Genomic DNA, 144,179 nt, shown 5'->3' with positions numbered 1-144,179 from the left:
ATCAAGAGTTTTGCCCAGCGAACGCTCGCCCCAACAACTCCAAACAGTTAACATTGACCCTTGTCACCCTGAACATATCAAAAACTGATTTGGATCTCAATGACCCATTTACAAATGATAATTTCCCAGTTACAACATATAGTGGTGATGGTCACAATGGGATTGAATAGAATCACCAGTGTAGCAATATCGTTGTTGCACTGACCTTTCCTGATACTGTGTGGTTGTAGAAGGAGATGGTGAACAGATGAATTCAACTGTCCTCAATGTGATGATAATCCTGGAAACACACCTTCATTTCTACTGAAAACAGATAATAAATCATCATTTAAAAAAAAAGTATATATATATAAAGAGATTTTTCGCCTGATCATGTGTGTGTTATATAATTTTTTTATTATTTTTAAAATACTGGATAAGCTGAACACTTCTTTGTTTTAACAAAATGTCAAATTTTTATGTTTTTGTATTCTAAAAATAATACAACTTTCAAAATTGGCATAAAATTATTGTTTAGTTTTTTAAAATCAATTTTGAAGTTCTTTGAGCTTTTTTAATACTAAATTCTCTATCTCTCTTACCACACCCTCCCACAAACAAGCTTTCTCTCTCTCTCTCTCCCCCTCTCTCTCTAACTCACACATACACACACACAAACTTTTTCTCTTTCTCACACACACACACACATTCACACAGAGTCAGAAACACACCAAGACATCATTGAGACTTAATGAAGACTTCAGCCTCACTGTAAGGTGCTGCCGCCAAGTGGATAAAGCAAGCACTACATTGTAAAATGCAGCAATGGGAAGAGCATCCCCAAGCAGTAAAGTATCATATCTTGAAATAGAAAATATGAAACAAACCAAAGGAAAATGAAGAAATTGATTTCTATAATTCATTGAAATAAATTGTTCACACAATAGCACAGGATTCAAACGACTGCGCATGTCCGAAAAGTGCACTGTTTGAAATAAACAAGTTGGTGTAATTGACAAAGCCTGCCTGTGTTTAGCCACTGGTTGATTTGATTTAATTTGCCCTCTGGTGTTGTTTTGAAAATTTATATTATAAACATTCTATTGATTTTATGTTTTAAAAAGTAAATAAATTGGATTTTCCTGAGAATAACAGGGATCTTTATACCTGGGTCAAAATCTGGTAGGGCCATTTTGGCCCACTTGGTGAAAAAGAATTGGGCCATTTTTAAAAAATGTGTAACACAGTGATCAAAATATATTATTATATTATAATAAACACATACAGTGACAATAAAGAGATAGACAGTGATCAGAATACATACAGACACATTCAATATATCAATATATCATTGTAGAAGGAGATGGTGAACAGATGAATTCAACTGTCCTCAGTGTGATGATAATCCTGGAAACACGCCTTCATTTCTACCGAAAACAGATAATAAATCATCATTTAAAAAAAAGTATATATATATATATATATATATATATATATAGATATACTATTATATATTTAGATATATACGGTAGTTACAACACAGACATAACACAGTGATCAAAATATATTATTATATTATAATAAACACATACAGCAACAACAAAGACAAAGACAGTGATCAGAATACATACAGACATATTCAATATATCAACAGACAATGCAAAGTCATCAAGATGTATACATGAAATTTTGTTTATATCAAGAGTTTTGCCCAGCGAACCCTCATCCCCCAATTCCAAACAGCTAACATTAACCCTTGTCACCCTGAACATATCAAAAACTGATTTAGATCTCAATGACCCATTTACAAATGATAATTTCCCAGTTACAACATGTAGTGGCGATGGTCACAATGGGATTGAATAGAATCACCAGTGTAGCAATATCGTTGTTGCACTGACCTTTCCTGATACTGTGTGGTTGTAGAAGGAGATGGTGAACAGATGAATTCAACTGTCCTCAATGTGATGATAATCCTGGAAACACACCTTCATTTCTACTGAAAACAGATAATAAATCATCATTTAAAAAAAAGTATATATATATATATATATATATATATATATATATATATATATATATATATATATATATATATATATATATGGTAGTTACAACACAGAAATAACACAGTGATCAAAATATATTATTATATTATAATAAACACATACAGGAACAATAAAGACATAGACAGTGATCAGAATACAAGCAGACACATTCAATGTCACAACAGACAATGAACAAGCATCAGTTATACATGAAATTTTGTCTATATAAAGATTTTTGCTTAGTGAACTCCCCCCCCCACCCCCCCAACAGTTTACATTAACCCTTGTCACCTTGAATATATATAAAACTGAGTGGGATCTAATTCACCTTTTTCCAAAATGATAATTTTGCAGGTAAAACATATAGCGGCAATGTTCAAAATGGGATTGAAGAGAATCACCAGTGTACCAATATCGTTGTTGCACTGACCTGTGCTGATGATGTGAGGTTGAGTTGAGTTCAGATGATCAGAATACATACAGACTAATTCAATGTCACAACAGACAATACACAGGCATCAGAATGTATCTATAAAATTTTGTCTATATCAAGATTTTTGCTAAGCGCACAACTCATTCCCACCCCCACCCAAATCTCAACAGTTCACATTTACCCTTTATTGTCACCTTGAGCATATCTAAAACTGAGTATGCATGATATATAGCACAATATTACACATATAAAGAGATTTTTCGCCTGATCATGTGTGTGTTATATAATTTTTTTATTATTTTTAAAATACTGGATAAGCTGAACACTTCTTTGTTTTAACAAAATGTCAAATTTTTCTGTTTTTGTATTCTAAAAATAATACAACTTTCAAAATTGGCATAAAATTGTTTAGTTTTTTAAAATCACTTTTGAAGTTCTTTGATCTTTTTTAATACTAAATTCTCTATCTCTCTTACCACACCCTCCCACAAACAAGCTTTCTGTCTCTCTCTCTCCCCCTCTCTCTATAACTCACAAACACACACACACACACACAAACTTTTTCTCTCTTTCACACACACACACACACACATTCACACAGAGTCAGAAACACACCATTGAGACTTAATGAAGACTTCAGCCTCACTGTAAGGTGCTGCCGCCAAGTGGATAAAGCAAGCACTACATTGTAAAATGCAGCAATGGGAAGAGCATCCCCAAGCAGTAAAGTATCATATCTTGAAATAGAAAATATGAAACAAACCAAAGGAAAATGAAGAAATTGATTTCTATAATTCATTGAAATAAATTGTTCACACAATAGCACAGGATTCAAACGACTGCGCATGTCCGAAAAGTGCACTGTTTGAAATAAACAAGTTGGTGTAATTGACAAAGCCTGCCTGTGTTTAGCCACTGGTTGATTTGATTTAATTTGCCCTCTGGTGTTGTTTTGAAAATTTATATTAGAAACATTCTATTGATTTTATGTTTTAAAAAGTAAATAAATTGGATTTTCCTGAGAATAACAGGGATCTTTATACCTGGGTCAAAATCTGGTAGGGCCATTTTGGCCCACTTGGTGAAAAAGAATTGGGCCATTTTTTAAAAATGTGTAACACAGTGATCAAAATATATTATTATATTATAATAAACACATACAGTGACAATAAAGAGATAGACAGTGATCAGAATACATACAGACACATTCAATATATCAACAGACAATGCAAAGTCATCAAGATGTATACATGAAATTTTGTTTATATCAAGAGTTTTGCCCAGCGAACGCTCGCCCCCCCAACTCCAAACAGTTAACATTGACCCTTGTCACCCTGAACATATCAAAAACTGATTTGGATCTCAATGACCCATTTACATAATTTCCCAGTTACAACATATAGTGGTGATGGTCACAATGGGATTGAATAGAATCACCAGTGTAGCAATATCGTTGTTGCACTGACCTTTCCTGATACTGTGTGGTTGTAGAAGGAGATGGTGAACAGATGAATTCAACTGTCCTCAATGTGATGATAATCCTGGAAACACGCCTTCATTTCTATTAAAAACAGATAATAAATCATCAATGAAAGAAAAAAAAAAATTATATATATATATATATATATATATATATATATATATATATATATATATATATATATATATATATATGGTAGTTACAACACAGACATAACACAGTGATCAAAATATTTTATTATATTATAATAAACACATACAGGAACAATAAAGACATAGACAGTGATCAGAATACATGCAGACACATTCAATGTCACAACAGACAATGAACAAGCATCAGTTATACATGAAATTTTGTCTATATAAAGATTTTTGCTTAGTGAACTCCCCCCCCCCCCCCAACAGTTTACATTAACCCTTGTCACCTTGAATATATATAAAACTGAGTGGGATCTAATTCACCTTTTTCCAAAATGATAATTTTGCAGGTAAAACATATAGCGGCAATGTTCAAAATGGGATTGAAGAGAATCACCAGTGTACCAATATCGTTGTTGCACTGACCTGTGCTGATGATGTGAGGTTGAGTTGAGTTCAGATGATCAGAATACATACAGACTAATTCAATGTCACAACAGACAATACACAGGCATCAGAATGTATCTATAAAATTTTGTCTATATCAAGATTTTTGCTAAGCGCACAACTCATTCCCACCCCCACCCAAATCTCAACAGTTCACATTTACCCTTTATTGTCACCTTGAGCATATCTAAAACTGAGTATGCATGATATATAGCACAATATTACACATATAAAGAGATTTTTCGCCTGATCATGTGTGTGTTATATAATTTTTTTTATTATTTTTAAAATACTGGATAAGCTGAACACTTCTTTGTTTTAACAAAATGTCAAATTTTTCTGTTTTTGTATTCTAAAAATAATACAACTTTCAAAATTGGCATAAAATTGTTTAGTTTTTTAAAATCAATTTTGAAGTTCTTTGAGCTTTTTTAATACTAAATTCTCTATCTCTCTTACCACACCCTCCCACAAACAAGCTTTCTGTCTCTCTCTCTCCCCCTCTCTCTATAACTCACAAACACACACACACACACAAACTTTTTCTCTCTTTCTCACACACACACACACAGACACACACACACACATTCACACAGAGTCAGAAACACACCAAGACATCATTGAGACTTAATGAAGACTTCAGCCTCACTGTAAGGTGCTGCCGCCAAGTGGATAAAGCAAGCACTACATTGTAAAATGCAGCAATGGGAAGAGCATCCCCAAGCAGTAAAGTATCATATCTTGAAATAGAAAATATGAAACAAACCAAAGGAAAATGAAGAAATTGATTTCTATAATTCATTGAAATAAATTGTACACACAATAGCACAGGATTCAAACGACTGCGCATGTCCGAAAAGTGCACTGTTTGAAATAAACAAGTTGGTGAAATTGACAAAGCCTGCCTGTGTTTAGCCACTGGTTGATTTGATTTAATTTGCCCTCTGGTGTTGTTTTGAAAATTTATATTAGAAACATTCTATTGATTTTATGTTTTAAAAAGTAAAAAAATTGGATTTTCCTGAGAATAACAGGGATCTTTATACCTGGGTCAAAATCTGGTAGGGCCATTTGGGCCCACTTGGTGAAAAAGAATTGGGCCATTTTTAAAAAATGTGTAACACAGTGATCAAAATATATTATTATATTATAATAAACACATACAGTGACAATAAAGAGATAGACAGTGATCAGAATACATACAGACACATTCAATATATCAACAGACAATGCAGAGTCATCAAGATGTATACATGAAATTTTGTTTATATCAAGAGTTTTGCCCAGCGAACGCTTGCCCCCCCCAACTCCAAACAGTTAACATTGACCCTTGTCACCCTGAACATATCAAAAACTGATTTGGATCACAAATGATAATTTCCCAGTTACAACATATAGTGGTGATGGTCACAATGGGATTGAATAGAATCACCAGTGTAGCAATATCGTTGTTGCACTGACCTTTCCTGATACTGTGTGGTTGTAGAAGGAGATGGTGAACAGATGAATTCAACTGTCCTCAGTGTGATGATAATCCTGGAAACACACCTTCATTTCTACTGAAAACAGATAATAAATCATCATTTAAAAAAAAGTATATATATATATATATATATATATAGAGAGAGAGAGAGAGAGAGAGAGAGAGAGGGAGAGAGAGAGAGATATGGTAGTTACAACACAGACATAACACAGTGATCAAAATATATTATTATATTATAATAAACACATACAGCAACAATAAAGAGATAGACAGTGATCAGAATACATGCAGACACATTCAATGTCTCAACAGACAATGCAAAGTCATCAAGATGTATACATGAAATTTTGTTTATATCAAGAGTTTTGCCCAACGAATGCTCGCCCCCCAACTCCAAACAGTTAACATTAACCCTTGTCACCCTGAACATATCAAAAACTGATTTGGATCTCAATGATCCATTTACGAATGATGATTACCCAGTTACAACATATAGTGGCGATGGTCACAATGGGATTGAATAGAATCACCAGTGTAGCAATATCTTTGTTGCACTGACCTTTGCTGATACTGTGTGGTTGTAGAACGAGACGGTGAACAGATGAATTCAACTGTCCTCAGTGTGATGATAATCCAGGCAACACACCTTCATTTCTATTAAAAACAGATAATAAATCATCAATGAAAAAAAAAAATTTATATATATATATATATATGGTAGTTACAACACAGACATAACACAGTGATCAAGATATATTATTATATTATAATAAACACATACAGGAACAATAAAGACATAGACAGTGATCAGAATACATGCAGACACATTCAATGTCACAACAGACAATGAACAAGCATCAGTTATACATGAAATTTTGTCTATATAAAGATTTTTGCTTAGTGAACTCCCGTCCCCCCCCCCCCCCCCCCCCCCAACAGTTTACATTAACCCTTGTCACCTTGAATATATATAAAACTGAGTGGGATCTAATTCACCTTTTTCCAAAATGATAATTTTGCAGGTAAAACATATAGAAGCAATGTACAAAATGGGATTGAAGAGAATCACCAGTGTACCAATATCGTTGTTGCACTGACCTGTGCTGATGATGTGAGGTTGAGTTGAGTTCAGATGATCAGAATACATACAGACTAATTCAATGTCACAACAGACAATACACAGGCATCAGAATGTATCTATAAAATTTTGTCTATATCAAGATTTTTGCTAAGTGCACAACTCCCTCCCACCCCCACCCAAATCTCAACAGTTCACATTTACCCTTTATTGTCACCTTGAGTATATCTAAAACTGAGTATGCATGATATAATGGCACAATATTACAGATATAAAGAGATTTTTCGCCTGATCATGTGTGTGTTATATAATTTTTTATTATTTTTAAAATACTGGATAAGCTGAACACTTCTTTGTTTTAACAAAATGTCAAATTTTTCTGTTTTTGTATTCTAAAAATAATACAACTTTCAAAATTGGCATAAAATTATTGTTTAGTTTTTTAACCCCATAGAGCCCGTCACCGCATATGTGCGGTTCAATTATCGCTTACCCCAAACGCCCAGAACCGCATATGTGCGTATCTTGGAAAGATCGTCTTCTGTACTCTTTTGTATCGTGAGTCATAAAATGATATATAGTTTAACATCCGGGTATGTTTCTTGTCTCTCATTGCCACCATTTTTAAAGGCGATAGAAATATATATGAGCGAGAAAACGGCGATTTTCAAGACTTAGGTGGAGAAAGTAAAATCAAGATGGCGGCTCCTCGCTACGGTAGGGACCTGCGAAGGGATACTGTTATTGAAATGATTGAAAAACCGGACTTTGATGAGAAGTTTTCGTGTGACAGTGACATAGACAGTGTCGATGATATTCATTTATTTATGATGTAAAGGACGATAGAAATATATATGAGCGAGAAATCGGCTATTTCCTAGACTTAGCTGAAGAAAGTAAAATCAAAATGGCGACTTCTCACTACGGAAGAGGCCTGCGAATGGATACTGTTATTGAAATGATTGAAAACTACGACACTGATCAGGTGTTTTCGAGTGACAATGATATAGACAGAGAGGAAGATATTCCTTTATTCATGATAAAAGTTTTAAAGATGTTTTTGCCATAGATGGTGTTAAAAATTGACTTCTATTCAGCTCTGGCCACGATGTTCAGGTGAGCTGAAAAGCTGGCTCAAGTAGGTATACCTGGTAGCAAAACGAGCATAACTTGGAAATTAATGGAGATAACTTGCTGAAATTTCCTGGATTGAAAGCTACTATAATTGACATCATCTCTGTGAATTTTCAGGCAAATTTATGGAGAAATAAAAATTTGATGTGCATAAGATAAATCAACTTTGTTTTATTTCACCCATTATCAGATGAAAATGTAGTTTTTAACCGGCCATAATTCTTTGTACAGCGCGTTGAATTTAAATGTAATTCTATTTTTATTTAGCTTGAAATGTTGGCTTTTTAAAAATGTGTACTTTGTATGGGTAATAAAGGCAAACAAATAAATTATGGCCAATTTACTGAAGTGACCCGGCTTTTCAAGGCTAGCTCACAGAATTAATTGGGCACAGCAGAACTTTATGGGTCAGCATTAACTGGGTCCTATGGGGTTAAAATCAATTTTGAAGTTCTTTGAGCTTTTTTAATACTAAATTCTCTATCTCTCTTACCACACCCTCCCACAAACAAGCTTTCTCTCTCTCTCTCTCCTCCTCTCTCTCTAACTCACACATACACACACACAAACTTTTTCTCTTTCTCACACACACACACAGACACACACACACACATTCACACAGAGTCAGAAACACACCAAGACATCATTGAGACTTAATGAAGACTTCAGCCTCACTGTAAGGTGCTGCCGCCAAGTGGATAAAGCAAGCACTACATTGTAAAATGCAGCAATGGGAAGAGCATCCCCAAGCAGTAAAGTATCATATCTTGAAATAGAAAATATGAAACAAACCAAAGGAAAATGAAGAAATTGATTTCTATAATTCATTGAAATAAATTGTTCACACAATAGCACAGGATTCAAACGACTGCGCATGTCCGAAAAGTGCACTGTTTGAAATAAACAAGTTGGTGTAATTGACAAAGCCTGCCTGTGTTTAGCCACTGGTTGATTTGATTTAATTTGCCCTCTGGTGTTGTTTTGAAAATTTATATTAGAAACATTCTATGATTTTATGTTTTAAAAAGTAAATAAATTGGATTTTCCTGAGAATAACAGGGATCTTTATACCTGGGTCAAAATCTGGTAGGGCCATTTTGGCCCACTTGGTGAAAAAGAATTGGGCCATTTTTAAAAAATGTGTAACACAGTGATCAAAATATATTATTATATTATAATAAACACATACAGTGACAATAAAGAGATAGACAGTGATCAGAATACATACAGACACATTCAATATATCAACAGACAATGCAAAGTCATCAAGATGTATACATGAAATTTTGTTTATATCAAGAGTTTTGCCCAGCGAACGCTCGCCCCAACAACTCCAAACAGTTAACATTGACCCTTGTCACCCTGAACATATCAAAAACTGATTTGAATCTCAATGACCCATTTACAAATGATAATTTCCCAGTTACAACATATAGTGGTGATGGTCACAATGGGATTGAATAGAATCACCAGTGTAGCAATATCGTTGTTGCACTGACCTTTGCTGATACTGTGTGGTTGTAGAAGGAGATGGTGAACAGATGAATTCAACTGTCCTCAGTGTGATGATAATCCTGGAAACACGCCTTCATTTCTACTGAAAACAGATAATAAATCATTATTTTTAAAAAAAGTATATATATATATATGTAGATATATACGGTAGTTACAACACAGACATAACACAGTGATCAAAATATATTATTATATTATAATAAACACATACATGCAGCAACAACAAAGACAAAGACAGTGATTAGAATACATACAGACACATTCAATATATCAACAGACAATGCAAAGTCATCAAGATGTATACATGAAATTTTGTTTATATCAAGAGTTTTGCCCAGCGAATGCTCGCCCCCCATCTCCAAACAGTTAACATTAACCCTTGTAACCCTGAACATATCAAAAACTGATTTGGATCTAAATGATCCATTTACCAATGATGATTTCCCAGTTACAACATATAGTGGCGATGGTCACAATGGGATTGAATAGAATCACCAGTGTAGCAATATCTTTGTTGCACTGACCTTTGCTGATACTGTGTGGTTGTAGAAGGAGATGGTGAACAGATGAATTCAACTGTCCTCAGTGTGATGATAATCCTGGAAACACGCCTTCATTTCTACTGAAAACAGATAATAAATCATCATTTAAAAAAAAAGTATATATATATATATATGGTAGCTACAACACAGAAATAACACTGATGAAGATATATTATTATATTATAATAAACACATACAGGAACAATAAAGACATAGACAGTGATCAGAATACAAGCAGACACATTCAATGTCACAACAGACAATGAACAAGCATCAGTTATACATGAAATTTTGTCTATATAAAGATTTTTGCTTAGTGAACTCCCCCCCCCCCCCAACAGTTTACATTAACCCTTGTCACCTTGAATATATATAAAACTGAGTGGGATCTAATTCACCTTTTTCCAAAATGATAATTTTGCAGGTAAAACATATAGCGGCAATGTTCAAAATGGGATTGAAGAGAATCACCAGTGTACCAATATCGTTGTTGCACTGACCTGTGCTGATGATGTGAGGTTGAGTTGAGTTCAGATGATCAGAATACATACAGACTAATTCAATGTCACAACAGACAATACACAGGCATCAGAATGTATCTATAAAATTTTGTCTATATCAAGATTTTTGCTAAGCGTACAACTCCCTCCCACCCCCAACCAAATCTCAACAGTTCACATTTACCCTTTATTGTCACCTTGAGTATATCTAAAACTGAGTATGCATGATATAATGGCACAATATTACAGATATAAAGAGATTTTTCGCCTGATCATGTGTGTGTTATATAATTTTTTATTATTTTTAAAATACTGGATAAGCTGAACACTTCTTTGTTTTAACAAAATGTCAAATTTTTCTGTTTTTGTATTCTAAAAATAATACAACTTTCAAAATTGGCATAAAATTATTGTTTAGTTTTTTAAAATCAATTTTGAAGTTCTTTGAGCTTTTTTAATACTAAATTCTCTATCTCTCTTACCACACCCTCCCACAAACAAGCTTTCTCTCTCTCTCTCTCCCCCTCTCTCTCTAACTCACACATACACACACACAAACTTTTTCTCTTTCTCACACACACACACAGACACACACACACACATTCACACAGAGTCAGAAACACACCAAGACATCATTGAGACTTAATGAAGACTTCAGCCTCACTGTAAGGTGCTGCCGCCAAGTGGATAAAGCAAGCACTACATTGTAAAATGCAGCAATGGGAAGAGCATCCCCAAGCAGTAAAGTATCATATCTTGAAATAGAAAATATGAAACAAACCAAAGGAAAATGAAGAAATTGATTTCTATAATTCATTGAAATAAATTGTTCACACAATAGCACAGGATTCAAACGACTGCGCATGTCCGAAAAGTGCACTGTTTGAAATAAACAAGTTGGTGTAATTGACAAAGCCTGCCTGTGTTTAGCCACTGGTTGATTTGATTTAATTTGCCCTCTGGTGTTGTTTTGAAAATTTATATTAGAAACATTCTATGATTTTATGTTTTAAAAAGTAAATAAATTGGATTTTCCTGAGAATAACAGGGATCTTTATACCTGGGTCAAAATCTGGTAGGGCCATTTTGGCCCACTTGGTGAAAAAGAATTGGGCCATTTTTAAAAAATGTGTAACACAGTGATCAAAATATATTATTATATTATAATAAACACATACAGTGACAATAAAGAGATAGACAGTGATCAGAATACATACAGACACATTCAATATATCAACAGACAATGCAAAGTCATCAAGATGTATACATGAAATTTTGTTTATATCAAGAGTTTTGCCCAGCGAACGCTCGCCCCAACAACTCCAAACAGTTAACATTGACCCTTGTCACCCTGAACATATCAAAAACTGATTTGGATCTCAATGACCCATTTACAAATGATAATTTCCCAGTTACAACATATAGTGGTGATGGTCACAATGGGATTGAATAGAATCACCAGTGTAGCAATATCGTTGTTGCACTGACCTTTGCTGATACTGTGTGGTTGTAGAAGGAGATGGTGAACAGATGAATTCAACTGTCCTCAGTGTGATGATAATCCTGGAAACACGCCTTCATTTCTATTAAAAACAGATAATAAATCATCAATGAAAAAAAAAAAAAAAAAAATATATATATATATATATATATATATATATATATATATATATATATATATATATATATATATGGTAGTTACAACACAGACATAACACAGTGATCAAAATATATTATTATATTATAATAAACACATACAGGAACAATAAAGACATAGACAGTGATCAGAATACAAGCAGACACATTCAATGTCACAACAGACAATGAACAAGCATCAGTTATACATGAAATTTTGTCTATATAAAGATTTTTGCTTAGTGAACTCCCCCCCCCCCCCCCCCCCCAACAGTTTACATTAACCCTTGTCACCTTGAATATATATAAAACTGAGTGGGATCTAATTCACCTTTTTCCAAAATGATAATTTTGCAGGTAAAACATATAGCGGCAATGTTCAAAATGGGATTGAACAGAATCACTAGTGTACCAATATCGTTGTTGCACTGACCTGTGCTGATGATGTGAGGTTGAGTTGAGTTCAGATGATCAGAATACATACAGACTAATTCAATGTCACAACAGACAATACACAGGCATCAGAATGTATCTATAAAATTTTGTCTATATCAAGATTTTTGCTAAGCGCACAACTCATTCCCACCCCCACCCAAATCTCAACAGTTCACATTTACCCTTTATTGTCACCTTGAGCATATCTAAAACTGAGTATGCATGATATATAGCACAATATTACACATATAAAGAGATTTTTCGCCTGATCATGTGTGTGTTATATAATTTTTTATTATTTTTAAAATACTGGATAAGCTGAACACTTCTTTGTTTTAACAAAATGTCAAATTTTTCTGTTTTTGTATTCTAAAAATAATACAACTTTCAAAATTGGCATAAAATTATTGTTTAGTTTTTTAAAATCAATTTTGAAGTTCTTTGAGCTTTTTTAATACTAAATTCTCTATCTCTCTTACCACACCCTCCCACAAACAAGCTTTCTCTCTCTCTCTCCTCCTCCTCTCTCTCTAACTCACACATACACACACACAAACTTTTTCTCTTTCTCACACACACACAGACACACACACACACATTCACACAGAGTCAGAAACACACCAAGACATCATTGAGACTTAATGAAGACTTCAGCCTCACTGTAAGGTGCTGCCGCCAAGTGGATAAAGCAAGCACTACATTGTAAAATGCAGCAATGGGAAGAGCATCCCCAAGCAGTAAAGTATCATATCTTGAAATAGAAAATATGAAACAAACCAAAGGAAAATGAAGAAATTGATTTCTATAATTCATTGAAATAAATTGTTCACACAATAGCACAGGATTCAAACGACTGCGCATGTCCGAAAAGTGCACTGTTTGAAATAAACAAGTTGGTGTAATTGACAAAGCCTGCCTGTGTTTAGCCACTGGTTGATTTGATTTAATTTGCCCTCTGGTGTTGTTTTGAAAATTTATATTAGAAACATTCTATTGATTTTATGTTTTAAAAAGTAAATAAATTGGATTTTCCTGAGAATAACAGGGATCTTTATACCTGGGTCAAAATCTGGTAGGGCCATTTTGGCCCACTTGGTGAAAAAGAATTGGGCCATTTTTAAAAAATGTGTAACACAGTGATCAAAATATATTATTATATTATAATAAACACATACAGTGACAATAAAGAGATAGACAGTGATCAGAATACATACAGACACATTCAATATATCAATATATCATTGTAGAAGGAGATGGTGAACAGATGAATTCAACTGTCCTCAGTGTGATGATAATCCTGGAAACACGCCTTCATTTCTACCGAAAACAGATAATAAATCATCATTTAAAAAAAAGTATATATATATATATATATATATATATAGATATACTATTATATATTTAGATATATACGGTAGTTACAACACAGACATAACACAGTGATCAAAATATATTATTATATTATAATAAACACATACAGCAACAACAAAGACAAAGACAGTGATCAGAATACATACAGACACATTCAATATATCAACAGACAATGCAAAGTCATCAAGATGTATACATGAAATTTTGTTTATATCAAGAGTTTTGCCCAGCGAACCCTCATCCCCCAATTCCAAACAGCTAACATTAACCCTTGTCACCCTGAACATATCAAAAACTGATTTAGATCTCAATGACCCATTTACAAATGATAATTTCCCAGTTACAACATGTAGTGGCGATGGTCACAATGGGATTGAATAGAATCACCAGTGTAGCAATATCGTTGTTGCACTGACCTTTCCTGATACTGTGTGGTTGTAGAAGGAGATGGTGAACAGATGAATTCAACTGTCCTCAATGTGATGATAATCCTGGAAACACACCTTCATTTCTACTGAAAACAGATAATAAATCATCATTTAAAAAAAAGTATATATATATATATATATATATATATATATATATATATATATATATATATATATATATATGGTAGTTACAACACAGACATAACACAGTGATCAAAATATATTATTATATTATAATAAACACATACAGTGACAATAAAGAGATAGACAGTGATCAGAATACATACAGACACATTCAATATATCAACAGACAATGCAGAGTCATCAAGATGTATACATGAAATTTTGTTTATATCAAGAGTTTTGCCCAGCGAACGCTTGCCCCCCCCAACTCCAAACAGTTAACATTGACCCTTGTCACCCTGAACATATCAAAAACTGATTTGGATCACAAATGATAATTTCCCAGTTACAACATATAGTGGTGATGGTCACAATGGGATTGAATAGAATCACCAGTGTAGCAATATCGTTGTTGCACTGACCTTTCCTGATACTGTGTGGTTGTAGAAGGAGATGGTGAACAGATGAATTCAACTGTCCTCAGTGTGATGATAATCCTGGAAACACACCTTCATTTCTACTGAAAACAGATAATAAATCATCATTTAAAAAAAAGTATATATATATATATATATATATAGAGAGAGAGAGAGAGAGAGAGAGGGAGAGAGAGAGAGATATGGTAGTTACAACACAGACATAACACAGTGATCAAAATATATTATTATATTATAATAAACACATACAGCAACAATAAAGAGATAGACAGTGATCAGAATACATGCAGACACATTCAATGTCTCAACAGACAATGCAAAGTCATCAAGATGTATACATGAAATTTTGTTTATATCAAGAGTTTTGCCCAACGAATGCTCGCCCCCCAACTCCAAACAGTTAACATTAACCCTTGTCACCCTGAACATATCAAAAACTGATTTGGATCTCAATGATCCATTTACGAATGATGATTACCCAGTTACAACATATAGTGGCGATGGTCACAATGGGATTGAATAGAATCACCAGTGTAGCAATATCTTTGTTGCACTGACCTTTGCTGATACTGTGTGGTTGTAGAACGAGACGGTGAACAGATGAATTCAACTGTCCTCAGTGTGATGATAATCCAGGCAACACACCTTCATTTCTATTAAAAACAGATAATAAATCATCAATGAAAAAAAAAAATTTATATATATATATATATATGGTAGTTACAACACAGACATAACACAGTGATCAAGATATATTATTATATTATAATAAACACATACAGGAACAATAAAGACATAGACAGTGATCAGAATACATGCAGACACATTCAATGTCACAACAGACAATGAACAAGCATCAGTTATACATGAAATTTTGTCTATATAAAGATTTTTGCTTAGTGAACTCCCGTCCCCCCCCCCCCCCCCCCAACAGTTTACATTAACCCTTGTCACCTTGAATATATATAAAACTGAGTGGGATCTAATTCACCTTTTTCCAAAATGATAATTTTGCAGGTAAAACATATAGAAGCAATGTACAAAATGGGATTGAAGAGAATCACCAGTGTACCAATATCGTTGTTGCACTGACCTGTGCTGATGATGTGAGGTTGAGTTGAGTTCAGATGATCAGAATACATACAGACTAATTCAATGTCACAACAGACAATACACAGGCATCAGAATGTATCTATAAAATTTTGTCTATATCAAGATTTTTGCTAAGTGCACAACTCCCTCCCACCCCCACCCAAATCTCAACAGTTCACATTTACCCTTTATTGTCACCTTGAGTATATCTAAAACTGAGTATGCATGATATAATGGCACAATATTACAGATATAAAGAGATTTTTCGCCTGATCATGTGTATGTTATATAATTTTTTATTATTTTTAAAATACTGGATAAGCTGAACACTTCTTTGTTTTAACAAAATGTCAAATTTTTCTGTTTTTGTATTCTAAAAATAATACAACTTTCAAAATTGGCATAAAATTATTGTTTAGTTTTTTAAAATCAATTTTGAAGTTCTTTGAGCTTTTTTAATACTAAATTCTCTATCTCTCTTACCACACCCTCCCACAAACAAGCTTTCTCTCTCTCTCTCTCCTCCTCTCTCTCTAACTCACACATACACACACACAAACTTTTTCTCTTTCTCACACACACACACAGACACACACACACACATTCACACAGAGTCAGAAACACACCAAGACATCATTGAGACTTAATGAAGACTTCAGCCTCACTGTAAGGTGCTGCCGCCAAGTGGATAAAGCAAGCACTACATTGTAAAATGCAGCAATGGGAAGAGCATCCCCAAGCAGTAAAGTATCATATCTTGAAATAGAAAATATGAAACAAACCAAAGGAAAATGAAGAAATTGATTTCTATAATTCATTGAAATAAATTGTTCACACAATAGCACAGGATTCAAACGACTGCGCATGTCCGAAAAGTGCACTGTTTGAAATAAACAAGTTGGTGTAATTGACAAAGCCTGCCTGTGTTTAGCCACTGGTTGATTTGATTTAATTTGCCCTCTGGTGTTGTTTTGAAAATTTATATTAGAAACATTCTATGATTTTATGTTTTAAAAAGTAAATAAATTGGATTTTCCTGAGAATAACAGGGATCTTTATACCTGGGTCAAAATCTGGTAGGGCCATTTTGGCCCACTTGGTGAAAAAGAATTGGGCCATTTTTAAAAAATGTGTAACACAGTGATCAAAATATATTATTATATTATAATAAACACATACAGTGACAATAAAGAGATAGACAGTGATCAGAATACATACAGACACATTCAATATATCAACAGACAATGCAAAGTCATCAAGATGTATACATGAAATTTTGTTTATATCAAGAGTTTTGCCCAGCGAACGCTCGCCCCAACAACTCCAAACAGTTAACATTGACCCTTGTCACCCTGAACATATCAAAAACTGATTTGAATCTCAATGACCCATTTACAAATGATAATTTCCCAGTTACAACATATAGTGGTGATGGTCACAATGGGATTGAATAGAATCACCAGTGTAGCAATATCGTTGTTGCACTGACCTTTGCTGATACTGTGTGGTTGTAGAAGGAGATGGTGAACAGATGAATTCAACTGTCCTCAGTGTGATGATAATCCTGGAAACACGCCTTCATTTCTACTGAAAACAGATAATAAATCATTATTTTTAAAAAAAGTATATATATATATATGTAGATATATACGGTAGTTACAACACAGACATAACACAGTGATCAAAATATATTATTATATTATAATAAACACATACATGCAGCAACAACAAAGACAAAGACAGTGATTAGAATACATACAGACACATTCAATATATCAACAGACAATGCAAAGTCATCAAGATGTATACATGAAATTTTGTTTATATCAAGAGTTTTGCCCAGCGAATGCTCGCCCCCCATCTCCAAACAGTTAACATTAACCCTTGTAACCCTGAACATATCAAAAACTGATTTGGATCTAAATGATCCATTTACCAATGATGATTTCCCAGTTACAACATATAGTGGCGATGGTCACAATGGGATTGAATAGAATCACCAGTGTAGCAATATCTTTGTTGCACTGACCTTTGCTGATACTGTGTGGTTGTAGAAGGAGATGGTGAACAGATGAATTCAACTGTCCTCAGTGTGATGATAATCCTGGAAACACGCCTTCATTTCTACTGAAAACAGATAATAAATCATCATTTAAAAAAAAAGTATATATATATATATATGGTAGCTACAACACAGAAATAACACTGATGAAGATATATTATTATATTATAATAAACACATACAGGAACAATAAAGACATAGACAGTGATCAGAATACAAGCAGACACATTCAATGTCACAACAGACAATGAACAAGCATCAGTTATACATGAAATTTTGTCTATATAAAGATTTTTGCTTAGTGAACTCCCCCCCCCCCAACAGTTTACATTAACCCTTGTCACCTTGAATATATATAAAACTGAGTGGGATCTAATTCACCTTTTTCCAAAATGATAATTTTGCAGGTAAAACATATAGCGGCAATGTTCAAAATGGGATTGAAGAGAATCACCAGTGTACCAATATCGTTGTTGCACTGACCTGTGCTGATGATGTGAGGTTGAGTTGAGTTCAGATGATCAGAATACATACAGACTAATTCAATGTCACAACAGACAATACACAGGCATCAGAATGTATCTATAAAATTTTGTCTATATCAAGATTTTTGCTAAGCGTACAACTCCCTCCCACCCCCAACCAAATCTCAACAGTTCACATTTACCCTTTATTGTCACCTTGAGTATATCTAAAACTGAGTATGCATGATATAATGGCACAATATTACAGATATAAAGAGATTTTTCGCCTGATCATGTGTGTGTTATATAATTTTTTATTATTTTTAAAATACTGGATAAGCTGAACACTTCTTTGTTTTAACAAAATGTCAAATTTTTCTGTTTTTGTATTCTAAAAATAATACAACTTTCAAAATTGGCATAAAATTATTGTTTAGTTTTTTAAAATCAATTTTGAAGTTCTTTGAGCTTTTTTAATACTAAATTCTCTATCTCTCTTACCACACCCTCCCACAAACAAGCTTTCTCTCTCTCTCTCTCCCCCTCTCTCTATAACTCACACATACACACACACAAACTTTTTCTCTTTCTCACACACACACACAGACACACACACACACATTCACACAGAGTCAGAAACACACCAAGACATCATTGAGACTTAATGAAGACTTCAGCCTCACTGTAAGGTGCTGCCGCCAAGTGGATAAAGCAAGCACTACATTGTAAAATGCAGCAATGGGAAGAGCATCCCCAAGCAGTAAAGTATCATATCTTGAAATAGAAAATATGAAACAAACCAAAGGAAAATGAAGAAATTGATTTCTATAATTCATTGAAATAAATTGTTCACACAATAGCACAGGATTCAAACGACTGCGCATGTCCGAAAAGTGCACTGTTTGAAATAAACAAGTTGGTGTAATTGACAAAGCCTGCCTGTGTTTAGCCACTGGTTGATTTGATTTAATTTGCCCTCTGGTGTTGTTTTGAAAATTTATATTAGAAACATTCTATGATTTTATGTTTTAAAAAGTAAATAAATTGGATTTTCCTGAGAATAACAGGGATCTTTATACCTGGGTCAAAATCTGGTAGGGCCATTTTGGCCCACTTGGTGAAAAAGAATTGGGCCATTTTTAAAAAATGTGTAACACAGTGATCAAAATATATTATTATATTATAATAAACACATACAGTGACAATAAAGAGATAGACAGTGATCAGAATACATACAGACACATTCAATATATCAACAGACAATGCAAAGTCATCAAGATGTATACATGAAATTTTGTTTATATCAAGAGTTTTGCCCAGCGAACGCTCGCCCCAACAACTCCAAACAGTTAACATTGACCCTTGTCACCCTGAACATATCAAAAACTGATTTGGATCTCAATGACCCATTTACAAATGATAATTTCCCAGTTACAACATATAGTGGTGATGGTCACAATGGGATTGAATAGAATCACCAGTGTAGCAATATCGTTGTTGCACTGACCTTTGCTGATACTGTGTGGTTGTAGAAGGAGATGGTGAACAGATGAATTCAACTGTCCTCAGTGTGATGATAATCCTGGAAACACGCCTTCATTTCTATTAAAAACAGATAATAAATCATCAATGAAAAAAAAAAAAAAAAAAAATATATATATATATATATATATATATATATATATATATATATATATATATATATATATATATATATATATATGGTAGTTACAACACAGACATAACACAGTGATCAAAATATATTATTATATTATAATAAACACATACAGGAACAATAAAGACATAGACAGTGATCAGAATACAAGCAGACACATTCAATGTCACAACAGACAATGAACAAGCATCAGTTATACATGAAATTTTGTCTATATAAAGATTTTTGCTTAGTGAACTCCCCCCCCCCCCCCCAACAGTTTACATTAACCCTTGTCACCTTGAATATATATAAAACTGAGTGGGATCTAATTCACCTTTTTCCAAAATGATAATTTTGCAGGTAAAACATATAGCGGCAATGTTCAAAATGGGATTGAAGAGAATCACCAGTGTACCAATATCGTTGTTGCACTGACCTGTGCTGATGATGTGAGGTTGAGTTGAGTTCAGATGATCAGAATACATACAGACTAATTCAATGTCACAACAGACAATACACAGGCATCAGAATGTATCTATAAAATTTTGTCTATATCAAGATTTTTGCTAAGCGCACAACTCATTCCCACCCCCACCCAAATCTCAACAGTTCACATTTACCCTTTATTGTCACCTTGAGCATATCTAAAACTGAGTATGCATGATATATAGCACAATATTACACATATAAAGAGATTTTTCGCCTGATCATGTGTGTGTTATATAATTTTTTATTATTTTTAAAATACTGGATAAGCTGAACACTTCTTTGTTTTAACAAAATGTCAAATTTTTCTGTTTTTGTATTCTAAAAATAATACAACTTTCAAAATTGGCATAAAATTATTGTTTAGTTTTTTAAAATCAATTTTGAAGTTCTTTGAGCTTTTTTAATACTAAATTCTCTATCTCTCTTACCACACCCTCCCACAAACAAGCTTTCTCTCTCTCTCTCTCCTCCTCTCTCTCTAACTCACACATACACACACACAAACTTTTTCTCTTTCTCACACACACACAGACACACACACACACATTCACACAGAGTCAGAAACACACCAAGACATCATTGAGACTTAATGAAGACTTCAGCCTCACTGTAAGGTGCTGCCGCCAAGTGGATAAAGCAAGCACTACATTGTAAAATGCAGCAATGGGAAGAGCATCCCCAAGCAGTAAAGTATCATATCTTGAAATAGAAAATATGAAACAAACCAAAGGAAAATGAAGAAATTGATTTCTATAATTCATTGAAATAAATTGTTCACACAATAGCACAGGATTCAAACGACTGCGCATGTCCGAAAAGTGCACTGTTTGAAATAAACAAGTTGGTGTAATTGACAAAGCCTGCCTGTGTTTAGCCACTGGTTGATTTGATTTAATTTGCCCTCTGGTGTTGTTTTGAAAATTTATATTAGAAACATTCTATTGATTTTATGTTTTAAAAAGTAAATAAATTGGATTTTCCTGAGAATAACAGGGATCTTTATACCTGGGTCAAAATCTGGTAGGGCCATTTTGGCCCACTTGGTGAAAAAGAATTGGGCCATTTTTAAAAAATGTGTAACACAGTGATCAAAATATATTATTATATTATAATAAACACATACAGTGACAATAAAGAGATAGACAGTGATCAGAATACATACAGACACATTCAATATATCAATATATCATTGTAGAAGGAGATGGTGAACAGATGAATTCAACTGTCCTCAGTGTGATGATAATCCTGGAAACACGCCTTCATTTCTACCGAAAACAGATAATAAATCATCATTTAAAAAAAAGTATATATATATATATATATATATACTATTATATATTTAGATATATACGGTAGTTACAACACAGACATAACACAGTGATCAAAATATATTATTATATTATAATAAACACATACAGCAACAACAAAGACAAAGACAGTGATCAGAATACATACAGACACATTCAATATATCAACAGACAATGCAAAGTCATCAAGATGTATACATGAAATTTTGTTTATATCAAGAGTTTTGCCCAGCGAACCCTCATCCCCCAATTCCAAACAGCTAACATTAACCCTTGTCACCCTGAACATATCAAAAACTGATTTAGATCTCAATGACCCATTTACAAATGATAATTTCCCAGTTACAACATGTAGTGGCGATGGTCACAATGGGATTGAATAGAATCACCAGTGTAGCAATATCGTTGTTGCACTGACCTTTCCTGATACTGTGTGGTTGTAGAAGGAGATGGTGAACAGATGAATTCAACTGTCCTCAGTGTGATGATAATCCTGGAAACACACCTTCATTTCTACTGAAAACAGATAATAAATCATCATTTAAAAAAAAGTATAACACAGTGATCAAAATATATTATTATATTATAATAAACACATACAGGAACAATAAAGACATAGACAGTGATCAGAATACAAGCAGACACATTCAATGTCACAACAGACAATGAACAAGCATCAGTTATACATGAAATTTTGTCTATATAAAGATTTTTGCTTAGTGAACTCCCCCCCCCCCCCCCCCAACAGTTTACATTAACCCTTGTCACCTTGAATATATATAAAACTGAGTGGGATCTAATTCACCTTTTTCCAAAATGATAATTTTGCAGGTAAAACATATAGCGGCAATGTTCAAAATGGGATTGAAGAGAATCACCAGTGTACCAATATCGTTGTTGCACTGACCTGTGCTGATGATGTGAGGTTGAGTTGAGTTCAGATGATCAGAATACATACAGACTAATTCAATGTCACAACAGACAATACACAGGCATCAGAATGTATCTATAAAATTTTGTCTATATCAAGATTTTTGCTAAGCGCACAACTCATTCCCACCCCCACCCAAATCTCAACAGTTCACATTTACCCTTTATTGTCACCTTGAGCATATCTAAAACTGAGTATGCATGATATATAGCACAATATTACACATATAAAGAGATTTTTCGCCTGATCATGTGTGTGTTATATAATTTTTTATTATTTTTAAAATACTGGATAAGCTGAACACTTCTTTGTTTTAACAAAATGTCAAATTTTTCTGTTTTTGTATTCTAAAAATAATACAACTTTCAAAATTGGCATAAAATTATTGTTTAGTTTTTTAAAATCAATTTTGAAGTTCTTTGAGCTTTTTTAATACTAAATTCTCTATCTCTCTTACCACACCCTCCCACAAACAAGCTTTCTCTCTCTCTCTCTCCTCCTCTCTCTCTAACTCACACATACACACACACAAACTTTTTCTCTTTCTCACACACACACAGACACACACACACACATTCACACAGAGTCAGAAACACACCAAGACATCATTGAGACTTAATGAAGACTTCAGCCTCACTGTAAGGTGCTGCCGCCAAGTGGATAAAGCAAGCACTACATTGTAAAATGCAGCAATGGGAAGAGCATCCCCAAGCAGTAAAGTATCATATCTTGAAATAGAAAATATGAAACAAACCAAAGGAAAATGAAGAAATTGATTTCTATAATTCATTGAAATAAATTGTTCACACAATAGCACAGGATTCAAACGACTGCGCATGTCCGAAAAGTGCACTGTTTGAAATAAACAAGTTGGTGTAATTGACAAAGCCTGCCTGTGTTTAGCCACTGGTTGATTTGATTTAATTTGCCCTCTGGTGTTGTTTTGAAAATTTATATTAGAAACATTCTATTGATTTTATGTTTTAAAAAGTAAATAAATTGGATTTTCCTGAGAATAACAGGGATCTTTATACCTGGGTCAAAATCTGGTAGGGCCATTTTGGCCCACTTGGTGAAAAAGAATTGGGCCATTTTTAAAAAATGTGTAACACAGTGATCAAAATATATTATTATATTATAATAAACACATACAGTGACAATAAAGAGATAGACAGTGATCAGAATACATACAGACACATTCAATATATCAATATATCATTGTAGAAGGAGATGGTGAACAGATGAATTCAACTGTCCTCAGTGTGATGATAATCCTGGAAACACGCCTTCATTTCTACCGAAAACAGATAATAAATCATCATTTAAAAAAAAGTATATATATATATATATATATATATATACTATTATATATTTAGATATATACGGTAGTTACAACACAGACATAACACAGTGATCAAAATATATTATTATATTATAATAAACACATACAGCAACAACAAAGACAAAGACAGTGATCAGAATACATACAGACACATTCAATATATCAACAGACAATGCAAAGTCATCAAGATGTATACATGAAATTTTGTTTATATCAAGAGTTTTGCCCAGCGAACCCTCATCCCCCAATTCCAAACAGCTAACATTAACCCTTGTCACCCTGAACATATCAAAAACTGATTTAGATCTCAATGACCCATTTACAAATGATAATTTCCCAGTTACAACATGTAGTGGCGATGGTCACAATGGGATTGAATAGAATCACCAGTGTAGCAATATCGTTGTTGCACTGACCTTTCCTGATACTGTGTGGTTGTAGAAGGAGATGGTGAACAGATGAATTCAACTGTCCTCAATGTGATGATAATCCTGGAAACACACCTTCATTTCTACTGAAAACAGATAATAAATCATCATTTAAAAAAAAGTATATATATATATATATATATACTATTATATATTTAGATATATACGGTAGTTACAACACAGACATAACACAGTGATCAAAATATATTATTATATTATAATAAACACATACAGGAACAATAAAGACAAAGACAGTGATCAGAATACAAGCAGACACATTCAATGTCACAACAGACAATGAACAAGCATCAGTTATACATGAAATTTTGTCTATATAAAGATTTTTGCTTAGTGAACTCCCCCCCCCCCCCCCCAACAGTTTACATTAACCCTTGTCACCTTGAATATATATAAAACTGAGTGGGATCTAATTCACCTTTTTCCAAAATGATAATTTTGCAGGTAAAACATATAGCGGCAATGTTCAAAATGGGATTGAAGAGAATCACCAGTGTACCAATATCGTTGTTGCACTGACCTGTGCTGATGATGTGAGGTTGAGTTGAGTTCAGATGATCAGAATACATACAGACTAATTCAATGTCACAACAGACAATACACAGGCATCAGAATGTATCTATAAAATTTTGTCTATATCAAGATTTTTGCTAAGCGCACAACTCATTCCCACCCCCACCCAAATCTCAACAGTTCACATTTACCCTTTATTGTCACCTTGAGCATATCTAAAACTGAGTATGCATGATATATAGCACAATATTACACATATAAAGAGATTTTTCGCCTGATCATGTGTGTGTTATATAATTTTTTTATTTTTTTTTAAATACTGGATAAGCTGAACACTTCTTTGTTTTAACAAAATGTCAAATTTTTCTGTTTTTGTATTCTAAAAATAATACAACTTTCAAAATTGGCATAAAATTGTTTAGTTTTTTAAAATCACTTTTGAAGTTCTTTGATCTTTTTTAATACTAAATTCTCTATCTCTCTTACCACACCCTCCCACAAACAAGCTTTCTGTCTCTCTCTCTCCCCCTCTCTCTATAACTCACAAACACACACACACACACACAAACTTTTTCTCTCTTTCTCACACACACACACACACATTCACACAGAGTCAGAAACACACCATTGAGACTTAATGAAGACTTCAGCCTCACTGTAAGGTGCTGCCGCCAAGTGGATAAAGCAAGCACTACATTGTAAAATGCAGCAATGGGAAGAGCATCCCCAAGCAGTAAAGTATCATATCTTGAAATAGAAAATATGAAACAAACCAAAGGAAAATGAAGAAATTGATTTCTATAATTCATTGAAATAAATTGTTCACACAATAGCACAGGATTCAAACGACTGCGCATGTCCGAAAAGTGCACTGTTTGAAATAAACAAGTTGGTGTAATTGACAAAGCCTGCCTGTGTTTAGCCACTGGTTGATTTGATTTAATTTGCCCTCTGGTGTTGTTTTGAAAATTTATATTAGAAACATTCTATTGATTTTATGTTTTAAAAAGTAAATAAATTGGATTTTCCTGAGAATAACAGGGATCTTTATACCTGGGTCAAAATCTGGTAGGGCCATTTTGGCCCACTTGGTGAAAAAGAATTGGGCCATTTTTAAAAAATGTGTAACACAGTGATCAAAATATATTATTATATTATAATAAACACATACAGTGACAATAAAGAGATAGACAGTGATCAGAATACATACAGACACATTCAATATATCAACAGACAATGCAAAGTCATCAAGATGTATACATGAAATTTTGTTCATATCAAGAGTTTTGCCCAATGAATGCTCGCCCCCCAACTCCAAACAGTTAACATTAACCCTTGTCACCCTGAACATATCAAAAACTGATTTGGATCTCAATGATCCATTTACGAATGATGATTACCCAGTTACAACATATAGTGGCGATGGTCACAATGGGATTGAATAGAATCACCAGTGTAGCAATATCTTTGTTGCACTGACCTTTGCTGATACTGTGTGGTTGTAGAACGAGACGGTGAACAGATGAATTCAACTGTCCTCAGTGTGATGATAATCCAGGCAACACACCTTCATTTCTATTAAAAACAGATAATAAATCATCAATGAAAAAAAAAAATTATATATATATATATACAGACTTGACATTTAATATGGAATATTTTTTTCCAAATCATTTTTCATCAGTTTTTTCCTATTTTGCTGACTGATAAATGAAAATAAGGCTTAAAATTGGGTTTTAATAACTTTTAATTATCCTTTTGATGTCATTGTGTCTTCAGTTAATTAATGGAATTCGCCAGAGAAGCAAACAAAAACACATTGCCTATTCTATGTCATACGACAACAATTAAAAGAGATATTTTGGATCTCCATATTTTCCAAATTATTTTCTGTAAAAGAGTTACACGCCTCACAAAGAACCCCCATGTCAGTGTCTAGTCACAGTAACGGTCACTGTTACGCTTGACCTCTTCTGTCTGCTACCAGCGCTCTCAAGGGGCAAGGCATTCCTTGGGTTAGGTTTTTAGAGTTAAATCTGGAATAACATTCCAGGCATCGGTCAAAATCTGTCCAATTTGGTCCAGTTTTGTTGTAGGACATGTAGGCCATTGATTCGGCGAGTAATGGCCTACCCACATATTGTCTAATTGGTTCAAAGGTTCGATTTTGATTACCAAGGTAGCTGCTCATTCCCTTGGTTCTGTAAGTAATCTGCTTTTAAAAGTGCTCTGTGTGTTCCGGCAATTTCACCGTGCAACCTAAAATTGTTCCTAAGGTGCCCCCTGTCAAATGATTGTCAAGTGCTTCCCAGATTATTCCTTTATTTGATCTGGTTCAGGTTTTCGTGGATGACCATCATTGGTGTTTTGGCACCAATGTGGTATCCGCTCCAATTACCGACGCTGTTAATGAACTTAGTCACTTTAAACGCGGCACACGCTTAGTTGTTGGCCTCTTCTGGATGTCTATAAATTCTGTTTTGACAAGTTGAGCGGTATAGGTGAAAACTGACCTCAATAAAGAAGGCCACGAGTTTTCAGTGTTCAACTCAGAAACAGTCAAGGTCCCCAATTCATTAGAGAAACATACAGCGATGTTTTGCTGTTTACAGTGGGTTCCCCCGAGGTCGTCTGGTATTCTAACCAGCTAAAACCAGTTTGGTGTTCGCTAAGGGCCTTGAAAAATGCGTTTTGGTGGCAATTTACCCCTCATTCTGAACGGACTGGGTGGTTTTTGTTTAGTTGCAACAACATATCCCGACAGACAGTACGTCCTGTACCCTGGTGGTAAGATTTCAATACATTGGGTGTGGTCTCTGTGTAGGTGCATCAGTCTGGACATTACTCTATAAAACTGTGCGGACCGTTTCGTTTGGCGCAATTATCTGTCTGGCAATGCCTGGCTTTTTCGAGCCATTCTGCCACAGATTAACAAATTTGCGGAGCAGTGCATAGTTCATTTTACACCTTGCAAAACTGACCACTTGCATGCCAAATTTCAAATTTTTCTATGCAGTAGTTACCGACATATGGATACTTTTTTGGAAGAACCATGCTTTGCCAAAGCCAAGCTTTGACCTGCCCAAAGGAGCACTACCCAATTAAATCACTGCATATTACATAATGCAGCAGCGCAACAAACCTGGAATTCAGTGAATTGGAAGCGACACACCTGACTACACACTTCTCCATTCACATATCTTATATGAGATCTGAGTTTTTTGAAAAAAGGATGCATTTTTACCTAGGCATACCTTCGAAACTGAAATATTCCATATTAAATGTCAAGTCTGTATATGGTAGTTACAACACAGACATAACACAGTGATCAAGATATATTATTATATTATAATAAACACATACAGGAACAATAAAGACATAGACAGTGATCAGAATACATGCAGACACATTCAATGTCACAACAGACAATGAACAAGCATCAGTTATACATGAAATTTTGTCTATATAAAGATTTTTGCTTAGTGAACTCCCGTCCCCCCCCCCCCCCCAACAGTTTACATTAACCCTTGTCACCTTGAATATATATAAAACTGAGTGGGATCTAATTCACCTTTTTCCAAAATGATAATTTTGCAGGTAAAACATATAGAAGCAATGTACAAAATGGGATTGAAGATAATCACCAGTGTACCAATATCGTTGTTGCACTGACCTGTGCTGATGATGTGAGGTTGAGTTGAGTTCAGATGATCAGAATACATACAGACTAATTCAATGTCACAACAGACAATACACAGGCATCAGAATGTATCTATAAAATTTTGTCTATATCAAGATTTTTGCTAAGTGCACAACTCCCTCCCACCCCCACCCAAATCTCAACAGTTCACATTTACCCTTTATTGTCACCTTGAGTATATCTAAAACTGAGTATGCATGATATAATGGCACAATATTACAGATATAAAGAGATTTTTCGCCTGATCATGTGTGTGTTATATAATTTTTTATTATTTTTAAAATACTGGATAAGCTGAACACTTCTTTGTTTTAACAAAATGTCAAATTTTTCTGTTTTTGTATTCTAAAAATAATACAACTTTCAAAATTGGCATAAAATTATTGTTTAGTTTTTTAAAATCAATTTTGAAGTTCTTTGAGCTTTTTTAAAGGGTTTGCTTCATGCCGTCAGAATGGCCTGAACGGAACATATTCTTCAGAAAACATGCCCAACTAACGATATCTTTATCCAAATACACAAATTAAAAGCTCATTTTGTAAATTTTTGGCTTTAAAAAACGTCCTATTTGCTCGGCCTGGGAGTTAATGAGCTACGTGGTCACGTGGTCCAATGACGACAATCGAGCCACTGGAGAACAGAGCGTGCTTAGCTGTCAAACTGAGCTGCATTGTCTACCTGTAAGATGACTTCTCTGGCTTCTGATAAAAGTTTATACTCATTCAAATCTCTTACCCGAGGGGTCTAAATCCTCGTGAAGCTGTGTAAAACCATTTCCCGTCTAGTCATTTCTTTAACAAACATTTCATTATGGTTATCCCAAGTTGTATAAAACACTGCATTTGAATGAGTTAAGGGAAATGTTGATTATTGCATATGAGGTCCATGTTATTTGTGAAATTCAATTTATTTTATTAAACCGCTGACATTCCGTCTTGCATACTTTTATTAAACTGAGGTAAACAATGCCCGTTACCTTTACAAGTCCTATCTTAATCATCCATCTACCTGGAACTTCCTTTACCTCTTAATTAGAGGGTTAAATGGCATTCAATTTGTCTTGCTTGTATCGAACGCACTCTCTATCTAAGCTTTACTCCAGTTATCTCAGGTAAAAATCTACCTGTGCGTTAGTTACAAAGCGCAGCTCCCGTAGACCTGGGGGTACTAGATAAAATCTGAACACCAGGTTTATCGAGGAGCTAGAGAAAGAAAGGAAGAATTTTTCCTGCACAACTTCATAGGAATTTTAACACGGACTTGATCCAGCTTGGACCTCCAAACTAACAGGGTGACATGGGCAATTTTCACAAACAAATCATAAAACTATATTTCAGTTAACCGCCTTTAAAATAGTTATTAAATCGCAAGAATATTTTTGACTTAAATGATGATTTTATTATTTATGGAAATTAAGCTACTATATGAGGTACATTTGCTGTGATTACGCTGTCCTTCATGTTTTGCGTAAGTCTACATTTTGCTGTATGTGCTTGTAATCTTTTTAAATATGTGCGTACAATTTTTGCAGGTCTGGTTACCCCCCTGTTATGTGATGAGAGTATTAATTTGGCAGTTAGTTCCTTAGCTTATTTGAATAGAATTGCAGTGTAAAATTTTCAACAAGATGTTGGCGAAATAGCCCATTACTCTTTGTAGGTATTTCCCCCGTCAAAGTTTGTATAAAATTATCTTTAAATCTTTACTCTTTCAAAGACAGTATAAAGTTACCTGACATATTTTCGTGTAAACTTAATGACAAGCCAAGTGTCTCCAGTTCATTCCGTACTCAATTTTACCCAAGCAAATTTTTTTCTTGAGTAGATCTTTATAGCACGGTGTTATATAGCACGGTGTTATATATTTGCAAAAAAAATTGCGTACTGACGCAGAATTTGCGTTTCAAGTTATAAAATAATCAATCTTTTAAATTATTTAATATTTCAGATGAAATAATCTTCAGAATCAAATCCTCAAAGCATAAACGAATTAGGATAACGAACCATTTTATTATAGCAGTTCCCATTTTTTCTTTAATATAACGCTCTTTTTCCTGTTTTTCCTCAACACGTTTTCTTCCACGGAAGCTTCAAGATACCCTGACAGCAATTTCTTTTATTAATGTTCGCGACCGTGTTTGAACTTAATTGTTTAAGTATTGATATTTAACGTCATTTACAAATACCAATAAAATAACCCCATGAAATAAATGAGATATATTGAAAAATATGAAAACCCACCAAGACGATTTTCATACCTGTTATCACCTGGCTTGGGAATTGCAGCGGTGCATAATTAACAGGTTTGTTGTAAACGAGCTTTTGGTCAACTACAATGCATTTAAAATGCATCAGCAATCAGTAAGTTTGCCAACTGATGACAGTTAATCTGAAAGACTACCAGCTCTTGATATGATCTAAACCACCTGAGGTGACCATGATCTAGAGCATCGCAACTATTGTCACCGAAGTTAGTAAGTAAGTCACGGAAGACCGTCACAGACAAAGAAAGATTGGCAACGAGAGCTGCAATTTTGGTGAATCCCACGGCAACACACCGAGGCATAACGAAAATTCCTCAACTCCGTTCAACACAACTTTCCTTAACTTCTCCGTCTGTATGCAGCTCAGTTGAGTCTCATAGACCTTTATCGTGATTGTCGTCACAGTACCACGTGACCCAGATCTGTTGCTTCATTTTTGCATATTGAGGTGAGGTTTACTAAAACGCTTTTTTTTCTACTAATAGATTGTTTTTATAATTTTTAAATGGCGGGGATCGATTAAAACATACCTCAAGTGTATAGATTGAGTGCTGTATCTTCAAAATTCGAGAAATGGATTTTTACATGAACATTGTCCTTTAATACTAAATTCTCTATCTCTCTTACCACACCCTCCCACAAACAAGCTTTCTCTCTCTCTCTCTCCTCCTCTCTCTCTAACTCACACATACACACACACAAACTTTTTCTCTTTCTCACACACACACACAGACACACACACACACATTCACACAGAGTCAGAAACACACCAAGACATCATTGAGACTTAATGAAGACTTCAGCCTCACTGTAAGGTGCTGCCGCCAAGTGGATAAAGCAAGCACTACATTGTAAAATGCAGCAATGGGAAGAGCATCCCCAAGCAGTAAAGTATCATATCTTGAAATAGAAAATATGAAACAAACCAAAGGAAAATGAAGAAATTGATTTCTATAATTCATTGAAATAAATTGTTCACACAATAGCACAGGATTCAAACGACTGCGCATGTCCGAAAAGTGCACTGTTTGAAATAAACAAGTTGGTGTAATTGACAAAGCCTGCCTGTGTTTAGCCACTGGTTGATTTGATTTAATTTGCCCTCTGGTGTTGTTTTGAAAATTTATATTAGAAACATTCTATGATTTTATGTTTTAAAAAGTAAATAAATTGGATTTTCCTGAGAATAACAGGGATCTTTATACCTGGGTCAAAATCTGGTAGGGCCATTTTGGCCCACTTGGTGAAAAAGAATTGGGCCATTTTTAAAAAATGTGTAACACAGTGATCAAAATATATTATTATATTATAATAAACACATACAGTGACAATAAAGAGATAGACAGTGATCAGAATACATACAGACACATTCAATATATCAACAGACAATGCAAAGTCATCAAGATGTATACATGAAATTTTGTTTATATCAAGAGTTTTGCCCAGCGAACTCTCGCCCCCCCAACTCCAAACAGTTAACATTGACCCTTGTCACCCTCAACATATCAAAAACTGATTTGGATCTCAATGACCCATTTACAAATGATAATTTCCCAGTTACAACATATAGTGGTGATGGTCACAATGGGATTGAATAGAATCACCAGTGTAGCAATATCGTTGTTGCACTGACCTTTGCTGATACTGTGTGGTTGTAGAAGGAGATGGTGAACAGATGAATTCAACTGTCCTCAGTGTGATGATAATCCTGGAAACACGCCTTCATTTCTACTGAAAACAGATAATAAATCATTATTTTTAAAAAAAGTATATATATATATGTAGATATATACGGTAGTTACAACACAGACATAACACAGTGATCAAAATATATTATTATATTATAATAAACACATACATGCAGCAACAACAAAGACAAAGACAGTGATTAGAATACATACAGACACATTCAATATATCAACAGACAATGCAAAGTCATCAAGATGTATACATGAAATTTTGTTTATATCAAGAGTTTTGCCCAGCGAATGCTCGCCCCCCATCTCCAAACAGTTAACATTAACCCTTGTAACCCTGAACATATCAAAAACTGATTTGGATCTAAATGATCCATTTACCAATGATGATTTCCCAGTTACAACATATAGTGGCGATGGTCACAATGGGATTGAATAGAATCACCAGTGTAGCAATATCTTTGTTGCACTGACCTTTGCTGATACTGTGTGGTTGTAGAAGGAGATGGTGAACAGATGAATTCAACTGTCCTCAGTGTGATGATAATCCTGGAAACACGCCTTCATTTCTACTGAAAACAGATAATAAATCATCATTTAAAAAAAAAGTATATATATATATATATATATGGTAGCTACAACACAGAAATAACACTGATGAAGATATATTATTATATTATAATAAACACATACAGGAACAATAAAGACATAGACAGTGATCAGAATACAAGCAGACACATTCAATGTCACAACAGACAATGAACAAGCATCAGTTATACATGAAATTTTGTCTATATAAAGATTTTTGCTTAGTGAACTCCCCCCCCCCCAACAGTTTACATTAACCCTTGTCACCTTGAATATATATAAAACTGAGTGGGATCTAATTCACCTTTTTCCAAAATGATAATTTTGCAGGTAAAACATATAGCGGCAATGTTCAAAATGGGATTGAAGAGAATCACCAGTGTACCAATATCGTTGTTGCACTGACCTGTGCTGATGATGTGAGGTTGAGTTGAGTTCAGATGATCAGAATACATACAGACTAATTCAATGTCACAACAGACAATACACAGGCATCAGAATGTATCTATAAAATTTTGTCTATATCAAGATTTTTGCTAAGCGTACAACTCCCTCCCACCCCCAACCAAATCTCAACAGTTCACATTTACCCTTTATTGTCACCTTGAGTATATCTAAAACTGAGTATGCATGATATAATGGCACAATATTACAGATATAAAGAGATTTTTCGCCTGATCATGTGTGTGTTATATAATTTTTTATTATTTTTAAAATACTGGATAAGCTGAACACTTCTTTGTTTTAACAAAATGTCAAATTTTTCTGTTTTTGTATTCTAAAAATAATACAACTTTCAAAATTGGCATAAAATTATTGTTTAGTTTTTTAAAATCAATTTTGAAGTTCTTTGAGCTTTTTTAATACTAAATTCTCTATCTCTCTTACCACACCCTCCCACAAACAAGCTTTCTCTCTCTCTCTCTCCCCCTCTCTCTCTAACTCACACATACACACACACAAACTTTTTCTCTTTCTCACACACACACACAGACACACACACACACATTCACACAGAGTCAGAAACACACCAAGACATCATTGAGACTTAATGAAGACTTCAGCCTCACTGTAAGGTGCTGCCGCCAAGTGGATAAAGCAAGCACTACATTGTAAAATGCAGCAATGGGAAGAGCATCCCCAAGCAGTAAAGTATCATATCTTGAAATAGAAAATATGAAACAAACCAAAGGAAAATGAAGAAATTGATTTCTATAATTCATTGAAATAAATTGTTCACACAATAGCACAGGATTCAAACGACTGCGCATGTCCGAAAAGTGCACTGTTTGAAATAAACAAGTTGGTGTAATTGACAAAGCCTGCCTGTGTTTAGCCACTGGTTGATTTGATTTAATTTGCCCTCTGGTGTTGTTTTGAAAATTTATATTAGAAACATTCTATTGATTTTATGTTTTAAAAAGTAAATAAATTGGATTTTCCTGAGAATAACAGGGATCTTTATACCTGGGTCAAAATCTGGTAGGGCCATTTTGGCCCACTTGGTGAAAAAGAATTGGGCCATTTTTAAAAAATGTGTAACACAGTGATCAAAATATATTATTATATTATAATAAACACATACAGTGACAATAAAGAGATAGACAGTGATCAGAATACATACAGACACATTCAATATATCAACAGACAATGCAAAGTCATCAAGATGTATACATGAAATTTTGTTTATATCAAGAGTTTTGCCCAGCGAACGCTCGCCCCCCCAACTCCAAACAGTTAACATTGACCCTTGTCACCCTGAACATATCAAAAACTGATTTGGATCTCAATAACCCATTTACAAATGATAATTTCCCAGTTACAACATATAGTGGTGATGGTCACAATGGGATTGAATAGAATCACCAGTGTAGCAATATCGTTGTTGCACTGACCTTTGCTGATACTGTGTGGTTGTAGAAGGAGATGGTGAACAGATGAATTCAACTGTCCTCAGTGTGATGATAATCCTGGAAACACGCCTTCATTTCTATTAAAAACAGATAATAAATCATCAATGAAAAAAAAAAAAATTATATATATATATATATATATATATATATATATATATATATATATATATATATGGTAGTTACAACACAGACATAACACAGTGATCAAAATATATTATTATATTATAATAAACACATACAGGAACAATAAAGACATAGACAGTGATCAGAATACAAGCAGACACATTCAATGTCACAACAGACAATGAACAAGCATCAGTTATACATGAAATTTTGTCTATATAAAGATTTTTGCTTAGTGAACTCCCCCCCCCCCCAACAGTTTACATTAACCCTTGTCACCTTGAATATATATAAAACTGAGTGGGATCTAATTCACCTTTTTCCAAAATGATAATTTTGCAGGTAAAACATATAGCGGCAATGTTCAAAATGGGATTGAAGAGAATCACCAGTGTACCAATATCGTTGTTGCACTGACCTGTGCTGATGATGTGAGGTTGAGTTGAGTTCAGATGATCAGAATACATACAGACTAATTCAATGTCACAACAGACAATACACAGGCATCAGAATGTATCTATAAAATTTTGTCTATATCAAGATTTTTGCTAAGCGCACAACTCATTCCCACCCCCACCCAAATCTCAACAGTTCACATTTACCCTTTATTGTCACCTTGAGCATATCTAAAACTGAGTATGCATGATATATAGCACAATATTACACATATAAAGAGATTTTTCGCCTGATCATGTGTGTGTTATATAATTTTTTATTATTTTTAAAATACTGGATAAGCTGAACACTTCTTTGTTTTAACAAAATGTCAAATTTTTCTGTTTTTGTATTCTAAAAATAATACAACTTTCAAAATTGGCATAAAATTATTGTTTAGTTTTTTAAAATCAATTTTGAAGTTCTTTGAGCTTTTTTAATACTAAATTCTCTATCTCTCTTACCACACCCTCCCACAAACAAGCTTTCTCTCTCTCTCTCTCCTCCTCTCTCTCTAACTCACACATACACACACACAAACTTTTTCTCTTTCTCACACACACACAGACACACACACACACATTCACACAGAGTCAGAAACACACCAAGACATCATTGAGACTTAATGAAGACTTCAGCCTCACTGTAAGGTGCTGCCGCCAAGTGGATAAAGCAAGCACTACATTGTAAAATGCAGCAATGGGAAGAGCATCCCCAAGCAGTAAAGTATCATATCTTGAAATAGAAAATATGAAACAAACCAAAGGAAAATGAAGAAATTGATTTCTATAATTCATTGAAATAAATTGTTCACACAATAGCACAGGATTCAAACGACTGCGCATGTCCGAAAAGTGCACTGTTTGAAATAAACAAGTTGGTGTAATTGACAAAGCCTGCCTGTGTTTAGCCACTGGTTGATTTGATTTAATTTGCCCTCTGGTGTTGTTTTGAAAATTTATATTAGAAACATTCTATTGATTTTATGTTTTAAAAAGTAAATAAATTGGATTTTCCTGAGAATAACAGGGATCTTTATACCTGGGTCAAAATCTGGTAGGGCCATTTTGGCCCACTTGGTGAAAAAGAATTGGGCCATTTTTAAAAAATGTGTAACACAGTGATCAAAATATATTATTATATTATAATAAACACATACAGTGACAATAAAGAGATAGACAGTGATCAGAATACATACAGACACATTCAATATATCAATATATCATTGTAGAAGGAGATGGTGAACAGATGAATTCAACTGTCCTCAGTGTGATGATAATCCTGGAAACACGCCTTCATTTCTACCGAAAACAGATAATAAATCATCATTTAAAAAAAAGTATATATATATATATATATATATATATATATACTATTATATATTTAGATATATACGGTAGTTACAACACAGGCATAACACAGTGATCAAAATATATTATTATATTATAATAAACACATACAGCAACAACAAAGACAAAGACAGTGATCAGAATACATACAGACACATTCAATATATCAACAGACAATGCAAAGTCATCAAGATGTATACATGAAATTTTGTTTATATCAAGAGTTTTGCCCAGCGAACCCTCATCCCCCAATTCCAAACAGCTAACATTAACCCTTGTCACCCTGAACATATCAAAAACTGATTTAGATCTCAATGACCCATTTACAAATGATAATTTCCCAGTTACAACATGTAGTGGCGATGGTCACAATGGGATTGAATAGAATCACCAGTGTAGCAATATCGTTGTTGCACTGACCTTTCCTGATACTGTGTGGTTGTAGAAGGAGATGGTGAACAGATGAATTCAACTGTCCTCAATGTGATGATAATCCTGGAAACACACCTTCATTTCTACTGAAAACAGATAAATCATCATTTAAAAAAAAGTATATATATATATATATATATACTATTATATATTTAGATATATACGGTAGTTACAACACAGACATAACACAGTGATCAAAATATATTATTATATTATAATAAACACATACAGGAACAATAAAGACAAAGACAGTGATCAGAATACAAGCAGACACATTCAATGTCACAACAGACAATGAACAAGCATCAGTTATACATGAAATTTTGTCTATATAAAGATTTTTGCTTAGTGAACTCCCGCCCCCCCCCCCCCCCCCCCCCCCCCCCCCCCAACAGTTTACATTAACCCTTGTCACCTTGAATATATATAAAACTGAGTGGGATCTAATTCACCTTTTTCCAAAATGATAATTTTGCAGGTAAAACATATAGCGGCAATGTTCAAAATGGGATTGAAGAGAATCACCAGTGTACCAATATCGTTGTTGCACTGACCTGTGCTGATGATGTGAGGTTGAGTTGAGTTCAGATGATCAGAATACATACAGACTAATTCAATGTCACAACAGACAATACACAGGCATCAGAATGTATCTATAAAATTTTGTCTATATCAAGATTTTTGCTAAGCGCACAACTCATTCCCACCCCCACCCAAATCTCAACAGTTCACATTTACCCTTTATTGTCACCTTGAGCATATCTAAAACTGAGTATGCATGATATATAGCACAATATTACACATATAAAGAGATTTTTCGCCTGATCATGTGTGTGTTATATAATTTTTTTATTATTTTTAAAATACTGGATAAGCTGAACACTTCTTTGTTTTAACAAAATGTCAAATTTTTTTGTTTTTGTATTCTAAAAATAATACAACTTTCAAAATTGGCATAAAATTGTTTAGTTTTTTAAAATCACTTTTGAAGTTCTTTGATCTTTTTTAATACTAAATTCTCTATCTCTCTTACCACACCCTCCCACAAACAAGCTTTCTGTCTCTCTCTCTCCCCCTCTCTCTATAACTCACAAACACACACACACACACACAAACTTTTTCTCTCTTTCTCACACACACACACACACATTCACACAGAGTCAGAAACACACCATTGAGACTTAATGAAGACTTCAGCCTCACTGTAAGGTGCTGCCGCCAAGTGGATAAAGCAAGCACTACATTGTAAAATGCAGCAATGGGAAGAGCATCCCCAAGCAGTAAAGTATCATATCTTGAAATAGAAAATATGAAACAAACCAAAGGAAAATGAAGAAATTGATTTCTATAATTCATTGAAATAAATTGTTCACACAATAGCACAGGATTCAAACGACTGCGCATGTCCGAAAAGTGCACTGTTTGAAATAAACAAGTTGGTGTAATTGACAAAGCCTGCCTGTGTTTAGCCACTGGTTGATTTGATTTAATTTGCCCTCTGGTGTTGTTTTGAAAATTTATATTAGAAACATTCTATTGATTTTATGTTTTAAAAAGTAAATAAATTGGATTTTCCTGAGAATAACAGGGATCTTTATACCTGGGTCAAAATCTGGTAGGGCCATTTTGGCCCACTTGGTGAAAAAGAATTGGGCCATTTTTAAAAAATGTGTAACACAGTGATCAAAATATATTATTATATTATAATAAACACATACAGTGACAATAAAGAGATAGACAGTGATCAGAATACATACAGACACATTCAATATATCAACAGACAATGCAAAGTCATCAAGATGTATACATGAAATTTTGTTTATATCAAGAGTTTTGCCCAGCGAACGCTCGCCCCCCCAACTCCAAACAGTTAACATTGACCCTTGTCACCCTGAACATATCAAAAACTGATTTGGATCTCAATGACCCATTTACAAATGATAATTTCCCAGTTACAACATATAGTGGTGATGGTCACAATGGGATTGAATAGAATCACCAGTGTAGCAATATCGTTGTTGCACTGACCTTTCCTGATACTGTGTGGTTGTAGAAGGAGATGGTGAACAGATGAATTCAACTGTCCTCAATGTGATGATAATCCTGGAAACACGCCTTCATTTCTATTAAAAACAGATAATAAATCATCAATGAAAGAAAAAAAAAATTATATATATATATATATATATATATATATATATATATATATATATATATATATATATATATATATATATATATATATGGTAGTTACAACACAGACATAACACAGTGATCAAAATATATTATTATATTATAATAAACACATACAGGAACAATAAAGACATAGACAGTGATCAGAATACAAGCAGACACATTCAATGTCACAACAGACAATGAACAAGCATCAGTTATACATGAAATTTTGTCTATATAAAGATTTTTGCTTAGTGAACTCCCCCCCCCCCCCCCCCCCCAACAGTTTACATTAACCCTTGTCACCTTGAATATATATATAAAACTGAGTGGGATCTAATTCACCTTTTTCAAAAATGATAATTTTGCAGGTAAAACATATAGCGGCAATGTTCAAAATGGGATTGAAGAGAATCACCAGTGTACCAATATCGTTGTTGCACTGACCTGTGCTGATGATGTGAGGTTGAGTTGAGTTCAGATGATCAGAATACATACAGACTAATTCAATGTCACAACAGACAATACACAGGCATCAGAATGTATCTATAAAATTTTGTCTATATCAAGATTTTTGCTAAGCGCACAACTCATTCCCACCCCCACCCAAATCTCAACAGTTCACATTTACCCTTTATTGTCACCTTGAGCATATCTAAAACTGAGTATGCATGATATATAGCACAATATTACACATATAAAGAGATTTTTCGCCTGATCATGTGTGTGTTATATAATTTTTTATTATTTTTAAAATACTGGATAAGCTGAACACTTCTTTGTTTTAACAAAATGTCAAATTTTTCTGTTTTTGTATTCTAAAAATAATACAACTTTCAAAATTGGCATAAAATTATTGTTTAGTTTTTTAAAATCAATTTTGAAGTTCTTTGAGCTTTTTTAATACTAAATTCTCTATCTCTCTTACCACACCCTCCCACAAACAAGCTTTCTCTCTCTCTCTCTCCTCCTCTCTCTCTAACTCACACATACACACACACAAACTTTTTCTCTTTCTCACACACACACAGACACACACACACACATTCACACAGAGTCAGAAACACACCAAGACATCATTGAGACTTAATGAAGACTTCAGCCTCACTGTAAGGTGCTGCCGCCAAGTGGATAAAGCAAGCACTACATTGTAAAATGCAGCAATGGGAAGAGCATCCCCAAGCAGTAAAGTATCATATCTTGAAATAGAAAATATGAAACAAACCAAAGGAAAATGAAGAAATTGATTTCTATAATTCATTGAAATAAATTGTTCACACAATAGCACAGGATTCAAACGACTGCGCATGTCCGAAAAGTGCACTGTTTGAAATAAACAAGTTGGTGTAATTGACAAAGCCTGCCTGTGTTTAGCCACTGGTTGATTTGATTTAATTTGCCCTCTGGTGTTGTTTTGAAAATTTATATTAGAAACATTCTATTGATTTTATGTTTTAAAAAGTAAATAAATTGGATTTTCCTGAGAATAACAGGGATCTTTATACCTGGGTCAAAATCTGGTAGGGCCATTTTGGCCCACTTGGTGAAAAAGAATTGGGCCATTTTTAAAAAATGTGTAACACAGTGATCAAAATATATTATTATATTATAATAAACACATACAGTGACAATAAAGAGATAGACAGTGATCAGAATACATACAGACACATTCAATATATCAACAGACAATGCAAAGTCATCAAGATGTATACATGAAATTTTGTTTATATCAAGAGTTTTGCCCAGCGAACGCTCGCCCCCCCAACTCCAAACAGTTAACATTGACCCTTGTCACCCTGAACATATCAAAAACTGATTTGGATCTCAATGACCCATTTACATAATTTCCCAGTTACAACATATAGTGGTGATGGTCACAATGGGATTGAATAGAATCACCAGTGTAGCAATATCGTTGTTGCACTGACCTTTCCTGATACTGTGTGGTTGTAGAAGGAGATGGTGAACAGATGAATTCAACTGTCCTCAATGTGATGATAATCCTGGAAACATGCCTTCATTTCTATTAAAAACAGATAATAAATCATCAATGAAAGAAAAAAAAAATTATATATATATATATATATATATATATATATATATATATATATATATATATATATATATATATATATATATGGTAGTTACAACACAGACATAACACAGTGATCAAAATATATTATTATATTATAATAAACACATACAGGAACAATAAAGACATAGACAGTGATCAGAATACATGCAGACACATTCAATGTCACAACAGACAATGAACAAGCATCAGTTATACATGAAATTTTGTCTATATAAAGATTTTTGCTTAGTGAACTCCCCCCCCCCCCCCCCCCCCCAACAGTTTACATTAACCCTTGTCACCTTGAATATATATAAAACTGAGTGGGATCTAATTCACCTTTTTCCAAAATGATAATTTTGCAGGTAAAACATATAGCGGCAATGTTCAAAATGGGATTGAAGAGAATCACCAGTGTACCAATATCGTTGTTGCACTGACCTGTGCTGATGATGTGAGGTTGAGTTGAGTTCAGATGATCAGAATACATACAGACTAATTCAATGTCACAACAGACAATACACAGGCATCAGAATGTATCTATAAAATTTTGTCTATATCAAGATTTTTGCTAAGCGCACAACTCATTCCCACCCCCACCCAAATCTCAACAGTTCACATTTACCCTTTATTGTCACCTTGAGCATATCTAAAACTGAGTATGCATGATATATAGCACAATATTACACATATAAAGAGATTTTTCGCCTGATCATGTGTGTGTTATATAATTTTTTTATTATTTTAAAAATACTGGATAAGCTGAACACTTCTTTGTTTTAACAAAATGTCAAATTTTTCTGTTTTTGTATTCTAAAAATAATACAACTTTCAAAATTGGCATAAAATTGTTTAGTTTTTTAAAATCAATTTTGAAGTTCTTTGAGCTTTTTTAATACTAAATTCTCTATCTCTCTTACCACACCCTCCCACAAACAAGCTTTCTGTCTCTCTCTCTCCCCCTCTCTCTATAACTCACAAACACACACACAAACTTTTTCTCTCTTTCTCACACACACACACACAGACACACACACACACATTCACACAGAGTCAGAAACACACCAAGACATCATTGAGACTTAATGAAGACTTCAGCCTCACTGTAAGGTGCTGCCGCCAAGTGGATAAAGCAAGCACTACATTGTAAAATGCAGCAATGGGAAGAGCATCCCCAAGCAGTAAAGTATCATATCTTGAAATAGAAAATATGAAACAAACCAAAGGAAAATGAAGAAATTGATTTCTATAATTCATTGAAATAAATTGTACACACAATAGCACAGGATTCAAACGACTGCGCATGTCCGAAAAGTGCACTGTTTGAAATAAACAAGTTGGTGAAATTGACAAAGCCTGCCTGTGTTTAGCCACTGGTTGATTTGATTTAATTTGCCCTCTGGTGTTGTTTTGAAAATTTATATTAGAAACATTCTATTGATTTTATGTTTTAAAAAGTAAAAAAATTGGATTTTCCTGAGAATAACAGGGATCTTTATACCTGGGTCAAAATCTGGTAGGGCCATTTTGGCCCACTTGGTGAAAAAGAATTGGGCCATTTTTAAAAAATGTGTAACACAGTGATCAAAATATATTATTATATTATAATAAACACATACAGTGACAATAAAGAGATAGACAGTGATCAGAATACATACAGACACATTCAATATATCAACAGACAATGCAGAGTCATCAAGATGTATACATGAAATTTTGTTTATATCAAGAGTTTTGCCCAGCGAACGCTTGCCCCCCCCCAACTCCAAACAGTTAACATTGACCCTTGTCACCCTGAACATATCAAAAACTGATTTGGATCACAAATGATAATTTCCCAGTTACAACATATAGTGGTGATGGTCACAATGGGATTGAATAGAATCACCAGTGTAGCAATATCGTTGTTGCACTGACCTTTCCTGATACTGTGTGGTTGTAGAAGGAGATGGTGAACAGATGAATTCAACTGTCCTCAGTGTGATGATAATCCTGGAAACACACCTTCATTTCTACTGAAAACAGATAATAAATCATCTATTAAAAAAAAGTATATATATATATATATAGAGAGAGAGAGAGAGAGAGAGAGAGAGAGAGAGAGGGAGAGAGAGAGAGATATGGTAGTTACAACACAGACATAACACAGTGATCAAAATATATTATTATATTATAATAAACACATACAGCTACAATAAAGAGATAGACAGTGATCAGAATACATGCAGACACATTCAATGTCTCAACAGACAATGCAAAGTCATCAAGATGTATACATGAAATTTTGTTTATATCAAGAGTTTTGCCCAACGAATGCTCGCCCCCCAACTCCAAACAGTTAACATTAACCCTTGTCACCCTGAACATATCAAAAACTGATTTGGATCTCAATGATCCATTTACGAATGATGATTACCCAGTTACAACATATAGTGGCGATGGTCACAATGGGATTGAATAGAATCACCAGTGTAGCAATATCTTTGTTGCACTGACCTTTGCTGATACTGTGTGGTTGTAGAACGAGACGGTGAACAGATGAATTCAACTGTCCTCAGTGTGATGATAATCCAGGCAACACACCTTCATTTCTATTAAAAACAGATAATAAATCATCAATGAAAAAAAAAAATTTATATATATATATATATATGGTAGTTACAACACAGACATAACACAGTGATCAAGATATATTATTATATTATAATAAACACATACAGGAACAATAAAGACATAGACAGTGATCAGAATACATGCAGACACATTCAATGTCACAACAGACAATGAACAAGCATCAGTTATACATGAAATTTTGTCTATATAAAGATTTTTGCTTAGTGAACTCCCGTCCCCCCCCCCCCCCAACAGTTTACATTAACCCTTGTCACCTTGAATATATATAAAACTGAGTGGTATCTAATTCACCTTTTTCCAAAATGATAATTTTGCAGGTAAAACATATAGAAGCAATGTACAAAATGGGATTGAAGAGAATCACCAGTGTACCAATATCGTTGTTGCACTGACCTGTGCTGATGATGTGAGGTTGAGTTGAGTTCAGATGATCAGAATACATACAGACTAATTCAATGTCACAACAGACAATACACAGGCATCAGAATGTATCTATAAAATTTTGTCTATATCAAGATTTTTGCTAAGCGCACAACTCCCTCCCACCCCCACCCAAATCTCAACAGTTCACATTTACCCTTTATTGTCACCTTGAGTATATCTAAAACTGAGTATGCATGATATAATGGCACAATATTACAGATATAAAGAGATTTTTCGCCTGATCATGTGTGTGTTATATAATTTTTTATTATTTTTAAAATACTGGATAAGCTGAACACTTCTTTGTTTTAACAAAATGTCAAATTTTTCTGTTTTTGTATTCTAAAAATAATACAACTTTCAAAATTGGCATAAAATTATTGTTTAGTTTTTTAAAATCAATTTTGAAGTTCTTTGAGCTTTTTTAATACTAAATTCTCTATCTCTCTTACCACACCCTCCCACAAACAAGCTTTCTCTCTCTCTCTCTCCTCCTCTCTCTCTAACTCACACATACACACACACAAACTTTTTCTCTTTCTCACACACACACACAGACACACACACACACATTCACACAGAGTCAGAAACACACCAAGACATCATTGAGACTTAATGAAGACTTCAGCCTCACTGTAAGGTGCTGCCGCCAAGTGGATAAAGCAAGCACTACATTGTAAAATGCAGCAATGGGAAGAGCATCCCCAAGCAGTAAAGTATCATATCTTGAAATAGAAAATATGAAACAAACCAAAGGAAAATGAAGAAATTGATTTCTATAATTCATTGAAATAAATTGTTCACACAATAGCACAGGATTCAAACGACTGCGCATGTCCGAAAAGTGCACTGTTTGAAATAAACAAGTTGGTGTAATTGACAAAGCCTGCCTGTGTTTAGCCACTGGTTGATTTGATTTAATTTGCCCTCTGGTGTTGTTTTGAAAATTTATATTAGAAACATTCTATGATTTTATGTTTTAAAAAGTAAATAAATTGGATTTTCCTGAGAATAACAGGGATCTTTATACCTGGGTCAAAATCTGGTAGGGCCATTTTGGCCCACTTGGTGAAAAAGAATTGGGCCATTTTTAAAAAATGTGTAACACAGTGATCAAAATATATTATTATATTATAATAAACACATACAGTGACAATAAAGAGATAGACAGTGATCAGAATACATACAGACACATTCAATATATCAACAGACAATGCAAAGTCATCAAGATGTATACATGAAATTTTGTTTATATCAAGAGTTTTGCCCAGCGAACTCTCGCCCCCCCAACTCCAAACAGTTAACATTGACCCTTGTCACCCTCAACATATCAAAAACTGATTTGGATCTCAATGACCCATTTACAAATGATAATTTCCCAGTTACAACATATAGTGGTGATGGTCACAATGGGATTGAATAGAATCACCAGTGTAGCAATATCGTTGTTGCACTGACCTTTGCTGATACTGTGTGGTTGTAGAAGGAGATGGTGAACAGATGAATTCAACTGTCCTCAGTGTGATGATAATCCTGGAAACACGCCTTCATTTCTACTGAAAACAGATAATAAATCATTATTTTTAAAAAAAGTATATATATATATGTAGATATATACGGTAGTTACAACACAGACATAACACAGTGGTCAAAATATATTATAATATTATAATCTACACATACAGCAACAATAAAGACATAGACAGTGATCAGAATACATATAAACACATTCAATGTCAAACAGACAATGAACAGGCATCATTTTATATATATAAATATTTTTGCTAAGTGCACCCCCCCCAACCCCGAACAGTTTACATTAACCCTTGTCACCTTGAATATATATGTAAAACTGAGTGGGATCTACACACACTGGACAAAAGAAGTGTCACCCCTACTGAGCCAATACTATGGGGGAGATAAATGACTGTGGAATGATATGCTCCTGGTATCATTTTATTAACATCAAAATTCACAATAAATCACAAAATGAGAACAAAATATACATTCTACCAAAATATGCAGTTTCAAGTCCAAAATTAGAACTTAGTGGCATAGCCACGTGACCTAATAATAGGTGCCAGTCTACGAAGCAAGGTTTCATATAATTGTCTGATCCGTTCAGGGCTTATGCTGGCCCAAGCATGAAACACTGAATATAACAGAGTTTTTTGCTGGTTAGTCGGGCATTTGTAAAAAGTTTTGACATATCATTCAACACATTTTCTATTATGTTTGCATCCGGACTCTGGGCAGGCCACATCACCCTGCGAATGTCCTGTTGGTCAAACCAATCATCAACTGCTCTGGGCCTGTGACAAGGAGCATTGTCATCCTGGTGAACAAATGGATAATTCCTGTCACCAAACATGTTAGTAATAGATGGTAGAAAGCCTGACTCCAAAACATCGATATATTTCTAGTGATTCATGTTTCCACTAACCACTATCAATTCGCCCAAGCCATGGATGCTGATGCAGCCCCACACCGTGATGAATATGCTGCTCCGGGTTCGAAAATTCAGTGCATGTGGTTCAAATGCTTTACCAGCAGTTTGCCAGCATAGTACCCGTTTGTCATCAGAGGTCAGACCAAAGCGACACTCATCAGAAAAAATATATAGGACCAATTGTCATGAACTGCCCAGTTCCAGATCCTGTTGACCCTAGTTTACTTTACGTTGCCTGTTTTGTAACGATATAAGAGGTTTCAGTCTTGCTACCCTGCTGTACACTCTCTGAGCATGTAACCGACGCCTAGCAATTTTCACAGACACATTCTTATGTGTGAAATTGTTCCACTGTGTTGTCAACTGACAAGCAGTGTCGAACTTTGACAACCTCGACATCAAAATCAGTCGTCGGTCTTCACGGCCAGTATTTTTTCTTGGACGACCCATCAGAGGCAATTTGTCTCTTGATCCAGTGTTTCTATACCGAGACCAGACCCTCTGCACGGTTTTGACTGAACAATTCAATTGTATCGATATTCTGACATTGCTTATATTCCGCCTCTTCAGGTTAATAACTTGCACCTATAGCCGTTAGATAATTGCCTGTATCTTGCCATATTGGAGGAAGACAGGAATAACAGTTGCTGTACATGTACAAGACCAACAATACAATTCCATGGTATAGCGGTTTTATACTCATTAGTCACATTATAAGTAGACCAGGCATTATAAGTACCCAAGATCTGCCTACTTTTGTTACTCTGAGTTAGGGGGTGACACTTCTTTTGTCCAGTGTGTGTAAGTGTCCTTTTTCCAAAATGATACTTTCTCAGGTACAACATATAATAAACACATACAACAAAAAATAAAGACATAGACAGAGATCAGAATACATACAGACACATTCAATGTCTCAACAGACAATGCACAGGCATCAATGTATATACATGAAATTTTGCTTATGTTAAGATTTTTGCTAAGCAAACCCTTGCCCCCCCCAATATCTCTCAACAGTTCACATTAACCCTTGTCACCTTGAATATATTAAAAACTGATTTGGATCTCAATGACCGATTTACAAATGATAATTTCCCAGTTATAACATATAGTGGCGATGGTCACAATGGGATTGAATAGAATCACCATTGTAGCAATATCGTTGTTGCATAATTGACCTTTGCTGATGCTGTGAAGTTGAAGATCTATAAATGGTGAACAGATGAATTCAGCTGTCCTCAGTGTGATGATAATCGTGAATATCTTCATCTCTACTGAAAATAAATAAATAATCATCAATTAAAATATATATATATATATATATATATATATATATATATATATATATATATATATATATATATATAAAAGACATAAAATGTCCCTTATTCACTTGCAGATATTTTTCTCTTAATTCTGTATATGCTACACATGTCATTAAAAAATGGTATTCGTCTTCAACATCATAAATATTATGTTTTTTACAGATTAAATAGAGTCTATTGCATCTTTCTATACCTCTCCCTCTACCGCTCTCAATAATTAGTAGGTGCATGATTTGCGCATCTGAATCTTGCTAGTGAGGTTCTATGTTTTTCATTTTTAACGCTTAATAAGTAACACTCCAGTGTTTACGTACTCTTAAATAATGAATAAGTATCCAGTTTGCTGCTCCTACATATGTGCCATATTTGGCTAGCATTATCTACTAATCTTTCTCTGAAAACTTCAATAAAAAAAACAGAATTTCCCACACCCTGAGCCTCTCAGACATATCCAAATCCATATCTGTATAAGTGTTTTAACATCTGTGGCCCAAGTGTGCCTTCCACTTGAATCTAATATAAATAGCACATCATATACGTGAGCAGGATAGCGATCTTCATTCATATGTACAAGCTTTAACCAATATTTTATACTATTTACCATATAACTGGTATAAAAATTATGGATATCTTCCGCATTCGCCTAGTACAGCTTCCGTCACAGTATTTGAACTAACACCTAATAAATATCTACAAAATTTTGCTTGGAAGATTTCAATACTTTCTACCGGTTTATAACCCCATATCTCAGCACCACAAAAAAGAATGGGTGTTATCATTCTATCAAAAAGAAAGAAAGCTTCCTTAAAGGAAATACATGCTTGCTTTTTCAAATATAACTTAACAACAAATAATGCTTTATTGGCTTGGTTGATTTGATGTTGGATAGTTTTACACCAATCGAGGAAGACTCCAAAATATGTTCCTAAGTATTTATATGCAGATACTGCTTCTAATTTTTTGCCCTTGAAAAACCACCTTTCATTTTTCTTTATTTTACCGCCTCTCTTAAATACTACTATTTTTGTCTTTTGGACATTTACTAGCATACCATACTGACTGCAATATTTTTCTAATTGATGGATTTGTTTCTGTAACCCCCCAACAGTGTCTGAAATGCATACAATGTCATCAGCATAAAGCAAAGACATGAGATTTGGAAACACCTCATTTATGTAAATACCCTGATATCCAGCTGTCAGAGAATTAAGCTCTCCTGGGTGGGGAGATCGAAAAAAGAGAGGAGAGAAGAGGAGAGTCGGGGCCATGCGGTGCGTCACTGTTTCAGACAGAGTGTGGAAGCGTTTTAAGCGCTGGACATTGTAGTTATGGGATTTATTGTTGGAAAAGACTGTGTTGATGTTCCGTGGACTGCACTGAATGCTTTGATACCATAAATGCACCAAGTTACGGCATAAACTAACCAAGATAGGATAATAATAATTTGTGTTGAACACTATCGAAAGCGGCTGAGAAATCTATAAAAATACAGTAGCATCTGCCTTTTCTTTGACTTAAGTATTTTTGTACGCAACTCTTCAATGTAAAAATGTGATTGATAGTGGAGTAACCAATTTTATAGGCGGCTTGAGCTTCAATCATTGTATTATTTTCCACTGCCCAATTATTAAATCTGTTACTCAAAATTTTCATAAATATTTTTCCCATGACATTCAAAAGCGCAATTCCTCTATAATTTGTTGCCACATTTACATTTCCTTTTTTGAGCAATGGGTACAGAATGGCATTGCACCAGCTAGAGGGAAATTTTCCACTTATTAATACAGTATCATAAAGATTTAACAACAATGGTGATAAATGGTTGAAGCCATATTTAAACATTTCAATCACTAATCCATCTGGACCTGGAGATTTTCCATTTTTCATGGTGCGTACAGACATGCTGAAATTGTCGGTCCGATCGGTCATGACCGAGAAATTTTGTCTGGACCGGTAGAAAATTGGACTTGGTCGGTCCAAAGGACTGACAAGAGTTTTAAGAACTGTAATTTTGAATTTATGTGTCAGATCGCATTACACAGTATCATACCCTGAACAAATTTTGAGTGGTGATGCAATGCTTTTCAACCCCGCTGAGAATCGTCACTATCACATCGCGTACTAGGCAAGAGCGATGTCGCGTCTGATACTGTGAAATGCGATCTGATACACACCTTGAAAACGGGTAGTGTGGTCCGATTTACCGGTGAATTCAGGATCATCGGTGCCGAGTCAGGTAGTTGGGTAGGCCTGAACTTGTAAAAATGATTTTGCCATGCTTGTGGGCTGATATTATTCTTTTTAATAGACTGAGCACTTTTCAGAGACTTTATATAATTCCATATTTCCTTTGTGGTTTTTAAAGCGTGCAGTTGCTCGACTTCCTTTGCAGTGTAAGAATTTTTCTTCATTTCACAGAGTGCCTTAAACTTACTCTTACATTCCTTATATTTTTTAAAATCATTTTGATTATTTGACTTCCTAAAATCATTGAGACATTTGAATTTAAGTTGTTTTAATAGATCACATTCTTGATCCCACCACCTAGGTTGATTTCTTTGATCTTTGCTTTCCCTCACTAAAAAGAGAGTACCTGACCGATCAGAATACCAGACAATGTAATTCGTGGGCTTTAAATACATTCGAAAAGTGGAGTATTGCAAGGAATGATAAACGTATTTTTGACAGTCAAGGGAATGACATTAATGAAGATCAGTATTATAAATTCCGTGTCCCATACAGAAGATGAATGTGGATCTACTTAACTACTGGGTATCTAAGTTTATAGTTGAAGTTTGTAAGGAAAATGGAGAAGAATATCCACCGAACTCCATTATGTCCCTAGTGATGGGTTTGCAGTTGCATAGAGTAAAAACTCAGAAGCCCATTGACTTTTTGGAGTGCCCAGATTTTAGCTGGATCCGTTTAGTACTGGCCGCAAAGACGAAAAGATTCACAAGAAAAGGCATGGGAGGTAAAAGTAAGAAAGCTGAGCACTTTCAGGCTGAGGACGTAGAAAAATTGTGGAAAAGTAAGAAGTTAGATGATTTTAATCCTACCGTTCTGGTCAAAACTATATTTTTTCTCAACGGATTACACTTTGGTCTAAGAGGAGGACAAGAACACAGGCGCCTCCATTTTAATCCAACTCAAATAACTCTATAGGAGCCCACTGGAAAACCAGCATATTGAAATATACTGAGGATTGTTCCAAAACTGTCCAAGGGGGGTTGAAACACAGAGGGATAAGTAATAAAGAGGTTGTTCATCATGCCAAATTAACACGAAAAGCCCTCAAAGATGCCACGTGTGCTTATTCAAGTGCTATATGGAATTGTGTCCAACCAAAGGTAAAATGTTAAGATTATTAGTATAGGTAATAATGTTAACTTCAAAGTTCACTTAACGCAATCACTTATTCTTTATTCCAGTTATATTTACATCACTTGTGTAATCCTTTTCATATAAAAAAAAAAAAAAAAAAAACAACAACATTAAATTGAACCCATTTCAGAGCTCCCATACCACAAAAGTGTATACAATTAGTCTTTCCAAAAGTAATTTGATCTGTTTATATTGCACATGTATTGAGACCCATCGATATTTATTATTCATGTATTAAGAAGCTTAATTTTTTTTTCCAGGTCGTGATGACACATTTTATTTGCAACCTACACAAAAGCACCCCAGGTTCTATCTGGTACAGTTGCCAGCCATATGACATCAATACACTTAATACATTTGTTCCTGAAATGTATGCCAAAGCTGGATTATCTGGATATTACACCAACCATTCATTAAGGGCTACCACAGCCATGTCTTTATTCCAACAAGGGCTGGATGAACAACTAATAATGGACCAAACGGGACATAGATCTGCAGCAGGTATATCTACTAGCATACTAAAGTATGCCTTTGCCGAATGCCACATTTAAAAGTAAAATGTGCTATGCTTGATATTATTGTACATTTACTAAATTATAAATTTATTCAAAAAGGGATTACAAATATAGCAATCCGGATTGTTACTGAAGAAAATGTGAATGCGCGAAATTGATGTTTATTCCCGACAAATAATTTTTTTCATAATTTTCATAGGAAATACCCAGTGGTAGCATGCCTACAGTTTATACTACAAGTGCTTGTACTTATGTCCATTTTCCATTTTCAGGTATTCGGTCTTACAAAAGAGTTGGTGAGGACCAAAGAGAGAGGGTATCAGAATGACTACAGCTCTTATTGTCACCTTGAGCATATCTAGAACTGAGTATGCATGATATAATGGCACAATATTACAGATGTAAAGAGATTTTCCCCTGGCCATGTACATGTTATGTAATTCTGTAATATTTTCAAAATACTGGATAAGCTGAACACTTCTTTGTTTTAACAAAATGTCAATTTTTTTCTGTTTTTGTACTCTGAAAATAATACAGCTTTCAAAATTGGCATAGAATTATTGTGTTTAGTTTTTTAAAATCAATTTTGAAGTTCTTTGAGCCTTTTTAATACTAAATTCTCTATCACTCTTACCACACCCTCCCACAAACAAGCTCTTTATCTCCCTCCCTCCCTCCCTCTCTATTTCTCTCTCTCTCACACACACACAAACTCTTTCTCTCTTTCTCTCTCTCACACACACACACACACACACACACAGAGACAGAAACACACCAAGACATCATTGAGATTTAATGAAGACTTCAGCTTCACTGTAAGGTGCTGCCGCCAAGTGGAAAAAGCAAGCACTACATTGTAAAAGGAAAATGAACAAATTGATTTCTACAATTCATTCAAATAAATTATTCACACAATCCAAAAAAGAGAAGTAAGGCAGCAAAGCTGTCAAATATACAGACAAAAAACAAAAAACAAAATAAATAAATAATGCACATAATAGGAGACTACCATTTCTGAGGCAATAATACACTACGGTAATAAACTTGAAAATTTCGTCGCTTAAAAATAAATTAATATTTTAAACTCCTGGGTATGACAAAATTTTCAGAACTCCAACCTTCGGGCTTTTATCCTTATCTGCTTTTATCCTTGTCTCTCATATATTGTGGCATATTTATCACTACTTCTTAAGTCAGGAAGGGGGGGGGGGGTGGTTAAAGATAAATGAAAAAAAAATTATATATATATATATATATATATATATATATATATATATATATATATATATATATATATATATATAAATAAATAAATAAACAAAAGACATGCAAAAACCCCGACTCCGAGTTTCACGGGCATACCCAGAAGGTATGCCCGATCGTCAGGAGGTTTATTTGAAAATGGTTTTATTAGCCATTTTACGTACACGGCGTTACGACACTTACGTCGCACGCCGTGTTAGTTACGTCACCTTATGCCGACACATGGTAATTATTTCAGTTCTTTTATTTAGAGTATCCGGTGTTATCATTATTAACAGTTTTTTTCGTCCAGGCAAAGATTGCATAGATGCTGATTTCTCCTTTGCAACGCTGATTTCTTTATGATGTCCCAGCTAATGTCATCTTGATTGTTAACTGACATATTTTTGAGAATTTTTTTATTGTGACCGTGAATGATTTGCTGTATGTTTTTCATACAACAGTAACTTACTTTTACAGTCGATCTGTTGAATAATCGGTAAAGCTTGCTTCCGCGAGGGAAATGTGTGTCTAGCAACTGGAGGAATATATGCCCGATTTTCGTTCTTACATTTTTCGAGTATGGTGGGTTGCACCAAATAAGTTTCCTGCTTCGTCTTTTCTTTTCACTGGGACTAGAGCTGCTTGCTTTGAGTTATTACCCAAAGACATTACGGTATAGCCCGCGGTTTGAAGCGCCGTCGTTTATACGATATCTGATCCTTCTGCTACCACCCCTTCAGACGAAAGGGATTGCAATCTTTCACCGATGGCTTTAGGAATGTTCCTTATTATTGCGGGGGGGTGATTTGAGTTTTTGTAAACATAGATCGGCTGCGCGTTCGATTTTACAAACGGCCTGTGTTTCCCAGATTCTAAGTCTAGGTTAACATCAAGGAAGTTAACTGCTCTATCCTTGGTGGATACAGTGATGTTAAGGTCATAACTTTTGAAGAGCTTGACTAGATCCTTTCTAATGCTGTCAACTTGGCTTCCACCACAAGATTTCATCACGGCTAGGCCGTCATCCCTATTTAGTCCTACCGATGTGACGCACGCTGCTCTTCCGGGCTCCTTCGTCGGTACACATATTTCTTCCTGTATCCTATCTAATTCGCAAATTTCAGCGCCATCATAGGCTCCCATAGACACATCAAACTGTGAATCCCTATCCTTCCTCTCCCAAATTTAACCACTGCGATCCTTTAATAATGTACACCTGGAATGCCGTATAATCTGGATATCGGTCAACGTTATTCGTGTGAATTTTTTTGCCCACTCCAAGCTGTTCATAAGTAGATCTTCCGATATAGAGGGATAAAAATCCACAACGTCGAACTTAAGTGTCTTTTTGTTATGAAGGTTGTTAAACCATTCTAATACTTCATTTGTGCTTCTCCATTGTATCAAACCTGTCTTTGATCCTTAACATCACTGTATCCACCAACGATAGAGCAGTTAACTTCCTTGATGTTAACCTAAACTTAGAATCCGGGAAACACAGGCCGTCAGATCAAAGACATTTATATGAAAAGGAAATGTTTTCACAGTATTTTGGAAAAGTTGAATGGAATCAACTGAAAAAGGTAAAAAATTTCCTAATCTGAGAAGCCATGTATCTCCCAACAAAGAAAGATCGAGGTAGTTCAGGAGCATATATGCTCAAAGTTTTGTCAAAGAGTTCAACTCACTGCCCTGTGAAGCATGCATAGTTTTGTGGCCTGAGGTGCCGTATCTGTTACTTTGTGACCTGACCTGCTAAAAGCAAGGCTGCGCGCTCTTTTCATCTTTCGCATCTTCAACTTCAATCAAGAAGCAGAGTATCAATTACAAGTGCTCGGATAGGGTGGAAGCATGAAGGGAATAAATAATTATAAGCAGTATCCTTGGGACACAAGGTTATTCAATTTATCTCTTTCAATTTATGCTGTAAAATATTACCCAACTAGCCTGCTGATCTCACAATTCTAACAAATAACCATTAATTGGGTTGCAAAACTGCAAGTAACTAACCCATATCAAGATGGCATTGCGCTATCCTTGCACGGGAATTGCACATTGAACAATACACTTACGGTCATCACGCGACAATGAACACAAGGCAATCCTGTGATACGGAGTACAGAGCTGTGAAAATTGATAAGCCTTGATTACATCTGCCACAGGTGCAGCAACATATAAGTGTATATATTTTTCCGTATGATTTTTTTTTTTCAAAATTGTAAGTATAGTTACGGGCTACGGCTAATACAACGTGCGGGATCCGTGCCATTTCCCCAACATTATCTCAATATCACGTATGGAAAATTGTATTTCATTTGAAAAAGGCTAATCCGGAGCCCTTTCATTCTCATTGCAGTTGCCGCATGATTAAGATTAACATGCTGTTGATACAGCCCCCTACGATTTTTTTTCAACCTTATGTTCAGATTTAGAAAAACTGCAATTTCACATTTATGCAAATGAATTATACCAAACAGTTGTACAACTCCTTTATTACAATAACATTTAAACATCTTAACTATTCTTATATCTCCTAAACCACTGAATAAGGAAGAGAAAGAGACCTACAACAGGTTCTACCATTGTCACAAACGCCTAATACAACGTGCAGGATCCGTGCCATTTCCCCAACATTATCTCAATATCACGTATGGAAAATTGTATTTCATTTGAAAAAGGCTAATCCGGAGCCCTTTCATTCTCATTGCAGTTGCCGCATGATTAAGATTAACATGCTGTTGATGCAGCCCCCTACGATTTTTTTCAACCTTATGTTCAGATTTAGAAAAATTGCAATTTCACATTTATGCAAATGAATTATACCAAGCAGTTGTACAACTCCTTTATTACAATAACATTTAAACATCTTAATTATTCTTATATCTCCTAAACCACTGAATAAGGAAGAGAAAGAGACCTACAACAGGTTCTACCATTGTCACAAACGCCGCAAGTCCACCGAATATTCCCTGTGCAGGAACTGCGCAATGACATCTACGATATTGTTGTGGTCTACGGGCTTATGATTGATAAAAGTTTGACAAAATCGTAGAGGCTATGGAGGCTGTGAATCTGTACGATTTTGATGAGCTTTGCATGGTCACCATCTGCCTCCAAACAGACACCGTACGATAACAGATTTACCATCATTTTTATATAATCAACTACCAATATTGTTAAGATTCAGAAAATGTTAAAAGATCACTTTCACATATCTAATTTGTTCAATAATGAGACTGTTAACATGCCTAAGAATCAAATCTGGGGAAAAACTTATATAAAAAAAGGCATAACTTCATCAAAATTAAACCAATAAAACTTATTTTCAAACTTGATCTGTATATTAGTAAGATTGATCACTCCTGTAAGTTGCAAGACAGATTGGTTTTCCTTGCAGGCTGATTGGTTTTCCTTGAAATTTGTAATCAGTGCTGCATATATGTTAAAGAAGCGAAAAAAAACAGCATAACTTTTTTTAAAATGGCCCAATTATGCTGATTTTCAAATTCCACTTGAGTTTTATAAAAATTTCTGTAAGTTTGCAGCCAAAAGGTTAAATGGTTTCCCACTTAAAAAAGTGAAAAAAAAGCATAACTTTTGAAAAAATGCCCCAATCCTGATGATTTTCGAACTTGACCTGCGTTTTATAAATATTCATCTGTAAGTTTCAATAAAGAAAGAAAAAAAAACTGTGTTCCACTTAGTCTTATCCTGTTATCGGTGAAAGTGCATGGTGACGACAGACACAGGTGATGGCTATATGTACTAGTACAGACACATCTGTGTCTGTACATATAACTTTCACTTATATGAAATCTATATGTGCACTAAAATGCAGCAGAGGTTAAGGCATGCAAAATTGTCCCAAGGCAGTAAAATATCACATGGAAATAGACAATAACACACAAAACTGAAAGAAAATGAACAAATTATATATACAGGAGAGAACAGTATGACTAGTGAATATACGTAAGCGCATAAAATTTAGCAAAAAACGAAACAGCTGTCAAAACATATGTGAGAAAAGCTGCGAAATTTCAAAACAAAAAAGCAACCAAGCTATTTTTGCTTCACTCAGTCTGAAGAATGCATTTTGGCACAAAAAGTTCACAGGAAAGAACATAGCAGGGTTTGGCTACTGGGCTTATGAGAGTTGCGACTCAACTATAAATGTCAATATTTGCATGTTTGGATAACTTTATTTTGTTCAGTTTTTTGAAAATCAAATTTAAAGGCCATACGAACCGAGCATCGGAGGAGCGTGGATTCCTAGTAACGCATGTAAACCACTTCTACTATTTTCTTATACCACTCAAATAAATTCGACATACCCAGGAATAAACTGAATAAATCACTCGATCAGCCATAAAAGAGGCTCCTTTCTTTAAATTTTTGGTCGGAAATTTAACCTACTTTCATGACCTACTTTTCTTCCCCATTGACGTACAGCATAGAATGCTAGAAGAAAAATCCGTTCAAACATTGGGTAAAATTTAACAATGCCTTTTGGTAATTCTCTTAGTTATACTACTTGAAACTATATGCTGGCATTTGGTCGGTTTTTGTGGCAAAAAAATTGAGTTTGTATGCATCTTTAAGATTTATTGAGCTTTTTAAACACTACATCCTCTCTCTTCTCACACCTACCCACAAACACACAAATGCACACTCTCACACACATTCACAATAATTTCCTTCTACAGACACATGATTTGAAAAATGTGGAGATTTTACATTAAGTGTGGTCTCTCTTTTCTTTCTTCTCTCTCTCTCTCTCTCTCTCTCTCTCTCTCACACACACATACTGTACACACACACACAGTGACACTGTTTCACTTTCTCTCTCATAAACACACAAACATTCAATCTGGATAGACACCAATCCCTTCTCCCCCAGAACATGGACATAATGAGAGAAGGACGTGAAATGCGGCATCTTCCTTTGAAGCTACCGTTTAGCTATTAAAAAACAAGACTACTGGTACGTGTTAGATCGATAACTGATTTTATTCTCGTAAGATTACCATCCGCCCCCTTCCTTATGAATAGGTATTACTTTATTAATACAATGCAACTGACGTGTAGCCGCAAGTTAGAAGACAATGCGTGATTACTCACAGCAGTAGGAGGCCGCTACCGCTCCCCAGCAAGGAGTCAACACAGCAGCGCGTAACCCGGGCTTAATTAGGGGTTATTGGCTGTCCACTTATGATCGGTATTGTTCGTCTTGATTGCAGCACACTTCCTACTCACTATTGGTTCGCCCGCCTCTTCTTAAAATGCTCTCTCAAACCTTTCCTCAGTCAGCCGAGAATGGAAACACGTTTATCTGCCGATAAACTACGTCATTGTTGTATTATTCGGCATCATTCTACAGTGGGTCATAAGGCTCTATCTATGTTTTTTTTCGTCTCGCATTTTACCAGATTAAGCTGACGCTAGAAAACTAAATTTAATGAATAATTTTCTCACGTGCACGTATCCAGCTAATTTTACGACAATAACTCCCACGGCACCTCTGCCATTTGCAATTGTGCTTCCAACTGATAGGCCAATACAACTATACCAGACCCATTGCACAAGAAAAGACCGTTTATATTTAATGAATTAAAAAACATTTGAGTATCGCGACTTTCTATTATATACTATCGATGGTATCCCTGTATTAAATCATTGACTGCTACCTGCTACCCCCTCTATTGTAGTGTAGCATGACTCGTATCACAAGATGGCCTTAGAAATGAAGTAAGACAGGCCTACACTCTGATAGTTTTTAGTCTATTATTAACCCTAATGCCGTTTCTTGTCATTCATTCTAGAACTCTCTGAGCCATCGAAAAGTTATTTGCCAGGACATTAATAGGCTACTTCTTAGCAGATTTTTTTTATTTTCACTGAGTCAAAAACTGTTCGAGGACGTCTCTGTCGTTATCGCCGTTTTTCGGAAGTCATTTATACGGCATTGAACGGCAGTCCCAGACAAAGGATTGGAAAGTTTCCAAATAAAAGAACTTATAAATGCTGCCACTAGCCAACGTTATTGTTCCTAAGTAAAGAGAGGCGATAATGATCTGTTTTTTCTTCTAGCTTAGTCTGTCGACTAAAATGAACAAGGTTAGGCCTACAATGCAACCACCAATTATTACGACCATTAAAGAGGTTCTTTGCTACACTCCCTTTCTTCATGATCGCGAAACCCGTGGAGTGCTGTGTTTTAAATATATAAAAAGGGTCTCGCGAGGTGAAGCTATAATAATGAACTAAAAAAATACAATGAATATCTTATAAACCATGAAGCACGTAGCCTAGGCCTCTTCTTTGACCGACATCACATTTTTATATTCTTTATTCTTTTGTTGAGTTTAGTTGATCGGTGATGTACCGTTGGTAAGAGTAGCAATCATCACTCCTGCGTCCAACCCCCATAATTAACGCAGCCAGGAATAGGCGCTGAAATAGGGGGTATTATATCAGGAATTAATTTTTGTAATTATGTATCCGTAAAATAAGAATCGTTACATTATCCAGTATTTTTCCAGATGGAAAATATCATAATTTATGCACAATGATCGAATTATAAAGAGAATCACACAAAAGGGCACCCTATACCAGAGTTACAGATTGATTTTTCATTACACAGTCTCTTGCACTGAAGAAAAATACTCATATTTAATTTGCGGCCTTAGTAGAGGATCATCTCTCGCTTTCTCTCAAATCAAAATAAACCAGCAAATATGAAAATTGGCAAACTGTATTACGATGTTAAGTGTTGAGAACCCTTTAAACACGGTGTATGGTAATATGCACGTTTAGACTAATTTCAATTTTAATTTCAATTAAATTAAATTTTAATTTTAATTAAAATTGATATTACCGAAATTAGTAAATGTCGTTTGCGTCATGTATCAATATTTATGCGCATAATAGTATCTACGTTATAAACATTCAGCAAAGATATTTGGAAGGCCGCTCTTTCGTCATTTATATCAAATGAAAACTAGCTGATAGCCATCGTATCAATCATTATACCATGATAAAAGATTAGCATACTAATTTATGTCCCCAGTCATAATAACTTTAACAATAACAACAACCCTCCCTACTCTGCTTTCCGTATCAAAAACAATTAGCCACAACTGTTTTATATTAATAGATATCTATAATAATGACAATTTCAAAATCTTCAAAAGTACCTTCAGGGGTACGAACTCCCGTCGGGTAGGTTATTGAGTATGCAACGACGTTAACCGTTGTTCCACCAATTCTATTATTCTCTCACGCTGATATCGACAGCTCTGTGTTTCCGCACATGCCGAAGCTTTGCGGAAATTGCCGAAGGCTAGGAAAATTCTTCAAAATATACTTTTATTACTTTTAATCAAATCTCCCACTGCCCTGAGGTATGACTAAAACCTTTCAGTTGTCATCAGACTTTGTAATTTGGGAGAAAAAGGTGAAACAGGAATTTCTGGTGATGAATAATAGGTTATAGTGCTGCAAGGTCTTGTTTTCTATCCCTGATGTGCGAGTAGCTTTTTCTACAGTTTCTATAATTCTCTTTACGTATGAAAATGTGCAGGTTTTCTGATATAATAAGACTTTGATAAAATCAAAACCAACAATACTTTTAAAGTCGAGAGTCGGGATAAATATCGGCAAGGTGGAGATATGTCCCGCCAGCGCTTCCGCAACAGCAAGACTGAAGGACGCAAGTTACAAAGCAAAACATGTTTAGTCAAGTTAAAGACTTAATTACCAGCTTAACAGCGGCGACAGTGACTCCCGCTGTGAGCGACTTGCGCTATCTATCGTAATCCCCCTATCATTAACACTGTCGGGGCGTGCGCACTAGCTCGCATGATGTAGACAGCGTGGGCTATTAAAGTGACCAGGGACTAAATAGTAACACGGTATGTGCGTTCGGGTAAACATTCGCCCATTGTCTCAGATAAGCTGTTTTGATAGCTCCACGGGAGTCTGAACAACTTATTATCAAGGTAGCGCGCGCTGTGCCTCACTGAAATTCTATTGCATGGATAACGCAATTTCTTGCGGTCCCTCGTGGTTGCTATGATACAGCATTGCCTCCATCTTGTAGTTGCTAGCACATAGCACTAGTGGGCTTGATTTAATCTTAAAGTGCAATTTAAGACCACAGATTGTCTTACATGATCTTAAACCATGAGTAAGACCATTTCTAGTCTAACAGACAATTAAGTTGTCTCCCCTTACACATTCTCCTATTGTGAGCAGAGGTGTCCTCTATTGGGAGGGGAGGTATCCCCCATTGTGAGGGGAGGAAACTGCTTGACCACTTAGATCATTTTTGAACTTAAAAGCAGATTCAGTCCATTTTAAGACTACTGCTGTAATGATTAAGATCGTGTAAGATCACTAATAAGTTATCTTAAATTGCACTTTAAGATCAAATCCAGCCCACTAGTGTAGACTTGCGTCAACAAGTGGAAATTTGTGTCGGGTTTTCATTTTCTTTTTTCTGTTACCTAATAGGCTCTGGCCCTTGTCTATACTTGTTATCGTTTCCAAGATTGTATTGATATATGTTGAACTGATATATAATTGGTTTAAAAGCATGTTGACTAATAAAGCCAGGTAGGTGCTATCCAAACACATCTGATAACAAGATAATGCAATGTAGCAAGCCAATTACAGAGGTGAGACTTAAATCACAAATGTGATCAAGATCCACGATCCACTTTTATGACCATTACCCAAGTAAATATAATCATGAAGTTTGCATGTGTACATGTCCACATTTATACTTGGATTAAAAGAACAATGAGGGTGTTTGTCAATCGTCTCTATGCTGTTTAGGGACTCCAATTTAAAGATGAAAAATATAAATTATCATTCTCAAACTGGAGCAGACCGTAGCCGGTAATGTGTAAATATATATATACTTCAGAGCAGTGTTAATGTCAACTTTGATAAAAGAATATTAAGAGGCCCACAAGTGCGTTTTTGTGCGTAGCGAATGCGAGTGTGGTGCCATATTTTGCAATGAGAGCCCATATTGAAAGTTAAAAAAATAATAATTATCATTCTCAGACTGGAGCATACCTAGCCGGTAATGTGTTATATATATATATACTTCAGAGCAGTGTTAATGCCAACTTTGGTAAAATAATATTAAAAGATCCAGAGGTGCGTTTTTGTGCGTAACGAATGCGTGTGTGGTGCCACATTGCAACGAGAGCCAATATTGAAAGTTAAAAAAATAATAATTATCATTCTCAGACTGGAGCAGACCATAGTCGGTAATGTGTAAAATATATATATATATATACTTCAGAGCAGTGTTAATGTCAACTTTGATAAAAGAATATTAAAGGGCCCACAGGTGTGTTTTTGTGCATAACGAATGCATGTGTGGTGCCACATTGCAACGAGAGCCAATTTTGAAAGTTAAAAAGATAATAATTATCATTCTCAGACTGGAGCAGACCGTAGCCGGTAATGTGTGTATATATATATATATATATATATATATATATATATATATATATATATATATATATATACTTCAGAGCAGTGTTAATGTCAACTTTGATAAAAGAATATTAAAAGACCCACAGGTGCGTTTTTGTGGGTCACGAATGTGTGTGTGGTGCCCTATTGCAACGAGAGCCCATACTGAATGTTAAAAATATTAATTATCATTATATGATTCGGGCTTACTTAAGCAAGTAACATAAACCTATTCATATAGTACACAGCAGTGTAAACGCCACCTTTATCTAAACCGTACGTAAAAAATACCAGACCTAAAATGATGTCAGCGAGTTGAATAAATCGGAGAGGAATTGCATCATTTTAATTCAAAACACGATTGAAGGTTTCATTATTGCCGCGTCTCAGGCTAATTTCTCACATGGAGAGAAAAGTTTGACACTAAAAATATTTTCCAATCGGATCACAGCTGAAAACAAGTATACTACACTACAATTGTACAATTTTGAATGCTCATTTTACGGCAACAAACAAGATTGCCTTTACCACATAGGGCATTTTGAATTCCTCCATGAATAAACATATCACATTCTCACATAGCTTCCAAATTGACAGAACAAATTGTACTTATACTAAATCTCTATAATTTTATTGTCTCATCCACCCGAAAGATTGACTCACGTTATCGCGAACTACCTGCCCAAATGACACAAAAAGTCATTGACAACTGCGATATGCTCGCTACCTGTACGGGAGGTCGCGTGATCCGAACGCACATGGTTTCGCAAAGAGCTCACGTTAAGCCCAATTATCCTTTGATCTTGCTTCGCGTTTCACGTCCTCTCATTATGTCCATGCCCAGAAGGAACACTATTCAAAATGATTCTATATTGCAATTATAAATAAATTTCACCCCAGGTGAAGTATACTGTGGATATTAGTCCTTGGAACTATCATCAATACAGAATAGGCTTTTCAATTATTTTCTATACAAGGTACATAATTTGATACCTATTTTTTCATAGTCCTCCATCTGATTTATTTATTAAATTATTTATTTATTTATTTTATTTTATTTTTTTTTTTTGTAGCAAATTGAAGATACATCTGTGTCTGTACAAAAATCATTTTCGGGTATAATCAAACAATCAAATTTTAATTATGCACAACAGGTAATACCAATTAAAGTAAAAGCAGTGCCAAAAATAGAGTTCTCTTCAATTTTGATGCAATATTACATAAAGCTTAACAGCTAAAGGACCATCAATATTTAATGGTAATATAAAAGTATAATGGACATATTCAGAAAATGTGACTTACAAAGGTCTTCAAACCAATGGAAGTTCAAGGTCACACCTTGAAAATGTTGTTAAGTGAAAAATTAAATTTTCACAAAAAAACTGTATAACTTCCAGCAAATTAACTCATGAGACAGATTTTCCAACTGAAGCTGTATTTCAGTCCTATGTTTATTTCCTGTAAGTGTTAGAGAGAATAAGTGACATGGTTTTCCTTTATCGGTCACTATGGAGGTTCAGCAGTTAAAAGTGCTCGTCAATTCAGTGTACACAATGGATAGTGTTCCATCTAAGAAAAATTGCAAAAATTGAAAGATTCAGTGTTTTCTACATGTAAATTAGCAATGCATATTATGAAAGTCAATGTGTAGTTGACTTGAAATACTAGTCAGTATGAAAGTATAAAATCTTAAAACATTCAGTCTGTTAATAGACATGAATATGATCAGAAACTTATAATATACTTTTACATGCAGCTTGGTTTCCACGGTCTTTTTTCCATCTAATACGTGAACATTAATTGGCAGATTTAGAATATTAAAACTTCTAACTGTTACAGTATACACTGAGAGTCAGTATTATGTATTTCAATTTAGTTTGGAAAAAAATTATTATATCAACATTTATTACCAGTATACTAAGGACCCAAATATTGACTGGGCTGGCTCATGGATAAAACCTTTTTACCTAACTGATGGAATTTTAACATTTAACTACTGCTAAATGAGAATGTTCAACCAAATAAATTGATAATTTCAGCAAAAAATTAAATCAATCAACATGATAATGTGGTTTTATGTGCCAGATGAAACCTACTTCAATGTTTAATCTTTGGTCTGTTTTTCTCCCTTTTTGTAAAATCTATAAAGGCTCTATCTACCCTGTGTGTGTGTGTGTGTGTTTTGAGGGGTGGGTGGGGGATGGAGGGGGTTGTCCTCAGGTCCTTGGTCCATCATCAGCCTATGCTGTACATGGATGAATTCAGGATATACTGTCAGTCAATGAAAACGCATCAGAAAACTTTCTTGTATTTTTTTTTACCGAGAATTGATTCCAACCATTTAAACGAGTACAAATGAACTTGTTTGGTCATAAGAGAGTGGGCTGACCACTCGGATGTTTAAAATTTCCGCTTGATTGATTTTGTGACCAGCTGTTACAAAATCATGTGTTTTTCCAGTCTCGTGATTTGTGTGATTTACTCAGGTTCAATATATGGTGATTAATTAAGCCTATTTAGGGTAGTCACCAAATCCAGTGTGACACATGACAAAAAAGCTCAGTGATGCCACATCTGACACCGAAAGAGTGCCTGCGGGCCCTGGGGATGCTGGAGGATGGGGGGGAACCAAAGAGATTTGATTACGTGACCTTGCATTTTAATGATCTTTTCTTACCTTTAGTTCACCTTATGTAACTTAATAATGGGTCATATTTCACACATAAACTGTTATTTTCTTAATGTGCCAAAGGAACAAAAATATTATTTGATAAATAAATGATGCGTTTTCATTGACTGTCATTCTTTCCACTTATTATTTGTTTTTCTGCCATCACCTACTAAGTCTTTTAGAGCTATCCCACCCTCCAAGAGAAATAATAAAAATAAAATTATGACAAACAATGTGCAATTTAGTGCATTTTAAAGGATGAAAAACGCTTGCGTGACCTTAGATGGCACCAAGACAAATATATTGTAGTGAACCATTAATAATACTGATAAGTTTAAATCTGCATGTATATGATTTGCATATTTGTTTAATTTATTCAGATGTACTTAAGCATGGCAGCTTGCATGTGGTGAACCATTAATAGTACTGATATTATTAGTTCGATTTCCATATATGTGATTTCCATATTTGTTTAATTTAAATGTATCTACAGTTAAGTTTTAATCTATTCAAATGCGTGTTGCATGTCAGTTATGGAAGTTCATTTAAAATGTAAATTAATATCGAGTATAAAAACAGCAACCGAGCCTCAGAGAGGGGAAGATAGATAGAAGAGATATGGATAGAGAGACATAGATATAGATACAGAGAGAGAGAGAGAGAGAGAGCAGAGACCAGTGATTGCGAAAGCCGTCGGACCACGGCCATATGCCGGCAAAAATTCTGTGGGCTGGTACATCCTTAAAACTCATCGGCCCACATGTCCGACGGACTAAAGTCTATTTCTTAACAGGGAAAACTCGCCTCTTCAACTCGCCTCATCTGAATTTATCGTTAAGCTCTGTGCACGCACTAGATATTTTGTATCAAATACATGCCAGCCTGTCCATAAGATTTAGTGGGTGTGGTTTTTATCTGATTGGGTAGTACACCAGTAATTGACGTTTCTTTATCGATCACGCGGCAAACGAAAGTTACTCTCTCTCCAGGCAGAAGATCCTCGCTGTTGTTAATAAAGCGAATGCTGCTTGGAGAGTATGAAACCATGTGGTCATGTGACCGCAAGTACCTTCGCCGGCGCCATGTCCACGTCGAAGATCACCTCGTGGCTCGGTATTGTAGAGAAAAATAGTGAAAAAAAAAGCCCAAATACCACTAACATTAGCAGAAAATCTTTTTTTCAAGAGTGTGATAAAACACGGAAACGGAGTTTTAACCCAAAATGGAAATTACTGCATCCTTGGGTGTATTATGATGACGACGAGGACGCCAGTAAACGAGCATATTTTCCCCATTGAGGTTGGAAAAAATTGGTGACAAAGGTTTCTCAACTGATTCTGGTCCGTTGAAGGCCCAATATAGCCCAAAAGATTTTCCCCATAAATCCCCGCATGGCAAAGTCTCATTTTCCACAAAAATCCAAAATGGCCGCTATTGAATGGGGTGGGTGGACTTGAAATCCATAACTTGGGAACCCAATGTCACAGAAACATGTTTTTAGTATCAACTCCTACTAAGTTAGGGATCCCCAATCTTTTGAAAGTAGTCTCAAGGTCACTAAAGGTCAAGGTCATGACCTTATCACAAGGTCAAGGCATTTTTGGAGGAAAAAACCCCATAATGTCTAAATGACAGTTTCCCAATGTCACAGAAACATGTTTTAAGTATCAACTCCTACTAAGTGAGGGATTCCCAATCTTTTGCAACCACTTTCAAGGTCACTGGAGGTCAAGGTCATGACCTAATCATAAGATCTATACATTTTGCGAGCAAAAAGATGACGTGCTGTCCATATATTGGTAACCTAATGCCACAAAACATATTTTAGTATCCACTTTTATTGAATGATGCACCACCATTATTTTGCAAATTTATTCAGTCATTTGGGGTCAAGGTTATGACCCTAATTTCAAGGACACTGCATTTTTCGAGCAGAAAATTCCCATATTAGCCAAAACTTTGTAATTGGATGTCACAGAAGCATGTTTAAATATCATTTCCTACTAACTGAGGTTCTGAGAATAATATACAATTGCTTTCAAGGGACCAGAGGTCAATGTTATGACCTTATTTTCAAGGTTATGGCATTTTTAGCTCGGACAAAATGCCATCATGTCTACATTTTGATAACCCGGCCAATGTCACAGAAACATGTTTAAAGTATCGATTCATACTAAAGTGACATATTGCCGATCATTTGAAACTATTACTAAGATCACCATAGGTCAGGGTCATATCCTTATAACAAGGTTGTCATAATATTTAAGAAAAATTGATTTTACACTTATCAAATACAACACAGGTGATTGTTTAAAAAATATTTCATTACAGAAAAGGCATCGCTGCTACTGCATATTACTCATTTAAATAAATGGCATGCAGTTTACAAGGGTTAAGGGTATACTGTACCCAATTCAAAACCACTAGGGCCTAGGTGTTATATCTATGTTTAAATAAAGCTGTGTGTTTTACATTATACAGGAACTAAAAGTACACTGAAAACTTAATAACAAAATATAAACATGTTTCATACTGGGCAAAGACAGCCTGTTATACAATCACCATTGTAGCCTCACATAAGACATGTAAAAAATTGGAATATTCAGAATCTTATTACAGCATTCTATACTACTGCAATGGGGGAATTAATTCATGTTGGGTATATATATATATATTTAGATAAAACATTCTGGAATTAGAAACGGGGACGTTTTATATTGGACACAGGCTGGGGGTACAAACTGCCAGTAAAAAAACCCAATCATACAACCGGTGGTTAGTTTACAAGGAATGAAACAACCATATCAGAAGTAGGTAAGCAGTTTCCCTGGGGAAAAATAACCAGGTGGGATGGCACCTTTTTATGGTATTTACCTTCTTGCCCAGACAAATAACTTGGGTTTCTCTCCAGCTTTAAAAAAAATTATCAAATGTTGATTTCTCAGATATTCACTTCCAATGCTTCTCTCAAATCTTCAAACTTACTAGCCACAAGTTTATCACAATTGCTAGCTGTGGGTCTATAACAATAGGTCTACATGTAGATGTGGCATAGCAGAGATAGGTATAGGTCAATAAGAGTCCTTTTCAGAGAAGAAATACATTTTCCTGGACAAATTTAAGGAGCAATTTGACTGCATGATGGACAGTGATTAAAAGGCAAATGTGTCCTCTGCAGATAAGTTGGACTATTTGCTTCAATGCAACTTGAGGATATAAGGTAGTCTGCATTAATGCACAACATTCAATAAGCATTTATTACCACCTGATCGCTTAATAGTTGTCAGAAGGTTATTTCTACATGGTCAGATCCAAACTGAAGGATACAAAGTCCCTGCTACAACCGTTTGTACGTCCCTTGTCCTTGGTGCTTTGACCATCAAATACAGGCCTGTAGCCAGTGGCATTCTGGATAAAATTTTATCTAATTACACAAATATTTCTTGGTAGAAGGTCCACTTTTTCAGAAAAAAAGCCCCCCTCCCCCTTTTTGAGACCGCAAGCTCGACACAATGACTGTCAACTGAGCTGCAGCAATGTAAACGAAGGATGATGATGAGAGCCTGTAGCCAGTTTCCTATCCTAACAGACCTGATAAAAACTTCCAGGTTGCAATCATGTCTCAGTTCTAGTTTTCCAATCTGACAGGAGCTGGCATGATATGAAAACATGTAACTATACTTTTGACACAGATGAGCACACCACGAAACAGCAGCTTTAAAGTTTATCGACCAACACATACTACACCTAATAGAGTGTTCACTTGCGGTGAGCAAGTTCTTTCCAGCAAATGACCTTCAGCTTATTTCAGAATCCCACTGCAGGACCAAGAATTGGGATATTTAGGAAAAAAGATGCTGAAATGACACTCAAAGTGCACCATCTACAAGTTTGTCTTCACACAAAAAAGTTCTTAATTTCCCACTCAGCCCATTAAAATTACCCAATTAACCCAAGTACCGACTTGTGTCAGCATGCTCAGACGGCTTGGGAGAGGGTATAGCTCTTACAGCTCACCCATCCATGATGGAGCTAAAGGTATTGAATCGACCATTAAGATTCAACACACTTTACCATTGGCAATTCAGTAATGGCTGGTCTTTGGTTGTCATAAAAGCAACCAAATACAGATACTGATTAAATGGACAAATATGCTTTATCCACTATCTCCTCTCTACAATGGCACACAGATACTCCAAAGTAGATCATACATAAAAAGGTAGGACAAGAAGGCTTTAGGTCAATTATTGGGCAGACAAGAAGAGAGCTTACGCCTATAGCACCTGTATTAAAATTAAGTATTTACATCAAACCACAATTAGTGGGCTCAGGTCGCTCTACAAAATGTAACATTTGTCATAAAGAATGGAGATGCATATTTTGCTCTTAAACAATCTTATGTGTTGTATTTAGCACACCCTAGAATCAAATTTTCATTAAATTTCATGATGTCCTTGCAATAAGGTCAAGCCTGTACCTCCTAGATTTTGGAAATAGTTGAAAATGATAAACAGGGCCCCATTTACAAGGCATTAATTGGCATGCTTAACACGTTTCTGACACATTTGGTAATTGAGAAAGTATGGGATTTTGCTTGAAAACCTCATGACCTTGTAATTATAAGTCATAAACTTAACCTCTGGTGACCTTTAAATTAGTTGCAACTGATTGTTTACTTCTCATTTAGAAGGAATTGATACATTTAACATGCATGATTTAGTGGCATACGGTTACCAAGATATAGATAATATGATATCATTCACTTGAAAAATACCATGACCTTGAAATTTTTTCATAATATTGGCCTCTGGTGACCTTGAAAATAGAACTTTACAAGTGTTTGGCAGTGTCCCACTTGGGTTATATTGTTTCTTATAACATGTTTCTAAGACACTGGGAAACTGTCACATAGACATTAATTTTTTTTTTTTGCTCCAAAAATCCCTTGACCTTGTAATAAGATCATGGCCTTGACCTCTAGTGACCTTGATACTAGTTGCAAAAGATTGGGGATCCCTCACTTAGTAGGCGTTGATACTTAAAACATGTTTCTGTGACACTTGGAAACTGTCATATAGACATTATGGGTTTTTTTTCTCCAAATTTGCCTTGACTTTGTAATAAGGTTATGACCTTGACCTCCAGTGACCTTGAAACTAGTTGTAAAAGATTGGTGATCCTTCACTTAGTAGGAATTGATACTTAAAGCATGTTTCTGTGACATTGGGTACTCAAGTTATGGATTTCAAGTCCACCCACCCCATTCAATAGCGGCCATTTTGGATTTTTGTGGAAAATGAGACTTTGCCATGGGGGGATTCATGGGGAAAATTTTTTGGGCTATATTGGGCCTTCAACGGACCAGAATCAATTGAGAAACCTTTGTCACCAATTTTTTCCAACCTAAGTTGTTTATTGACTGGCCTATAAATGTGCAAAGTTTTATGGCGCGGGAACATTGCAAAACTCATTTATATCTGGGTGCAAAAACTTTAAAACGAGTGCCCTCAAGGACCACGAAGTCAGCAAGTCACATATTTCAGCGCTTTCTACACTGTCAAACAGAGAGCCTGCGAGTTCCGCGGCAGTCGCAGGAAGTACGGCAGGCAAGGCTCTCCTAGCCCTGAAGTCGGCAGAACGAAGTCGTTTAGAAAGCATGGTAAGGGAGACAAATAATGTTTGAAGAGATTAATACTGTCTTGTGAAGTAGTTTAGTGGTTAAGTCAGTGAAAGTTCTCAATTTATTTCATAGAACTTTACATTTAAACTTGACGTTTCACTTTTTTATTTTTTCATTTTTTTCCTTATTTACTGCTTCAAGGTCCGGAACGCCCATTATATTGCTAAAATGAATCGTCCGCTGACGGATTTTACTTCACTTGTCGTCTTGGATAGAGCCAAAGGCCTGGACACTGCAAACACATACAAGAACAACAGGGCCGCTCTCGGGTTCATCGAGGCCATTGCTGCTCAGGAGAAAAGCAGAATTGTCCAGAGTGTGAAAGAGGCTCCTTTTTTCAGTTTCATTATGGATGGCAGTAGTGATTTGACAGGTAAATCCATGTCTGAATATCCTGGATACCTTATCATAAGATGTTTTGCATGAATTTTTTATTTCTGTGAAATAGTATATATTATAAACTTCGTCTTTATAAGTTCACTCAAATGTAACTGGAGTTTTAATTTTTCATTCAGGAGATGAACAAGAGACAATATATATAAGGTTTACCAAAAACGGAGTTCCCAGTATGAAGTTTCTGTCCATAGATTCACCAAAGAGCACATGCGCTGCAGATCTGTATGACCATGTAAATCATGTTTTCATAAATAGTCAGATTGACAGTGAAATATTCAAAGGTAAATATTAAAATTAATTTAATATGTATATGATAGTAACGCTGAGAATCCAAATAAAGTGAACAAAAATACTCTGAGTGAAATGAATACCTAGTTCGAATTCATGTTTTCAACATTTGTAAATAATTTTTAATATCCAGGTGCTGCGGTATTATTTTTTTGTCTAGGTGTCACATAATGTATACGCTCAAGATTCTGCAGTGTACAGATTCTTGGATGATATTAATTTTCTGTTATTAATCATTATCTAGGTAAAATGGTAGGAATGGGATGTGACGGGGCCAGTAACATGTTAGGCAGTAAGTCTGGTTTGGCATCTCGTCTTCAGAGTGATAACCCAGAGCTTGTGACAGTGCACTGCCTGTGCCACAGGTTGGAGTTGGCCATGAAGGATGTGACAAAAGTTCATTGTAAAAAGCTCTACGATAGAGTGATGACAGTGATGATAGGACTTCATTACTTCTACAAGAAATCCCACAAGAACAAGAAGGGCCTGCAGAGAGCATGGGATACTTTGAAGATCCAGGTATTTGTGGATATTTTACACTATTGCATGTACCTTTTCATCATTTCCAGAAATTTCTACACTTGTAATAATAATTTTCTTCTCTCAATTTTTCTGGATTATTTTTAATTGGTCAGCAGTTTTTTTTTAAATTTATTTTTATTTTTATTTTTATTTAATTTTGCATATTTACTCAAGGGAAGTTACCATTCCAGGGCACACTGCCTCCCAAAGTAACAGGGACGAGGTGGATCTGTCATGTTAGCAGGGGGGTGGATAATATTCTGCACAACTTTCCAGCTTATGAACTTCACCTGAGCAATGCCAGCCATGAGAATGCAAAGGCTGAAGGACTTGTCAAGATATTGCTGCAGAAAGAGATTGTCTTATTTATGTTGGTGTTACAGGTATGTCACTGGCAGCTTTCATAGTGATATATTTTAAAAGTTATGGCTCATAACACAATATGGTGAAAGTAACTTAACCCAAAACATTGACCTTTACAAAATTTAATACTCTGCAGTATGTTAAGATTTTTTTTAGTCAAGTCAAATTACATAATTTTTCCAGGATTTATTAGATCCATTGATGAGGCTTTCACTGAAATTACAAAGCGATGAGGTCACATTGGCCGATGCCATGGTATGGTATGAGGTCACAGTTGAAAACCTTCTTAAGTTCAAGTCCAGGTATCACCTTATTTTGATTTTCTTGAATATCAATTTAACTGTGTTTTATCTTTTGTTCACATATTTATTGTTTTATTTGGAAATTGCAAATTATACATTTCTCCAAGTTCTAATATGCATTTATATTTTTGATGAAAAAGTAATGTTATTTATTTTTGTACATCAGAACTAAAAAAAAAACAGTTGGATATGATTAATTTAATCCCATTTTATTTACTTTTAGGGATTATTGTGAATTGTTGACTGATGGTAAATTCAAAGGGGTTACCTTGAAGGGCAGAGAACCACAACTACGCTATAAGGAATCTCTTATTGATGGGCTGATTGAGAGCATTGAAACCTGGTTTGGCTTTAATGATTCTGAAATGAATGTTGTTAAAGCAACTGCTATATGTAACCTCAGAAGATGGCCTCCAAATGGAAACATCAAAGAGATTGAAGGTATGTTCTTGTGCCAGTTATATTACTTCACTTAAATTTTATGTACAAGATTTGAAGCTTGCATTTTATTTACAACATTTGTAGAACAAGATTTAATTTGTACAGATATGCACAGGTCCATGTTTGGCAAATTATTAAATCCTTTTCAATCACTAGGTTTTGTCTTAAGTTATTTAAGATAGTAAGAATATATAAACAAATAATTTAGCTGAGTGAAACATTTTTTTTTTTTCCAATTCTGACTGTAGTAATCCTGCAGTTTTTCGGAGAGCATCATTTTATTTATTTATTATTATTATTTTGCTGTTTTCAGAATTTGGCACTGAAGAAGTCCAAACTGTGCTCAGACATTTCCCCAATGCCCTTGTAGGAGCTGGTATGGATGTGGATGAGAAAGTAGTCTTGCAGGAGTGGCAGGTTCTGAAGCGGGTACTGTACAAAAGGTATATTACTCTACGTTTTTTTTTTTTTATTTGTTTGTTTTGGCTGTGCTATCATGACACAAAGCAATCTTAATGGTTTGTTTCAAGGAATATTTAAAATTAAGATTCCATAATGTAGTTGCTATCAAAAATGTTTTACCACATATTGGCAATACATTCTTATTACTATAGATAAAAGACAAGCCATGTGCATTTCATTGGTAATTTGGTTTCTGTTTATAGTGTTAACTTAAAGATTATTTTAATTTATTAATTTTTTATAGTGATCAGAGATATTTCATAATGAAGTGTTAGGGGAATAATGTGTTTGTTTTTTTCTTGTTTCACAGGTATGGTGACAGTTTGCATTCTGGTACATCTTGGCCACAAGTTATGTGTGAATATGGAGAAGACTTTTCCTGCCTCCTGTTGATAGAGCTTTTGCAATCTCTGCCTCCTACTTTAGTGAGATGCGAAACCACTTTTTCTCAGATGAAATTAATAAAGACCAACAGAAGGTGTAGATTGAAGTCATCCACAATGGACAGTTTAATGATGGTGAAACTGGAATCATCACCTGTAGATGCATTTAACCCAACACCAGTATTGGAGAGCTGGCTAGTATGTAATTTTTGGACCTGTTAATAATTGATTAAAGGTGACAATTATATGTGTAAAGTGATAATATTAACCATAACTTTTTAGTTTTATGAATATGTGCTCCCATTTGAAGTTTTCCCTTTTTACTTTTCAGTCTTCAGGAAGGAAGATAAAATACTGTCGTAGCAAGAGTGACAATGCTGAGTTGGAGGGAGCAGAAATTGCAGAATCAATGGAAGACCTTAACTCTGGAAGTGAAAGTGACGTGGAAAATGTGGCAGACAAAGTTAATGACTTTTATGATAGATATTACACTGACAGTGATGCAGATGACATGGACATTGAACAACAGAATCTTGATTTTCTCTATCGTTTTGCAAGAGACACCTGATGACGTTTTGGCAACCTTTCCAGCACGATTGATTTAAATATTATGTACAGACACAGATGTTAAGCATTATGTAATATTGCATTAAAAAAGAAGAAAACACAATTTTGGGTGCTGCTGCCATGATGACCATTATGGGAAAACCATGTTATTTATGATTGCCAAACTTTCAAAATAGAAATACAGGACTAAAATGCAGCCTGAGTTGGAAAAGCAGTCTAATTGGCTTCTTTTTCTGGAAGTTATACATTTTCAAAGTGTGAACTTTTTACACATTTTACTTACATTAGTATTACCTGTTGAGCATAATTAAAAACTTGAAATAAAGGATGTTTAAACTTGAAGCTTTATGTAGTATATTGCGTCTTATTACATTTTATTGTGGGCTGGTAAAAAAAGGTGTGGGCTGACAAATTTTAATTTGCTCCAGCCCACATGTCTGGTAAGTTTTCAATCTCTTTCGCAATCACTGAGAGACCTGAAACAGAGGTTGAGACATAGGAGAGACATATATAGATAGAGACCTAGATATGGATACTGAGAGAGAGAGATGGTGAGAGAGAGAGAGACGAGTTTTACAGTCAGTCAAATAAACCATGTAGCAGAAAACTACACCTGCCTGTCTCAGTTGCCTTACTGGTGAAAAAGAAAATCTAAGAACCTGAATAGCCAACCGATGAGTTATTACAATATGTTATCATTCTGAAGATATTCTGAGTATAATGTGTACATGCCCCCTTTATAAAATTTTGAGAATTTGGTGTAAGTTCAAAAATTTTAGCAGAAAATGAAAGAGCTAATTGTGGACCTCACTGCACTTTCTTTCAGGACTACATTCAGAACATAAACTACCCATCCTGAATCTGCTAACATTATATATATGAAAATTGAAACTATAATAATATCTCCGAAAGTTCAGCTTCATGAGAGGACTGCACAATATTTTGATACAAACCTTTTAAAATATAACTTTCAACTAACTGGTACTAAAATTCTCTTGTTGTGGTATTGGTGGGACTTAATTCATGACATGATTCAATCTTAAAGGACTAGGAGAGAATGAGGCTGAAGGCATTTTCATATCTTCTCTTCATACCTGATATATCAGACATAGTCTGAATTTATTAACTTTAATCTCCTAATGGGACTAGAATGAAGAAGATTGAAATGTTTTGTCATTTTAAAAGGACAATGGCAATATGATACACATAAGTTCTGTAAGTTTCAAGACAAAAGGTAAAACCTTTTTCCACTTATCATGTTCGGTAAAAGTGCACAGCAACGACGGCATCAACAGACGCAGCTAGGTAACGGTGACACATCTGTGTCTGTACATAAAAATTGCTTTTAATTCATGAAAAATCTGTAAAATATGACTTCTTGTGACATTTGACCCCGTATCAATGGCACTTGACTAATTGTCATACATTCAAGATTTATAAAATTGATTGTTCCATCCTTTGCAAATTGCCTCTATAAAGATATATAATGCATTGTGATATTTTTAATCAAATTGATATGGCAAGCATTTTCTCTCCCCTACCCCCCTTTCAAAGAACCCACATTTTGAATGTTAGGCTCACATTTTATTAGTTCGCATGACTTTTTTAAATAAGACAGTTGAGAATCCAAATTTTGTTCATAAGCATTAGACTATACCATGTTGAACATCAATTTTTAATAATAAAATATTAGTATTATGGATATTTAGAAAATGTGTCTAGCAAAGGTCTTCAGGCCCATGGAACTTCAAAGTCACAACTTGAAAATGCCAAAATGTAAACAAGACAGCACTGTTCTGAAATGTTTTTTTTTTTTCCATTTTTAACAATTTTTAACATAAAACAAAATTAACAGTTTACTGCCATTTTTATATGATCAACTAAGAAAATTGATGAGATGGGAAAAATATCAATAGAGCAGTGTTAAATGTCCAATTTCTTCCATTCTGATATTCTGAACATAGTGATTTATTGAATCTGACAAACTGCAATGATATGAGTTTATTTCCATTTTTGAAACTTTATTACACAATACACAATAACAAGTTTACCATCATTTTTACAAAATCAACTAACAATGTTGTAAAGATGCAGGAAATGTCCAAAAAACACTTTTACGTATCTTATTAATTAAATAATGAAACTATTAACATGCCTAAGAATTGAATCTGAGGAAATGTGAACCAAGACAGCACTGTTCTGACATGGGTTTATTTCCATTTTTAACACTTATTAACATAAAACAAAATAAACAGTTTACTGCAATTTTTATATGATCAACTAAGAAAATTGATGAGATGGGAAAAATATCAATAGAATAGTGTTAAATGTCCAATTTCCTCCATTCTGAGATTCTGAACATAGTGAATGATTGAATCTGACGAACTGCAATGATATGAGTTTATTTCCATATCTGACACTTTATTACACAATACATGATAACAAGTTTACCATCATTTTTACATAATCAACTAACAATGTTGTAAAGATGCAGGAAATCTCAAACAAACACTTTTACGTATCTTATTAGTTCAATAATGAGACTGTTAACATGCCTAAGAGTTGAATCTGAAGAAATGTGAATAACTTCTAAAATAATGCCCCGATTACGCTGACTTTCGAACTAAACTTGCGTTTTAGTAAGATTGACCACTCCTGTGAGTTTAATGACAATTGGCCTATCTGTTTTTCTTATATTGTGTTTACAGTGTTGCATATATGCTGAAAAATGAAAAAACAGCATAACTACTAAAATAGTAGCCCGATCATGCTGATTTTCGAACTTGACCTGCGTTTTATGAATATTCAGCTCTGTAAATATTAAGCCAAAAAGTGAAACTGCCTTCCACTTATCGTGTTTACAAGGAAAGTGCACGGCGCCGGCGACGGCATCGGCATCGCCATCGGCATCGGCATCGGCGACGACATACGCAGGTGATGGCAATATGTACAGACACATCTGTGTCTGTACATAAAAAGAAGAGGTGTGTAGATACAACTGCCAAAATGATGAGATAGCAAATGCATGATAAAAACCTTGCCAGCTGTCGTCCATCAACAACTAGTTTACTGAAAACTGGTCAGGTTACAATTCAAATGTTATTTGATGCTTCATGCTGATGTCCATAATATTGGATTTACCATACATGCAAATGCAGTTTTTTTATAGCTCATACCCGTTATGCTCATCATGCAGTCTTGTACACAGCAATCACTGAATCTAGGAGTCCCTTAGTATAAAATGTTTGATGGTGCAGCAGACCAGCCCTAATAGACTTAATTAAAATTCCCAGCAATACTTTAATATTTCATGAATCAAACCACTGTATGTGTCTTCTTCAGTTGAAGGAGACAAAAGTACTTGCATTGGAAAGCTAGTTACAATGACTTCCACCTATTAAGTTATTGGCTGTAAGTATTTCCCTGTGTGAAGATTTGTATTGGGGATCACTACACTTCCCAAAAATTCACTTATTTTTACTTATAGCCCACATAAAAATAATGATTAAGTATTATAAAATATATGGATGATTAATTTTAAAAAGTTGTGTGTGCATGCTTGGTGCCCATTTGTGTTCAATAATATTTGTTAAAGAAGTAGATCTAGTACTTGTTTGAGTTCTTTTTTTATGGTCATTATGCTCAAAGCAATATACTTTTCTTTATATGCATGGTTAAATGTATACTTTTCTTTATATGGTTAAATATATAAAAAATGTGGGTTTTTGTTGTTTTATTTTCTGAATTAATTAATTTAGACTAATTTTATTTTAGATTAATTCTGTAAGCTATAGTATTAGTCGGAAAAGCACTGCCAGTTGTACAATCACATTACAAGCAATTGAACAAAGAGTGGAAATGTGAGACAAGTAGCAGGTTGAAAAGGGTTAATGTCTTTACCAACACTACATAAATTATATGTAGCCATTAACAAGGACCTCTTCTAGTGGGTATATGACTCTTTGAAATCTCCAAGCTCAAACTTAGTTTTTTTTTCTTTTTTAAGTGGGGGGGGGGGGGGGGGGGGGTTACAAAAATATTTGTTAAAGAAGTAGATCTAGTACTTGTCTGAAATTTTTTGGTCATTATGCTAAAAGCAATATACTTTCCTTTATATGGTTAAATACCTCAAAAATGTGGGTTTTTGTTGTTTTATTTTCTGAATTAATTAATCTAGGTGTGGGGTTTTTTATGTGATAAAATGTCCACATCTAGTACGTGATAATGTTGCTGATATGTAGCACACAATAAGCATACATGTAGTATGTATGGATGGACGTATGGATTTGCGGGTGAAAGTATTTCTGTATATTCATGTTCTTTTTTATTTATCTGTACTTAATTAGTGTAATTATCATCATTATTATATGCATTTAATTTTTGATTATTTGTTTAAATATTTTATTTTATATATATATTTACTTTTTTTTCACTGAGTGAATAAAGTTTTTAAAAAAAATGTGGCTTTTTATTGTTTTATTTTCTGAATTAATTAATCTAGACTTATCTTATTTTAGATTAATTCTGTAAGCTATAATATTAGTAAGAAAAGCACTGCCAGTTGTACAATCACATTGCAAGCAACTGAGCAGAGTGGAAATGTGAGACAAGTAGCAGGCTGAAAAGGGTTAATGTCTTTACCAACACTACAATAATACATAAATTTCAATAATAAACCACCAAAAAAGAGTATGAAGGTTTAAATCCCAAAGGTAGGCTGTGTTAGAGGACACTGTTCAACACTGCACGATTAGAAGAAATGTGCAGGTATCACCGGCCAAGACTGTAGAGCAACACCAATCTAACTTAACACATTTTCATACATCAATATATCATCAACAAAATAAAGGGCCACCAGGATCTCCTTTGTATTTTACCTCCCTAATATACAGGTTTAATATCCATTAAGGACCTCTTCTAGTGGGTATATGACTCTTTGAAATCTCCATGCTCAAACTTTTTTTTTTTTGGGGGGGGGGGGTTACAGGTGCAGTATATTTTTTGTTTAAATGTCTTGAGGAATCAGTCAATATTGACCAACAAAATACATCACATAGGTATATTGTAACTATATATAACTAGAGCGAGTTGCATATCTGCTGACTGAAAATCTGCTTTGAAAACTAAAAAAAAAAAAAACGAAAATTAACCATACATCCCTTGAAATCAGTGCAGGCAGTATAGGGATGTAGCCTCTACGGTTATGAGATTTTGCCATTCAGTACAACCTGACCAGCACTCCCACCTCTTTAAAACTTATCACCAGATTTAGACGACTTGAGAAAACTCTCAAAAAAAAAAATTCTGGAACACTTTCGTGCATTCACGTATCATATATAAGATTAAATATTCCAAAAACTGAAAAATGACGTAAATTTTGCTGTCCTTGTGACTTAACAAAACTTACCTTTTCATCGTTGTTGGCATGATCCGTCTGTACACTTTCACACTTGCTGTGCATCAGCTACTCTGGAATTCATATGGAAAATGAGCAGACTGGACACCGCCCGCATGTAACTCTGCAACTCAGACGTTCAACATTCAGCTGTTCCAACATCGATGTACGCCCATTTATATAAAAAAATTCCTTAAACTCAAGTAGTTTACTTAAAAATTTACCAGACTGAAACTAATATAGTGCGTTTCAAACAAATCTAGATTTAGGCAATACAATTTACAAGCTGCTTTGACAGCAAGAAAGCAGACGACCTCGGCATCTATGCAAGACAAGCCCAAAAGGCTCACTCACAGCCACGCTCGGCTGTCACCTTGATTGGATAGTAAACGGTTGTCGTAAAATCGCTAAATGATATTAAAACCCGGTGCATAAAGTTGAAAACCACCTAGGACAATCTTAGACTGCCACATTAATCCAATACAATGCAAAAATAAACTATAACAAGTGGTTAAAGCCTTCAAACCGAATGTCGTAAAGTCCCCATATACCTCCATAGAGACAATAAAATATAGTAAGCTTCTGAAACAAGAAAAATCCAGTTCCAACATAATAATCGAAATAAAATACTGCCGGGCATCGGAGCGGCCTAAAACTTGGCACGCTTACCGCTAATACTGCAGGCTACATCATCCCGTCGCCCGTTTGTAAATTCCGTGCATGGCATACGCACAATCAAACCGTATATCCAAATCCCACCTCTGATGTTTGAATTGGTCCTCTCTAACCTACCATTACGAAAAAGAAGCCATGCCATTGGACAATGCGACCTCTGCGGTTACGTCATTTCCTGAATTGGATTGTAGAGAGGACCAATTCAAACATCAGAGGTGGAATTTGGATATACGGTTTGATTGTGCGTATGCCATGCACGGAATTTACAAACGAGCGACGGGATGATGTAGCCTGCAGTATTAGCGGTAAGCGTGCCAAGTTTTAGGCCGCTCCGATGCCCGGCAGTATTTTATTTCGATTATTATGTTGGAACTGGATTTTTCTTGTTTCAGAAGCTTACTATATTTTATTGTCTCTATGGAGGGATATGGGGACTTTACGACATTCGGTTTGAAGGATTTAACCACTTGTTATAGTTTATTTTTGCATTGTATTGGATTAATGTGGCAGTCTGAGGTTGTCCTAGGTGGTTTTCAACTTTATGCACCGGGTTTTAATATCATTTAGCGATTTTACGACAACCGTTTACTATCCAATCAAGGTGACAGTCGAGCGTGCTCACAGCGGTTGAGTGTCAGCGTTAAAAGTTATATTTTGACAAGGACGATATTTCATTACTTTAGTAAATCTATGTATAAAAAAAAAGGTTATCACAAAATACTTACATTTAAAGAATCGCCTTTTTATTTATTTATTTATTATTATTATTATTATTATTTTAAGAGTTTTGCACACTGACTCGGAACCACTTGGATGTCTCCGCACTCGACAATAATGTATGGAGCTTGCGGAGTCAGCCGAGGATTGCCGATTGGCACTCTTGAGAAGTGACCTGGGAAACTAACCTGGGACCGGAACCCTCCCCCCACTCTTGATTAATAAAATTCTTCATCGGGCAGATTGAAAATTATATTGCAAAATACATTAAAAATCGTAGGAAGGTTAATTGCAGATAATGTTGTGAGGTATTCTGGTCGAACTCGGCTAATATAACAACTTTAACTTCGTCTTACGTACGATATTGGAGCGCCTGTACTAATTTTTGAAAGCGAGGCAAAGGAGCCAAACAATACGATACAATTTGTAATCTCATAAAAATGGATATTTTAAATAGATTTTATAGCCGGGCGTACATCAAAAGGCGACTCTTTTATGTGATATTTAATAATAATTAATTTAAAAGATACGATATAATAGCTTCTTGCCGACGGCTTTTTTTTTAGCTTTATTGATTTTTTAAAAGTATTTGGAGATCAAAAACACTGTATGGTTTCAAATCGAGGCCCCACATATTGCTCGTGTGCTGACCGGAAGACGAGCGACACTAGCGGGAATTATGAAACAAAGAGAGGGACAAAGAGAGACGGTTGAGTCGCAGGAGAGAGACAGAAATCCGTCGATATCTGTACTGTAGTCTTATACAATAGTGGGATTTCTACGACATCAGAGGTAAGAGATATTATATTTATTTAGCTAGATTAAAGAGTTCATTTATTCTGTAATTCGACTTTTGTAAGATGAATCTGGCGGATAATAATCTCTTTTTTATTGAATAAGCCGGAAACAAAGACTTTTTTTATTCTCCATATATTTTTATATAATAATGCCACCTTTCACCTTTTAATTGTTTCATTATAGAAAAGCACCTTGTATAGTGGCAGCATATATGCCATATTGATAATTACCTGTAAAGGGTTTATGTATTTATTTGCTTATTTATTAATTTTATTATTATTTGTTTTTTACACTTGAAGTCACAATTAAGTAGTTAAAATTATTACAATCATTTAACACAATTCATCACAAATACCGGATAACACACATGCACACACACACACACACACACACACACACACAATAAACAAATAAATAAATAAATAAATAAAAATATATTCTATACTGATAAGAAACAGCTGAGAAAGAATTTATTTATGTAACTTATCTAGAAGATAAGGCAAATGATCTTGTAATAAATTTAACGAGTTTATATTACCTAAAGTTGCCTATAGAGTGCACTTCGCACTGCATATTTTTTAAATCTACTTACCAGAATCATGTCATTGTGAGCACTCCTGGTACTGAACTGCCAACATTTACCAAAGCAATGGCATCACATGTAAACCACTGCATTAAGTGTTGCCATATATGAATTTTGTATCATCATAGGATAAATTTCCCAAACTGATAACTGCTGAGTAAAATCTAAGCTCTAATAAACAGGTATATTAGATCTTGGGTAAAATAAAGCATTGCCAAAAAATTATTTTCAAAAGAGGTACCAAAACAATCACTTTAAATTGAAAACACAACTTTGAAAGATGTTACTATGACAAAAGGATAATTTTGAGGATTTATGATTTAATTTTTTTGTTGTGCTACTGGTTATTTGCATGACATGAGGTGTACCTATTTTAAAAGACATTTTATTTTGGTGTGAAACATTGTCTAGAAGAAAGAGAAATCCTAAATTACACATACAAATGAAAATTTACCATTTTACAATTTCTGCATTATTAGGCTGCCCAGGGATTTGTGGATGATGGACAGCAATCTCACCTCAGGCACATCAACACTTCTAAAATTCTCCACTGACCATACTGGTACAAGTAAAGCACAGACATAGAAAGTAAGTACTGCACAGCATTATTAATATTAGCAAGAAAATTTATACTTTGGCACTCCCATATTAAAGTTTTATTAATATTTTTATATGTGCTATCACATGAACAATCTAGGTGTAGTTAACTACAAGTTTATACAGCAAATCGAGCCCAGTCATCGAATGCAAGAGCACTTGAATGTTTTTCTTTCCAATTCAGTACCAGTACATATTTTAATATGCATTTTAAGGAGTGCCAAGGCATACATTTTTGTGCCAATATATATATATATTACTTAATTGTTGATCAGCTTTAGATTCTTTGTGTAACACAACTTGGCCAGAGCTTTGTAAACTAAGCTTTTAGACAAAACTGACTTCATATTTTTTGTTACAGAATTGTGCCACAGTTTCACATAAAATATAATATTGACTTATCTAAACTCTAAGGCACTCAAAACTTACTGGCTAACTATGTGTGTTTTGCAAAGAAACTAACATATTTGTTTTGAATGCTATTGATTGCAATGTACACTCACATGTTTGAAGAACTCTCTAAAATGACACGTGGGAAATTTTGCTGGATATGATGGCCCATCATTGTATTGTATTGTATATTGGCATCTTTCAAAAGTAAATGGTTGTTTATTGACAGTGAAGTTAATAAAAACAAGGTTTTTAACAATACCTTAATAGATCCATACGATTTGTATTATAAATCAAATCAAAGCATGAAAGATGTTGGCTAGTTGAATTGAACAGGAATTTAGAGTTCCTGGGGGTGGGGCTGCTCCTAGGGGTGGTTGATTTCAAGTTTTTGCATTGTAATATACTATCTTTTCTTAGACTATAAAAATTACAGAATTGGAATTTTGGAAATTGATCAACCTTTTATCAGAATAAGGCATAAGCCTTTTTGAATTTTGGTATATCTGGGATTGAGGTTGCCCCTGGGGGCGCATGATTAAATTTTCACATGATAATCCATGCTAGACTCAGCTCTCCTTGTACATTCCAACTTCTGACACTCAGTCTCTCTAAAACAAATTAATTTCTTCCCATAAGTTTTTTTTTTTAAAGGCAAAATTATGTTCTAGAACAAACCTTTTTTTTTTTTTTGCCCCATCCATTGTCAGTAAGCTGTCATTTACAACTGAAAGAAAATGTGAGCTGTCATATCTTGCAAATTGTTTCACCTTTTTTCTTGAAGTGATGGGTTTAGACTGCAACTGACAACATACGATTAAAAAATTGACAATAATGTCATCACTCAGTATAGTTGGGCTGTCCCTGGGGGTAGTTGTTTCTGAATTCTTCTCACATTGTAATTTCCTCTATCTCCTCCTAGATCATTAGACAGGAAGTTGAAACTTGGGTGATTGGAAGACATATCAGGATATGTGGGGCTATTTCTAAATTTTAGTGCAACAAGGGGTTGGACTGCCCCTGAGGGTGGTTGATTTAGAATTCTTATGAATCCTTATCACATTATGATTTGTCCTATCTCCCCCTAGACCTTAAGATTATGAAGTTGAAACTTTGGTGATGGGTAGAGCTGTTGTAAGGGATGTACATAAGCATAGCAGAAATTTAGTGCAACAGGGGCCAGGCTGCCCCTGGGGGGGGCGGGGGGGCGGGGGGGGGGGGGAGGGCATTAGATCCTGAACAGATTCCGAATTACTTTTTGCTGTCTCCTTGTAGACAATTGGACTTAGGTAGTTGAAACTTTGGTGATTGGTTGAACTGTCATCAGGGATGTGCATGGGCATTTTGGAATTTTAGTACAACAAACAGGGGGTTGGGCTGTCCCGGGGGGGGGGGGGGTTGAATCTAAATTCTTTTTGCTTTGTATTTTCTGTGAACTCCTCCTTATATCAGTTGAGTTGAATAGTTAAATTTTTGGGTTTAACTTTTTGCTTTTTGCAGGGATGGGCAGTGGTGTTTCAGAATGTAATCATGTCTGGGGGTTGGACTGTCCCTGGGGGGGGGGGTAGATCCCGAATAGATCCAGAATTACTTTCCGCTGTCTCCTTGCAGGGGAGTAACCAGACCTTTTAAAATTGTACGCACAGATTTTGAAAATTCCTAGGTACGATTATGTTCCGTGAAAAATACATTGAATTTATGGAGAATAATATCATGGTTGGCTCAAAAAATTGTACGCACAGTGCATCCGTGCATATGCCTGGTTACGCCCCTGCCTTGTAGACCATTAGACTTAGTTAGTTGAAACTTTGGTGATTGGTTGAACTGTGGTCAGGGATGTGCATGGGCATTTTGGAATTTTAGTACAACAAACAGGAAGTTGGGCATACCACTGTCTCCGGGAGGGGGGGGGTTGAATTAAATTTTTTTTACTTTGTATTTTCTGTGAACTCCTTATATCAGTTGAGTTGAATAGTTAAATTTTTGGTGATTGGTTTAACTTTTTGCTTTTTGCAGGGATGGGCAATGGTGTTTCAGAATTTAATCATGCCTGGGGATTGGACTGTCTCGGGGGGGGGGGGGGTCGGGTGGGGGAGGGAATTGATTCTAAATTTTTATCACCTTATGATTTGTCCTATCTCCCCCTAGACCTTAAGATTAGGATGTTGAAACTTTGGTGATGGGTAAAGTTGTTGTAAGGGATGTACATAGGCATTGCAGAAATTTAGTGCAACAGGGGCCAGGCTGTCCCTGGGGGGGGGGGGGTAGATCCCGAATAGATCCAGAATTACTTTCCGCTGTCTCCTTGTAGACCATTAGACTTAAGTAGTTGAAACTTTGGTGATTGGTTGAACTGTGGTCAGGGATGTGCATGGGCATTTTGGAATTTTAGTACAACAAACAGGAAGTTGGGCATACCACTGTCCCCGGGGGGGGGGGGGGGGGGGTTTGAATTAAATTTTTTTTACTTTGTATTTTCTGTGAACTCCTCCTTATATCAGTTGATTTGAATAATTAAATTTCTGGTGATTGGTTTAACTTTTTGCTTTTTGCAGGGATGGGCAATGGTGTTTCAGAATTTAATCATGCCTGGGGATTGGACTGTCTCGGGGGGGTGGGGTGGGGGGGGAATTGATTCTAAATTCTTATCACATTATGATTTGTCCTATCTCTCCCTAGACCTTAAGATTAGCAAGTTGAAACTTTGGTGATGGGTAAAGCTGTTGTAAGGGATATACATAGGCATTGCAGAAAATTAGTGCAACAGGGGCCAGGCTGTCCCTGGGGGGGGGGGGGGGGGGGGGGTAGATCCCGAATAGATCCAGAATTACTTTCTGCTGTCTCCTTGGAGACCATTAGACTTAAGTAGTTGAAACTGGTGATTGGTTGAACTGTGGTCAGGGTTTGGTTGTTTCTAAATACTTTTTGAAATATAATTTCTGCTATCTCCTCCTAGACCATTAGACATATGAAGTTGAAACTTTGGTAATTGGTAAAGCTATCTTCATGGATGTGCATGGATGGGGGGGGGGGGGGTTGAATTAATTTTTTTTTACTTTGTATTTTCTGGGAACTCCTTATATCAGTTGAGTTGAATAGTTAAATTTTTGGTGATTGGTTTAACTTTTTGCTTTTTGCAGGGATGGGCAATGGTGTTTCAGAATTTAATCATGCCTGGGGGTTGGACTGTCTCGGGGGGGGGGGAGGGAATTGATTCTAAATTTTTATCACATTATGATTTGTCCTATCTCCCCCTAGACCTTAAGATTAGGAAGTTGAAACTTTGGTGATGGGTAAAGCTGTTGTAAGGGATGTACATAGGCATTGCAGAAATTTAGTGCAACAGGGGCCAGGCTGTCCCTGGGGGGGGGGGGGGTAGATCCCGAATAGATCCAGAATTACTTTCCGCTGTCTCCTTGTAGACCATTAGACTTAAGTAGTTGAAACTTTGGTGATTGGTTGAACTGTGGTCAGGGATGTGCATGGGCATTTGGGAATTTTAGTACAACAAACAGGAAGTTGGGCATACCACTGTCCCCGGGGGGGGGGGGTTGAATTAATTTTTTTTTACTTTGTATTTTCTGTGAACTCCTCCTTATATCAGTTGAGTTGAATAGTTAAATTTTTGGTGATTGGTTTAACTTTTTGCTTTTTGCAGGGATGGGCAATGGTGTTTCAGAATTTAATCATGCCTGGGGACTGTCTCGGGGGGGTGGGGTGGGGGGGGGATTGATTCTAAATTCTTATCACATTATGATTTGTCCTATCTCTCCCTAGACCTTAAGATTAGCAAGTTGAAACTTTGGTGATGGGTAAAGCTGTTGTAAGGGATATACATAGGCATTGCAGAAAATTAGTGCAACAGGGGCCAGGCTGTCCCTGGGGGGGTGGGGGGGGGGGTAGATCCCGAATAGATCCAGAATTACTTTCCGCTGTCTCCTTGGAGACCATAAGACTTAAAGGGATAATAACTCTTCGTATGATATCTATATTTCACAATAAAAACATTGTGAACAACTCATAGAAATAGAATATATTCTGTTGTACCACAAAAACGGCAGTTGTAGCTATTATTCTGATATCTGAGCTTGTCTTTAGATCACATGACCTCCATTGATGGCTGTATTCAGTTATAATCTCTTAAGAGATTTTAACAAAAAAAAAAAACTTTTTAGAAAAAAACCAGGGACTAACTTTGAATGTAAAAATTGATTCATTAACCATTGGTAAGTATGGGAAACTTGTTGTTTACTCCAGGAAAATTCATTTTTTGGCCAAAACGAAGAGTTATTATCCCTTTAAGTAGTTGAAACTGGTGATTGGTTGAACTGTGGTCAGGGTTTGGTTGTTTCTAAATACTTTTTGAAACATAATTTCTGCTATCTCCTCCTAGACCATTAGACATATGAAGTTGAAACTTTGGTAATTGGTAAAGCAATCTTCATGGATGTGCATGCATGGGCACAAAATTTTATAATGCCTGGGGATTGGGCTGTCCCTGGGGGTGGTTGATTCTGAAATGTTATTACTGCTAGACCATAAGTGTCGAAAGTTGATACTTTGGGGGGGTGCCAGACCTATCTTCAGGGAACTTTATTGCATAAATGTAGAAAGTTAATTGATACTTCAGGGATTACTAGACATATCTTCAGGGAACTTTATTGCACTTGGGCTGTCCATACAGGGTGGGTTATCCTAAGGGACCATTTCCCAAACCCTATCATACCAACTTTGGATTGAACTATTTCAGAGGGGATTCTCGTTTAATTGCAATTAACTTGGATGGCTTAGATGTCTGTCACACCTGCTGATGCTGATAAGGGGTAATTAACTATTGTTTAGCAGCTTTAGTGGGCATCCCAGATGTCTAAGCTGTTTGGGCTGAAAGCAATTTAGTGAGGGACCCCATGGAGATGGACCGATCCTGTTAGATCGATCTAGGGATGGGAACCCAGTCAAATTTCTTTTCATCTTTGATAAGTGCATGGGGAAGTGGGGGGATTCTTGATGGCTATCCATCAACACCATCTAGTTTATTTATTTATTTATTTATTTATTTATATATTTATTTATTTATTTTTAACAAGTATAAAACAATTTTTTACCTAATATTAACTGAGTGACTTTGTCCTTCATTTTTTCCATATAAGTTTTGCTACTTTTTTCATATTTGATCTACATGTGAGTGTCCATGATGGTTACTGCACTAGGGGCAGTAATTAAGTGCCTTAATATTTTGAGAAGACATTGCGAAGACTTGTTTAGTTAACAAATACCTGCTTCTTTTACACTTGTTTAGATGTGTGACGATTCTAACTTGACTCAACAATTCTCTGCCGAACAAGATCAGAAAAAAGAGTTTTATCTAAAATAGGGGTAATACTTCAGAAAATGTCTTCTTATTTATTATAATCACATATATTCAAAGTATATTGAATTCATCACTACCTGAGATCATTTTTAATATTGATTTTTGTATTTTATATTGAATTGATATTTTATTGTACCACCAGTACGAGTACTGGGGGTACCACAGTGTTGTCTTTAAACTGCCATGATCATGTTGACATTACAGACAGACAGATTGAATTACTATAGGTGGACAGATTCGAAAAATTTTTAAGTACTTTAAAGGGGACTTGAGCTTATCTTGACCGCTTCCCATTGTGGTAGTTGAGATGGACCTTTCGGGAATCTTAAGACCCACTGATTGCGACAGCTGCGACAGAGTCCATGATTTTTAAAGTACTTTTAAAGGGACTAGAGCAAATTTTGAGAGCTTCGATTTTCATATTACGTTTGTTGAGATGAATCTTTCGGAGCCAATTTTAAAGGCTTCAACTTTCCAATAGCGTTAGTTGAATCAGACTTTTCGGGACCCTTATGACCCACCAATTGCGACAGCTGCGACGGAGTCCATGATTTTTAACGTACTTTTAAAGGGACTAGAGCCATTTTGAGGGCTTCGACTTTCCGATTGTGGTAGCTGAGATGAAACTTCCGTAAGACCCATTGATTGTGACAGTTGCGACGGAGTCCATGATTTTTAAAGTACTTTTAAAGGGACTAGAGCCAATTTTAAGGGCTTCGACTTTCCGATTGTGTTAGTTGAGACGGACATTTTGGGACCCTTAAGACCCACCGATTGCGACAGTTGCAACGGAGTCCATGTTATTTAAAGTTCTTTTAAAGGGACTAGAGCCAAATTTGAGGGCTTCCACTTTCCGATAGCATTAGTTTGTGGTAGCTGAGATGAAACTTCCTTAAGACCCATTGATTGTGACAGTTGCGACGGAGTCCATGTTATTTAAAGTAGTTTTCAAGGGACAAGAGCCATTTTTGAGGGCTTCGACATTCCGATTGCGTTAGTTGAGATGGACTTTTCGAGACCCTTATGACCCACCAATTGCGACAGTTGCGACGGAGTCCATGATTTTTGAAGTACTTTTAAAGGGACTAGAGCCATTTTTTAGGGCTTTGACTTTCCGATTGCGTTAGTTGAGACGGACCTTTCGGGACCCTGAAGACCCACCGATTGTGACAGTTGCGACGGAGTCCATGATTTTTAAAGTACTTTTAAAGGGACTAGAGCCAAATTTGAGGGCTTCCACTTTCCGATAGCATTAGTTTGTGGTAGCTGAGATGAAACTTCCTTAAGACCCATTGATTGTGACAGTTGCGACGGAGTCCATGATTTTAAAAGTACTTTTAAAGGGACTAGAGCCAATTTTGAGGGCTTCGACTTTCCGATAGCATTAGTTGAGACGGACCTTTCGGGACCCTTAAGACACACTGATTGCCAAAGTTGCGACGGAGTCCATGATTTTTAAAGGCTTCGACTTTCCGATTGTGGTAGTTGAGACGTACCTTTCGGAGCCATTTTGAGGGCTTCGTCTTTCCGATTGCGTTAGTTGAGACGGACCTTTCAAGACCCTTAAGACCCACCGATTGTGACAGTTGCGAGAGAGGCCATGTTATTTAAAGTACTTTTAAAGGGACTAGAGCCATTTTTGAGGGCTTCAACTTTCTAATTGCGTTAGTTGAGACAGACCTTTCGGGACCCTTAAGACCCACCGATTGTGACAGTCGCGACGGAGTCCATGTTATTTAAAGTAGTTTTAAAGGGACAAGAGCCATTTTTGAGGGCTTCTACTATCCGATTGCGTTAGTTGAGACGGACCTTTCGGGACCCTTAAGACCCACCGATTGTGACAGTTTCGACGGAGTCCATGTTATTTAAAGTACTTTTAAAGGGACTAGAGCAAATTTTGAGATCTTCTACTATCCGATTGCGTTAGTTGAGACGTACCTATCGGAGCCATTTTGAGGGCTTCGACTTTCCAATTGCGTTAAATGAGACAGACCTTTCGGGACCCTTAGACCCACCGATTGTGACAGTTGCGACGATGTCCATGTTATTTAAAGTACTTTTAAAGGGACTAGAGCCATTTTTGAGGGCTTCAACTTTCTAATTGCGTTAGTTGAGACAGACCTTTCGGGACCCCTAAGACCCACCGATTGTGACAGTTGCGACGGAGTCCATGTTATTTAAAGTACTTTTAAAGGGACTAAAGCAAATTTTGAGATCTTCGACATTCCGATTGCGTTAGTTGAGACAGACCTTTCGGGACCCTTAAGACCCACCGATTGTGACAGTTGCGACGGAGTCCATGTTATTTAAAGTACTTTTAAAGGGACTAAAGCAAATTTTGAGATCTTCGACATTCCGATTGCGTTAGTTGAGACGGACATTTCGGAACCATTTTGAGGGCTTCGACTTTCCGATTGCGTTAGTTGAGACGTACCTTTCGAAACCATTTTGAGGGCTTCAATTTTCCGATTGCGTTAGTTGAGACGGACATTTCGGGACCCTTAAGACCCACCGATTGTGACAGTTTCGACGGAGTCCATGTTATTTAAAGTACTTTTAAAGGGACTAGAGCAAATTTTGAGATCTTCTACTATCCGATTGCGTTAGTTGAGACGTACCTTTCGGAGCCATTTTGAGGGCTTCGACTTTCCAATTGCGTTAAATGAGACAGACCTTTCGGGACCCTTAGACCCACCGATTGTGACAGTTGCGACGATGTCCATGTTATTTAAAGTACTTTTAAAGGGACTAGAGCCATTTTTGAGGGCTTTGACTTTCCGATTGCGTTAGTTGAGACAGACCTTTCGGGACCCTTAGACCCACCGATTGTGACAGTTGCAACGATGTCCATGTTATTTAAAGTACTTTTAAAGGGACTAAAGCAAATTTTGAGGGCTTCGACATTCCGATTGCGTTAGTTGAGACGGACATTTCGGAACCATTTTGAGGGCTTCGACTTTCCGATTGCGTTAGTTGAGACGTACCTTTCGGAACCATTTTGAGGGCTTCAACTTTCCGATTGCGTTAGTTGAGAGGGACATTTCGGGACCCTTAAGACCCACCGATTGTGACAGTTGCGATGGAGTCCATGTTATTTAAAGTACTTTTAAAGGGACTAAAACAAATTTTGAGGTCTTCGACATTCCGATTGCGTTAGTTGAGACAGACCTTTCGGGACCCTTAAGACCCACCGATTGTGACAGTTGCGACGGAGTCCATGTTATTTAAAGTACTTTTAAAGGGACTAAAGCAAATTTTGAGATCTTCGACATTCCGATTGCGTTAGTTGAGACAGACCTTTCGGGACCCTTAAGACCCACCGATTGTGACAGTTGCGACGGAGTCCATGTTATTTAAAGTACTTTTAAAGGGACTAAAGCAAATTTTGAGATCTTCGACATTCCGATTGCGTTAGTTGAGACGGACATTTCGGAACCATATTGAGGGCTTTGACTTTCCGATTGTGACAGTTGCGACGGAGTCCATGTTATTTAAAGTACTTTTAAAGGGACTAAAGCAAATTTTGAGATCTTCGACATTCCGATTGCGTTAGTTGAGACGGACATTTCGGAACCATATTGAGGGCTTCGACTTTCCGATTGCGTTAGTTGAGACGTACCTTTCGAAACCATTTTGAGGGCTTCAATTTTCCGATTGCGTTAGTTGAGACGGACATTTCGGGACCCTTAAGACCCACCGATTGTGACAGTTGCGACGGAGTCCATGTTATTAAAAGTACTTTTAAAGGGACTAAAGCAAATTTTGAGATCTGCGACATTCCGATTGCGTTAGTTGAGACAGACCTTTCGGGACCCTTAAGACCCACCGATTGTGAAAGTTGCGACGATGTCCATGTTATTTAAAGTACTTTTAAAGGGACTAGAGCCATTTTTGAGGGCTTTGACTTTCCGATTGCGTTAGTTGAGACGTACCTTTCGGAACCATTTTGAGGGCTTCGACTTTCCGATTGCGTTAGTTGAGACGGACATTTCGGGACCCTTAAGACTCACCGATTGTGACAGTTGCAACGGAGTCCATGTTATTTAAAGTACTTTTAAAGGGACTAAAGCAAATATTGAGATCTTCGACATTCCGATTGCGTTAGTTGAGACAGATCTTTCGGGACCCTTAAGACCCACCGATTGTGACAGTTGCGACGGAGTCCATGTTATTTAAAGTACTTTTAAAGGGACTAAAGCAAATTTTGAGATCTTCGACATTCCGATTGGGTTAGTTGAGACAGACCTTTCGGGACCCTTAAGACCCACCGATTGTGACAGTTGCGACGGAGTCCATGTTATTTAAAGTACTTTTAAAGGGACTAAAGCAAATTTTGAGATCTTCGACATTCCGATTGCGTTAGTTGAGACGGACATTTCGGAACCATTTTGAGGGCTTCAACTTTCCGATTGCGTTAGTTGAGACGTACCTTTCGGAACCATTTTGAGGGCTTCGACTTTCCGATTGCGTTAGTTGAGACGGACATTTCGGAACCATTTTGAGGGCTTCAACTTTCCGATTGCGTTAGTTGAGACGTACCTTTCGGAACCATTTTGAAGGCTTCGACTTTCTGATTGCGTTAGTTGAGACGGACCTTTCGGGACCCTTAAGACCCACCGATTGTGACAGTTGCGACGGAGTTCTTCTTATTAAAAGTACTTTTAAAGGGACTAGAGCCATTTTTGAGGGCTTCTATTATCCGATTGCGTTAGTTGAGACGGACCTTTTGGGACCCTTAACACCCACCGATTGTGACAGTTGCGACGGAGTCCATGTTATTTAAAGTACTTTTAAAGGGACTAAAGCAAATTTTGAGATCTTCGACATTCCGATTGCGTTAGTTGAGACGGACATTTCGGAACCATTTTGAGGGCTTCAACTTTCCGATTGCGTTAGTTGAGACGTACCTTTCGGAACCATTTTGAGGGCTTCGACTTTCTGATTGCGTTAGTTGAGACGGACCTTTTGGGACCCTTAACACCCACCGATTGTGACAGTTGCGACGGAGTCCATGTTATTTAAAGTACTTTTAAAGGGACTAAAGCAAATTTTGAGATCTTCGACATTCCGATTGCGTTAGTTGAGACAGACCTTTCGGGACCCTTAAGACCCACCGATTGTGACAGTTACGACGGAGTCCATGTTATTTAAAGTACTTTTAAAGGGACTAGAGCCATTTTTTGAGGGCTTCTACTATCCGATTGCGTTAGTTGAGACGGACCTTTTGGGACCCTTAACACCCACCGATTGTGACAGTTACGACGGAGTCCATGTTATTTAAAGTACTTTTAAAGAGACAAGAGCCATTTTTGAGGGCTTTGACTTTCCGATTGCGTTAGTTGAGACGTACCTTTCGGAACCATTTAGAGGGCTTCTACTATCCGATTGCGTTAGTTGAGACGGACCTTTCGGGACCCTTAAGACCCACCGATTGTGACAGTTGCGACGGAGTCCATGTTATTTAAAGTACTTTTAAAGAGACAAGAGCCATTTTTGAGGGCTTTGACTTTCCGATTGCGTTAGTTGAGACGTACCTTTCGGAACCATTTAGAGGGCTTCTACTATCCGATTGCGTTAGTTGAGACGGACCTTTTGGGACCCTTAAGACCCCCCGATTGTGACAGTTGCGACGGAGTCCATGTTATTTAAAGTACTTTTAAAGGGACTAGAGTCATTTTTGAGGGCTTTGACTTTCCGATTGCGTTAGTTGAGACGTACCTTTCGGAACCATTTAGAGGGCTTCTACTATCCGATTGCGTTAGTTGAGACAGACCTTTCGGGACCCTTAAGACCCACCGATTGTGACAGTTGCGACGGAGTCCATGTTATTTAAAGTACTTTTAAAGGGACTAGAGCCATTTTTTGAGGGCTTCTACTATCCGATTGCGTTAGTTGAGACGGACCTTTTGGGACCCTTAACACCCACCGATTGTGACAGTTACGACGGAGTCCATGTTATTTAAAGTACTTTTAAAGAGACAAGAGCCATTTTTGAGGGCTTTGACTTTCCGATTGCGTTAGTTGAGACGTACCTTTCGGAACCATTTAGAGGGCTTCTACTATCCGATTGCGTTAGTTGAGACGGACCTTTCGGGACCCTTAAGACCCACCGATTGTGACAGTTGCGACGGAGTCCATGTTATTTAAAGTACTTTTAAAGAGACAAGAGCCATTTTTGAGGGCTTTGACTTTCCGATTGCGTTAGTTGAGACGTACCTTTCGGAACCATTTAGAGGGCTTCTACTATCCGATTGCGTTAGTTGAGACAGACCTTTCGGGACCCTTAAGACCCACCAATTGTGACAGTTGCGACGGAGTCCATGTTATTTAAAGTACTTTTAAAGGGACTAAAACAAATTTTGAGGTCTTCGACATTCCGATTGCGTTAGTTGAGACAGACCTTTCGGGACCATTTTGAGGGCTTCAACTTTCCGATTGCGTTAGTTGAGACGTACCTTTCGGAACCATTTTGAGGGCTTCGACTTTCCGATTGCGTTAGTTGAGACGGACATTTCGGAACCATTTTGAGGGCTTCAACTTTCCGATTGCGTTAGTTGAGACGTACCTTTCGGAACCTTTTTGAGGGCTTCGACTTTCCGATTGCGTTAGATGAGACGGACCTTTAGGGACCCTTAAGACCCACCGATTGTGACAGTTGCGACGGAGTTCATCTTATTAAAAGTACTTTTAAAGGGACTAGAGCCATTTTTGAGGGCTTCTATTATCCGATTGCGTTAGTTGAGACGGACCTTTTGGGACCCTTAACACCCACCGATTGTGACAGTTGCGACGGAGTCCATGTTATTTAAAGTACTTTTAAAGGGACTAAAGCAAATTTTGAGATCTTCGACATTCCGATTGCGTTAGTTGAGACAGACCTTTCGGGACCCTTAAGACCCACCGATTGTGACAGTTACGACGGAGTCCATGTTATTTAAAGTACTTTTAAAGGGACTAGAGTCATTTTTGAGGGCTTTGACTTTCCGATTGCGTTAGTTGAGACGTACCTTTCGGAACCATTTAGAGGGCTTCTACTATCCGATTGCGTTAGTTGAGACGGACCTTTTGGGACCCTTAAGACCCACCGATTGTGACAGTTGCGACGGAGTCCATGTTATTTAAAGTACTTTTAAAGGGACAAGAGGGCTTCTACTATCCGATTGCGTTAGTTGAGAGGGACCTTTCGGGACCCTTAAGACCCACCGATTGTGACAGTTTCGACGGAGTCCATGTTATTTAAAGTACTTTTAAAGGGACTAGAGCAAATTTTGAGATCTTCTACTATCCGATTGCGTTAGTTGAGACGTACCTTTCGGAGCCATTTTGAAGGCTTCGACTTTCCAATTGCGTTAAATGAGACGGACCTTTCGAGACCCTTAGACCCACCGATTGTGACAGTTGCGACGATGTCCATGTTATTTAAAGTACTTTTAAAGGGACTAGAGCCATTTTTGAGGGCTTCTAGTATCCGATTGTGGTAGTTGAGACCCTTTACTATAAAAAAGGAAGGGTAAAAAAGACATGAAAAGTATGTCAAAAAAAAAGGAATTTCAAAATAAATGAAATGGAAGTGCAAAAGAGGGGCAAAATCACATAAAATGGAAGTGCAAAATACAGGAAAAAAGATTCGCGATAGAAGTGCAAAATACAAGAAAAGAGACATAAAATGGAAGAGCAAAAGAGAGGCGAAGACATATGAAATGGAAGGGAAAAGAGGGGCAAAATCACATGCAATGGAAGTGCAAAATACAATAAAAGTGACATGAAATGGAAGAGCAAAAGAGAGGCAAAATCACATGCAATGGAAGTCGAAAACCCAGGAAAACGGACATGAAATGGAAGTGGAAATTACAAGAAAAGAGACAAGAAATGGATTTGCGACAGAGAAGTGAAGATATACGCAATGGAAGAGGAAAATACAGGAACAGAGACACGCAATGGAAGTGCAAAATACAATAAAATTGATATGAAATGGAAGAACAAAAGAGAGGCGAAGACACATGAAATAGAAGGGGAAAAGAGAGGCAAAATTACATGCAATGGAAGTAGAAAACCCAGGAAAACGGACATGAAATGGAAGTGTAAATTACAAGAAAAGAGACAAGAAATGGATTTGCGAGAGAGGTGAAGATATACGCAATGGAAGAGGAAAATACAGGAACAGAGACACGCAATGGAAGTGCAAAATACAATAAAATTGATATGAAATGGAAGAACAAAAGAGAGGCGAAGACACATGAAATAGAAGGGGAAAAGAGAGGCAAAATCACATGCGATGGAAGTCGAAAAAACCCAGGAAAACGGACATGCAATGGAAGTGGAAAATACAAGAAAAGAGACAAGAAATGGATTTGCGACAGAGAGGTGAAGATATATGCAATGGAAGTGGAAAATACAAGAAAAGAGACAAGAAATGGATTTGCGACAGAGAGGTGAAGATATACGCAATTGGAAGAGGAAAATACAGGAACAGAGACACGCAATGGAAGTGCAAAATACAATAAAATTGATATGAAATGGAAGAACAAAAGAGAGGCGAAGACACATGAAAAAGAACGGGAAAAGAGAGGCAAAATTACATGCAATGGAACTAGAAAATACAAGAAAAGAGACAAGACATGGATTTGTGACAGAGAGATACGAAATAGATACACAGAGACAGATACACAATGGAAGTGGAAAATACAATAAAAGAGATATGAAATGGAAGAGCGAAAGAGAGGCGAACTAACATAAAATAAAAGGGAAAAAGGGAGGTAAAATTACATGCAATGGAGGTGCAAAATACAGAAAAAACACACGCAATGGAAGTGCAAAATAAAAGAAAAGAGACATCAAATAGAAAAGCGAAAGAGAGGCGAAGACACATGGAATAGAAGGGAAAAAGTTTGGCAAAATCACATGCAATGGAAGTGGAAAACACAGGAAAACGGACATGCAATGGAAATGGAAAATACAAAAAAAGAGACAAGAAATGGATTTGCGACAGAGAGGTGAAGATATACGCAATGGAAGTGCAAAATACAGGAACAGAGACACGCAATGGAAGTGCAAAATACAATAAAAGTGATATGAAATGGAAGAGCAAAAGAGAGGCGAAGACACATGAAAAAGAACGGGAAAAGAGAGGCAAAATCACATGCAATGGAACTGGAAAATACAAGAAAAGAGACAAGAAATGGATTTGTGACAGAGAGATACGAAATAGATACACAGAGACAGATACGCAATGGAAGTGGAAAATACAATAAAAGAGATATGAAATGGAAGAGCGAAAGAGAGGCGAACTAACATAAAATAAAAGGGAAAAAGGGAGGTAAAATTACATGCAATGGAGGTGCAAAATACAGAAAAAACACACGCAATGGAAGTGCAAAATAAAAGAAAAGAGACATCAAATAGAAAAGCGAAAGAGAGGCGAAGACACATGGAATAGAAGGGAAAAAGTGAGGCAAAATCACATGCAATAGAAGTCGAAAATACAGGAAAAGAGACATGCAATGGAAGTGGAAAATACTAGAAAAGAGACAAGAAATGGATTTGCGACAGAGAGGTGAAGAGATATGCAATGGAAGTGCGAAATACAATAAAAGGAGAGGCAAAGATTCATGAAATAGAAGGGGAAAAGAAAGGCAAAATTACATGCAATGGAAGTGCCAAATACAGGAAAAAAACACATAAAATGGAAGTGCAAAATACAAGAAAAGAGACATGAAATAGAATAGCAAAATTCAACAAAAGACACATACTAAATACAGGAAAAAAAGGTGGAAAAGAGTGGATATGCAATGGAAGTGCAAGGGACAGCCAAAGTAGACATGCAAATGGAAGGGCAAAATACAAGAAAAGAGATAAGAAATGGAAGTGCGAAAGAGAGGTGAAAAGACATGAAATGGGAAGGGCAAAAAAATTAACTTTTTGCACTTAAAAAAATTGAAGAAAAGGGCAAAGAATGGTAAGAATTTTTCTCTTTCTTTGTCATTCCATGTCTTTTTAGATCTCTTTTCCACTTCCATTTCATGTGTCTTGTTTTGTATTTTGGATTCCATTTCATTCATTTTTCAATGTCTTTCCATTTCATTTTTTAAACGTTTTTCTTTTTCAATTTTTACCCTTCCTTTTTTTTATAATGTTTTATAATGTCGAATCCCTCAAAAATGGCTTTTGTCCCTTTAAAAGTACTTTAAATAACATGGAAATCGGTAGGCCTTAAGGGTCCCGAAATGTCCGTCTCAACTAACGCAATCGGAAAGTCAAAGCCCTCAAAATGGTTCCGAAAGGTACGTCTCAACTAACGCAATCGGAAAGTCAAAGCCCTCGAAAATGGCTCTTGTCCCTTTAAAAGTACTTTAAATAACATGGACTCCGTCGCAACTGTCACAATCGGTGGGTCTTAAGGGTCCCAAAAGGTCCGTCTCAACTAACGCAATCGGATAGTAGACGCCCTCAAAAATGGCTCTTGTCCCTTTAAAAGTACTTTAAATAACATGGACTCCGTCGCAACTGTCACAATCGGTGGGTCTTAAGGGTCCCAAAATGTCCGTCTCAACTAACGCAATCGGAATGTCGAAGATCTCAAAATTTGCTTTAGTCCCTTTAAAAGTACTTTAAATAACATGGACTCCGTCGCAACTGTCACAATCGGTGGGTCTTAAGGGTCCCAAAAGGTCCGTCTCAACTAACGCAATCGGATAGTAGACGCCCTCAAAAATGGCTCTTGTCCCTTTAAAAGTACTTTAAATAACATGGACTCCGTCGCAACTGTCACAATCGGTGGGTCTTAAGGGTCCAAAAATGTCCGTCTCAACTAACGCAATCGGAAAGTCGAAGCCCTCAAAATGGTTCCGAAAGGTACGTCTCAACTAACGCAATCAGAAAGTCAAAGCCCTCAAAAATGGCTCTTATCCCTTTAAAAGTACTTTAAATAACATGGACTCCGTCGCAACTGTCACAATCGGTGGGTCTTAAGGGTCCCAAAATGTCCGTCTCAACTAACGCAATCGGAAAGTCGAAGCCCTCAAAATGGTTCCGAAAGGTACGTCTCAACTAACGCAATCAGAAATTCAAAGCCCTCAAAAATGGCTCTTATCCCTTTAAAAGTACTTTAAATAACATGGACTCCGTCGCAACTGTCACAATCGGTGGGTCTTAAGGGTCCCGAAATGTCCGTCTCAACTAACGCAATCGGAAAGTCAAAGCCCTCAAAAATGGCTCTTGTCCCTTTAAAAGTACTTTAAATAACATGGACACCGTCGCAACTGTCACAATCGGTGGGTCTTAAGGGTCCCGAAATGTCCGGCTCAACTAACGCAATCGGAATGTCGAAGATCTCAAAATTTGCTTTAGTCCCTTTAAAAGTACTTTAAATAACATGGACTCCGTCGCAACTGTCACAATCGGTGGGTCTTAAGGGTCCCGAAATGTCCGTCTCAACTAACGCAATCGGAAAATCGAAGCCCTCAAAATGGTTCCGAAAGGTACGTCTCAACTAACGCAATCGGAAAGTCAAGGTCCTCAAAAATGTCTCTTGTCCCTTTAAAAGTACTTTAAATAACATGGACTCCGTCGCAACCGTCACAATCGGTGGGTCTTAAGGGTCCCGAAAGGTCTGTCTCAACTAACGCAATCGGAATGTCGAAGACCTCAAAATTTGCTTTAGTCCCTTTAAAAGTACTTTAAATAACATGGACCCCGTCGCAACTGTCACAATCGATGGGTCTTAAGGGTCCCGAAAGGTCTGTCTCAACTAACGCAATCGGATAGTAGACGCCCTCAAAAATGGCTCTTGTCCCTTTAAAAGTACTTTAAATAACATGGACTCCGTCGCAACTGTCACAATCGGTGGGTCTTAAGGGTCTCAAAATGTCCGTCTCAACTAACGCAATCGGAATGTCGAAGATCTCAAAATTTGCTTTAGTCCCTTTAAAAGTACTTTAAATAACATGGACTCCATCGCAACTGTCACAATCGGTGGGTCTTAAGGGTCCCAAAATGTCCGTCTCAACTAACGCAATCGGAAAGTCGAAGCCCTCAAAATGGTTCCGAAAGGTACGTCTCAACTAACGCAATCGGAAAGTCAAAGTCCTCAAAAATGGCTCTTATCCCTTTAAAAGTACTTTAAATAACATGGACTCCGTCGCAACTGTCACAATCGGTGGGTCTTAAGGGTCCAAAAATGTCCGTCTCAACTAACGCAATCGGAAAGTCGAAGCCCTCAAAATGGTTCCGAAAGGTACGTCTCAACTAACGCAATCGGAAAGTCAAGGTCCTCAAAAATGTCTCTTGTCCCTTTAAAAGTACTTTAAATAACATGGACTCCGTCGCAACCGTCACAATCGGTGGGTCTTAAGGGTCCCGAAAGGTCTGTCTCAACTAACGCAATCGGAATGTCGAAGACCTCAAAATTTGCTTTAGTCCCTTTAAAAGTACTTTAAATAACATGGACTCCGTCGCAACTGTCACAATCGGTGGGTCTTAAGGGTCCCGAAAGGTCTGTCTCAACTAACGCAATCGGATAGTAGACGCCCTCAAAAATGGCTCTTGTCCCTTTAAAAGTACTTTAAATAACATGGACTCCGTCGCAACTGTCACAATCGGTGGGTCTTAAGGGTCTCAAAATGTCCGTCTCAACTAACGCAATCGGAATGTCGAAGATCTCAAAATTTGCTTTAGTCCCTTTAAAAGTACTTTAAATAACATGGACTCCGTCGCAACTGTCACAATCGGTGGGTCTTAAGGGTCCCAAAATGTCCGTCTCAACTAACGCAATCGGAAAGTCGAAGCCCTCAAAATGGTTCCGAAAGGTACGTCTCAACTAACGCAATCGGAAAGTCAAAGCCCTCAAAAATGGCTCTTGTCCCTTTAAAAGTACTTTAAATAACATGGACTCCGTCGCAACTGTCACAATCGGTGGGTCTTAAGGGTCCCGAAATGTCCAGCTCAACTAACGCAATCGGAATGTCTAAGATCTCAAAATTTGCTTTAGTCCCTTTAAAAGTACTTTAAATAACATGGACTCCGTCGCAACTGTCACAATCGGTGGGTCTTAAGGGTCCCAAAAGGTCCGTCTCAACTAACGCAATCGGATAGTAGAAGCCCTCAAAAATGGCTCTTGTCCCTTTAAAAGTACTTTAAATAACATGGACTCCGTCGCAACTGTCACAATCGGTGGGTCTTAAGGGTCCCGAAATGTCCGTCTCAACTAACGCAATCGGAAAATCGAAGCCCTCAAAATGGTTCCGAAAGGTACGTCTCAACTAACGCAATCGGAAAGTCAAGGTCCTCAAAAATGTCTCTTGTCCCTTTAAAAGTACTTTAAATAACATGGACTCCGTCGCAACTGTCACAATCGGTGGGTCTTAAGGGTCCCGAAAGGTACATCTCAACTAACGCAATCGGAAAGTCAAAGCCCTCAAAAATGGCTCTTGTCCCTTTAAAAGTACTTTAAATAACATGGACTCCGTCGCAACCGTCACAATCGGTGGGTCTTAAGGGTCCCGAAAGGTCTGTCTCAACTAACGCAATCGGAATGTCGAAGACCTCAAAATTTGCTTTAGTCCCTTTAAAAGTACTTTAAATAACATGGACTCCGTCGCAACTGTCACAATCGGTGGGTCTTAAGGGTCCCGAAAGGTCTGTCTCAACTAACGCAATCGGAATGTCGAAGACCTCAAAATTTCCTTTAGTCCCTTTAAAAGTACTTTAAATAACATGGACTCCGTCGCAACTGTCACAATCGGTGGGTCTTAAGGGTCCCGAAATGTCCGTCTCAACTAACGCAATCGGAAAGTCGAATCCTTCAAAAATGGCTTTAGTCCCTTTAAAAGTGCTTTAAATAACATGGACTCCATCGCAACTGACACAATCGGTGGGTCGTAAGGGTCCCGAAAGGTCCGTCTCAACAAACGAATTAGAAAGTCGAAGCCCTCAAAAATGGCTCTAGTCAATTTAAAAGTACTTTAAATAACATGGATTCCATCGTAACTGTCGCAATTGGTGGGTCATAAGGGTCCCGAAAAGTCCGTCTCAACTAACACAATCGGAAAATTGAAGCTCTCAAAATTTGCTCTAGTCCCTTTAAAAGAACTTTTAAAATGATGGACTCCATCGCAACTGTCGCAATCAATGGGTCTTAAGAGTCCCGAAAGGTCCATCTCAACTACCACAATGGGAAAGTCGTAGCCCTCAAAAATGGCTCTAGTCACTTTAAAAGTACTTTAAAAATCATGGACTCCGTCGCAACTGTCACAATCGGTGGGTCTTAAGGGTCCCGAAAGGTCTGTCTCAACTAACGCAATCGGAAAGTCAAAGCCCTCAAAAATGGCTCTAGTCCCTTTAAAAGTACTTTAAATAACATGGCCTCCGTCACAACTGTCACAATCGGTGGGTCTTAAGGGTCCCGAAATGTCCGTCTCAACTAACGCAATCGGAAAATCAGAGCCCTCAAAATGGTTCCGAAAGGTACGTCTCAACTAACGCAATCGGAAAGTCAAGGTCCTCAAAAATGTCTCTTGTCCCTTTAAAAGTACTTTAAATAACATGGACTCCGTCGCAACTGTCACAATCGGTGGGTCTTAAGGGTCCCGAAAGGTACATCTCAACTAACGCAATCGGAAAGTCAAAGCCCTCAAAAATGGCTCTTGTCCCTTTAAAAGTACTTTAAATAACATGGACTCCGTCGCAACCGTAACAATCGGTGGGTCTTAAGGGTCCCGAAAGGTCTGTCTCAACTAACGCAATCGGAATGTCGAAGATCTCAAAATTTGCTTTAGTCCCTTTAAAAGTACTTTAAATAACATGGACCCCGTCGCAACTGTCACAATCGGTGGGTCTTAAGGGTCCCGAAAGGTCTGTCTCAACTAACGCAATCGGAATGTCGAAGACCTCAAAATTTGCTTTAGTCCCTTTAAAAGTACTTTAAATAACATGGACTCCGTCGCAACTGTCACAATCGGTGGGTCTTAAGGGTCCCAAAAGGTCCGTCTCAACTAACGCAATCGGATAGTAGAAGCCCTCAAAAATGGCTCTAGTCCCTTTAAAAGTACTTTTAATAAGATGAACTCCGTCGCAACTGTCACAATCGGTGGGTCTTAAGGGTCCCGAAATGTCCGTCTCAACTAACGCAATCGGAAAGTCGAAGCCTTCAAAATGGTTCCAAAAGGTACGTCTCAACTAACGCAATCGGAAAGTCAAAGCCCTCAAAAATGGCTCTAGTCCCTTTAAAAGTACTTTAAATAATATGGACTTCCGTCGCAACTGTCACAATCGGTGGGTCTTAAGGGTCCCGAAAGGTCTGTCTCAACTAATGCAATCGGAAAGTCAAAGCCCTCAAAAATGGCTTTTGTCCCTTTAAAAGTACTTTAAATAACATGGACTCCGTCGCAACTGTCACAATCGGTGGGTCTTAAGGGTCCCGAAAGGTCTGTCTCAACTAACGCAATCGGAATGTCGAAGATCTCAAAATTTGCTCTAATCCCTTTAAAATTACTTTTAAAATCATGGATTCCATCGCAACTGTCGCAATTGGTGGGTCTTAAGGGTCCCATAAGGTCCGTCTCAACTAAGGCAATTGGAAAGTCGAAGCCCTCAAATATATGGCTTTAGTCCCTTTAAAAGTGCTTTAACACATGGACTCTGTCGCAACTGTCAAAATTGGTGGGACTTAAGGGTCCCGAAAGGTCTGTTTCAACTAACACAATCGGAATGTCGAAGATCTCAAAAATGGCTCCGAAAGGTCCGTCTCAACTAAGGCAATCGGAAAGTCGAAGCCCTTAAAAATGGCTCTAGTCCCTTTAAAAGTACTTTAAATAACATTGACTCCGTCGCAACTGTCGCAATTGGTGGGTCTTCAGGGTCCCGAAAGGTACGTCTCAACTAACGCAATCGGAAAGTCGAATCCTTCAAAAATGGCTCTAGTCCTTTTAAAAGTACTTTAAAAATCATGAACTCTGTCGCAACTGTCTCAATAGGTGGCTCTTAAAATCCCGCAAGGTCCGTCTCAACTACCACAATCGGAAAGTCGAAGCCTTTAAAAATCATGGACTCCTTTGCAACTGTAGCAATCGGTAGGTCTTAAGGGTCCCGAAAGATCCGTCAGAACTAATGCAATCAGAAAATTGAAGCCCTTAAAAATGGCTCTAGTCCCTTTAAATGTACTTTAAAAATCATGGACTACGTCGCAACTGTCGCAATCGGTGGGTCTTAAGGGTCCTGAAAGGTCCGTCTCAACTAGCACAATCGGAAAGTCTAAGCCCTTAAAATTGGCTCTAGTCCCTTTAAAAGTACTTAAAAAACCATGGACTCCGTCGCAACTGTCGCAATCAGTGGGTCTTAAGGGTCCTGAAAGGTCCGTTTCAACTAACACAATCGGATAGTTGAAGCCCTCAACTATTCTGGCTCTAGTCCCTTTAAAAGTACTTTAAAAATCATGGACTCCATCGCAAACGGTGGGTCTAAATTGTCCCGAAAGGTCTGTCTCAACTACCGCAATCGGAAAGTCGAATCCCTCAAAATTGGCTCTAGTCCCTTTAAAAGTACTTTTGAAATTCTCAAATTTGTGGCAGCTATCGCAATTGGTGATCTAAACTGGTCCAGCTGAACTACCTCAATCAGAAAGTCGAAGCAGTCAAGATAAGCTCAAGTCCCCTTTAAAGTACTTAAAAATTTTTCGAATCTGTCCACCTATAGTAATTCAATCTGTCTGTCTGTAATGTCAACATGATCATGGCAGTTTAAAGACAACACTGTGGTACCCCCAGTACTCGTACTGGTGGTACAATAAAATATCAATTCAATATAAAATACAAAAATCAATATTAAAAATGATCTCAGGTAGTGATGAATTCAATATACTTTGAATATATGTGATTATAATAAATAAGAAGACATTTTCTGAAGTATTACCCCTATTTTAGATAAAACTCTTTTTTCTGATCTTGTTCGGCAGAGAATTGTTGAGTCAAGTTAGAATCGTCACACATCTAAACAAGTGTAAAAGAAGCAGGTATTTGTTAACTAAACAAGTCTTCGCAATGTCTTCTCAAAATATTAAGGCACTTAATTACTGCCCCTAGTGCAGTAACCATCATGGACACTCACATGTAGATCAAATATGAAAAAAGTAGCAAAACTTATATGGAAAAAATGAAGGACAAAGTCACTCAGTTAATATTAGGTAAAAAATTGTTTTATACTTGTTAAAAATAAATAAATAAATATATAAATAAACTAGATGGTGTTGATGGATAGCCATCACGAATCCCCCCACTTCCCCATGCACTTATCAAAGATGAAAAGAAATTTGACTGGGTTCCCATCCCTAGATCGATCTAACAGGATCAGTCCATCTCCATGGGGTCCCTCACTAAATTGCTTTCAGCCCAAACAGCTTAGACATCTGGGATACCCACTAAAGCTGCTAAACAATAGTTAATTACCCCTTATCAGCATCAGCAGGTGTGACAGACATCTAAGCCATCCAAGTTAATTGCAATTAAACGAGAATCCCCTCTGAAATAGTTCAATCCAAAGTTGGTATGATAGGGTTTGGGAAATGGTCCCTTAGGATAACCCACCCTGTATGGACAGCCCAAGTGCAATAAAGTTCCCTGAAGATATGTCTAGTAATCCCTGAAGTATCAATTAACTTTCTACATTTATGCAATAAAGTTCCCTGAAGATAGGTCTGGCACCCCCCCAAAGTATCAACTTTCGACACTTATGGTCTAGCAGTAATAACATTTCAGAATCAACCACCCCCAGGGACAGCCCAATCCCCAGGCATTATAAAATTTTGTGCCCATGCACATCCATGAAGATAGCTTTACCAATTACCAAAGTTTCAACTTCATATGTCTAATGGTCTAGGAGGAGATAGCAGAAATTATATTTCAAAAAGTATTTAGAAACAACCAAACCCTGACCATAGTTCAACCAATCACCAGTTTCAACTACTTAAGTCTAATGGTCTCCAAGGAGACAGCGGAAAGTAATTCTGGATCTATTCGGGATCTACCCCCCCCCCCCCCCAGGGACAGCCTGGCCCCTGTTGCACTAAATTTCTGCAATGCCTATGTACATCCCTTACAACAGCTTTACCCATCACCAAAGTTTCAACTTCATAATCTTAAGGTCTAGGGGGAGATAGGACAAATCATAATGTGATAAAAATTTAGAATCAATTCCCCCCCCCCCACCCCCCACCCCCGAGACAGTCCAACCCCCAGACATGATTACATTCTGAAACACCATTGCCCATCCCTGCAAAAAGCAAAAAGTTAAACCAATCACCAAAAATTTAACTATTCAACTCAACTGATATAAGGAGTTCACAGAAAATACAAAGTAAAAAAAATTTAATTCAACCCCCCCCCCCCCCCCCCCCCCCGGAGACAGTGGTATGCCCAACTTTCTGTTTGATGTACTAAAATTCCAAAATGCCCATGCACATCCCTGACCACAGTTCAACCAATCACCAAAGTTTCAACTACTTAAGTCTAATGGTCTACAAGGCAGGGGCGTAACCAGGCATACGCACGGATGCACTGTGCGTACAATTTTTTGAGCCAACCATGATATTATTCTCCATAAATTCAATGTATTTTTCACGGAACATAATTGTACCTAGGAATTTTCAAAATCTGTGCGTACAATTTTTAAAGGTCTGGTTACGCCCCTGCAAGGAGACAGCGGAAAGTAATTCTGGATCTATTCCGGATCTACCCCCCCCCCCCCCAGGGACAGCCTGGCCCCTGTTGCACTAAATTTCTGCAATGCCTATGTACATCCCTTACAACAGCTTTACCCATCACCAAAGTTTCAACTTCATAATCTTAAGGTCTAGGGGGAGATAGGACAAATCATAATGTGATAAAAATTTAGAATCAATTCCCCCCCCCCCCCAAGACAGTCCAATCCCCAGGCATGATTAAATTCTGAAACACCATTGCCCATCCCTGCAAAAAGCAAAAAGTTAAACCAATCACCAAAAATTTATTTATTCAACTCAACTGATATAAGGAGTTCACAGAAAATACAAAGTAAAAAAAAATTTAATTCAACCCCCCCCCCTCCCCCGGAGACAGTGGTATGCCCAACTTCCTGTTTGATGTACTAAAATTCCAAAATGCCCATGCACATCCCTGACCACAGTTCAACCAATCACCAAAGTCTCAACTACTTAAGTCTAATGGTCTACAAGGCAGGGGCGTAACCAGGCATACGCACGGATGCACTGTGCGTACAATTTTTTGAGCCAACCATGATATTATTCTCCATAAATTCAATGTATTTTTCACGGAACATAATCGTACCTAGGAATTTTCAAAATCTGTGCGTACAATTTTTAAAGGTCTGGTTACGCCCCTGCAAGGAGACAGCGGAAAGTAATTCTGGATCTATTCGGGATCTACCCCCCCCCCCAGGGACAGCCTGGCCCCTGTTGCACTAAATTTCTGCAATGCCTATGTACATCCCTTACAACAGCTTAACCCATCACCAAAGTTTCAACTTCATAATCTTAAGGTCCAGGGGGAAATAGGACAAATCATAATGTGATAAAAATTTAGAATCAATTCCCTCCCCCCCCCCCCCCCAAGACAGTCCAATCCCCAGGCATGATTAAATTCTGAAACACCATTGCCCATCCCTGCAAAAAGCAAAAAGTTAAACCAATCACCAAAAATTTAACTATTCAACTCAACTGATATAAGGAGTTCACAGAAGATACAAAGTAAAAAAAATTTAATTCAACCCCCCCCCCCCCCCCCCCCCCCGGAGACAGTGGTATGCCCAACTTCCTGTTTGATGTACTAAAATTCCAAAATGCCCATGCACATCCCTGACCACAGTTCAACCAATCACCAAAGTTTCAACTACTTAAGTCTAATGGTCTACAAGGCAGGGGCGTAACCAGGCATACGCACGGATGCACTGTGCGTACAATTTTTTGAGCCAAACATGATATTATTCTCCATAAATTCAATGTATTTTTCACGGAACATAATCGTACCTAGGAATTTTCAAAATCTGTGCGTACAATTTTTAAAGGTCTGGTTATGCCCCTGCAAGGAGACAGCGGAAAGTAATTCTGGATCTATTCCGGATCTACCCCCCCCCCCCCCCAGGGACAGCCTGGCCCTTGTTGCACTAAATTTCTGCAATGCCTATGTACATCCCTTACAACAGCTTTACCCATCACCAAAGTTTCAACTTCATAATCTTAAGGTCTAGGGGGAGATAGGACAAATCATAATGTGATAAAAATTTAGAATCAATTCCCCCCCCCCCACCCCCGAGACAGTCCAACCCCCAGACATGATTACATTCTGAAACACCACTGCCCATCCCTGCAAAAAGCAAAAAGTTAAACCAATCACCAAAAATTTAACTATTCAACTCAACTGATATAAGGAGGAGTTCAGAGAAAATACAAAGCAAAAAGAATTTAGATTCACCCCCTCCCCCCCCCCCGGGGACAGCCCAACCCCCTGTTTGTTGTACTAAAATTCCAAAATGCCCATGCACATCCCTGATGACAGTTCAACCAATCACCAAAGTTTCAACTACCTAAGTCCAATTGTCTACAAGGAGACAGCAAAAAGTAATTCGGGATCTGTTCAGGATCTAATGCCCTCCCTCCCCCCCCCCTCCCCCCCCTCCCCCAGGGGCAGCCTGGCCCCTGTTGCACTAAATTTCTGCAATGCCTATGTACATCCCTTACAACAGCTTTACCCATCACCAAAGTTTCAACTTCATAATCTTAAGGTCTAGGGGGAGATAGGACAAATCATAATGTGATAAGGATTCATAAGAATAAGAAACCCCTTGTTGCACTAAAATTTAGAAATAGCCCCAAATATCCCTGATATGTCTTCCAATCACCCAAGTTTCAACTTCCTGTCTAATGATCTAGGAGGAGATAGAGGAAATTACAATGTGAGAAGAATTCAGAAACAACTACCCCCAGGGACAGCCCAACTATACTGAGTGATGACATTATTGTCAATTTTTTAATCGTATGTTGTCAGTTGCAGTCTAAACCCATCACTTCAAGAAAAAAGGTGAAACAATTTGCAAGATATGACAGCTCACATTTTCTTTCAGTTGTAAATGACAGCTTACTGACAATGGATGGGGCAAAAAAAAAAAAAAGGTTTGTTCTAGAACATAATTTTGCCTTTAAAAAAAAAACTTATGGGAAGAAATTAATTTGTTTTAGAGAGACTGAGTGTCAGAAGTTGAAATGTACAAGGAGAGCTGAGTCTAGCATGGATTATCATGTGAAAATTTAATCATGCGCCCCCAGGGGCAACCTCAATCCCAGATATGCCAAAATTCAAAAAGGCTTATGCCTTATTCTGATAAAAGGTTGATCAATTTCCAAAATTCCAATTCTGTAATTTTTATAGTCTAAGAAAAGATAGTATATTACAATGCAAAAACTTGAAATCAACCACCCCTAGGAGCAGCCCCACCCCCAGGAACTCTAAATTCCTGTTCAATTCAACTAGCCAACATCTTTCATGCTTTGATTTGATTTATAATACAAATCGTATGGATCTATTAAGGTATTGTTAAAAACCTTGTTTTTATTAACTTCACTGTCAATAAACAACCATTTACTTTTGAAAGATGCCAATATACAATACAATACAATGATGGGCCATCATATCCAGCAAAATTTCCCACGTGTCATTTTAGAGAGTTCTTCAAACATGTGAGTGTACATTGCAATCAATAGCATTCAAAACAAATATGTTAGTTTCTTTGCAAAACACACATAGTTAGCCAGTAAGTTTTGAGTGCCTTAGAGTTTAGATAAGTCAATATTATATTTTATGTGAAACTGTGGCACAATTCTGTAACAAAAAATATGAAGTCAGTTTTGTCTAAAAGCTTAGTTTACAAAGCTCTGGCCAAGTTGTGTTACACAAAGAATCTAAAGCTGATCAACAATTAACTAATATATATATATTGGCACAAAAATGTATGCCTTGGCACTCCTTAAAATGCATATTAAAATATGTACTGGTACTGAATTGGAAAGAAAAACATTCAAGTGCTCTTGCATTCGATGACTGGGCTCGATTTGCTGTATAAACTTGTAGTTAACTACACCTACATTGTTCATGTGATAGCACATATAAAAATATTAATAAAACTTTAATATGGGAGTGCCAAAGTATAAATTTTCTTGCTAATATTAATAATGCTGTGCAGTACTTACTTTCTATGTCTGTGCTTTACTTGTACCAGTATGGTCAGTGGAGAATTTTAGAAGTGTTGATGTGCCTGAGGTGAGATTGCTGTCCATCATCCACAAATCCCTGGGCAGCCTAATAATGCAGAAATTGTAAAATGGTAAATTTTCATTTGTATGTTTAATTTAGGATTTCTCTTTCTTCTAGACAATGTTTCACACCAAAATAAAATGTCTTTTAAAATAGGTACACCTCATGTCATGCAAATAACCAGTAGCACAACAAAAAAATTAAATCATAAATCCTCAAAATTATCCTTTTGTCATAGTAACATCTTTCAAAGTTGTGTTTTCAATTTAAAGTGATTGTTTTGGTACCTCTTTTGAAAATAATTTTTTGGCAATGCTTTATTTTACCCAAGATCTAATATACCTGTTTATTAGAGCTTAGATTTTACTCAGCAGTTATCAGTTTGGAAAATTTATCCTATGATGATACAAAATTCATATATGGCAACACTTAATGCAGTGGTTTACATGTGATGCCATTGCTTTGGTAAATGTTGGCAGTTCAGTACCAGGAGTGCTCACAATGACATGATTCTGATAAGTAGATTAAAAAAATATGCAGTGCGAAGTGCACTCTATAGGCAACTTTAGGTAATATAAACTTGTTAAATTTATTACAAGATCATTTGCCTTATCTTCTAGATAAGTTACATAAATAAATTCTTTCTTAGCTGTTTCTTATCAGTATAAAATATATTTTTATTTATTTATTTATTTATTTATTTGTTTATTGTGTGTGTGTGTGTGTGTGTGTGTGTGTGTGTGCATGTGTGTTATCCGGTATTTGTGATGAATTGTGTTAAATGATTGTAATAATTTTAACTACTTAATTGTGACTTCAAGTATAAAAAACAAATTATAATAAAATTAATAAATAAGCAAATAAATACATAAACCCTTTACAGGTAATTATCAATATGGCATATATGCTGCCACTATACAAGGTGCTTTTCTCTAATGAAACAATTAAAAGGTGAAAGGTGGCATTATTATATGAAAATATATGGAGAATAAAAAAAGTCTTTGTTTCCGGCTTATTCAATAAAAAAGAGATTATTATCCGCCAGATTCATCTTACAAAAGTCGAATTACAGAATAAATGAACTCTTTAATCTAGCTAAATAAATATAATATCTCTTACCTCTGATGTCGTAGAAATCCCACTATTGTATAAGACTACAGTTCAGATATCGACGGATTTCTGTCTCTCTCCTGCGACTCAACCGTCTCTCTTTGTCCCTCTCTTTGTTTCATAATTCCCGCTAGTGTCGCTCGTCTTCCGGTCAGCACACGAGCAATATGTGGGGCCTCGATTTGAAACCATACAGCTTTTGTGTTTTTTATCTCCAAATACTTTTAAAAAAATCAATAAAGCTAAAAAAAAAGCCGTCGGCAAGAAGCTACCCAGATAGCATGACGTCGTCGGCCCGACGTCGATTTCGAGCTACGCATATAACGACGATACGTCGCTAGCTGGCCGCTGTTGGCCCGCTGTCTATACATTAGCGACGTGTAGTTGGCGGGCCGACGACGGAAAGAGCGCTACTTTTCGTCGATAGCCACCGGTGGCCCACCGTCGGGCCACCAGCGACGTAGTTGTTATACGGTCAAATTTTAAATACACGCCAAATTTGTGTACGTGGCTGCTTATTGCGTTACCCCCAGAGCGACGCAAACGATTCTAAGGTCCTTTTAACCTGTTACGGAATGTGCATTTTTTATTGGCTTCTAAATATCACATGACGTCCAACACGCGACGGATGCACGTTACAAAAGCATGCGGCGACGTCGCGAGACGACTGCGTTGTCTTTCAGGCTCTCCCACCGAGTTGGATGTATGCTCATAGAAGTACTTCTATGGTAATGCTGTGCTTTTTGTAAGAAGGTAGGTCTACTTTAATACAATGTAAATACTTGTAGGCATACTGTGCGATTAAATTGTATACATAGTATATTTTTATTAAAGGGTATGTTCTGCAGGGATTGTGCTTTTGTGTCGAATCGACATCAGCGGCTGTCCGCCGTACGGGACAGGTAAATATTCAGTTCGGACAGGTGAAGTTGCAGGGTTGGCTGTCCGACGAACATGTCCTGTTTTTTTTAGTAATGTGGAGCAAACATCTTAAAAAATCATTATCTGTTGCATACTGACTTCTTTTTGTCACTTCCTAGACGGCATTGAAAAGAATGACCTACTTTTGGCACAAAACACATGCAGTCGCAAAACGAAGTCTGAGCAAACTTACCGCCAAATCATGAAAGTGAACACCCTCCAGAACTTCATCAGACAAAATTTATTCACATATCAGGTTCACTACTGAATTTTTATTAAGTTAAAAATCTACGTGCTCTAGTAATAAAGACCCTTCCAAAAACAGAAACCACACACGTACTGTGCTGCATGGTTACAAAGCCAGATTGGACTAGATGAACTGGCTATATCTAGTTCGTTGTCCAGGCAACATACTGCCTATCAATCAAATACGTTGTATGCTATCTACTCACTATAGAAAGTGAAATCTTTTGGGACTGAAGTTCTTGTTGAAATGTTGTTTATTTGCCAAGATATAACCTGAAATTTTGCATGATGTTTTCTTTAATGACTCTAGCATATATATCACCTCTGTTATTTACAGTTTAAAATTTAGTGTTGGAATATGATAAATTAACAAATATACCAGTGTGATATTGATGTAAGGAAGAAATTAGTAATACCAAATATGAGAATTTAAATAAAAAGAGGGGAACTTTTTTTATACTGATTTCATTTAATTCATATTTTTAAAAAATCAAACACATCATAGCCCCTTAAGAAGTTAAATTGTTAACATAAATATAAGTTTAGTATTATAAAATGAATATTCTTTAGTTTTCATTGAACTTTATTCAAATATTATAAATATTGAATATTTTAATAAAATTAATTTAACAGTACCCCCTCCCCACTTTCTGGGGTATGAATAATAAAAAAAAAATGGTTTGTGGACAGGTCAAATTTATTTGTCTGCTGGTGAGTCAAAATAATTTTCATGATGTAATATTTTCCCACTCTGTCACCTCTCACACCTTAATTTGATTGTAATGACACTGAAATATATTTAATAATGTTTTAACTTTAACAGATGCTGCCCAAAAAATGGTATAATGGAAAGTGACGCAGAAAGGATCATGAAGACGTGTGGTTGAAGAATGCCAGTGAAAGGGAGGGATGAAGGCAGCGAAGATTGTTGAAGAAGATTGGTATGTATTACATCCTTGTATTTAATCATATTTATTTTCTTTTGTCTCTTTTTACACATATTAAAAATACTGTTTTAATTACTGTTTTAATACAAAAATAAGATTATTTTCCATGTTTGCACTACCTGTATCAGTTGGTTTCTTAAATAGATCAGTTTATTCTCATTCTGGTGATGTCGATCTCCATGCCAATCCTTTTACTTATGTTGAATTTACATGTTAACACTTCAATTTAATAGGGATATGATGGACAATCACTTGCAATCACTTCAATGTGTTTTTTTTTTTTTTTCAGAAAAAGACAGAGTCCAGGCTTTCCAAGAGACAATTGTATCATAATCCTCGGATTCAGACTGATGTTGTTGTTTGTACACTTTGTGATATGAACAATATTTTTCCAACATAGTGTTATTTACTGCAAGAAAAGACTGCATTAGACTGGTATGGCTTTGGAAATATAAGAAAATTTATTTCCCTGTACTGCTTAATGGACGTACCGGTATATATGCATATGTTTTATGACAGTTAAACTTGTTTGGCTATATAAGCATTATACTGGACAAGCATGTTTCATTTAAATGAATATTTTACCAGATACAGTACTAGAAACAGTTTTTGAATAGTTAACTAAGTATTTTATATGATGTTGTTGTTAGAAAGTTTGTGAGGTGAATTATTGATGTTACAGTAACACTGACAGTGTTGAATGGAGTTAACTTAAGTATTTTATATATGCTGTTGTTTGAAGATTTGTAAGATGATTTTTTTTTGTTACTTTAAAAGTGTTACTCACTGCAAGAAAAGATAGTTGTAACTGGTATGGCTTGGGGAGGGGGTGAGGCCATATCACATAGTGGAAGATTACCTATTTTTCTATACTTAAGAAATAGAATTTATGTTTTTTTTAAATATTTATCTGAAGGTCAATTATAACTTGCCACGTTGTTGTATTGTAAGGAAGAAATATTACAGAAGAATAAACACTCTTGAAATTTACATTGTGTTTTGTCCATTATATATGACAAAAATAATGATAATATAATTATCAAAAAATTAATAAATCAATGAATTAATGAATAATAAAGAAAATAAAAAATAGATAAAAGCGGTGGACCTACGTCGGCCCACCAGCTACTTGTCGCTGGTGGGCCGACGTTGGGCCGCTCAAGTTGTATGTCGCTGGTGGGCCAACGTTGGACCGATGGTCAGGCCAACGTAGGCCCACCAGCGACAGTAGCTGGTGGGCCGACGTAGTTGCAGTCGGCGGCCCAACGTCGGCCCACCGGCGACATGCTATCTGGGTATTATATCGTATCTTTTAAATTAATTATTATTAAATATCACATAAAAGAGTCGCCTTTTGATGTACGCCCGGCTATAAAATATATTTAAAAATATCCATTTTTATGAGATTACAAATTGTATCGTATTGTTTGGCTCCTTTGCCTCGCTTTCAAAAATTAGTACAGACGCTCCAATATATCGTAAGACGAAGTTAAAGTTTTTATATTAGCCGAGTTCGACTAGAATATCCTCACAACATTATCTGCAATTAACCTTCCTACGATTTTTAATGTATTTTGCGATATAATTTTCAATCTGCCCGACGAAGAATTGTATTAATCAAGAGTGGGGGGAGGGGTGTAAAATCCCTTGGGGCCACATATAACACTATACAATGAGGGCAAAATGAATGTTAATCAAAGGAAAGTCCGATGGATTTGCTTTTTAAAACATACAATCAACAGAATATTTCTAATATGACTTCTTAAAACAACGCCAGAAAGCAATTAAATCAAATCAACCAGACGGTAAACACCGACAGGCTTTTGTTTATTGCAAACAGCGTACTTTTGCGCATGCGCAGTAGTTTGAGACCTGTGCTCTTCCGGCCCCAGGTCAGTTTCCCAGGTCACTTCTCAAGAGTGCCAATCGGCAATCCTCGGCTGACTCTGCAAGCTCCATACATTATTGTCGAGTGCGGAGACATCCAAGTGGTTCCGAGTCAGAGTGCAAAACTCTTAAATAAAAATAAAAATAATAATAATAATAATAATAATAATAATTAATAAATAAATAAAAAGGCGATTCTTTAAATGTAAGTATTTTGTGATAACCTTTTTTTTATACATAGATTTACTAAAGTAATGAAATATCGTCCTTGTCAAAATATAACTTTTAACGCTGACACTCACCGCTGTGAGTGAGCCTTTTGGGCTTGTCTTGCATAGATGCCGAGGTCGTCTGCTTTCTTGCTGTCAAAGCAGCTTGTAAATTGTATTGCCTAAATCTAGATTTGTTTGAAACGCACTATATTAGTTTCAGTCTGGTAAATTTTTAAGTAAACTACTTGAGTTTAAGGAATTTTTTTATATAAATGGGCGTACATCGATGTTGGAACAGCTGAATGTTGAACGTCTGAGTTGCAGAGTTACATGCGGGCGGTGTCCAGTCTGCTCATTTTCCATATGAATTCCAGAGTAGCTGATGCACAGCAAGTGTGAAAGTGTACAGACGGATCATGCCAACAACGATGAAAAGGTAAGTTTTGTTAAGTCACAAGGACAGCAAAATTTACGTCATTTTTCAGTTTTTGGAATATTAATCTTATATATGATACGTGAATGCACGAAAGTGTTCCAGAGTTTTGGATTTTTTTTTCTTTTTTTTTTTTTTGAGAGTTTTCTCAAGTCGTCTAAATCTGGTGATAAGTTTTAAAGAAGTGGGAGTGCTGGTCAGGTTGTACTGAATGGCAAAATCTCATAACCGTAGAGGCTACATTCCTATACTGCCTGCACCGATTTCAAGGGATGTATGGTTAATTTTCGTTTTTTTTTTTTTTTAGTTTTCAAAGCAGATTTTCAGTCAGCAGATATGCAACTCGGTATATATGCTCCCCCCCCCCCCCCCCGCTCTAGTTATATATATATATAGTTACAATATACCTATGTGATGTATTTTGTTGGTCAATATTGACTGATTCCTCAAGACATTTAAACAAAAAATATACCTGTAACCCCCCCCCCCCAAAAAAAAAAAAAAAAAAAAGAAAAAAGTTTGAGCATGGAGATTTCAAAGAGTCATATACCCACTAGAAGAGGTCCTCAATGGATATTAAACCTGTACATTAGGGAGGTAAAATACAAAGGAGATCCTGGTGGCCCTTTATTTTGTTGATGATATATTGATGTATGAAAATGTGTTAAGTTAGATTGGTGTTGCTCTACAGTCTTGGCCGGTGATACCTGCACATTTCTTCTAATCGTGCAGTGTTGAACAGTGTCCTCTAACACAGCCTACCTTTGGGATTTAAACCTTCATACTCTTTTTTGGTGGTTTATTATTGAAATGTATGTACTATTGTCGTGTTGGTAAAGACATTAACCCTTTTCAGCCTGCTACTTGTCTCACATTTCCACTCTGCTCAGTTGCTTGCAATGTGATTGTACAACTGGCAGTGCTTTTCTTACTAATATTATAGCTTACAGAATTAATCTAAAATAAGATAAGTCTAGATTAATTAATTCAGAAAATAAAACTATAAAAACCCACATTTTTAAAAAACTTTATTCACTCAGTGAAAAAAAGTAAATATATATATAAAGTAAAATATTTAAACAAATAATCAAAAATTAAATGCATATAATAATGATGATAATTACAATAATTAAATACAGATAAATAAAAAAGAACATGAATATACAGAAATACTTTCACCCGCAAATCCATGCGTCCATCCATACATACTACATGTATGCTTATTGTGTGCTACACATCGGCAACATTATCACGTACTAGAGGTGGACATTTAACACATAAAAAACCCACATCTAAATTAATTAATTCAGAAAATAAAACAACAAAAAACCATATTTTTAGGTATTTAACCATATAAAGAAAAGTATATTGCTTTTAGCATAATGACCAAAAAATTTAAGACAATACTAGATCTACTTCTTTAACAAATATTTTTGTAGCCCCACGCCTTAAAAAAGAAAAAAAAACAAGTTTGAGCTTGGAGATTTCAAAGAGTCATATACCCACTAGAAGAGGTCCTTGTTAATGGCTACATAAAATTTATGTAGTGTTGGTAAAGACATTAACCCTTTTCAACCTGCTACTTGCCTCACATTTCCACTCTTTGCTCAATTGCTTATAATGTGATTGTACAACTGGCAGTGCTTTTCCGACTAATACTATAGCTTACAGAATTAATCTAAAATAAAATTAGTCTAAATAAATTAATTCAGAAAATAAAACAACAAAAACCCACATTTTTTATATATTTAACCACATAAAGAAAAGTATACATTTAACCATGCATATAAAGAAAAGTATATTGCTTTGAGCATAATGACCAAAAAAAAAAGAACTCAAACAAGTACTAGATCTACTTCTTTAACAAATATTATTGAACACAAATGGGCACCAAGCATGCACACACAACTTTTTAAAATTAATCATCCATATATTTTATAATACTTAATCATTATTTTTATGTGGGCTTTAAGTAAAAATAAGTGAATTTTTGGGAAGTGTAGTGATCCCCAATACAAATCTTCACACAGGGAAATAATTACAGCCAATAACTTAATAGGTGGAAGTCATTGTAACTAGCTTTCCAATGCAAGTACTTTTGTCTCCTTCAACTGAAGAAGACACATGCAGTGGTTTGATTCATGAAATATTAAAGTATTGCTGGGAATTTTAATTAAGTCTATTAGGGCTGGTCTGCTGCACCATCAAACATTTTATACTAAGGGACTCCTAGATTCAGTGATTGCTGTGTACAAGACTGCATGATGAGCATAACGGGTATGAGCTATAAAAAAAACTGCATTTGCATGTATCCAAATTTATGGACATCAGCATGAAGCATCAAATAACATTTGAATTGTAACCTGACCAGTTTTCAGTAAACTAGTTGTTGATGGACGACAGCTGGCAAGGTTTTTATCATGCATTTGCTATCTCATCATTTTGGCAGTTGTATCTACACACCTCTTCTTTTTTTATTTTGGTTTAATGTAGTCTGGCTTTTCATAAACCAGAAAGAATACCAGTTCATAGTATTGTAGAGTCCTTTACAAATTACACCAACATTACAGATAAACTTGTTGTAGTTCTGATACACATGCTTTGGAGCAAAGAAAAACTGTGGCACTTAGTGGCCCCTGATGTAACTAAGGCATGTGTTTTCAAACCATTCACACTTCAATATTTTGTCAACAAACTCAAACTTTGATACTTAGATCATAGCACTATAGCTTGCCCCTACAGTGAGTACTAGTACTAGTAGTTCTTCATATGTATTATGTATAAGATATATTAAATGCTATTATGATGACCAATTGTGAAATAGTAATATGTCACTTTACGGGTATAAGTAATTAAGTTGGAATTTACAGTTAAACTTTAACTAAACAAACATTTCCTTGATGTTCACCTAGCTATGCTAGCTTGCGCATGATGAATAGGTATTATATTCATTGGTTGGTTTGGTGAAGGCTATTTGTTTCAAGTCTTTTGCTTTGGGTATTATATTTTTAGATTATTCTCTCTACTTTGGATTACCCAGACCTAGTTTTTTCAAGGAAAGCACCCACATCTTTACATATCTGTAAAAACATCCTAATTGGCATATATTCAATATTGGCCCATGAGCCAGCTATATTGACACTTACCAAAAAAGGGACGAAACAGTGATATTTAGAAAGGCCTATATGTCTCCTATATATCGATACATTGTATATCCTTATGGAGGCAAGGGATGGGACAATTAATTTCATAAGTCATGAATGCATGGTCAAGGGTCATTGGTAATGGGTTAAATGCAGTGACGGATTTAGATGGGGGTCAGGGGGGTCCTGACCCCCCCCCCCCCCTTTCACTGTCTGAAAAAAAAAATCACAGCAACGGTCCGCTCTTGAAATTAGAATATTGAGTAGCTGAATCATACTTACCAAATGGCACTGTTTGTCCTCTAAAATACCAACATTTTTGGGGGCTCTTTAGAGGGCCCCAGGGATTTTTCAAAACTTAAAACCACTTTTTAAAATCATTGTTGGAATAATAAGAATATGGTATTTGGTGAATGACATAGTATAGTCTAAAGCTATTAGTAATTAATTAATTAAATTACTAAAATTTGGAGCATCAGCTGTCTTAATTTAGAAAATTATGTAAAAGAATGTGAACCTCACAGTCCAAATATGCCTTCTTTGAAAGTGGAGGTAGAGGAGAGAAAATGCTTGCCATATCAATATGATTTAAGATACATCAATAAAATATATATCCTTATGGAGGTAAGGGATGGGACAATTTAATTTCATAAGTTATGAATGCATGATAATAAGTCAAGGTAATTGATGATGGGTCAGATGTCACAAGAAGGTCATATTTTGTGAATTTTTTTTATAAATTAAAACCAAAATCTTTTTAATAAATGTTGTTTGAGAAAGAAATTACAATTTGGTTACTGTTTTTAAACATGGTATAGTCTAATGCTTATGAACAAAATTTGGATTCTCAACTGTCCTATTTGAAAAAGTCATGCGAACTAAAAAAAATGTGAGCCTAAGACCGCATTCTCAACGAATTGAGCCAGGCTTTACAAATCCTGAGACTAAAAATGGCAGACGTACATGAAAGAAAAACCGCCTAATCTTTTAATAGTCTCTCCGCCTCTCACACGCCTCCCCACACGTCGTCCCTGCGGGGTGCAGTAATTAAATCTCGGCTCCGAACATGAATATCTCCATGAATATCTCTGGTGATATTATCTCTGTAGATAGTCGATTCATTGCTGCTCTACGGGCCAATTCATTCCTTTTTCGTCTCTGTTTTGAAAGATAATAGAACAGAAGAGCTTTTTTCCTTCGATCGCCTTCAGCCGCCATGCTTTCTTCACCACAAGTTTAACTGATGAGCATGCGCACTTACTATTTCTCAGGTAGCTTCCGCATGGCTCAATTCGTTGAGAATGCGGTCTAACATTCAAAATGTGGGTTCTTTGAAAGGGGGGTAGGGGAGAGAAAATGCTTGCCATATCAATTTGATTAAAAATATCACAATGCATTATACATCTTTATAGAGGCAATTTGCAAAGGATGGAACAATCAATTTTATAAATCTTGAATGTATGACAATTAGTCAAGTGCCACTGATACGGGGTCAAATGTCACAAGAAGTCATATTTTACAGATTTTTCATGAATTAAAAGCAATCTTTATGTACAGACACAGATGTGTCACCGTTACCTAGCTGCGTCTGTTGATGCCGTCGTTGCTGTGCACTTTTACCAAACATGATAAGTGGAACAAGGTTTTACCTTTTGGCTTGAAACTTACAGAACTGATGAATATTCATAAAAGGCTGGCCGAGTTCATATATTTTTGAAAGATTTAAAATGTGTGTATCATATTGCCATTGTCCTTTGAAAATGACAAAACATTTCAGTCTTCTTCATTCTAGTCCCATTAGGAGATTAAAGTTCATAAATTCAGACTACAGGTGTATGTCTGATATATCAGGTATGAAGAGAAGATATGAAAATGCCTTCAGCCTCATTCACTCCTAGTCCTTTAAGATTGAATCATGTCATGAATTAAGTCCCACCAATACCACAACAAGAGGATTTTAGTACTAGTTAGTTGAAAGTTATATTTTAATCAAAGTTATTTTAATCTTGTATCAAAATATTGAGCAGTCCTCTCATGAAGCTGAACTTTCGGAGATATTATTATAGTTTCAATTTTCATATATAATGTTAGCAGATTCAGGATGGGTAGTTTATGTTCTGAATGTAGTCCTGAAAGAAAGTGCAGTGAGGTCCACAATTAGCTCTTTCATTTTCTGCTAAAATTTTTGAACTTACACCAAATTCTCAAAATTTTATAAAGTGGGCATGTACACATTATACTCAGAATATCTTTAGAATGATAATATACTGTAATAACTCATCAGTTGGTTATTCAGGTTCTTAGATTTTCTTTTTCACCAGTGGGGCAACTGAGACAGGCAGGTGTAGTTTTCTGCTACATGGTTTATTTGACTGACTGTAAAACTCGTCTCTCTCTCTCTCTCTCTCTCTCTCTCTCAGTATTCTATATCTAGGTCTCTATCTATGTATGTCTCTCCTATGTCTCAACCTCTGTTTCAAGTCTCTGCTCTCTCTCTCTCTCTCTCTCTCTCTCTCTCTCTCTCTCAGTATTCTATATCTAGGTCTCTATCTATGTATGTCTCTCCTATGTCTCAACCTCTGTTTCAAGTCTCTGCTCACTCTCTCTCTCTCTCTCTCTCTCTCTCTCTCTCTCTCTGTATCTACCTATATCTATGTCTCTCTATCCATATCTCTTCTATCTATCTCGCCCTCTCTGAGGCTCGGTTGCTGTTTTTATACTCGATCTTAATTTACATTTTAAATGAACTTCCATAACTGACATGCAACACGCATTTGAATAGATTAAAACTTAACTGTAGGTACATTTAAATTAAACAAATATGCAAATCACATACATGGAAATCTAACTACTAATATCAGTACTATTAATGGTTCACCACATGCAAGCTGCCATGCTTAAATACATCTGAATAAATTAAACAAATATGCAAATCATATACATGCAGATTTAAACTTATCAGTATTATTAATGGTTCACTACAATATATTTGTCTTGGTGCCATCTAAGGTCACGCAAGCGTGTTTTTCATCCTTTAAAATGCACTAAATTGCGCATTGTTTGTCATAATTTTATTTTTTATTATTTCTCTTGGAGGGTGGGGGATAGCTCTAAAAGACTTAGTAGGTGATGGCAGAAAAACAAATATTAAGTGGAAAGACTGACAGTCAATGAAAACGCATCATTTATTTATCAAATAATATTTTTGTTTCTTTGGCACATTAAGAAAATAACAGTTTACGCGTGAAATATGACCCATTATTAAGTTACATAAGGTGAAATAAAGGTCAGAAAAGATCATTAAAATACAAGGTCACGTAATCAAATCTCTTTTGTTCCACCCATCCTCCAGCATCCCCAGGGCCCGCAGTCACTCTTTCAGTGTCAGATGTGGCATCACTGAGCTTTTTTGTCATGTGTCATACTGGATTTGGTGACTACCTTAAATAGGCTTAATTAATCACCATATATTGAACCTGATTAATTCACAACAATCATGAGACAGGAAAAACACATGATTTTGTAACAGCTGGTCACAAAGTCAATCAAGCGTAAATTTTAAACATCCGAGTGGTCAGCCCACTGTCTTATGACCAAACAAGTGCATTTGTACTCGTTTAAATGGTTGGAATCGATTCTCAGTAAAAAAATACAAGAAAGTTTTCTGATGCGTTTTCATTGACTGACAGTATATCCTGAATTCATCCATGTACAGCATAGGCTGATGATGGACCAAGGACCTGAGGACAACCCCCTCCATCCCCCACCCACCCCTCAAAACACACACACACACACAGGGTAGATAGAGCGTTTATAGATTTTACAAAAAGGGAGAAAAACAGACCAAAGATTAAACATTGAAGTAGGTTTCATCCGGCACATAAAACCACATTATCATGTTGATTGATTTAATTTTTTGCTAAAATTATCAATTTATTTGGTTGAACATTCTCATTTAGCAGTAGTTAAAAGTTAAAATTCCATCAGTTAGGTAAAAAGGTTTTATCCATGAGCCAGCCCAGTCAATATTTGGGTCCTTAGTAATAGTATACTGGTAATAAATGTTGATATATTAATTTTTTCCAAACTAAATTGAAATACATAATACTGACTCTCAGTGTATACTGTAACAGTTAGAAGTTTTAATATTCTAAATCTGCCAATTAATGTTCACGTATTAGATGGAAAAAAGACTGTGGAAACCAACCTGCATGTAAAAGTATATTATAAGTTTCTGATCATATTCATGTCTATTAACAGACTGAATGTTTTAAGATTTTATACTTTCATACTGACTAGTATTTCAAGTCAACTACACATTGACTTTCATAATATGCATTGCTAATTTACATGTAGAAAACACTGAATCTTTCAATTTTTGCAATTTTTTTAGATGGAACACTATCCATTGTGTACACTGAATTGACAAGCACTTTTAACTGCTGAACCTCCATAGTGACCGTTAAAGGAAAACCATGTCACTTGCACCCCATTTCCATAGATTTTTAGATTGATCTATCCCTGTGGGGAGTCTCACCAGATTACTGTCAGCTTGGCCGGCTTAAGCGTCTGTCCCGCCTACTAAAAGCTGTAAGGGGGTAATTAACTATGGTGCCCGCTCGGCTGACTGCAATTTAGCATGAACCCCCAGGGAGTAAGGTCAATCTAAAACTTAATCTTTAGATCGATCTAAATCTCTGGGAAAGCACCCTTATTCTCTCTCACACTTACAGGAAATAAACATAGGACTGAAATACAGCTTCAGTTGGAAAATCTGTCTCATTAGTTAATTTGCTGGAAGTTATACAGTTTTTTGTGAAAATTTAATTTTTCACTTAACAACATTTTCAAGATGTGACCTTGAACTTCCATTGGTTTGAAGACCTTTGTAAGTCACATTTTCTGAATATCCATTATACTTTTATATTACCATTAAATATTGATGGTCATTTAGCTGTTAAGCTTTATGTAATATTGCATCAAAATTGAAGAGAACTCTATTTTTGGCACTGCTTTTACTTTAATTGGTATTACCTGTTGTGCATAATTAAAATTTGATTGTTTGATTTTACCCGAAAATGATTTTTGAACAGATTTTTATGTACTGACACAGATGTATCTTCAATTTGATACAAAAAATAAATAAATAAATAAATAAAAATAAATCAGATGGAGGACTATGAAAAAATAGGTATCAAATTATGTACCGTGTATAGAAAATAATTGAAAAGCCTATTCTGTATTGATGATAGTCCCAAGGACACATATCGACAGTATACTTCACCTGGGGTGAAATTTATTTATAATTGCAATATAGAATCATTTTGAATACGGTAGTGTTCCTTCTGGGGGAGAAGGGATTGGTGTCTATCCAGATTGAATGTTTGTGTGTTTATGAGAGAGAAAGTGAAACAGTGTCACTGTGTGTGTGTGTGTGTGTAAGAGAGAGAGAGAGAGAGAAGAAAGAAAAGAGAGACCACACTTAATGTAAAATCTCCACATTTTTCAAATCATGTGTCTGTAGAAGAAAATTATTGTGTATGTGTGAGAGAGTGTGCATTTGTGTGTTTGTGGGTGGGTGTGAGAAGAAAAAGGATTTAGTGTTTAAAAAGCTCAATAAATCTTAGACCCCATTCCCAGAGATTAGATCGATCCAACTAGATCGACCTAACTCCCTGGGGTTCACGCTAAATAGCTGTCAGCCGAGCGGGCACGAAAGTTAATTACCCTCTTACAGATTGCAGTAGGCGGGACGGACATTTAAGCCGGATTATATGACAGTAATCTAGAGAGACTCCCCACGGGGATAGATCGATCTAAAATCTATGGGAATGCGCCCTTAAAGATGCATACAAACTCATTTTTTTGCCACAAAAACCAACCAAATGCCAGCATATAGTTTCAAGTAGTATAACTAAGAGAATTACCATTGTTAAGTTTTACCCGAAAATGATGTTTGAACGGATTTTTCTTCTAGCATTCTATGCTGTACGTCAATGGGGAAGAAAAGTAGGTCACGAAAGTAGGTTAAATTTCCGACCAAAAATTTAAAGAAAGGAGCAGTCTAAAGCCTCTTTTATGGCTGATCAAGTGATTTATTCAGTTTATTCCTGGGTATGTCGAATTTATTTGAGTGATATAAGAAAATAGTAGAAGTGGTTTACATGTGTTACTACTAGACTACTAGGGCCTACGTACCCATCTCTTGGATTTAGGTCACCTATAATTTAACTCATTTCACGTAAAATTTGGGCTTTGTCGGTGCTGGGGTCTAGGTGTGGCACTCATTGCAATGCACCCTTGTCCAAAAATGGCAAAATTAAATGCTAATTATCTACCCTACGGAAGGAAATATGGGAAAAATTTCTACAGATGGCTTTCCAAAAGTCATATGTGTAGATTTCAAATATGCCCTTGGATTTGACCTTTAACCTTTATTTCAAGGTCAAACGGGCCAAAATTTTCAAAAAAACAAAATTTTTTATGAAAAAAAAATTATTTGCGCTGTTATTCAGACACTACACAGACTTAACCAATAATATTATTGGAAAGAGTTACCCTTCGGGTCATCTTTCATCACCGTGAATTTGGGGTCAATTGGTGCATTTTCACGGGAGTTGCGGCCATAAGATACCGAAACTGAAAACTGTCTCTAATTCGGGAACCATTAATGCTAGAGACCCAATCTTTTTTGCATTTTGTAGAGCATGTAAAGCCCAACACTGCAAGTGGTCTCCGTTTTTTTGTATTCCATACGGTTTTCGAGTTACGCTGTATCAAAAAGTAGGTATTGGTGGTGAAAGCAAAATGTGCAGTACAGTAATAGATACTAAATTTTGAACCCTGGGAAAATAAAACATAAGGCTTGGTGAGGCAGATAACCTCTGGTCAAAAATGACATTATTTCATGAAATGTGAACATCTGGAACTTCTGAGCACCTCCCATTTCAAGAATTTCAACCAAAATGACCTTTTCTTTATTTTAATAAATTTATGGCACATTATAGTAACTCCAAAATTATAACATTTAGTCCCTTATATCTCCAAAACTGGCAGAGATAGGTCCATAGTTACTATTGAACTTGAATAGGAAGTCATATACTGGCAATCTAAATGTGAACTTGAAATTGACCTTTGACCTACTTTTCATCATGAATTGAACTTTGCAAATTTTGGTACCCTTTTATCTCCAAAACTGGCAGAGATAGGTCCATAGTTACTATTGAAGTTGAATAGGAAGTCATATACTGGCAATCTAAATGTGAACTTGAAATTGACCTTTGACCTACTTTTCACCATGAACTGAACTTTGCAAATTTTTGTTCCCTTTTATCTACAAAACTGGCAGAGATAGGTCCATAGTTACTATTGAACTTGGATAGGAAGTCATATACTGGCAATCTAAGTGTGACCTTGAAATTGACCTTTGAAGTACTTTTCACCATGAACTGAACTTTGCAAATATTTGTTCCCTTTTATCTACAAAACTGGCAGAGATAGGTCCATAGTTACTATTGAACTTGGATAGGAAGTCATATACTGGCAATCTAAGTGACCTTGAAATTGACCTTTGACCTACTTTACACCATAAACTGAACTTTGCAAATTTTTGTTCCCCTTTATCTCCAAAACTGGCAGAGATAGGTCTATAGTTACTATTGAACTTGAATAGGAAGTCATATACTGGCAATCTAAGTGTGACCTTGAAATTGACCTTTGACCTACTATTCACCATGCACTTATTTTTGCAAATTTTGGTTCCCTTTATCTCTAAAAATGGCAAAGATACGCCCATAGTTACTATTGAATTTGAATACAAAGTCATTAGAGGCAATTTACTGTGACCTTAAAATTGACCTTTGACCTACTTTTCACCATGAACTGAACTTTGCTAATTTCTTTTCCTTTTAACTCCAAACCTGGCAGAGATAGGTCCATAGTTACTATTGATGTTGAATAGGAAGTCGTATACTTGTTATCTTACTTTGACCTTGAAATTGACCTTTGACCTACTTTACACCATAAACTGAACTTTGCAACTTTTTTAATGCTTATACTTTCAAAACTGGCAGAGATAGGTCCATAGTTACTATTGAACTTGGATAGGAAGTCATATACTGGCAAATCTAAGTGTGACCTTGAAATTGACCTTTGACCTACTTTTCATGATGAATTGAATTTTGCAAATTTTGGTTCCCTTTTATCTCTTGTCAAGCACAAGACCGGTAGTGGTGTCCCTTTTTTTTTGGGGGGGGGGGGGGGTCCATACGAATGCGCTTACTCCAGCTGGTGGTACAATATCTGGAGGTGGTATCGCCTCTCTGATCCTCTAGTTGTCTATTTCCATGTGATATTTTACTGCCTTGGGACAGTTTTGCATGCCTTAACCTCTGCTGCATTTTAGTGCACATATAGATTTCATATAAGTGAAAGTTATATGTACAGACACAGATATGTGTCTGTACTAGTACATATAGCCATCACCTGTGTCTGTCGTCACCATGCACTTTCACCGATAACAGGATAAGACTATTAAGTGGAACACAGTTTTTTTTTTTTTTTTCTTTCTTTATTGAAACTTACAGATGAATATTTATAAAACGCAGGTCAAGTTCGAAAATCATCAGGATTGGGGCATTTTTTCAAAAGTTATGCTTTTTTTTCACTTTTTTTCAGCATATATGCAACACCGATAACACAATAAGTGGGAAACCATTTAACCTTTTGGCTGCAAACTTACAGAACTGATGAATTTTTATAAAACTCAAGTGGAATTTGAAAATCAGCATAAATGGGCCATTTTTAAAAAAGTTATGCTGTTTTTTTCGCTTCTTTAGCATATAGCACTGATAACAAATTTCAAGGAAAACCAATCAGCCTGCAAGGAAAACCAATCTGTCTTGCAACTTACAGGAGTGATCAGTCTTACTAATATACAGATCAAGTTTGAAAATAAGTTTGATTGGTTTAATTTTGATGAAGTTATGCCTTTTTTATAAAAGTTTTTCCCCAGATTTGATTCTTAGGCATGTTAACAGTCTCATTATTGAACTAATTAGATACGTGAAAATGATCTTTTAGCATTTTTTAAATCTTAACAATATTGGTAGTTGATTATATAAAAATGATGGTAAATCTGTTATCGTACGGTGTCTGTTTGGAGGCAGACGGTGACCATGCAAAGCTCATCAAAATCGTACAGATTCACAGCCTCCATAGCCTCTACGATTTTGTCAAACTTTTATCAATCATAAGCCTGTAGACCACAACAATATCGTAGATGTCATTGCGCAGTTCCTGCACAGGGAATATTCGGTGGACTTGAGGCGATTGTGACAATAGTAGAACCTGTTGTAGGTCTCTTTCCCTTCCTTATTCAGTGGTTTAGGAGATATAAGAATAGTTAAGATGTTTAAATGTTATTGTAATAAAGGAGTTGTACAACTGCTTGGTATAATTCATTTGCATAAATGTGAAATTGCAGTTTTTCTAAATCTGAATACAAGGTTGAAAAAAATCGTAGGGGCTGTATCAACAGCATGTTGATCTTAATCATGCGACAACTGCAATGAGAATGAAAGGGCTCCGGATTATCCTTTTTCAAATGAAATACAATTTTCTACACATGATATATTGAGATAATGTTGGGGAAATGGCACGGATCCTGCACGTTGTATTAGCTGTAGCCCGTAACTATACTTACAGTTTTGAAAAAAAAAAATCATACGGAAAAATATATACACTTATATCTTGCTGCACCTGTGGCAGATGTAATCAAGGCTTATCAATTTGGGGCCATAGCGATAGTCGGAAGGTTCAATAGTCCGAAGGTTCATTGGTCCGAATGTTCACTATAGAACCTTCGGACCAATGAACCCTTGATTTAAAAATCGATGAAAATGTTACCACTTTTCGGACCAATGAACCTTCGGACCAATGAACCTTCGGACTATCGAGACGCCCCCATCAATTTTCACAGCTCTGTACTCCGTATCACAGGATTGCCTTGCGTTGTCGCGTGATGACCGTAAGTGTATTGTTCAATGTGCAATGAGCCTTGCTTTTGGCAGGTCAGGTCACAAAGTAACGGATACGGCACCTCAGGCCACAAAACTATGCATGCTTCACAGGGCAGTGAGTTGAACTCTCCGACAAAACTTCGAGCATATATGCTCACCCTGCTTCCTCCATGTCTTTATAATAATTCAGTATCATCATATGGTTCTTTAATTATTGTTGTATTCAATCATCTAATAAAATTTAATATTGAAAAAAAAAATATTGTAGGATTTTACTAGTATCACTACTTTGCATCATTGTTATGATATGGGTGATTGTGTGTTTGGGGGGTGGGGGCTGGGTTGGGGGGGCTCCTCATTCACTCCCATAGTGGTGTGTTATTTATCCCGTTCCAATCAATTTGAGTGACTAAAGGTAGAGGACAGATCCAGTATGACTTCTAGTATAACTAAGCATACCAATGCGATTTATTGTTATACAACGTCATACTCACTTTGGCAAAATTTAAGGCTAATATCCCCATTCCAATTTACCACTTCAAGGGAAAGATTAGAACAGCATCAATACTAATTAGAGCTTTCAAGCACTGGAAGATTGTGTTCATTCGTTAGATCTAAGCTTTGCCATGGATTAATACTTGGTAGGGGTTATGGTTTATGTATCAATTATAATTGGGATGTCTTTGATAATTTAATACAGATTAAGATTTTTGATGCAATTCTGTTGCTGCCAAAGAGTGCTAACGGATTATGCCGTCTAAACTTGTGTATTTGTGGGAAACTTATAGTTCTAAGGTTATAGAGACGAGGCCTAAGATATGCGTTAGATCTCTTTTGTAACGATTATAATATGTTTTTAAATAATGATCTGAAATTAATTAAGCTTTTATTGATTTGCAACATGCTTTTTGAGAATATCGGTTAAGAAGATAGGACAAATTTCTGAACACCTTATCTCTGGGTTATTTCTACAGTATGACACAGCTGACCAATATGAGGATTATAGATTGACGGCCCAGGTTTACATATATGCCGCATACCCATAGATAAAGATGTCAAGTTTAGCCTTTCTATTGATATACTTAATCATGTTGTGTGATTATCTAGCTTGGTTGGTTAAGAAGATATATACTTCCCCCCTGCCCACACTCACAGCACTTGGAAAAGTTGGACTCCCTCTAATTTCTTAGGAAGTTACAGATGGTAATTTTAGAAGGTTTGACACGTACCCATGCAATCTTTGGAAAAGCCCTGCATGCAACAAACATTGCGAGGTGCTTAATTTGTGAAATATGCCACATCCAGTTTATAATGCAAGGTTGCAATTAGGCTTATCTTAATCCCTCTCCTCTATCAGGAGGTATGTTTCTTACTGAAAAGACAATTCTCAACTTAATTTTCGGATAAATTAATATAAGTTAATCTAGATACATGTACACTAATAAATAGATTATTATTTACCACCAGAAAATGACTTAAGAAGTACTAGTAGTGATAAATATGCCACAATATATGAGAGACAAGGATAAAAGCAGGTAAGGATAAAAGCCCGAAGGTCGGAGTTCTGAAAATTTTGTCATACCCAGGAGTTGGGGAGACGTAACTTTGAAAAATTTGTCGGATTTACACACATTAAAATATTAATTTATTTTTAAGTGACGAAATTTTCAAGTTTTTTACCGTAGTGTATTATTGCCTCAGAAATGGCAGTCTCCTATTATGTGCATTATTTGTTTTTCTGCTTTTTGCCTGTATATTTAATGAAATTTGATGAGGCTGATGATGAAATGTCATACAACCATGTATTTTCTATGCTGTCAATGTTCTGCAGGGAATATTACAAAAAACAAAACAAACTGTTGAAAAATAAATTTGGTACAAAGACGTCAGCACCTTATTTATTATTTTCTTTTAAAAAAAATTATAAAGAGTTGGTCCAATAAAAGTTTGTTCGGTCCAGTAGGAATTGCAGTCTTGGTGGACCAAATGTCCACTAGCTTGAAAATTTATTCATGAAGACTGCGTTACCGCTTCTCCTCCTAGACGGTAAGGGCCCCCATACACATCTCTTGGATTTAGGTCACCTATAATCTCAACTCGTTCCATGTAAAATTTGGGCTTTGTTGGTGCTGTGGTCTAGGTGTGGCACTCATTGCAATGCACCCTTGTCCAAAAATGGCAAAATTAAATGCTAATTATCTACCTTATGGAAGGAATTATGGGAAAAATTTCTACAGACAGCTGACTGAAAGTCACATGTGGAGATTTCAAATATACTCTTGGATTTGACCTTTGACCTTTATTTCAAGGTCAAACGAGCCAAAATTTTCAAAAAAACGAAATTTTTTACGAAAAAAAATTTTTTCTGCGCTGATATTCAGAAACTACACAGTCTTAACCAATAATACTATTGGAAAATGTTACCCTTAGGGTCATCTTTCATCTCCCTGAATTTGGGGTCAATCGGTGCATTTTCACGGGAGTAGCTGCCATAAGATATACGGAAACTGAAAACTGTGTCTAATTCGGGAACCGTTAATGCTAGAGACCCATTCTTTTTTTGCATTTTGTAGAGCATGTAAAGCCCAACACTGGAGGTGGTCTCCGTTTTTTTGTATTCCATACGGTTTTCGAGTTATTCTGTATTGTGGTGGTGAAAGCTAAATGTGCAATACTGTAATGGATAATAAATTTGGAACCCCTGGAAAATAAAACATAAGGCTTGGCGAGGCAGACAACTTCTGGTCAAAAATGACATTATTTCATGAAATGTGAATATCTGGAACTTCTGAGCACCTCCCATTTCAAGAATTTCAACCAAAATGACCTTTTCTTTATTAGTACCACCAGCGTATACGCTGGCGGTACTCATGGTTTTAGTCCCGACCCATCTCGTACAGCTCCGCCGGGCCACGCCGGCTCCTGCGGCTCCGCCGGCTCCTGCGGCTCCGCAGTCGGGCGCCGGAAACAAGTCACCGTTACCGCTTCTCCTCCTAGACCGCCAGGACCTGTGTCCCCATCTCTTGGATTTAGGTCACATATAATCTCAACTTGAACACCCTGTTTTTTTTATCTCTGTCGGTGCATTGGCCTGGGCGTGACACTTGTTGAAACGCACCCTTGTCAAAATTTTTGAAAATTCAAGGCTAAATATCTCCCAAACCAAAGGAATTATGGGAAAAATTACTACAGAAGTCTGACCGAAACTCATATGTGGAGATTCCAAATATGCCCTTGGATTTGACTTTTGACCTTTTTTTCAAGGTCAAACAAGCCAAAATTTTCTAAAAAATGGGAATTTTCTGCAAAAAAATATTTGTTTGTGCTATTTTTTGGAAACTACACAGATCTAAGCTCTCCTGTTACAGTGAGGGGTTACAATTGGGGACTCCTTTCATCTTTGGGAGTTTGGGGTCAATCGGTGCATTTTCACGGGAGAAGCAGCCATTAGATCCCGAAACTGAAAACTTGTTTTTATTCTGGAATGGTAAATGCCAGAAACCTTTTGTTCATCGCATTTTGTAGAACTTGTCAAGTGCAATACTGGAGGTGGTGTCCATTTTTTTGTTTTCGATATGGTTTAGGCATTGCGCTATATCAAAAATTACAACATTGCAATATTCAGTGGGGAAAATGATAAATATTCCAAAATTAGCAGAGATATGCCCATAGTTACTATTGAACTTGAGTAAGAAGTCATATACTGGTAATCTAACTGTGACCTTGAAATTGACCCTTGACCTACATTTCATGATGAACTGCACTTTGAAGTTTTCTGATCTTTATATCTCCAAAACTGGCAAAGATACGCCCATAGTTACTATTGAACTTGAATAGGAAGTTATATACTGTTAATCTAACTGTGACCTTTAAATTGACATTTGACCTACTTTTCACCATGAACTGAACTTTGCAAATTTTCCAGCCCTTATGTCTCCAAAACTGGCAGAGATACACCCATAGTTACTGTTAAACATGAATAGGAAGTCATATACTGGCATTCTTATTGTGACCTTGAAATTGACCTTTGACCTACTTTTCAACATGAACTGAACTTTGCAAATTTTCTATCCCTTATATCTCGAAAACTGGCAGAGATAGGTCCAAAGTTACTATTGAACTTGAATAGAAAGTCATAAACTGGCAATCTTACTGTGACCTTGAAATTGACCTTTGACCTACTATTTATGTTGAACTGCACTTTGCATGTTTCCTGGCCTTCATATCTCCAACATTGGTAAAGAAATGCCCATAGCTACTATTGAACCTTTATAGGAAGTCATATACTGTGGCCTTGAAATTGACCTTTGACCTACCTTTTTACCACAAACTGAACTCTGCATATTTTCGTGCCCTTCATATCTTCAAAACTAGCAGAGATCTGCTCAGTGTTGTCCCTAGGTTTTCTCTTTTGTCAGCATACCGGTATATGCAATACTGATAATGCATTTCAAGGAAAACCAATAGGCCTATTGTCTAGAAAATCACAGGAGTGATCAGTGTTAGGAAAATATAGGTCAATTTGAACATCTCCTTGATTGGACCATTTTAACTGTTATGTTTTTTTGATTTTTTTTTTTTTTTTTTTTTTTTTTTTTTTTTTTTTTGTGCATATTTTGAGAACTCTTGTTTATTGCATTTTATAGAGCTTGTCAAGCACAAGACTGGTGGTGGTGTCCAATTTTTTTTTATTATTTTTTTTTGGGGGGTGTCCTTACGAATGTGCTTACTCCAGCTGGTGGTACAATATCCAGAGGCGGTATCGCCTCTCTGATCCTCTAGTTTTAATCAATTTTTTCTGTAGGAAATTTATGGTACATTATTGTAACTCCAAAATTGTAACATTTAGTCCCTTATATCTCCAAAACTGGCAGAGATAGGTCCATAGTTACTATTTAAGTTGAATAGGAAGTTACATTCTGGCAATGTAACTGTGACCTTGAAATTGACCTTTGACCTACTTTTCACCATGAACTGAACTTTGCAACATTTAAGTCCCTTAATTATATCTCCAAAACTGGCAAAGAAATACCCATAGTTACCGGGTACTATTGAAATTAAATAGGAAGTCATATACTGGCAATCTAACTGTGACCTTAAAATTGACCTTTGACCTACTTTTTCCATGAACTGAACTTTGCAAATTTTGGTTCCCTTTTATCTCTAAAACTGGTAGAGATACCTGTAGGTCCATAATTACTATTGAACTTGAATAGGAAGTAATACAGTTAATAGTTATAGTTATAGTTAATTCTACATTTGACAACAACTTTTGTAATATGCCTTGTATCTGTACAGTAGTCTACGCCCCACCCACGTGTATCATATGCCTACAAGCAATATAATAGAGCACGTGTGGAGTGCATTTTTTTTTTTTTTTTTTTTTTTTTTTTTTTTTGCAGTGTAATAAGTATACCCTATTTTCCTGGGGATTTCAGATATTTAATCTACCGTATATATTTTTGATATGCTCACCTTATCAGCTGTGGCAACCTGCGTCTGCTTGAGTCCAAATACGAAAGCTCTGCTGCCTGGCTTGCGTTCAGAAATTCATCTTCCGAAATGTCAAAGTAAAGCTGTGAAATTTCTACACAATTTTCTACCTGCTCTTATTAATACAGTATTATAAATGCACCATTGTCAGGTATGTCCAAAAAATAGGGATAACTATATGTAGACTGGCTATCCATTCTTATATTGAAAGTCGCAATATCCACTCCTTGCTGTATAGACATCTGCCATGACTGAACAATGGACGGGAAGGACTGCCATGTGCATTATATAGGCAGGGATCGGTCAACTATTCACGGAAAACAACTGACCCATGTCTCTGACCAGCAAACATCACGTGGACGAGTTTATTCCATATAACATCTCTAGAGCATATATTTTGTTACATACAGACCTTTTCATGTGTGTAGATGCATTTGAGGTTCTACCTTTAAATATATCAGATCATTTCCCCATCTCATGTCAAGTCCAGTGCAGGGATGTTTCAAATGAACCCGAAAATGCAATAAGCACATGCAAGCCCAAACTGTACAAATGGAACAACAAAAAAGCAAATAGGTTCCTTGATAATTTACAAAACAATAATATCTTTAGTTTAGGCCATTTCAATTACTTATTGCAGATGAATGATGTGAACAATGCTGAACAAATGTTAGAGGGTCTACTACAACGGTCAGGTACTCTCTTTTTAGCCAGGGAAAGCAAAGTTCAAAGAAATCAACCTAGGTGGTGGGATCAAGAATGTGATCTATTAAAACAACTTAAATTCAAATGTCTCAATGATTTCAGGAAGTCAAATAATCGAAATGATTTAAAAAAATATAAGGAATGTAAGAGTAAGTTTAAGGCACTGTGTGAAATGAAGAAAAATTCTTACACTGCAAAGGAAGTCAAGCAATTGCACGCTTTAAAAACCAAAAAGGAAATGTGGAATTATATAAAGTCTCTGAAAAGTGCTCAGTCTATTAAAAAGAATAATATCAACCCACAAGCATGGCAAAATCATTTTTACAAGTTTTTAAATGAAAACGTAAATGACATAGAAAAGAGCTTCGTAACATATATCGAACAGTATACTGAATGGTTTGAGCACATACAGCCTTTAAACAGTTGCAATACTCTAAATGAGCCATTCACTATGGATGAACCATCAAATGTTGTACGCACCATGAAAAATGGAAAATCTCCAGGTCCAGATGGATTAGTGATTGAAATGTTTAAATATGGCTTCAACCATTTATCACCATTGTTGTTAAATCTTTATGATACTGTATTAATAAGTGGAAAATTTCCCTCTAGCTGGTGCAATGCCATTCTGTACCCATTGCTCAAAAAAGGAAATGTAAATGTGGCAACAAATTATAGAGGAATTGCGCTTTTGAATGTCATGGGAAAAATATTTATGAAAATTTTGAGTAACAGATTTAATAATTGGGCAGTGGAAAATAACGATTGAAGCTCAGGCCACCTATAAAATTGGTTACTCCACTGTCGATCACATTTTTACATTGCAGGGTTGCGTACAAAAATACTTAAGTCGAAGAAAAGGCAGATGCTACTGTATTTTTATAGATTTCTCAGCCACTTTCGATAGTGTTCAACACAAATTATTATGGTATGTACTTGCAAAAAAATGTGTAAACGGACATGTCGTCACAGTTTTACGCTCTATGTATTCCCAACTGCAATCATGTGTTCTAACAAATTTAGGCCTTACTGAGTATTTTTAATGTAACATGGGCACTCGACAAGGATGCATGTTAAGTCCTTTAAATGAATTTTATCATAGTTTGCACAAGGCTGGATGTCAGGGTATTTACATAAATGAGGTGTTTCCAAATCTCATGTCTTTGCTTTATGCTGATGACATTGTATGCATTTCAGACACTGTTGGGGGGTTACAGAAAAAAAAATCCATCAATTAGAAAAATATTGCAGCCAGTATGGTATGATAGTAAATGTCTAAAAGACAAAAATAGTAGTATTTAGGAGAGGCGGTAAAATAAAGAAAAATGAAAGGTGGTTTTTCAAGGGCAAAAAAATTAGAAGCAGTACCTGCATATAAATACTTAGGAACATATTTTGGTGCCTTCCTTGGTTGGGGTAAAACTATCCAACATCAAATCAACCAAGCCAATAAAGCATTATTTGTTGTTAAGTTATATTTGAAAAAAAAACAATGTATTTCCTTTAAGGAAGCTTTCTTTCTTTTTGATAGAATGATAACACCCATTCTTTTCTATGGTGCTGAGATATGGGGTTATAAACCGGTAGAAAGTATTGAAATCTTCCAAGCAAAATTTTGTAGATATTTATTAGGTGTTAGTTCAAATACTGTGACGGAAGCTGTACTAGGCGAATGCGGAAGATATCCATAATTTGTATACCAATTATATGGTAAATAGCATTAAATATTGGTTAAAGCTTGTACATGTGAATGAAGATCGCTATCCTGCTCGTGTATATGATCGCATTCACAACGAGTTGAGCCAGGCTTTACAAATCCTGGCCCCCGTTTCACAAAAAAACTTAAGTCGGTTTCCCCGACTAAGAGCTTGGTTACCAACGTAATTAAGTCGTTACGTCACTAAGTCCCGTTTCACAAAGAATCTAAAAGGTCGCTTACATCGTTTTTTCTTAGCTGCTAGTCGACGATGTCTAGCCTCCTCGGGAGGAGACTTAAGTCGGCAAGCTCAACTAAAAGTCGGTAAATGAGAGCATAAACAACAAAAATTTGGAAAGAACATACCTCCTTCAAGATATTGTGTCATAATATCCTTGAATAACACTGACATTTATGGAATATTGAAATAAAAAATAAAATGCCACTTCACCCAGCCGATCGCGTGTTTCTTTATGATTTTGACCGCTAGACGTCCGTCAGCAGTGTTACACGACATGTTAATGTTTAACTATTACTTTGAAGTTGTATCGAAGTTAAACTAATCAGTAAAGTTCAAAAATAAACTTTGTTTGTGTTTTGGCTGATTTTTATTGTTGATAAATGATCGTTCTCGGCCGAAACAGGCCATGAAATGTCATGTCTTGTGAAACTTTTGAAATTTTTTTTTCTTGAAGAGTTTCTCGTGCACATTGACTACGGTAAGCACGCCAAGCTAAGACGTTAGATTCTTTGTGAAACACTCCTAGTCGACTTCAGCGTAGTCGACCTAGCTAGGTCACCCAGCCCGAGCTAGTCGACTACGGATTTAAGATTCTTTGTGAAACGGGGACCTGGGGACTAAATATGGCGGACGTACATGAAAGAAAAACCGACTAATCTTTTAATAGTCTCTCCGCCTCTCACACGCCTCCCCATGTGTCGTCCTAATGGAGCCGAGATTTAATGACGTGTGGGGAGGCGTGTGAGAGGCGGAGGACTATTAAAAGATTAGGCGGTTTTTCTTTCATGTACGACCGCCATATTTAGTCCCCAGGATTTGTAAAGCCTGGCTCAACTCGTTGTGAATGCGATCTATGATATGCTATTTAAATTAGATTCAAGTGGAAGGCCCACTTGGGCCACAGATGTTAAAACACTGTTATACAGATATGGATTTGGATATGTCTCGGAGGCTCAGGATGTGGGAAATTCTGTTTTATTTATTAAAGTTTTCAGAGAATGATTAGTAGATTATGCTGGCCAAATATGGCACAGTGACATATGTAGGAGCAGCAAACTGGATACTTATTCATTATTTAAGAGTACATTAACACTGGAGTGTTACTTATTAAGCGTTAAAAATGTAAAACACAGAACCTCACTAGCAAGATTCAGATGTGCAAATCACCTACTAAATGGTGAGGTATAGAAAGATGCAATAGACTCTGTTTCATCTGTAAAAAACATAATATTTATGATGTTGAAGACGAATACCATTTTTTAATGACGTGTAGCATATACAGAATTAAGAGAAAAATATCTGCAAGTGAATAACCCTACTAAAGAAAGTTTTTTAAGATTATGTGTCTATAAATATTTTTATTGATGATATATTATCTGTTTTCAGTAGAGATGAAGGTGTGTTTCCTGGATTATCATCACACTGAGGACACCTGAACTCATCTCAACCTCGCAGCCTCATCACAGCTAGGTCACTACAACAATATGATATTACTACACTGGCGATTCTCTTTAATCCCATTGTGACCATTGCCGCTATAAGTTGTACCTGAAAAATTATCATTTTGGAAAAGGGTCACTAATATATCCCACTCAGTTTTATATATGTTCAAGGTAACAAGGGTTAATGTAAACTTTTCGGCCTCTGGGGGCAAGGGATTGATTAGCAAAAATCTTGATATAGGCAAAATGTCTTTATTGTCGCTGTATATACCAGTATGTCTATTATAGTATAGTAATATATTTTAATCACTGTGTTATGTCTGTGTTGTAAGGACATTATATGTCTTTTATATATGTATATATTTTATTGATGATTAATTATTTGTTTTCAGTAGAGATGAAGGTGCATATTCAGGATTATCATCACACTGAGGACAGCTGAATTCATCTGTTCACCATCTACTTCTTCAACTTCACAGCATCAGCAAAGGTCAGTGCAACAAGGATATTGCTACAATATGGTGATTCTATTCAATCCCATTGTGACCATCGCCACTATATGTTATAACTGGGAAATTATCATTTGTAAATGGGTCATCGAGATCCAGATCAGATTTTAATATGTTCAAGGTGACAAGGGTTAATGTGAACTGTTGAGAGAGGGGGGGTTTGCTTAGCAAAAATCTTGATATAAACAATATGTCAAGTATACACCTTGCTGCCTGTGCATTGTCTGTTGAGACATTGAATGTGTCTGTATGTATTCTAATATCTATGTCTTTATTGTTGCTGTATGTGTTTATTATAATATGTTGTACCTGAGAAATTATCATTTAGGAAAAAGGACACTTAGATCCCACTCAGTTTTATATATATTCAAGGTGACAAGGGTTAATGTAAACTGTTCGGGGTTGGGGGGGGGGGATGCGCTTAGCAAATATATTTATACATACAAAATTTCATAAATAAATTCTCATGACTGTTCATTGTCTGTTTGTCGTTGAATGTGTCTATATGTATTCTTATCACTGTCTTTGTCTTTATTGTTGCTGTATGTGTTATTTATATAATATAATAATATATTTTGATCACTGTGTTATTTCTGTGTTATAACTACTGTATGTGTCTACATATATATATTTTTATTGATGATGCATTATCTGTTTTCAGTAGAGATGAAGGTGTGTTTCCTGGATTATCGTCACACTGAGGACATCTGAACTCATCTGTTCACCATCTAGTTCTTCAACCTCACAGTATCAGCAAAGGTCAGTGCAACAACGATATTGCCATACTGGTGATTCTTCTCAATCGTATTGCAACCATCGCCACTATATGTTGTACCAGAGAAATTCTCATTTTGGTCACTTAGATCCAAATCAGTTTTAGATATGTTGAAGGTGACAAGGGTTAATGTGAACTGTTGGGAATTGGGGGCTGGTGTGCGCTTAGCAAAGGTCCTTATATGGACAAAATTTCATGTGTACATTCTGATGCCTATGCATTGTCTGTTGTGACATTGAATGAGTCTGTATGTATTCTGATCAGCTGAACTCATCTCAACCTTACATCATCAGCACAGGTCAGTGCAACAACGATATTGCTACACTGGCGATTCTCTTCAATCCCATTGTGACCATTGCCACTATATGTTGTACCTGAGAAATTATTATTTTTGAAAAGGGTCACTTAGGGGCCGTTCATATGAACCTATTTTCTATTTGCGGTATCTTGTGATCACGGTCTGTGCCCTGAATACCCCGCGGCATAATTACTGGCAGCGCGACCCAGTTACTTCCAAAGCTGTAATTAATTCTCAATTTTTAGAAAATAGATTTTCCATGTGAATGAAGCCTTACAGTGCATTACCACAGATTTTAGATCGATCTAACCCCGTGGGGAGTCTCACTAGATTACTGTCAGATTAGCCGGCTTAAATGTCTGTCCTGACTACTAAAAGCTGTAAGGGGTAATTAACTTCTGTGCGCACTAGCGTGAACCCCCAATGAGTTAGGTCAATCCAGATGGATCGATCTAAATCATTGGGAATTCAGTATTAGATCCCACTCAGTTATATATATATATTTTTTTAAGGTGACAAGAGTTTATGTGAACTGTTCGAAGTTGGGGAGGTGAGGGTTTGCTTAGCATAATTATTTTTATGGACAAAATTTTTTCATATATACATTCTGATACCTGTGCATTGTCTGTTGTGACATTTAATGTGTCTGTACTGTTCTCATCACCGTCTATGTCTTTATTGTTGCTGTATGTGTTTATTATATAATATAATAATATATTTTAATCACTGTGATATTTCTGTGTTATAACTAGTGTATGTGTCTACATATTTATTTTTTATTACCTCCACCAAGGAAGTTATGTTTTTGGTTCTGTTAGTTTGCCTGTCTGTCTATCTGTCTTTCTGTCTGTCTGTCTGTTAGCAACGTTACAGAAAAAGTTATGGACCGATTTTGATGAAATTTTCTGGAACTGTCAGAAGTGGGCCAAGGAACAGATGATTACTTTTTGGTGGTGATCTGGATCATTAGTCAATCAATAATCAAAAATCAAAAAACTTTATCATTATAGAATTAAAATTTAGGGGTGAAAGGCATTGGGTGGAGACTTTGCTGCCTTGGCAGAGGTCTATGCTCTCGGTGTGCTTTTTTAGTTGATGATGTATTATCTGATTCAGTAGAGATGAAGGTGTGTTTCCTGGACTATCGTCACACTGAGGATAGCTGAACCCATCTCAACCTCACAGCATCATCAGCACAGGTCAGTGCAACAAGGATATTGCTACACAGGTGACCATTGTGACCATTGCCGCTATATGTTGTACCTGAAAAATTATCATTTTGGAAAAGGGTCACTTATATATCCCACTCAGTTTTATGTATGTTCAAGGTCACAAGGGTTAATGTAAAATTTTCGGCCTTTGGGGACAACGGTTTGATTAGCAAAAATCTTGATATAGATAAAATGTCTTAATTGTCTCTGTATGTGTCTATTATAATATATATATATATATATATATATATATATATTTTATTGATGATTTATTATCTGT

The 144,179-nt window shown here is 36.1% G+C and overlaps 1 protein-coding gene, 5 long non-coding RNA genes and 1 pseudogene across 10 annotated transcripts; 5 read left to right on the top strand and 2 right to left on the bottom strand.

Moving 5' to 3' along the window:
* Positions 1 to 48,777: 48,777 nt before the first annotated feature.
* LOC106159922 (uncharacterized) lies at positions 48,778 to 82,477 on the bottom strand. The gene is made up of 3 exons (XR_015334202.1): positions 81,861 to 82,477; positions 81,204 to 81,265; positions 48,778 to 49,037 (listed from the first exon to the last, which is right to left on the bottom strand). It is a non-coding gene; the product is annotated as an uncharacterized LOC106159922 (long non-coding RNA).
* Positions 50,327 to 53,531, top strand: LOC106159923 (zinc finger MYM-type protein 2-like; annotated as a pseudogene). Its single transcript, XR_015334206.1, has 3 exons — positions 50,327 to 52,438; positions 52,733 to 52,973; positions 53,260 to 53,531. The product of XR_015334206.1 is annotated as a zinc finger MYM-type protein 2-like (transcript).
* Positions 71,712 to 76,138, top strand: LOC106159916 (zinc finger protein 862-like). Of its 2 annotated transcripts, XM_087012037.1 has the most exons (10): positions 71,712 to 72,051; positions 72,214 to 72,445; positions 72,588 to 72,749; positions 73,001 to 73,275; positions 73,470 to 73,661; positions 73,825 to 73,943; positions 74,167 to 74,384; positions 74,698 to 74,827; positions 75,157 to 75,427; positions 75,561 to 76,138. In XM_087012037.1, exons 1-10 carry the CDS (start codon positions 72,049 to 72,051, stop codon positions 75,795 to 75,797), a joined length of 1,839 nt encoding a protein of 612 aa, XP_086868163.1. In that variant the 5' UTR covers positions 71,712 to 72,048; the 3' UTR covers positions 75,798 to 76,138. The 2 variants fall into 2 exon arrangements, with proteins under 2 accessions (XP_086868163.1, XP_086868164.1); XM_087012038.1 differs by having other exon boundaries at positions 71,712 to 72,445.
* A 574-nt stretch (positions 82,478 to 83,051) lies between the features above and the next one.
* Positions 83,052 to 93,742, top strand: LOC106155609 (uncharacterized). Of its 2 annotated transcripts, none has more exons than XR_015334200.1 (3): positions 83,052 to 83,375; positions 84,444 to 84,552; positions 90,894 to 93,742. It is a non-coding gene; the product is annotated as an uncharacterized LOC106155609 (long non-coding RNA). The 2 variants fall into 2 exon arrangements; XR_001237632.2 differs by lacking the exon at positions 90,894 to 93,742 and adding an exon at positions 90,527 to 90,887 and having other exon boundaries at positions 83,060 to 83,375.
* An 11,832-nt stretch (positions 93,743 to 105,574) lies between these two features.
* LOC147762125 (uncharacterized) lies at positions 105,575 to 113,955 on the bottom strand. 2 transcript variants are annotated; one of them, XR_015334125.1, is made up of 3 exons: positions 113,731 to 113,955; positions 112,548 to 112,656; positions 105,575 to 106,924 (listed from the first exon to the last, which is right to left on the bottom strand). It is a non-coding gene; the product is annotated as an uncharacterized LOC147762125 (long non-coding RNA). The 2 variants fall into 2 exon arrangements; XR_015334124.1 differs by having other exon boundaries at positions 105,576 to 107,025; positions 113,731 to 113,951.
* A 37-nt stretch (positions 113,956 to 113,992) lies between these two features.
* LOC147762124 (uncharacterized) lies at positions 113,993 to 116,745 on the top strand. Its single transcript, XR_015334126.1, has 3 exons — positions 113,993 to 114,474; positions 115,712 to 115,829; positions 116,125 to 116,745. It is a non-coding gene; the product is annotated as an uncharacterized LOC147762124 (long non-coding RNA).
* A 1,297-nt stretch (positions 116,746 to 118,042) lies between these two features.
* LOC147762123 (uncharacterized) lies at positions 118,043 to 142,865 on the top strand. The gene is made up of 4 exons (XR_015334146.1): positions 118,043 to 118,370; positions 141,051 to 141,134; positions 141,499 to 141,596; positions 142,277 to 142,865. It is a non-coding gene; the product is annotated as an uncharacterized LOC147762123 (long non-coding RNA).
* The last annotated feature ends 1,314 nt before the right edge of the window (positions 142,866 to 144,179 follow it).

This window comes from Lingula anatina, chromosome 4, assembly GCF_051362555.1.
Source record: "Lingula anatina isolate TDL-2025a chromosome 4, LinAna3.0, whole genome shotgun sequence".
Taxonomy (NCBI): domain Eukaryota; kingdom Metazoa; phylum Brachiopoda; class Lingulata; order Lingulida; family Lingulidae; genus Lingula; species Lingula anatina.
Note: the sequence above shows the minus strand (reverse complement) of the source record. Positions and strands in the feature narration are given on the sequence as shown.

Bases quoted from the DNA above. Each gene is read 5' to 3' on its own strand.
- LOC106159916 (XM_087012037.1), top strand. The intron at 72,750-73,000 runs GTAAATATTAAA...ATCATTATCTAG, and splicing joins TGACAGTGAAATATTCAAAG to GTAAAATGGTAGGAATGGGA. The intron at 73,662-73,824 runs GTATGTCACTGG...TAATTTTTCCAG, and splicing joins TATTTATGTTGGTGTTACAG to GATTTATTAGATCCATTGAT.